Source organism: Camelina sativa, chromosome 17 (assembly GCF_030686135.1).
Source record: "Camelina sativa cultivar CO46 ecotype springtype chromosome 17, ASM3068613v1".
Taxonomy (NCBI): Eukaryota; Viridiplantae; Streptophyta; class Magnoliopsida; order Brassicales; family Brassicaceae; genus Camelina; species Camelina sativa.
Window position 1 is genome coordinate 20,472,390 of NC_141896.1, and position 117,882 is coordinate 20,590,271.

The 117,882-nt window shown below is 36.6% G+C and overlaps 12 protein-coding genes, 1 long non-coding RNA gene, 1 other non-coding gene and 4 pseudogenes across 31 annotated transcripts; 13 read left to right on the forward strand and 5 right to left on the reverse strand.

Moving 5' to 3' along the window:
- Nucleotides 1-5,086: 5,086 nt before the first annotated feature.
- On the reverse strand, nucleotides 5,087-64,928 carry LOC104759529 (F-box protein At1g30790 pseudogene; annotated as a pseudogene).
- Nucleotides 16,543-17,105, forward strand: LOC147924093 (uncharacterized). The gene is made up of 3 exons (XR_015586621.1): nucleotides 16,543-16,683; nucleotides 16,817-16,924; nucleotides 17,012-17,105. It is a non-coding gene; the product is annotated as an uncharacterized LOC147924093 (long non-coding RNA).
- On the forward strand, nucleotides 18,007-21,956 carry LOC104759531 (ABC transporter C family member 1-like; annotated as a pseudogene). Its single transcript, XR_015586665.1, has 10 exons — nucleotides 18,007-18,215; nucleotides 18,389-18,487; nucleotides 18,681-18,828; nucleotides 18,981-19,364; nucleotides 19,547-19,747; nucleotides 19,821-19,837; nucleotides 19,902-20,670; nucleotides 20,778-21,192; nucleotides 21,301-21,704; nucleotides 21,787-21,956. The product of XR_015586665.1 is annotated as an ABC transporter C family member 1-like (transcript).
- On the forward strand, nucleotides 22,141-23,779 carry LOC104757385 (ABC transporter C family member 12-like). The gene is made up of 5 exons (XM_087494952.1): nucleotides 22,141-22,414; nucleotides 22,619-22,871; nucleotides 23,027-23,060; nucleotides 23,145-23,390; nucleotides 23,504-23,779. Exons 1-5 carry the CDS (start codon nucleotides 22,141-22,143, stop codon nucleotides 23,678-23,680), a joined length of 984 nt encoding a protein of 327 aa, XP_087351078.1. The 3' UTR covers nucleotides 23,681-23,779.
- On the forward strand, nucleotides 24,184-32,371 carry LOC104757384 (ABC transporter C family member 11). 10 transcript variants are annotated; one of them, XM_087494845.1, is made up of 27 exons: nucleotides 24,184-24,282; nucleotides 24,553-24,953; nucleotides 25,050-25,228; nucleotides 25,339-25,378; nucleotides 25,461-25,617; nucleotides 25,754-25,868; nucleotides 25,973-26,053; nucleotides 26,162-26,186; nucleotides 26,413-26,469; nucleotides 26,781-26,846; nucleotides 26,949-27,023; nucleotides 27,117-27,224; nucleotides 27,337-27,471; nucleotides 27,577-27,683; nucleotides 27,794-27,887; nucleotides 28,097-28,264; nucleotides 28,370-28,510; nucleotides 28,602-28,802; nucleotides 28,919-29,017; nucleotides 29,110-29,262; nucleotides 29,371-29,744; nucleotides 29,895-30,075; nucleotides 30,155-30,478; nucleotides 30,593-31,349; nucleotides 31,422-31,543; nucleotides 31,628-31,873; nucleotides 31,982-32,371. In XM_087494845.1, the coding sequence occupies exons 3-27, from the start codon at nucleotides 25,062-25,064 to the stop codon at nucleotides 32,129-32,131; spliced, it is 4,143 nt and encodes a 1,380-aa protein (XP_087350971.1). In that variant the 5' UTR covers nucleotides 24,184-24,282; nucleotides 24,553-24,953; nucleotides 25,050-25,061; the 3' UTR covers nucleotides 32,132-32,371. The 10 variants fall into 10 exon arrangements, with proteins under 10 accessions (XP_087350971.1, XP_087350974.1, XP_010478426.2 ...); XM_087494848.1 differs by having other exon boundaries at nucleotides 24,553-24,939; nucleotides 25,749-25,868; XM_010480124.3 differs by having other exon boundaries at nucleotides 24,553-24,939.
- Nucleotides 32,566-32,638, forward strand: TRNAE-CUC (transfer RNA glutamic acid (anticodon CUC)). The gene has a single exon. It is a non-coding gene; the product is annotated as a tRNA-Glu (tRNA).
- On the forward strand, nucleotides 35,847-39,718 carry LOC104757383 (BTB/POZ domain-containing protein At1g30440). The gene is made up of 4 exons (XM_087494854.1): nucleotides 35,847-36,865; nucleotides 37,050-37,119; nucleotides 37,595-38,836; nucleotides 38,931-39,718. Exons 1-4 carry the CDS (start codon nucleotides 36,807-36,809, stop codon nucleotides 39,555-39,557), a joined length of 1,998 nt encoding a protein of 665 aa, XP_087350980.1. The 5' UTR covers nucleotides 35,847-36,806; the 3' UTR covers nucleotides 39,558-39,718.
- On the forward strand, nucleotides 40,074-47,023 carry LOC104757393 (cation-chloride cotransporter 1). 2 transcript variants are annotated; one of them, XR_015586619.1, is made up of 14 exons: nucleotides 40,074-40,509; nucleotides 41,035-41,181; nucleotides 41,719-41,797; nucleotides 42,403-42,488; nucleotides 42,566-42,680; nucleotides 42,867-42,967; nucleotides 43,127-43,188; nucleotides 43,534-43,761; nucleotides 43,858-43,972; nucleotides 44,099-44,293; nucleotides 44,599-44,999; nucleotides 45,132-45,293; nucleotides 45,447-46,579; nucleotides 46,726-47,023. XR_015586619.1 is itself a non-coding variant. In XM_087494853.1 (13 exons), exons 1-13 carry the CDS (start codon nucleotides 40,349-40,351, stop codon nucleotides 46,523-46,525), a joined length of 2,931 nt encoding a protein of 976 aa, XP_087350979.1. In that variant the 5' UTR covers nucleotides 40,095-40,348; the 3' UTR covers nucleotides 46,526-46,703. The 2 variants fall into 2 exon arrangements, 1 of the variants encoding a protein (XP_087350979.1); XM_087494853.1 differs by lacking the exon at nucleotides 46,726-47,023 and having other exon boundaries at nucleotides 40,095-40,509; nucleotides 45,447-46,703.
- LOC147924094 (uncharacterized) lies at nucleotides 59,058-61,952 on the reverse strand. Its single transcript, XM_087494953.1, has 7 exons — nucleotides 60,968-61,952; nucleotides 60,539-60,893; nucleotides 60,286-60,462; nucleotides 60,103-60,202; nucleotides 59,622-60,012; nucleotides 59,279-59,551; nucleotides 59,058-59,101 (listed from the first exon to the last, which is right to left on the reverse strand). The coding sequence occupies exons 1-7, from the start codon at nucleotides 61,950-61,952 to the stop codon at nucleotides 59,058-59,060; spliced, it is 2,325 nt and encodes a 774-aa protein (XP_087351079.1).
- A 4,735-nt stretch (nucleotides 64,929-69,663) lies between the features above and the next one.
- LOC147924095 (uncharacterized) lies at nucleotides 69,664-70,129 on the reverse strand. Its single transcript, XM_087496614.1, has 2 exons — nucleotides 70,092-70,129; nucleotides 69,664-69,994 (listed from the first exon to the last, which is right to left on the reverse strand). Exons 1-2 carry the CDS (start codon nucleotides 70,127-70,129, stop codon nucleotides 69,664-69,666), a joined length of 369 nt encoding a protein of 122 aa, XP_087352740.1.
- Nucleotides 70,130-73,422: 3,293 nt separating this feature from the next.
- LOC104759539 (uncharacterized) lies at nucleotides 73,423-75,605 on the reverse strand. Its single transcript, XM_087494855.1, has one exon. The coding sequence runs from the start codon at nucleotides 75,449-75,451 to the stop codon at nucleotides 74,183-74,185; it is 1,269 nt and encodes a 422-aa protein (XP_087350981.1). The 5' UTR covers nucleotides 75,452-75,605; the 3' UTR covers nucleotides 73,423-74,182.
- A 4,066-nt stretch (nucleotides 75,606-79,671) lies between these two features.
- Nucleotides 79,672-81,883, forward strand: LOC104757406 (pre-mRNA-splicing factor SPF27 homolog). 3 transcript variants are annotated; one of them, XM_087494856.1, is made up of 6 exons: nucleotides 79,672-79,897; nucleotides 80,069-80,150; nucleotides 80,301-80,356; nucleotides 80,827-81,033; nucleotides 81,137-81,220; nucleotides 81,517-81,883. In XM_087494856.1, exons 1-6 carry the CDS (start codon nucleotides 79,863-79,865, stop codon nucleotides 81,578-81,580), a joined length of 528 nt encoding a protein of 175 aa, XP_087350982.1. In that variant the 5' UTR covers nucleotides 79,672-79,862; the 3' UTR covers nucleotides 81,581-81,883. The 3 variants fall into 3 exon arrangements, with proteins under 3 accessions (XP_087350982.1, XP_087350983.1, XP_010478445.1); XM_087494857.1 differs by having other exon boundaries at nucleotides 81,634-81,883; XM_010480143.2 differs by lacking the exons at nucleotides 79,672-79,897; nucleotides 80,069-80,150; nucleotides 80,301-80,356 and having other exon boundaries at nucleotides 80,613-81,033.
- A 6,288-nt stretch (nucleotides 81,884-88,171) lies between these two features.
- LOC104759540 (putative F-box protein At5g42430 pseudogene) lies at nucleotides 88,172-88,693 on the forward strand (annotated as a pseudogene).
- Nucleotides 88,694-88,716: 23 nt separating this feature from the next.
- LOC147924096 (F-box protein At1g31080-like) lies at nucleotides 88,717-89,609 on the forward strand. The gene is made up of 3 exons (XM_087496615.1): nucleotides 88,717-88,886; nucleotides 88,976-89,414; nucleotides 89,574-89,609. Exons 1-3 carry the CDS (start codon nucleotides 88,717-88,719, stop codon nucleotides 89,607-89,609), a joined length of 645 nt encoding a protein of 214 aa, XP_087352741.1.
- A 4,638-nt stretch (nucleotides 89,610-94,247) lies between these two features.
- LOC147924097 (uncharacterized) lies at nucleotides 94,248-94,871 on the reverse strand. The gene has a single exon (XM_087496616.1). The coding sequence runs from the start codon at nucleotides 94,869-94,871 to the stop codon at nucleotides 94,248-94,250; it is 624 nt and encodes a 207-aa protein (XP_087352742.1).
- Nucleotides 94,872-103,944: 9,073 nt separating this feature from the next.
- LOC104757409 (F-box protein At1g30790 pseudogene) lies at nucleotides 103,945-105,632 on the forward strand (annotated as a pseudogene). Its single transcript, XR_015586622.1, has one exon. The product of XR_015586622.1 is annotated as an F-box protein At1g30790 pseudogene (transcript).
- On the forward strand, nucleotides 104,994-114,178 carry LOC104759542 (cation-chloride cotransporter 1-like). Of its 4 annotated transcripts, XM_087494861.1 has the most exons (20): nucleotides 104,994-105,566; nucleotides 105,846-106,076; nucleotides 106,603-106,730; nucleotides 107,240-107,318; nucleotides 107,926-108,115; nucleotides 108,436-108,651; nucleotides 108,747-108,833; nucleotides 108,961-109,162; nucleotides 109,467-109,868; nucleotides 110,001-110,162; nucleotides 110,753-110,893; nucleotides 111,435-111,513; nucleotides 112,119-112,204; nucleotides 112,282-112,396; nucleotides 112,588-112,688; nucleotides 112,851-112,912; nucleotides 113,226-113,453; nucleotides 113,556-113,642; nucleotides 113,760-113,954; nucleotides 114,026-114,178. In XM_087494861.1, exons 12-18 carry the CDS (start codon nucleotides 111,436-111,438, stop codon nucleotides 113,588-113,590), a joined length of 705 nt encoding a protein of 234 aa, XP_087350987.1. In that variant the 5' UTR covers nucleotides 104,994-105,566; nucleotides 105,846-106,076; nucleotides 106,603-106,730; nucleotides 107,240-107,318; nucleotides 107,926-108,115; nucleotides 108,436-108,651; nucleotides 108,747-108,833; nucleotides 108,961-109,162; nucleotides 109,467-109,868; nucleotides 110,001-110,162; nucleotides 110,753-110,893; nucleotide 111,435; the 3' UTR covers nucleotides 113,591-113,642; nucleotides 113,760-113,954; nucleotides 114,026-114,178. The 4 variants fall into 4 exon arrangements, with proteins under 4 accessions (XP_087350987.1, XP_087350986.1, XP_087350984.1 ...); XM_087494860.1 differs by lacking the exon at nucleotides 104,994-105,566 and having other exon boundaries at nucleotides 105,998-106,076; nucleotides 108,054-108,115; nucleotides 112,582-112,688; XM_087494858.1 differs by lacking the exons at nucleotides 104,994-105,566; nucleotides 105,846-106,076; nucleotides 113,760-113,954; nucleotides 114,026-114,178 and having other exon boundaries at nucleotides 106,592-106,730; nucleotides 108,054-108,115; nucleotides 113,226-113,636.
- Nucleotides 107,281-110,954, forward strand: LOC104757412 (cation-chloride cotransporter 1-like). The gene is made up of 9 exons (XM_087496617.1): nucleotides 107,281-107,318; nucleotides 108,054-108,115; nucleotides 108,436-108,651; nucleotides 108,755-108,833; nucleotides 108,961-109,133; nucleotides 109,467-109,868; nucleotides 110,001-110,162; nucleotides 110,323-110,369; nucleotides 110,742-110,954. Exons 1-9 carry the CDS (start codon nucleotides 107,281-107,283, stop codon nucleotides 110,952-110,954), a joined length of 1,392 nt encoding a protein of 463 aa, XP_087352743.1.
- Nucleotides 114,179-117,882: the final 3,704 nt, after the last annotated feature.

Genomic DNA, 117,882 nt, shown 5'->3' on the forward strand with positions numbered 1-117,882 from the left:
CTCCACCACACTCGTGCATCACCTGACAAGTAGTACACTGCCAAATCCACCCTGAACTGGTGAGGACACCAAAGCGATTGGAAAAGATCCTCCATCCGCTCTCTCCACTCATCCACTACACTCGGATCCGCACCTTCCGAGAAAGACCCCGCTCCCACTCGGTTCAGCTGCACCATCATCTGCACATACTGAGCGTCCACTACCTCGGCCCCCGGCTGCACATTTGCCTGCAAACCCGCCACAGACTGCACCGCTGGAACCTGCCCATCAACCACTGGCGGCACTACTGGAACCTGCCCACCAACCACTGGCGGCACTACTGGAACCTGCCCACCAACCACTGGCAGCACTACTGCTGGAAGCCGCTCCAAAACCTGAGCTAGCAAGCCCATCAAGACATCCTCCTTGCCTGGAGCACCCTCCGCTGCAACCCTCACACCCGGAGCATCACCATGACCGACACCGGGCCCATCCGCCCTGCCGTCACCCAAACCAGCCTGGTCTCCAGACACACTAGGATGAACCTGTGACTCCACTACCTCCTCACTGGCCATGCTCTGGGTCACACTCTCACTGGCCTTAGGAACCTGACCTCGTCCCCGACCACGTCCACGACCACGACCACGTCCACGACCCCGACCACGACCGCAACCAACAGCATCCCCACCTCTAACCATCTGTATCACCAAGAACAGAAGGCTAAGCAACAAATAATTCTAAACACACAAGAACACAACTCACCGTGGAATCACAAAGGTAGGCTCGAAGAGGATGTTCTAGGACCTCATGCCACACACAATTGACTATCACACACAATTAACTCTAGCATGAAATCCTAACATTAACAGCAAAAACACAGTGAACCCTAGTCCTAGAACCGTAAGGGCTCTGATACCAAAATGAAACAACCCTTCCCATTATTTTTTTTTAATATAATTCATTAGTGATCCTATACCCACTAACATCCTAGCAAAAATCAGCAACAGCGGAAAACAAAACAATTCCATTAAACCAACAAGAATCCAACAATAACATTCCAATAACCAACAATGCAATAATCCAAACCAACAATGAAATAACAAAGTTCCAACATCCTACAATGTTCTATCAACTCAACACTTGCAACCTAACAATAGCTAGACCACAATCAATCAAGCCTCTAGATCATCCTCCTCCTCATCGTCTTTGATTCCACGATCACACTTTGTCTTTACCTGCACACCACAAACAACAATTGAGATGCGTAAGTATTATCATAAATACTTAGTGAGACAGTCCTCCCATCTACTAGGTTATACACACAAGCATTTGAGACTTTCATGTTTAAGCAAACAAACAAACACACAACAATACATCAAACCAGGAAAACAAGTCTCGGATAAGACTAGTGTCGACCGATGCTACATCGGTGTCGATCGATGCTTGCACGACATGGTGTCGACCGATGCTACACAGTTTCGATCGATGCTTGCACGACATGGTGTCGACCGATGCTACACAGTGTCGATTGATGCCTCTTCTGCAGACGCGGACTGCACGAACACGAACGTCGATCCTCCGTTTCAAATCATCTCGAAACCGTCTCAAACTCACCCAAACACCTCGGGAACCTATGGTAAACACGAAAACAACGAACCCAAGCAAGCAAACACCACAAGCAACAAAGAACAACCCAAACAAAAGAGATCTCATGCTTAATTAGATCAACCATGGTCAAGCACTCACCTCTTTTACAGGAAGATTGGGTTGAGAAACGGTGGAAACAACACCTTAGGAACCTTCTCCTTCGCTCCCAGCAACAGCTCTCCCTTCTCCAGCCACAGATCCTTCCAAAAACGCCAAGAACAGACCCAGAAACTCACAGAAACACTATCCAATGCTTTCTCTCCTTTTTTTCTCTTTTCTCACTTAACGGCGACAAACAAAACTCTCAAAACCCTTAATTTATCGTTTCTTCACTTATAAATGCGATTTAGGGATTTCTAATTGAACCAAACCAAACCAAACAGCAATCAAAACAAACCCGACCAAACCGTAACACATGGTGTCGATCGACACTCAGACCAAAAACACAATATTTGGTTCGCGGATATTACAGCTGTATATGATATGTGAATGTTAAATCGATTACACTATTTATAGGCTGGAAACAGTCAAGCTAAACGTTTTTTACTTTTACGTTTAGAACAACAAAAATCTATATAAAATATTTTAAAATCTTATTTATTTTTCAGTTAATGCATATACAGTATGTTTGAATCTATATGGATGATTCGATTTGGATAATGAATTAATTGTCTAGATTTTGCAATTCCTATTAAACCGATAAGAGTAAATCTATAAGCTTGGTTTTAGAAATAATCCCTAAATTTTAGATTTTTGGTAAACTAATTGCTGATTTATTTCAAGATTTCTTAAAATAAATAATCTGTTTAAATTAAAGTTAATTTATTTTCATATATACTATTCAAATTTAATTAGATATAGTTGTCATAGAAATCTTAAATGATAAGTTTTATTAATTGCGAAAATCTCTTATTATTTTATAAAAATTTAATTACTATATAAAATTCAAGGAATTGTTAATATAAATAATTTCGTTTTTATTATAATATTTAAAATTTTCGTTTTGTAATCTTATTGGCTGTATTTTTTATATATAGATGTCAAATATTTGAATTTATTATTTGTAATTAATATAGTTTCATAAAATATAGAAATGTATTATTTATAGTTAATATAGTTTCATAAAATAAAGAGTTAATCATTTAGTCTTTAATAATTGTTACCATTGTTTTAGGAAATTTTAATTTGTTTTTGAAAATTATGTAGGCAAGTAGATCTGTTTGGCAACATGGATATATGCTATAGTTTTTGTTTTTTTTTTTTATCCCTATGTGTACTCTCCAATTAATAGTATAGATTTATCGATTCGAAATTGTATATTTTAGTCCAACAGTTTAAAAATTAGTAGTAAGAGATTTGGTATAACATTTATAACGCGTACTTATATCAGTTGGGCATTTGATACAAATTATTTCATATCTATTACAAATTGTTATAAGATTTTAATACTATAAATTAGATAATATATACCTGCAAATTTATATATTATAAATAATTACTTATTTTGTAGCTTCGACATCTTGATTTTTATTGTTTTCGCATACTCTTCTTTTCTCAGATTAGTGATCTAGAATACCAAGTCTACTAAGTGATTTCGAATTCAAACCTTTTTAGTTATAAAGTGAAAGTTAGCATTAGCCAATCCACATAATGTTTCTTGCATATCGGAATATGGGTTCTAGGCATAATATAAAAGTATAGCAACATTTCATATGGTTCAGGCGGTATATACATGATGCTAGAGTTTGAGTATGAAAAAATGTTTCACAAATAGTTTGGGTTATTTTGGTCATTTTACCGTCTATGTCTCTCTCTATCCATTCTCAATATCAGTTTAACCTTGGAAAAAAGCAGTGAAGGTTCAAGTATAGAGGAGTTAGCTTCAGGTTTTGTTAAGCATGAAGTGCAAAATGGTAGACAAGCTTCCTTTTGGTTTGACGATTGGTCACCACTTGCGCGTCTGTTTGAGATGACTGGGCATAGAGGCTACATTGATATGGGTATAAATCTTCTAGCAAGAAAATGCTGTGGAGACACATCGACGACACCCACCATACAAATAATCTCAATCAAATTGAGACAGTACTTGCAGGCTTGAGATCCAAAGGCTTACAAAAGGCCGAGGTTATTGTGTTATGGAAAGGTCATGGAGATCGATTCAACACGAAACCTGGAACGCCATACGCGAAACAAATGCCAAGGTGGGATGGTATAAAGGCATTTTTGTTCAAGCATGCTACACCTAAATGCTCTGTTCTGGTTTGGCTTACAATTAAAAAACGTATATCAACCAGGGATATAATGCTCAAATGGAATATTGGTATCGATTCTTCTTGTGTCTTCTGTCATGAGCCGGTGGAAAACCGGAGTCACCTGTTTTTCACTTGTCAGTACTCGAAGGAGATCTAGTCTGTGAACGAATGTGTAACGTTTGGTTCTCAAAACTCGCCTGATAACTTAGTCAATACTAGTGAGATATCTTCTGCAATATTTTCGGGAGATCAAATTTGATTTGTAAGTCTTTATATACTCTGTAATCGTTTGGAGGAATAATCAAGCAAATACAAATTTGATTTGTAAGTCTTTATATAAGTTGCTCTATCAAAAATTCTCAGCAAGATGGGATAACGCAACTGAGGTAATCATGGATCAGCCGCTGGGGAAGGACTGTCTTTTCTTTGCGAGATACGTCTTTCAATTAACTGTTCACAGTATTTGGAAAGAAAGAAATAGTAGATGACAAGGCGAGGCTCCATCCTCTGCTAGCCAACTGATCCGCTCTCTTGGTAAACAAGTATGCAATAGGATCACCTCTATTTGGGAGCAAGGCAATCGACGATACGATGGATGTATGCGAATGTGGCTGGCTACAAGATACGATACCGGCTAAATTGTCTCGTTTCTTTTTAGGTTCACTTAGCGTTTTGTACTGAAATTCTTTAGAACAAACGCGTATGTAAAAAAAAAAAAAAAAAAGAAACAATATTAGATTTTACGTTTTGTACTGAACCGTAATCGATTTGGTTGGATTAGATTAGCATAATTTGATACGCAATATCATATCCACCTAATCGTTCTCGCCTTTGCTTCTCTCTAATGTCTACTTATACATTAGAGATATCGTTTGTTAAGACAATGGTAGTTGAGAATTGGTTTTCCAAGGGCACAAACAAAGAATCAATAGCATTGCTTGGCAAAATCTTACACAATCGCTTGAAACATAGCAAACGACATCCACAAGGGATTTACAATACACTAATACACAACATGTATAGATTTGTGTTTAAAACAACAATCACCAAAAGAAAAAAAAAGAAAAATTGACCAGAAAACGAAAACCAAAAGACAACAAACGAGTTTGCTTGGTGTTTAAAAGCCAACGTTTAAGATAATAAAGAAAACAACCCAAAGTTTGTCAAGCTAGTACATTAAGATCCTTGAAGAAATACATAAAACATAATTATATAGAGGCAATAGTTTCGACGTGTTCGGGTGAGATGGAGACGTAAGATTGCCCTGCGATCCGGTAACGGCGCCTAAACTCTTCATCGTCTGCAATTCCTAGTAGCCTAACTCTTCTCATGTCTTTTCTATCAACATTGTAGTAGAAAATGTAGTATGGTTGAACATCATTTGAAAGGCGTTTTGGTGCAAAAATGATTTCACCAGCTTTGTTAGAGCCCGGGGAAGTGATATTCCTACCCATCCCCAAAGAGAAAGGAAGCTCAAATGTTTGCTGGGACCAATCATGTGTCGTCGCATCTTCTAGTATCCATAAATCAAAACTATGGAAATCAGCATGAGGGTGTCTTGCAATGGATGCTAGCTTGCCTTTGTATTTTATGAGAATAGATTCACCCTCCCAGCAAACAACAGCCATAGGCGCTTTGATAAAGCTCAGCCTCTCATACCTAACATCAAAACACACAATCACCGGATTTGTAGTTCGGGTTGGGGTCCAAGCAGCATAATACACAAAACCATTGATACATATTGAGTTGGTAACAGTGAAATGAGGCGGGCTGGTGAACGTATTGCGTGTCCATGAAGATTCTCCTCCTCCAAGTGTTAAAACCTCGTACACTAGAATATCAATATCTTCGATCTTTTTCGTCTTTGCTTTGTTCTCGTCGCCGAAGACCATCTCCACCGTTCGTTGTCACCGGAGTCTCCAATTCTTCAATCTCCATGGATCCAAGATACCAATGGCTGCTTTCGCTATTAATCTTTTGAATCTCTGTGGCGTTGTATTTATTAATCTCCATGGATCCAAGAGTGAGAGTTTTGTTTTACAGCTCTTCTTGTCACTTTGATTCAGTTTTGACATATTGAATGAGAATTTGAGAATATTGTTTAATAAATTATGTTTGGTTTTGTTCTAACAATGTATATTCTTTGATGAATCACATGTCTAAAGTGGATGGGTGTTATGCGAAGTCAGCAGATATCAACATCAAAATTGTTGCATACCAAGTATTTGTTATAATGTCATTGGGAACAAAGTAGTTGGTAAAAAGTAAGAAATTTCGTTGTTGTCGTTGATTTTGATATCTTCAACTTCTTTGGTTTGTAGTTCGTCGGTTACAAATTTTAAGGTATAGGGAAGCACAACACACTGATTTATACTTGGAACGCGCCAAGTCAACGCTTTTCTCTTCAATCTTATTAACAAATTTATATCTTACAATGATACAATTTTGTCTCAGCCCTCACTCAACCTATTCTACCCAATAAGATTGATCCCGACTAAGAATGAATCTAAGCCTCTCTCTTTTCTATCTAAACACACACCTGTGTAGATCTAAGAGAATAAAACTAACCCTCTCTCTTTTCCATCTAAACTCTCACCAGTGTAGATCTAAGAAAAAGTAACACAATTCTCTGCGCACTTAATCACCTCCCTGATTAACGTCACAGAGAACTGGGAACACACCTTCTAAGTCTTTTCTTTGTGGCTTCGAAGTTTACAAACTTATCAATATTCTAGAGTGCTCAAATTGGCTCTTGGCCTACTCCTAGAATATATATACAAAACTTGAGAAACCCTAGAAGGAGAATCTCCAAGTATCACGGGATACCGAAACCGATTGCTACTCAACCTTATCTTTTCCTTATTTGCTGTAGAGAATATTTTTCATATCTCCAAAAAAAAGAAACTACTTACTTCCCAAGCTTATCCTTTCCTTATTTAGTGCAGAGAATATACTTCATATCTCCAAGTAAAATATGGTTTCTATCTTCAATGTCAAGCCATCAGCCTTCCTCGACACATCATCACATCCACTCATGTCTTGCCACGTCAGCTCACGCATCCATGTCAGCAACTCAGGCGTCTGTGATCTGATTCAGCTTCCTGATTGGCACAACGCTCTGTTTGGCACAACGACTTGTTCCTCACAACGAGTTGTTCCAGAACCTGCATTTACAATCTGTCCCTTTTTGACTGAGTTTGATACCCAAGCATCTCTCTGGTTCAACCTGAAAAGACACTTCAACAATCACAAGCCAAAAATAGAACAAGCAACAACTAGAAAACACAACAATCATTATCTAGCAAAATCAATCAACAGCTTGTTCAAACTGAACTATGATTAAGAACCTAAAACCCAGCAGCACAGCGAAAACCATGTTCTTAATAGTTCTCTAATCAGACTTAATTAATTGGCATGTTCTCAATCATTAACAACATAAAATCAATAACCACCACCAACCTAAGATCAACCAATTAATCCATTAAGTTTCCCCCATAAACAATGATTTTCCCCTAAACCAAGTAGCTACAAGGATTCTCCCCATAAGTATAGAACTCCTTATCATTAGGCGTTGATTAGAATCATATCAAAAACCAGAACCAGAATCATTCATCCCCAGCTTGAGTGATCAACTAATTCAAAAACAGACATATGTATCACAACAATATATTGAGTTATGGGAATCACTTACCTGCTAACAGTGCTTCCATCCTTAAGCATTGTGATGATCACCCTCATCGCCTATTGAAACAGCTTCATGTTTGTAGGCATTTTGACTCTCCTTGCAACCACAACTGGATGTTGGGCAATAGGACGCTGATAGTCGAGAATTTGAACAGCAAGTAGCTCTTTGATCAAATCACAGTGTGAATGTGACCATACACAAGCTTTGCAGGAAAAAACAACACCTTGTGTATTATGTTCTACACTTTCAAACCTCTGCTTCACTAATCAGATGAGCTAAGCAAATACCACTTCTCTAATTTGTCATTTGTAGGGAACTTGAACCTATGATCATCTATTAACTCAACTGTCTTCAGTCTCACATGTCTGGCACCAGCCTAGCCATTTACTTCACCAAAATCAAGCAGAGAGTTGATCGTACATGTGAGACTCCAAATGCATCGTTCCTCACAAGAACATCCACTGTTTTGATCAAACCCCGACAGTTGACAAATTAGCCCATAAATCTCATATACCTTTGGTTATCTCAAACACAGTTTTCAGCACCCTAGCAGCTTCAAACATCCTCATACTCTATCATTGGAACCAAACACAAAAGTTCGTTCTTCAATGGATGTATCACGATCCTAAAACAAAGTATCACACACCTCTATTTTCATTGCAGATAACATGTCTCATCATAATCATATGCACCTGTAGATCTCCTGTCACTCTTTTGTTGACTCCACGACACGGAAGTATCGACACACTTCTACAGATTCTCTCTTAACTCAAGAAGATATCTTTTTGGTGATACAGATGATACTGCACACGTCAAACAGTTGTTGGGACATAGACACCTGCTCCGTAGCACAATCCATCTTCTGGTAAGAGTCCCTTGCATCAAAAACTCTGATCAAAGATGAAACTCAAATGAACAACCACCGTTGTACAAACATGAAATAACAACTTGCAAGCACAATCTTCTGTCTAGGAACACTCATCAGCCTCTGGTACAGGTAGCTTCATTCCTTTGCATCATGAAACCGACATTATACTCATTTATAGATTCAGATCCAATATCAGTCGTTTGATTCGCCTTCAGACACGTGAAAACTCAACAACAATCCCCTAAAGCACTTTCACAACCCACAGAGTTAGATGAACACACAGCTCTATGATCCTACTTCCATGATCAATGATGTCAGACCCTTGATCCATTGCTGCTTTCTGGAGTTGACCTCTTAGAGATTCATGATCATTCCTATGAGCTGAAACAAATGAGCTTAAACTTGAAATATGTAACACACACAGCAGTGCACACTTGTTAAAAACATACAAACATTTTTTATCAACAATATTTACAATCAGCCTCATGTTTCAGCAATCAATCATATAAATTTAACTACAAAACATTGATTATACAACACATTTTTTTCTTTTCAGCCTTTTATACACACCTTCAGACATCCAAACATAGTTAATCACAGGAAGTGAGGGAACCAGAAAAGCAATACACCATCAAGAGCACTTGTATATTAATTTTTACTTCTTAGAGTAAGAGACTTTCATACCTTGAGATATGTTTTGTGATGTGTGCCAACCACTTGTTCAAAACTTCACCAAAAACTACCAAAACCTTTTGTGAATCTTCAAAGAACAGCTCTATGGTCATGCCTTTGATTCTGGCATGCCTTTGATTCTCATGGTTCACCATCAACGTGAAGTAGGCAGCTGGAATTTCCTTTCGAGAATGCATTGACAGGAGTGTATCAAGTAGGCTTGGGCAAAATACTCGGATCCGAAGATCTGATCCGAACCCGATCTAGAAAACCCGATCTGAACCCGTATCCGAAATTGTAAAATATCCAAACGGGTTCTAAATCTCTAAATCCAAAAACCCGAACCCGAAACCGATCCGAGCCGAAATCCGAACGGGTATCCAAATATACCCACATTATTAATATGTAGTAGTAATATATTAGTAATATTTATAATTTTAATAATATAAGTGTCAAAATATTCAGATTTTTAGATATTTTCGATAATTTGAAGTATTTAAACTTTTTATTAGTAAATTTGAGTAAAAAATACTCTAAATTTTTAGATAATTTGCGTATTATTGAATAATTTAGAACTTAAATTTTGAATTTTGTGAACTTTGGGTAATCCGAATCCGAACCCTATATACCCGAACGAAACCCGATCCAAATCGGAAGTGTAGAAATATCCGAACGGGTCCTATACCTCTAAACCCAAAAATCCAAAATACCCAAACCAAACCCGAACAGGTACCCGAACGGGAACTATCAAGTCATCTTTTTTTTTTTTTTTTTTTTTTTTTTTTTTACTTCGCATGATACACTACCTTAGAGCTTAGATCCAACAGACATGAATGATTTTCATAGTTTGATGATATGAACGATCTTCTGCTGACTTCTCAACGGCGGATATTTGTGCATTTTCTTGTTATTATTCTCCAGGGCTCTGTTGCAGACGTACCAGCCACATAACTCTGTTTTTTTTTTTTTTTAATAACAAACAACTGATACTTCTTTGAGAATGAAATGCATAATAATGCCACTCCTCAGCTCTTTGACCTCCTCCTTCACGAAAACGTTTTACGAGATCCCCACTATGAATTGGCATGACATGCACTTGTTTTCCACTGAATTTTTGTTTAAACAGAGTGTTGATCTTTTACACATTCTAAGAATTCCATGGCCTGTTCTGATGCATGTCCCTGTATCTGATCAACACAACTCACATAACATATTAGATCTCATAAACACCAATGGTTTTTCTCAGAATCAAGTGTTGATCCAAGTCCAATGGTTTTGTAAACAAACCAACAATTTGCAAATCCGTACTCTGATGTTCTATTACTATCAGTTTCTCCACAACTAATCTATGAATAAACTAATATTCAGGATCCTGTAATTGTAATTTTAGTATGTGATACATGATCTACAACAATATTAACAAACAATCGATTATCCCACAAAACTGAAGTAAGGTCTAAGAATGTATTGTACGCTGTTCTCAATTGTTTGATCCTCATCAGGTGATTGAAACAGGTTTCCAAGGCATTAACCTCATATTCAACAATTAAACGAGGTACCTTAACAAGCTTTTGAGCGTAGCAGAAGATCAAATTTGTTCTTAGAAGGCAACTGCAGCCAGTTGATCCTTCACGGTGATAGAGCAATATTTTGTCAAGGTTCTATCGGCTCCTTTTGTAAAATTCAGCCCTATGTTACATGTGCCTTTGACATACTTGACTATCCTTTCAGCCGCTCGCATGTGTGATACGATTCATACAATCTCTTGATAGATCATTTCCAACTCTCAAGGGTGTGGCTTCATCTCCACTTCTCTTTAACTCTCATGCACTGATCAAACCTTTGGCATACTTGCATTGGTATATGAATACTTCATCATATGTCTGACGAATGTTTAATCGCAGATTAAGAACCTTACAGTTGCTCCAAGTAAACAGTCTTCTGAAAGAAACCATTCCTAGCAATGCCGCTAACATCCATCTAATGCAGCATGAGGTTATGTACACAAGTAATCTCTATCAGGTTTCTGATTACCTCGTGCTGAAGTGAAGGTGATGTGTCTAGTGAACTCTCCTTACAGATTTGTACGACCAATCATGCCTTGTTCTCCACAACTTGTCCAACTTATGTTTTCCACAATCGTGACTCACAGACAACAGAGTTCCTTCAGCACAATGAATTCATCAGCCAAGCACTGACCTACAATAACATCTATAGATCTAGTAGCCACCTCTGAATCCTTCCAGCAGCTTCTTGATGGAAGTGATTCTCACAATTTTCTGAGTGCTACAGCTTACACTTGACAACAGCTAGTAAATACACTTCTTCTCAGATCATGTCTCTAGACATCATAAAACACTGCTGATTGAACTCTTTTGCTTGTGGATTGGATGACTTCGATATATAACAGCTATTATCAGAGCGCTGACCTTGGATTCAAATATTGTCGCGCTCATCAACCACCTGACATCTTTCCTTGGTGAAGGTAACATCTAAACCCTCGTCACACAACTGACTGATGCTAATCTGATTGGCTTTTAGACCATTGACAAGGTAGACAGATTCCATAGTGGGCTGGTCTTCATCCCCAAAAGTGACCTTGTCAGTTGAGCCTTCTTCAAAGTTGTATAGCCTTCCTTGATTCACAGTCATGTACCTTGAACAACCATAGTGCTTCAATACAACAGTATGTTGACCATCAACAGTGTGAACAACATAACAGTTCATGTCACGCTTCTTTATGTTTACTCGCCTGTATCATCGAACATTTTGTGACACTCCTTCAGATACGTGAGTGGTATAATACAATCCAGACACTTGAAACAGGCAGCTTTGTGGAGGCTCTGAATTGCATAATAACAGCGACATGTTCTTTTGTTAATATCTCTGACACTCCACATTCTTGCCTCAACTTCTGATCTTGTCTTTTCTTTCATCGATTTGAGGTGTAGACCATTGTTAATTGTGGTACTTGAAGATCCACTATAACAATACATATCATTTTTCTTAATGAAGACTTGATTGCCTCTTCTTCCAACATTGTGGAACTTCTTCTGGCTTAATAGTTGACTTACACGATTCTTAAATCTGTAGCAATCAAACTTAATATGACCAATCACACCACAATACCAACAACGACGCAGTTTCCCTCTCAGGTTGTTCACAACAATCATCTGTTTAGTCTTCTGCAGGTTGAACTCAGACGCTCGTTTGATAGCACCACCTCTATTTTGCAGCACTATTGACCCATTCACTACACTTGTGTCACCACTTGAGTTTCCTCCATGGTTCTTCATACCACAATTTGCAATCATAGTACCCTTGTGAGTGACCAGCCGCTTGTCCAGATCTTTTGCTCATTTACTCAACCTCTTGTTAATCTTTAGCCGATCTTCAAGACGTTGTCTCAACAAAGACGTAATAACTTTCTCCTCATACAACAATTTCTCAAGTGTGAAGACTCTATAGAGCAGCTCTTTCTTCTCATACACCAGATCATAATTCTCCTTCTTCTGTAGTTACAGATCCTTAGACATAGCAATGACTTGTTTCTCAATAGATAAGCCAGCCACATCATCCTTAGGCTTCAAAACAGACTTCTGATTCTCATCATCTTCTTTGGCTGAATCAATATCACTTCATGTCAAACAAGATTTCGTATGAACTCAGCCTTGACGGTTGTAATACTTCAACACGCTTCTTCTTTCAAGTCTAGAACATTCTGATTGGAAGTGTCCATAACCTTGATATTCAGAACTCTGAGATTCTTTCTCTGCATCAGATCTGGATGATGAAGATTGATGCTGACGTTGTACACCCTTCAGACTTCTGAACTGCTTCTTAATCAGTACTCCCTCATTACCTGAAACAGACGTCTAAGTTTCTACAGTCTTCAGAGTGAATGATTCCTCAGCCTTCTGATCGTTCTTTCTCATTTGCAGTTCATATGTCTGAATTAATTTCACACACTGATCAACCTTCTGTTCATCAGAACTTAAAGCACCTTTACCATCAGATTTGTGAGAAAGATATCCATGTGATAAGCTTCTGAGATTTTTTTTGACAAACCTCTTATCCTTATATACCTTCTTCAGCACTACAACTTCCTGACAAGGGGAACTTAGTTGATTGTTGAAATGACAGGATGGTGATACATCATATTTTTCCTTCTTCACCCTTCTGGTTTCCTCAAAGAAGGCTTCCAAAATATCCCAAGCTTCTTATGCCGACGTACACTCTTGTACCATCGCGAACAGATCCATCGGCAAGCAGCTGAAAATAGTAGATAACGCTTCAGCGTTCTCTTTTTCCTTTAACTTCTCCTCAGCCGTCCATAGATTACAGGGTTTTATTACAGTTTCTCCTCTCATGTTAGTAAGTGTTGGAAGTGACCATCCATCTTCAACAGCGAACCAGGCTTCCATATCATGACTTTGAATCATCTGTCTGATTTGTGCTTTCCAATCATCATACTACTCAGCGTCAAGCATCAACAGATTGTTTTCATCAACGAACTATTGTGGATTCTCCATACCTCGTCTCAAGATCTCACCTGTTGAAAGAATAAACAATTCTTTTATCAGGTGTCTGCTCTGCTACCAATTGTTAAGGTATAGAGAAGCACAACACACTGATTTATACTTGGAACGCGCCAAGTCAACACTTTTCTCTTCAATCTATTAACAAAATTTATCTCCTACAATGATACAATTTTGTCTCGGCCCTTACTCAACCTATTCTACCCAATAGGATTGATCCCGACTAAGAATGAATCTAAGCCTCTCTCTTTTCTATCTAAACACACACATGTGTAGATCTAAGAGAATAAAACTAACCCTCTCTACTTTTCCATCTAAACTCTCACCAGTGTAGATCTAAGAAAAAGTAAAACAATCCTCTGCGCACTTAATCACCTCCCTGATTAACGTCACAGAGAACTAAGAACACACCTTCTAAGCCTTTTCTTTTTGGCTTCGAAGTTTACAAACGTATCAATATTCTAGAGTGTTCAAATTGACTCGTGACCTACTCCTAAAATATATATACACGACTTGAGAAACCCTAGAAGGCGAATCTCCAAGTATCACGGGATAAGGAAACCGATTGCTGCTCAACCTTATCCTTTCCTTATTTGTTGTAGAGAATATTCTTCAAATCTCCAAGTAAAAGGAAACTGCTTACTTCTCAAGCTTATCCTTTCCTTATTTTGGTGCAGAGAATATTCTTCATATCTCCAATTAAAATCTCGTTTCTATTTTCAATGCCAAGTCATCAACCTTCCTCGACACATCATCACATCCACTCATGTCTTGCCACGTCAGCTCACACATCCATGTCAGCTACTCAGACGTTTGTGATCTGATGCATCTTCCTGATTGGCACAACGCTCTGTTTGGCACACGACTTGTTCTTCACAACGAGTTGTTCCAGAATCTGCATTTACAACAAAGTGGCTTAGTATTGTTGATGAGGCAAAGTATGGTGGTGGTGGTGGAGGATCTTCTGGTTCTAGTTATCCCTGTTTTGAGATTTTTTTGTATATTTAGGAATAGCTTCCTAAACTTCAAGAACACATTCCTAAACATTATGTAATGCTTCCTAAATATTATGAAATTCTTCCTAAATTCGGAGAAATGAATTTTTGAATCTTCTATTCATTTGGTGCCTTAATGTATCACAAATTACTCCAATATAATGAATTTTATGCACTTAATTGTTTTCAATCATTATGAGATTTATGCATCATCACTTTAAAATGTAATTCATATAATATTTCAACCATTATCATTATGAAAATCATCCTGAATTTCAAAGTCTCCTTGAATATTAATGTAACTTTCCAAAATTTGAATAATTGTGGTTCTAAATATATATTTTCGTGTGTTTTGCTTCAATGTGTCAAATATTATAGATTGCTCCATTAGTGAGGGAGGGGTAATGATTTCATTTTTGTGCATATTCTGATGTTTGGAAATCTAAACATTTTTTTATGAAAGTCATCATGAAGTTCAAGAAAATACTTTCTGAATTTCATAGAATTCTTCCCAATTTTCATACAATCCTTACTGAATTTCATCGAATTCTTCCCGAATTTCATACAATATTTTCTGAATTTCAATGATCAACCATATCAGAATTGGTGGCCTTATTACACATCAATTTGGTAATTCAAAAAGAGATAATCTATCAATATTCTAATACGTAGAAAAGCGGTAGAAACCGCAAAATGGATTTACTTTGTTAGCTAACCATAAAACAAATAGGTAATACATTTTTTTTCATTTACCACGATAGGAAAATATATTCAATTTGATCTTGCAATCGATATTTTCTAACATATAAACCTGGTTGATAAAAACAAATAAAAATATATATATATATATATTAATTATTAATTATATAGTAGGTTTCATAACAGTATTAAGAATTCTTATAAATATATATAAAAAAAATATATACTAGTAAAATCAGAAAAGGAATAAAATTTGTATAACTTTGTCATTTACATAAGATAGTTACGGTCTGGATGTAATCTGTTGCAAATAATTGATATGATACGGATTAGTGGAACAGGGAACACACACATCACACATAACCACACTCGGACGCCAAAAGAGATTAGTGGGAAGGATTCTTCAAAACTAAACACAACTACATTTAAGAATTTAACTAGTACTAATTGAAAGCATAAGTAGTGTTTTGCTAATTTCAAGAATCCCAACACAATGAGTATGTTTGAAGATATTACACAAAGGACCCCACATGCGTGCATGTGTTCTTCTTCTTCATCTTATTAATCTCGAGATTTTCAAATCTCTTTCCTGTTTTTTCCCCTTTTCACTTTCGATATGTAAAAAAATTTAAAGCAACCAATATAAAAGTTATTAACTCACTTTCTTTTTTCTCTTCTTAAGAAAAAAAAAAGAAATAAATTTGATATGAATAACTAATAATAATACTTCCTCCGTTTCAAAATATAGGATATTTTAGAGAAGTTTGTTGTTTCATAATATAGGATGTTTTCAAATTTCAATGCAACTTTTAAATTAATTTAGTAGTTTATATTATGCAGTATTGTTTCTGATTGGTTGAACTTATTAAAAGTAAAGTCTTTCTTAATCTGCGTGCTTTGCTTAAAACATCCTATATTTTGAAACGGAGGGAGTAATAAAGATATATAATATGGTTCCCTTCTCTTCTTACAATGTATATTCTCTCTCGTACAAAGCTACAAGAGCTGGTAACTTCTGCTTAGCTGTTCTTGTCTAGCTGGGTTTTTTTTGGGGTTGTGCTCTTTTCTTTTCATTTTTTTTTTTTTTGTCTTTTTCATTACTTTGTTGTTTGAATTTGGTGTTGCAGATAAGATATTTTTTGAGGCGGATTCTGGGGTTTTAGTGGTTTCGGTGAAGGGATCTATAGCACATCTGTGGGATTTTAGGTTACTTTCTGGGAAAAAGAAAAAGAAACGTATTGTGAGCTTACTAAATGTAGAGTAAGGAGGAGGCAGCTCAAGTGTTTGTTAAAATGTCTGAGTGAAAATCAACGGTGCATTGTTTCTTGTTCTTATGTTCCCTATACAGGTTTTTATATCTTTATAATTCCTCATGGTCTTTGTTATTTTGACTTTGAGTGCTTATTTCTCTTTTGTTTTCCAATCTCAATTATTTTTCAGATCAATGACTGTGATTCATTTTCTTGTTTTTTTATAACCAGACTGTTATTATAAGCAAACACACAGAAGTTAACAGAAGAAGGGTTGCAGCGTGCTGACAAGAGAATTGGCCTAATGAATGAGGTTCTAGCCGCAATGGATACAGTGAAGTATGATACTTTGGAACCTGATTTTTCTTTTTTGCATAGTTGGATGTTTGAGGCAATGTTTTAACTCACTAAACCAATATACTGTAGGTGTTATGCTTGGGAAAACAGTTTTCAGTCCAAGGTTCAAACTGTACGTGATGATGAATTATCTTGGTTCCGAAAAGCACAACTCCTGTCAGCGGTATGCCTTGAGTGCAGTGACTGTTATATTAATTGCTTCTATAGACTGTATGCTTAGTGTGCATAGTTGCCTTGGTCATGTACTGGTCGCTCTCCTGACAGTATGGTTGTATATAAAGACAAATCCAAGCTGCTCGTCTAATTAAATGCCTTTGACCATTTTGAGAATGGTATCCATCAAGAATCAAGATGTGTTGAGGGCATTTTCTCTACTTTTCTAGTTCAGTGAATATTGTTTCAGTTGTTGCGGCCATGTGTAGCAGCATTCTTTAACATATCTTGCATTAATGTGTTTCGATTTCCTCTTTGATGTTCATTTCTGACTCATTTTTTGGTCTTCTGTTTGTTCTGCAGTTCAATATGTTCATACTAAACAGCATTCCTGTCTTCTTGACTGTTGTTTCGTTTGGTGTGTTCTCATTGCTTGGAGGAGAGATCTGACACCTGCAAGAGCGTTTACGTCCCTTTCTCTATTCTCTCTGCTTCGTTTTCCTTTATTTATGCTTCCGAACATTATAACTCAGGTGACTTTCCTAAAATGTTTCTTGAACCTTGTATTCATGTCCAGGAATGAATACTGTGACATCAGTAGTAATGATTGCTTCTAATTGTTCTTTTTATATTTAACCTCTACCCCTTTTTCTCGACCAGTCATTGTCATAATTTTGTTTTGCAGATGCTGACCAAGTTTTACTTTTGTAGATGGTCAATGCTAATGTATCCTTGAACCGCTTGGAGGAGGTACTATCGACGGAAGAGAGAGTTCTCTTACCGAATCCTCCCATTGTACCTGGACAGCCAGCTATCTCAATAAGGTCTTCTTTGTCTATTTTATCCCATGTTCTTACGTCTTCTAGTTTTCGTTATTACATATTGTCCTTGAAGTACAAAAAGTGAGCTAGAAGTGTACATATGCAGGCGGATAGGCCAACCTTGTCAAACATCAACTTGGACATACCTCTTGGCAGCCTAGTTGCGGTAGTTGGCAGTACAGGAGAAGGAAAAACCTCCCTAATATCTGCTATGCTTGGGGAACTTCCTCCAAGATCTGATGCTACAGTTACTCTTAGAGGATCAGACGCCACAAGTTTCTTGGATCTTTAACGCAACAGTAAGTTCATATATGCTGCTGTGTTTATAGTATGGTTCTCACTGCGAAAATGTCAAATTCTCCTGATACTAATAATATGTGCTTTTAGATATGGACATGCAGATTCTGGTTGGTTTTACTAGTGTTTTTATCTCAAGTGATTTTGAGCTGATGCTTGTAATTTACATCCGTAGGTACGTGACAATATATTGTTTGGTGCTCTTTTTGACCAAGAAAAATATGAAAGGGTGATTGATGTGACAGCACTGACGCATGACCTTGAGTTACTTCCCGTAAGTTTTGTGCACAATTCCTTTGCCATGTGCATAAAAATTTTCCTTAGGTGAAACGATACTTAACATTTGTTGGTGCGATGTAAATCGAAAAAAAATTGAGATTTGCATCAGAGCCATTGATAGCATGGACTTCACTTTTCTAGTTCTCAGGTATTTAACTTTATTTCCTATTCTTTCTCTTGATTGATAGGGTGGTGATCTCACGGAGATTGGAGAAAGAGGTGTTAACATCAGTGGGGGACAAAATCAGAGGGTTCTACGGCTAGGGCCGTTTACTCAAATTCCGATGTGTGCATCTTAGACGACCCATTGAGTGCCCTTGATGCGCATGTTGGTCAGCAGGTAAACTAGCCAAAGACTCTTTCAGATAGAACAATACTTTGTTATCTTTCAATCTTGCAAATCTTGAATTCTATAACGTTTGTTTCCAATCTGCATGAATATTCTTATTGTTTGCCACCTGATATTTAGAACTGGCTGTTATGTATAGGGTTTTTGAAAAATGCTTCAAAAGAGAACTAGGACAGAAGACGAGTGTACTTGTTACAAACCAGCTCCACTTTCTATCACAAGTGGATAAAATTCTACTTGTCCATGAGGGCACTATAAAAGAGGAAGGAACATATGAAGAATCATGCAATAGTGGCCCATTGTTCCAGAGGTTAATGGAAAATGCAGGGAAGGTTGAAGATTATTCAGAAGAAAGTGGAGAAGCTGAAGCAGATCAATCGTCTGTAAGACCAGTTGAGAATGGAAACACTAATAATGTGCAGAAGGATGGAAGCGAGACAAAGAAATCCAAAGAAGGAAGCTCTGTGCTTGTCAAGCGAGAAGAACGTGAAACTGGAGTTGTGAGTTGGAAAGTCCTGGAGAGGTTAGTATGCCTTTGGACTTTTGCTCTTTCTTTTCCTATTTATTTTCTATCCATAGTGGAAATATCAGTGAATATGACGCATTCGTTTTTTTTCTAAAAATTGTTTGTCACTTCCTAGTCATGTTTCCTTGCTAAGCTTCGTATTTAAAGGCCATATTAATGAGAGTAGTGAGGTGCTCCAGGTACCAGAATGCACTTGGAGGTGCATGGGTAGTGATGATGCTCCTTATATGCTACGTCTTGACTCAAGTATTTCGGGTTTCAAGCAGCACTTGGTTGAGTGAGTGGACTGATGCAGGAACTCCAAAGACTCATGGACCCCTATTCTATAATATTGTCAATGAAACATGTTTATGGGTTCAATCGCACAGCTTCTTTCAACTGTTATCTTGATTGGCATTGTCAGCACTCTGTCCCTGTGGGCCATCATGCCACTGTTGATCGTGTTCTATGGAGCTTATCTATATTACCAGGTAACATACCTTTTAGACGCAATGATTTCTCTATTCATAAATCTTTCAAAGAATACAGGTTGAGACATCGAAAACGAGACCAAAAGAACACTGATAGTGTTAAGTCTTCTATTACACGCTGCGTTTTCTACATTAGACTTAAGAGTTTTCATGATTATAAAAGTTTGCCTGTCTTTGGTACATCAGTCGTTTAATCTGAACTGTCAGAAAGTCCAATCATATCTGTTGTGTGGTAACCCTGTCTTTTCCTTATTGTACAACACATCTCGTGAAATTAAACGTATGGATTCCACTACAAGATCGCCGGTTTATGCTCAATTTGGTGAGGCATTGAATGGACTATCTAGTATCCGTGCTTATAAAGCGTATGATAGGATGGCTGAGATCAATGGACAATAACATCAGATTCGCACTTGTAAACATGGCTGCAAATCGGTGGCTGGGAATCCGTTTGGAAGTTTTGGGAGGTCTCCTGGTTTGGTTGACTGCGTCATTAGCCGTCATGCAAAATGGAAGGGCAGAGAACCAACAAGCATTTGCATCTACGATGGGTTTTCTTCTCAGTTATGCTTTAAGTATCACCAGCTCCTTAACAGCTGTACTGAGTTACCTCCTGTTCTTCATGGGGTTTCATTCTTGATTCTCCAATGGATAAGGTGGGAAATTGTTGGAAGGACAGGCGCTGGGAAATCAAGCCTCTTGAATGCCTTATTCCGGATTGTGGAGCTGGAAAAAGGAAGGATCTTGATCGATGAATGACATTGGCAGGTTTGGACTGATGGACCTACGTAAAGTGCTCGGAAATATACCAAAAGCGCCAGTTCTTTTCTCAGGTACGTCTCCCATTGCTTCTGGTATTTCTTTTTTAAAAAAACTTCTGCTTCTGATGTTTATCTTTCTAAAAACTCAAAAGAATACCAATAATTTCATTTGTATGTAGGTACTGTGAGATTCAATCTTGACCCATTTAGTGAACACAATGATGCCCATCTTTGGGAATCGCTTGAGAGGGTATACGCAGAAATCCTCTTGGTCTTGACGCATTTAGTAAAACATTTTCTCTTTAGCATGTCTATTGTGTTCAGTAATAACTCCGTATGTTTGATCAGGTATCTGAGGCAGGAGAGGAATTCAGTGTTGGACGGAGACAGTTGTTGAGTCTTGCACGTGCATTGTTGCGAAGATCTAAGATACTTGTTCTTGATGAAGCAACTGCTGCTGTTGACGTTAGAACTGAAGTTCTCATCCAAAAGACCATCCGAGAAGAATACAAGTCATGCACGATGCTAATCATCGCTCATCGTCTCAATACTATCATCGACTGTGACAAAGTTCTCGTCCTTGATTCTGGGAAAGTACGCACGCTTCATTGACGACCTACACTATTTGCATCTATCAAACCCTACCTTTGAGATCTGCTTTATGTCTTCAACTAGTATAAATTGAAATTCGTAACACCTCAGGTTCAGGAATTCAGTACACCAGAGAATCTTCTTTCAAACGGAGAAAGTTGTTTCTCGAAGATGGTTCAAAGTACAGGAGCTGCAAATGCTGAGTACTTGCGTAGTATAGTACTTGAGAACAAACGGACAAGAGATGAATCATCACAACCTTTAGAAGGTCAGAGGAAATGGCAAGCTTTCTTCTCGTTGGGCTGCAGCTGCTCAGTTTGCTTTGGCGGTGAGCCTGACTTCATCTCACAACGACCTTGAGAGCCTTAGCAGTGTTTTGAAGAGAACAAAGGACGCCGTCGTCACTCTACGCAGTGTTCTTGAAGGGAAGCATGATAAAGAGATTGAAGAATCTCTTAACCAAAGTGAAATCTCTAGAGAGCGGTGGTGGCCATATCTTTACAAAATGGTCGAAGGTAAACGTTACTCTAAAAGATTCTGCCGATACAAAATGTTGAAAGTATCTTGATCTAATTATGTTGTGTAATATTATATCAGGGCTTGCGGTGATGAGCAGATTGGCGAAGAACCGAATGCAACACCCAGCTTACAATTTCGAAGGGAAATCGTTTGACTGAGACAATGTCGAGATGTAAACAAACAACGAAAGGCTTACAATTTACTTGGACCTTAAAAAGTCCCATTTTAATGAAATTTTCTTTGTGTTACTTTGGATACACGGAACAAAAAATGCCGGGTGGGTGCAGAGAAGAAAATAATAGTTTGGGCCGAGTAATCCTATATAAATAAAAATCCATGGAACTCTCAACCAAACCCTAAGGATTTTTTTATTTCTCGGTCGCCCATGGATAAGAAGACGGGGAGAAGGATTTTTTTATTTCTCGGTCGCCCATGGATAAGAAGACGGGGAGCAGAAGAAAGGTGGTAGTCATGAATAAGGAGGAACTGCTTTTGTTCGTTGAAAAGAAGCGGAAGGAGGAATCCCGTAGGGACTCTCTTCTCCCCGAATCCGAATCCGATCTCGGGCTCTCCATTGACGAGACAGATAGCAACAAAGTAGTAACCATGATGAGTAAGGAGGATTGCTATCTCGCCGCCAAGGAACTTATTTTGACGATTGTTGCTTCTTACGATAATATGTTGGCCGAGCAGGATTCGGCCGTGAGTATTTAACCCTTGGGCTCCCTTACTGATCTCGACGCTAATTGTTTTTATTTTTATTTTATACTGAGAGATTATAATTAATAATAATGCAACGTTTTACAATTCTCACGAATCTCAACAGTTTTGCTTCTTGACGTGTTTGTTCTGTAAATTTATTCAAGAACTTGTCATTGATCTTACATTGATCTTCCTTCTGAGGCTTCAGAGATAATCGAGAACAGTCGTCCAGTATCTGGCTGGCCTTCAAGAGGATCCATTGAGTTTGAAGACGTTCACCTGCGTTACAGACCCGGGCTTCCTTCAGTATTGCATGGACTGTCATTTTTTGTTTCTCCAGGTGAGAAAGTAGGAGTGGTAGGAAGAACTGGTGCAGGAAAATCTTCCATGCTGAATGCATTATTTCGGATCGTGGAAATAGAAAAGGGAAGAATTATGATTGATGACAGTGATGTGGCTAAGTTCGGACTGACAGATTTACGCAGGGTCCTAAGTATCATACCACAATCACCAGTTCTTTTCTCAGGTTCGTGTTTAATTTAAGACAACATTGTAACTTGTAAGTATATATTCATGCATTCTGTTATTCATTATGAGAATCATTTCTTTATTTTAGGGACGGTGAGATTCCTTTTGGTCTAGATGCAGAGGTGAAGTTTACCTTAAGTGGCATACATTAGGTAGAAGAGTGTTTTGACTTGTTATAAGATTGTTGATGAAACTGTTCTGTAAAGGTCTCTGAGGGAGGTGAGAATTTCAGCGTGGGGCAAAGGCAACTGCTAAGTCTAGCACGTGCATTGCTAAGAAGATCTAAGATCCTTGTTCTCGATGAAGCAACTGCATCTGTTGATGTCAGAACAGATTCTCTGATACAGAGGACCATCCGTGAGGAGTTCAAGTCTTGCACAATGCTTGTTATCGCTCACAGATTGAATACCATCGTCGACTGTGACAAAATCCTTGTGCTTAGTTCTGGTCAGGTAATGCCAGAATTACTATTCGTGGAACTCACTTAATTATTATATCTATCTTCTCATCAGATATGGATTCGTTACATAATAAAAACTATGGGAAATGTCAATTTTTTTTTTAGGTTTTGGAGTATGATAGTCCACAAGAATTGCTATCAAGAGATACAAGTGCCTTCATTAGGATGGTTCAAAGCACCGGACCAGCAAATGCTCAGTACCTTTGCAACTTGGTCTTTGAAAAGAGAGGGACTGGAATGAGTCTAGGTGGAATAGAATTGGTCACCAGCCTTCCAAAATGAGTATATAAGTTCGGTTTGCAACAAACGACAATGGAAGTTGCAGTAGTGACTTTTCATGATGATGGAATACGCATCATTATCATATACGAGAGTGTCAAAATTAGAAGGAGATAGTCTTAATGTTGAATAATTTAGAGATAAACCTAAACGATGTGCTGACATGGACAATACGCCTTTTAATACTCTTGTGTACATATGATCTTCTTGACAGTTGAAAATTTGGCCAACAACTTTTGGGCAGATGCTGACTTTTTCAAATGTTCCTTAGGGGTTTTGGTATGAGGGCTGGAGATTGGGGACATTTAGAAGCATATGGACCCTATGTTCCTAGCATAGCATGATGATACATGAGAGCTTCTAATGAAGTATCGTTACATGTGTTCATATGTACAAAAACTACATAAAACTATTAGACTAATATACAAGGGACACAAAAGCTAAATATATTAGACTAATATAAACTTCAAAAATAATGATAAATGAAATAATAACAAATATAAATTAAATTAGAAGAAGATGTTTGTAAAACGTCTCATTATGTTATTGCAGAGAAGAGATCATCGGCAAAGCTCCGATCGGAACAAATCACTAAGCAGAAAAGGGTAAAGCTTTCTACTTCCCCCTCGAATCATCTCTCTTTCTCTCCCTTCCTTTTCTCTGTGTAGTAAGTGTTTTTGTTTGGTCAACTATTTGGGTCTGCTAAATGGACTTTCATAAAGTTTTTAGCTTTTTGGAAAAATGAGTTCGATGCTTTTTAAAAAAAACTCTCAGACTACGTTGACTCAGTTGTCAAGCATATATGCTTCTTTGTTAGCTAAGATTGGTTGCCTTGGTGAAAGTATTAAGCAATATGCCCGTTTGTTTTTTCCCAGTTTGAGTATTCATTCAAGTTTTGATTGCAAAAAATAGAAAAGAAGAAGATGGGTTTTGATGAGGCCTTGAACTGGTACTGCAAGCCAATCGCAAAAGGATTTTGGGAGAAAGCACCGGATGGTGCGTTTGGTGCCTACACGCCGTGTGCTATTGACTCGTTAGTGATGATTGCTTCTCACCTAGTGCTACTGAGTCTTTGTTTCTACCGGATATGGATCACCTTGGACAATGCCAAAGCAGCTCAGGTTTATGTTTTGAGGAACATGTACTACCATTGTGTGCTGGGAATTTTGGCTTGTTACTGTTTCATTGAGCCTGTTCTGAGATTGGTCATGGGGATTTCTCTTTATGACGTGGGTGGAGAGACTGATCTTCCTCCCTTTGAGGTGACTTCAAAAAAGTAACTCTGATTCTTAATCATATGAGAGACTAAGTTTATATGCTTCTTTTCTAAATTCTGAAATCAAAGTATGAATCTGGTGTTATTCAATGGCAGTTTGCATCCTTAATGGTTGAGGCATTCGCTTGGTTCTCCATGCTTGTTTTGATTGGACTCGAAACCAAACAATACGTCAAAGAGTTTCGATGGTATGTTAGATTTGGTGTTGTTTATGTTTTGGTTGCTGATACTGTCCTGCTGGACCTTGTGTTGCCTCTCAAGAACTCAATTGATAGGTTAGTTACTGCATATTTCATATTAAGGAACTCAATTCGGTGATTTGAACTTATAAAGTTTTGGGTATTGATAGCTGTCGCATTAAACGTTCCTCTATTTGCCCTTACAGAACTGCTCTATATCTCTTTATCAGTTCAACATGTTGCCAGGTAACATGATCCTTATGTAGAAGCTTGCAGTTCATTGTTTTCAGAACAAAGCTTCAGACTTTCATTTGTTGTCTGTTTGCAGGCTCTCTTTGGAGCTCTTCTCCTTGTTTACATTCCTGAACTGGATCCTTATCCAAGTTACCATATTCTAAACAATGAACCGTTAGAGAATGTTGAATATGATGCACTTCCTGGGGGAGAGCACATATGTCCAGAGCGATATGCCAGCATATTATCCGGTAGGTAGCCCTTGAATTGATAATCGAATGCCCACTCTATTAGCAAGCGATTCATGTTAGGCAAATGTATATAATAGCCATGGTTTTCTTTTGTTCTACTAATTTGGATTTCTTGTTTACTTTTGACAAAGCAAAGGAATATACTTTAGCTGGATGACGCCGCTTCTGCAGTTAGGCTACAGAAAGCCTATAACCGAGAAGGATGTTTGGCAATTAGACAAATGGGACCAAACGGAAACTCTGATAAAAAGGTATAGAAGTAGTGCTGCTTTGCTTCTGCCTTCTATAGTATTACTTCTTATATATTTATGTTAAATGTTTCGTTTGGAATCAAGTAGCATTCTTATTTTGACAGATTCCAAAGGTGCTGGACTGAAGAATCACGGAGACCTAAGCCACGGCTACTCCGAGCACTAAATAGTAGCCTTGGTCGAAGGTAAAAGCTGATGATTTCATTAAAAACCGTCTATTCCACTGGATACTTTTGCTTAAAAGTGACACATCATAGATACTGGCACTAATTTTTTCTTTCCCATTTTTGTAGATTCTGGTTGGGTGGTATTTTCAAGGTAAAGATCATCTTGTTTACATTCTGTGCTCTTCAAATCATGGTTTCTTAAACTTGTGTTCTTGTCTCTCGGTTGGTTACTTAAAATAGATCCTAAAAAATGCTCTTGACTTGATTCGTTATTATCTCGTGCATCATGTCTGACCTGCATCCGCAGTAATATTCAGTCATGTAATTGAAAACTCTCAAGCAATTAATAACAATACATGTGCTTTAGCGTGTTGTAGGTTGGGCATGATCTTTCTCAATTTGTTGGACCGGTTATACTGAGCCATCTACTGCAGGTAAGCTTTCTTTCTGACCCATGATTTATGTTTCTTACGTACTCAATGGTCACTACACATCTTTTCCGAGGTTTTACATCTACATTATAGCTTTTTTCAAATTGAGAAAGCAACGTAGCAGCCACATATTTCTCATACATGAGTGATGAGCTATATTTAAATCACTCTGCAGATTTCCCTGATTCTTATCTCACATTTTAAAATTTATGAAACATTTTGTTGCCTCTATATCAGGGATCTCTCTGAGCTTTACTCCCAGACAATATTTATTGATCTAACTTATACAACAAATCTTTGATCGATTTATGTAGTCAATGCTAGAAGGTGATCCAGCTTGGGTTGGCTATGTCTATGCTTTCTCAATTTTCGTTGGTGTGGTATGTATCACAAAATTCGTCTCTGATCTCTAAAATACTATTGGAGTGTTGTTTTTCTTGTTGGAACTTCTGTAAAGCTATTCTTTTTCGATTTTGTTTCAGACACTTGGAGTGCTCTGTCAATCTCAGTACTTTCAACATGTTGGGCGAGTAGGATTTCGGTTAAGGTCAACTTTGGTAAAACTTGTGAAACATCCATTTCTCTCCGACTTCTATGATCACTTTCGTCATGTTGTGTCTCCAACTAATTATGCTCATTTTCCCTTGTAGGTTGCAGCTATATTCCACAAATCAATAAGACTAACTCATGAAGCTCGCAAGAATTTTGCATCTGGGAAGATCACAAACATGATCACGACTGATGCTAATGCACTGCAGGTATAATTAGGTTTAGTTAAAATTTCCATCTTCTTTCTCAGTTTGTTCCATACTCTCTACCTTTGCACAACTATGGATTTGTAGTTGCTAACATAGTCTCTTGAGTTTTAAGCTATTAGCAGAACAGCTCCATGGTTTATGGTCAGCTCCCTTTCGCATCATCGTGTCTATGATTCTTCTCTATCAACAACTAGGAGTTGCTTCAATTTTGGGCTCATTGATTCTGTTTCTTCTTATTCCTCTCCAGGTATTCAGCTTCGTTATGTGCTTTTAACTATTTTTCAATTCTACAAGTTGTGGTAATTGCATATGTTTACATACAAGTCTGCCTATTCTGTTTCTTGATAAATAGACTCTGATTGTAAGAAGAATGCGGAAACTGACTAAAGAAGGACTCCAGTGGACTGACAAAAGAGTCAGTATCATAAATGAGATTTTGGCATCCATGGATATTGTAAAGTATGATTGATATTCTTAATTACTTATCTTTCAGCTTTTATGAATGGTACATTCTTAAACCATTTATTCTACATATAATATATTGTCTTGGCATTCTCCAACTTTGTTAGATGTTATGCATGGGAGAAGAGCTTCGAGCCTCGAATTCAAGGAATTAGAAATGAAGAGCTCTCATGGTTTCGTAAAGCACAGTTACTATCAGCAGTATGACTCCTTATCTTTGATTTTTTAATGCCTGACATTTTGAGGGAAACCTTTAATCTCATGGTTTAATCCTGTTTGCCCTTAGTTCCATATATTAACTTAGACCTTAAATAAGGATAAACTAATTTTGCTTAAATGCAAAACCTGAGGAAAAGTTTTAACAATTCACGCTTAACATTTCTTCCCTATAAACGTTTTTCCTCTGCCAGTTCAATAGTTTTATACTAAACAGCATACCAGTAGTTGTGACCGTGGTTTCATTTGGGGTTTTCGTTCTGCTTGGAGGAGATTTGACACCAGCAAGGGCATTTACATCTCTTTCTCTATTCGCAGTTCTAAGATCTCCTCTCAACATGCTACCAAATCTTATAAGTCAGGTTATTTTAACAGTAATCTGTTATCCCCTCCTCAGTTATATTTGGTCTCTCATTTGCCAATAGATTCATATTTAGTTATCTTCTGTTTGCTATTTCTCGACTTAGGCTGTTAACGCAAATGTTTCACTGCAACGCATTGAGGAACTACTTTTAAGTGAAGAGAGAATTCTAGCACAAAACCCACCTCTTCAACCAGGAGCTCCAGTCATTACAATTAGAAATGGATATTTTTCATGGGATTCAAAGGTTAATCCTAAAAAGAAGCAATATTAGCTTCTATGATGCACTATTTATAACTTTCTGCAATATTCACTGTGTTTTGCTCGAAATTTCCCAGACAACCAAGCCCACATTATCCAATATCAATTTGGAAATACCAGTGGGCAGCTTGATTGCCATTGTAGGTGGAACTGGAGAAGGTAAGACATCACTTATTTCGGCAATGCTGGGGGAGTTATCTCATGCTGAAACCTCAAGTGTTGTTATTAGAGGCTCCGTAGCTTATGTTCCTCAAGTTTCCTGGATCTTCAATGCCACTGTGAGTCCTTTTTACTTCTCGCTTGCTCTGGAAACCTAAAATTTTGGTAGCTTTATTTTCATTTGGTTAATTAGTTATGCAAGAAGTTCCCCAATACAAGTGTCTATGTATTGCAGGTGCGTGAAAACATTTTATTTGGGTCAGATTTTGAGTCTGAGAGATATAGGAGGGCTATTGATGTGACTGCCTTACAACACGATCTTGATTTGCTTCCAGTTAAGTGGAATGACAGGCTTACACAAGTTAATAACATATAATTTGATATGACACTACTTAGTAACTCACTTCCTGAATCTTGCTTATTTAGGGCGGTGATCTTACTGAGATTGGAGAACGTGGGGTGAATATTAGTGGAGGACAAAAGCAGAGAGTTTCAATGGCTAGGGCAGTCTACTCAAATTCAGATGTTTACATATTCGATGATCCCTTGAGTGCTTTAGATGCTCATGTTGCTCACCAGGTTTTGTATAAATAATGAGTGTTCAGGCATTTGCATGATTAAATATTTCATTTCTCAGTAATCCTTTTTGGTACATCTAACGACAGGCTTCCCTGAATCATGTAACAGGTCTTTGATCGCTGCATGAAGGATGAGCTGAAGGGGAAGACGAGGGTTCTTGTCACAAATGAACTACATTTTCTTCCTTTGATGGATAGAATAATTTTAGTCTCCGAAGGAATGATTAAGGAGGAGGGAACCTTTGCAGAGCTGTTAAATAATGGGAGTTTGTTCCGGACACTAATGGAAAATGCTGGGAAAATGGATGCAACGCAAACGGGGACGAAAAAAGACGACAAAGGCTTGAAGCCGGATCCTACTATCACAATTGATGTGAATGAAGGAAATGTAGACCGGACCAAGCTAGGAAAACAGGGAAGATCCATTCTTGTAAAGCGAGAAGAGCGGGAAACTGGCATCATTAGTTGGGATGTTCTGATGAGGTACTTAGCTCAACATCTTTCTACGGCTAGAAATTTACCAGATATAGTCATTCCAAATGAAAAATACGGGCATTTGCTTTATATCTTTAGATGTACATTGCTTTATGTTTAATACAAACAAAATGGCTAAGGTACTTTCAAAATTTTCAGGTATAAAAAGGCAGTAGGCGGCGTATGGGTAGTTATGATTCTTTTTGCATGCTATTTAACAACTGAAGTTCTCCGAGTTTTAAGTAGCACGTGGTTAAGTATTTGGACTGATCAAATCACGTCAAAGAGTCATAGTCCCGGTTTCTACATTGTCGTATATGCTCTTCTCGGATTTGGTCAGGTTTGTGTTCGTAAAAGACTGAGATCTGTAACTCTGACATATTACACGAAGTTGACGATTATAATGGTCATTTTTTCAGGTGGCTGTCACTTTTACCAATTCTTTTTGGCTGATGACATCAAGTTTACATGCCGCCAAAAGACTCCATGACGCGATGCTGAATTCTATCCTAAGAGCTCCTATGCTCTTCTTCGAAACAAACCCAACTGGACGTGTAATAAACAGATTTTCTAAGGATATTGGTGATATAGATAGAAACGTGGCCAACCTGATGAATATGTTCATGAACCAGCTGTGGCAACTCCTCTCGACATTTGCACTCATAGGTACCGTCAGTACAATTTCATTGTGGGCAATAATGCCACTCCTAATACTGTTTTATGCAACATATATCTACTATCAGGTAATTTTCTATTTCATGTCAGTGTGTGCTTCTCTTTGATTGTTCTATGCATCAAACTTATGCAGAATTCATATTAAACTGTATTGGAATCAATATTACTTTTGTAAATTGTAGAGCACATCCCGCGAAGTTAGACGTTTGGATTCTGTTACTAGATCACCTATTTATGCACAATTTGGAGAAGCTTTGAATGGTTTGCCAAGCATCCGAGCCTACAAAGCCTATGAGCGGATGGCCAAGATTAATGGAAAATCCATGGACAACAACATAAGGTTCACTCTTGCAAATACTAGCTCAAACCGTTGGCTCACTATAAGATCAGAGACTCTTGGGGGTGTCATGATTTGGTTAACTGCAACTTTTGCGGTTTTGCGATATGGGAATGTAGAGAACCAAGCTGTTTTTGCATCTACGATGGGGCTCCTTCTTAGTTACACTCTGAATATCACTACTCTGTTAAGTGGTGTTCTAAGGCAAGCTAGCAAGGCAGAGAACAGCTTAAATTCTGTTGAGCGTGTTGGCAACTACATTGATCTTCCTTCTGAGGCTTCAGATATAATCGAGAATAATCGTCCAATATCTGGATGGCCTTCAAGAGGATCAATTAAATTTGAAGACGTTCACCTTCGTTATAGACCCGGGCTTCCTCCAGTATTGCATGGACTGACCTTTTCTGTTTCTCCCACTGAGAAAGTAGGAGTGGTGGGAAGAACTGGGGCAGGGAAGTCTTCCATGCTGAATGCATTATATCGGATTGTGGAATTGGAAAAGGGAAGAATCATAATTGATGATTATGATGTGGCAAAGTTTGGACTGACAGATTTGCGCAGGGCCCTAAGTATCATACCCCAGTCACCAGTTCTTTTCTCAGGTTCGTGTGTGTAATTTTAAGATGATATTGTAAGTATGATCCTGCTTTCTGAGAAACAATTCTTCTTGTTAGGGACGGTGAGATTCAATATCGATCCATTTAGTGAGCATAATGATGCTGAACTCTGGGAGGCTCTACAAAGGGCCCATATAAAAGATGTCATCAACAGGAATCCTTTTGGTCTAGATGCAGAGGTGAAGTTTACCTTAAGTGGCATACATTAGGTAGAAGAGTGTTTTGACTTGTTATAAGATTGTTGATGAAACTGTTCTGTAAAGGTCTCTGAGGGAGGTGAGAACTTCAGCGTGGGGCAAAGGCAACTGCTAAGTCTAGCGCGTGCATTGTTAAGAAGATCTAAGATCCTTGTTCTCGATGAAGCAACTGCATCTGTTGATGTCAGAACAGATTCTCTGATACAGAGGACCATCCGTGAAGAATTTAAGTCTTGCACAATGCTTGTTATCGCTCACAGATTGAATACCATCATCGACTGCGACAAGATCCTTGTGCTTAGTTCTGGTCAGGTAAGTCCAGGATTATTGTTCCTAGAACTCACTCACTCAAGAGGATTTCTATTGCCGAGTAGCAACATCCTTATGTGACTTACATTGAGCTATGCCAAATTTTGTTAGGTTTTGGAGTATGATAGTCCCCAAGAATTGCTATCAAGAGATACAAGTGCCTTCTTTAAGATGGTTCATAGCACTGGACCAGAAAATGCTCAGTACCTTGCCAACATGGTCTTTGAAAGGAGAGGGAATGGAATGAGTCATGGTAGATAAAAATGGTCACCCGCCCTTCCAAGAATGAGTTTATAAGTTTGCATTATGATTGGAGTTTCATCACTACCATTTACCAGAGTCCCAACGTTACAAGGGGATATAGCCTTATGCTGAACAATTGAAGGTGAACCGAGAAATCGGCAGTCACTCATGAACAATAAGCGTTATAGCACTCTTGTGTACATATGATCAGAATCTCCTTGGCAGTTGAAATGGCTAAAATTTTATTGATATTTCAAATGTTATTTTGTTCTTATGTGATTTTTTTTTTCTGGTTTGTAGAACAGCGTAATAACCTGCTGACAATCACACAAGAGCTTCTAATAAAGTATCTTCACTTCATCTGTTCATATGTTACAAAGAGAAGACTTCATTATACTAGATTACTATCTACAAATGTGTCATATAGTGATATAAGGCATCATTAACAACAATCCGTTGTAGTCTAGCTGGTCAGGATACTCGGCTCTCACCCGAGAGACCCGGGTTCGAGTCCCGGCAACGGAGATTTTTTTTTTCTCTTCCTCTTGAATATTCCACGTCGCAGGATTTGAGTTTTCTTTTTTTGTTTTTCTACCTTTTTGGTTGAAATCGCTAGCTAAAAATAAAATTAAAAGCTTGACGTAAAAAGCGTGACGCTTGCGAAAGCCGAGGCGTGTGGTGAGTTTTGTTACCCATGTGGCCTAAGGTTTCTCTCACGCCTTTGTCTAAAAGGCAAGCAAAATTATGCGACATCTATATTAATGATTTTGTTCGGACTTGTAAATTATTTCTCTCCTTTTTTTCACCTTTTTGTTTACAAAAAAGTGGAACGTGAGGTTAACTTATCATGTAGTTTACTTTTTTACATACACAATAGACTGAACTTGTAATAAACACCTTTGTCTTTTAACATTTACGCCAAAAAGAATTAGACACCCTCAAAATGAAATCACGATTTCACTTCTCCGTCTAGATAAGTTAAACTCGGTTTTTTCCATGGTAGACTAGGCTTTTCTAAAACAATTACAGTAACCTTGTTTTATAAGGACATATAAAGATAAGTAGTAGTATATGTACGTTACTCTGTTCTTAAACAAATAATTTGAAACAAAAATTGGAGTTGACTTGTGGCTATGGGCGTGAGTGTTGAGCATAAAAGCCAAGGGAGAACATAAACGCATTTAAAAGCAAAGGAGCTTTTATGTGTGGACAAGGAGCATAGAAAATGTAAACAAAAATTATTTTAAAAAGGCATTTAAAATTCAAGAATTCAAGAATCCTAAGATAAGAAATTGTAAGAATAAGGTTATACACTTCGCTGTTTAGGCCCGAATCATTGTTCACTATTGCATGCGTATTTATGGTTTTTTTTTGTTTACTTTAATTCTTTTTGTAGATTACTAGATAGACATGTTACATATACACTTATATAATAAGCATACGCAAATAAATTTACATGGAGTTTCATTTAATCTAGTATAAAATAATATATATACTTATATATATGTATATAGTGGTGAAAAAGATTAATTCTTTCAATTATTTGTAGGTGTTGTGCAATTTTTTTATTAAACGTGAATTTGATATGTTAAAAGAAACTAAAATAAAACTAGATTACTAACGTGTATGTATATTTGAAAGATATTAGAATACATTTTTAGATACACGTTTAATAATTATTTTTAAACCACTAGTTTCTAATTTTTAGACTTCTTACGTCTCTTTAAATCAGAAAATGTTATATATTTTCAATACACTTAGCATGCATAACAAATTTTTATGTAAATAATACTACACTCGAATTAATTTGATATGAGTGAAACATTTACCACGACTAATAATAACATATACCTTTTATGAAAAACAGTTTGTTTATTAGAAAATCATGCGTTGAATTTTTCGGAATTAAAACAAGTTTGGTTATTATAATCGTTCTATGATTTGGTTATTATGCTACAATTATAGTACATACTTATCAATTAAGGGGATATTCATGAGTCAGTGCCCAACGCACATGTGTACAAAACCACATAACTTCCAAAATTCAAACAGTTTAGTTTTTACTTAACTTGCTATAGTACAAATTAAAGGTTGGGATAATCCTTAACAATAGTTTATTGAAGTCGTTGGTTCAGTTTATATTTTTATTATTTTTGTGGGAAGTTGAGAAGTACAAAAGTTAACCAAAGAGAAGTCAAAGTTCACGTGGCTAAGCTGGTTATAGCTGCGTCAGCGTTGAAGTAAAAATACCTTCGTCGGACAACGAAGCTTCAACCACATGCTTAGATAGTATAGGTACGGACAAAATCCCATTCCATCACTAACAATAATAGAGGAATATTTTGCTATAAAATGTCTTTCGTGACTTCGCCAAGTTCGCATTATTGGGTTGGGTTTGGAACATACTACTATATTATATCATTCTCTCCCTATATAAAGTTTTTAACTATATATATGTACTGTATGTAGAGCGTCATGTTTAATTACAGTGGTAAAAAAGTGGTAGAATGAAATCCATAATAGTATTGATCAGCAAAGAGGACTCCTCATAGTTAGTAATACCGTTATCGCTTGCCTTGGGCATCAATGCGCAAGACTATTTAAAGCCACTTATGAATTTACACCAACTATATGCACTTCTTCGTGACTATGACAAGTCAGCGAATTGATTCATAATGGGGGTTGTATCTTCTAAAAATTGCAAAAGGAACATATATGGTTTTGATGTAAATTGATAACTATGAATTACTAATTCTAGGTTGTTGGGCAGCATAACATAAATAAATTTGAACTCCATTACTTCAAATTTGGATTTAAGTTTGTGTTTTTAACTTTGTATTGAATACTAGGAAACGTTAATATTTCGAACTGTAAATACAAATACAACATGCGAAAAATAATAATGGGTTGGATACACAAATCGTAATTTAGAAAGATTGACTCTGAAAATAAGATATCTATTCCTTGTGATATTTTTAGGAATAAAGTAGTCCATATATGTCATGATGGTATGTTTTAAAATATCTTTTTAATTTTCTTTTATTATTAATGAGTCTTTTATTGTAAAGTGATGTTGCATTAAATATGTCAACTTAATACTGTATTATTTATTAGTATAATGTACATGTGTGAAAATTTATAAAAATGACACTTACAAGAAAATGAAAAGTGTAACAAATATGAAAAACAAAATTTTAGGAGTAACTCTATTAATTAATTTAAATTAAATATAAATATTTTATAATCTTATAAAATTAACTTTTTAAAAGATAATATAAATATGATTCATATGGTTTATTTTGGAGGGATTAATTTTTGACAACAAAACAAAATATTATATATATGGTTAGGGTGATTTTTCATTGATCAACCATATCACAATTGGTGGCCGCCAACACATCAATTTGATAATTCAAAAAATCCATATTCTAATACGTAGAGAAGCGGTAGAAACCACAAAATTAATTTACTTTGTTAGCTAACCATAACAAATAGGTAACACATTTTTCTCATTTACCACACAATACACACAATTTTTGAGATTTTCTAACATATAAATCCGGTTGATAAAAACAAATAAAAAACTAGTAGATTTCATAACATTATTAACAATTCTTATAAATATATAAAAAGTACTAGCAAACTCAGAAAAGGAATAAAATTTGTATAACTTTATCATAACTTTATATAGTTATGGTGTGTAAGTAAGTAAATCTCTTTCAAAATAATTGATATGATACGGATTAGTGGAACAGGAACACACATCACATATATATAACCGCACTCGCACGCCAAAAGAAATTAGTGGGAAGGATTGGATTCTTTTCTTTGAGTAAAGATTAGGACAAAACTAAACACAACCACATTTAACTAGTACTAATTGAAAGCATAAGTAGTGTTTTGCTAATTTCAAGAATCCCAACACAATGAGTATGTTTGAAGATATTACACAAAGGACCCCACATGCGTGCATGTGTTCTTCTTCTTCATCTTATTAATCTCGAGATTTTCAAATCTCCATCCATCTCTTTCCTTTTTTTTTTTTTTTTCCTTTTCACTATTGATATCTAAAAAATTCTAAAGCAACCAATATAGAAATTATCAATTAACTCACTTTCTTTTTTCTCTTCTTACAAAAAAAAAAAGAAATTAATTTGATATAAATAATAATAAACAGGTTTGGGATATAATATGGTCCCCTTCTCTTCTTACAATGTATATTCTCTCTTGTATAAAGCTTACAAGAGCTTGGTAACTTCTGCTTAGCTGTTCTTGTCTAGCTGGGTTTTTTTTGGGGTTGTGCTCTTTTCTTTTCATTTTTTTGTCTTTTTCATTACTTTGTAGTTTGAATTTGGTGTTGCAGATAAGATTATTTGAGGGGGATTCTGGGTTTTTAGTGGTTTTGGCCAAGGGATCTGTTGTACATCTGTGGGATTTTAGGTTACTTTCTGGAAAAAAGAAAGAGAAACGTATTGTGAGCTTACTAAATGTAGAGTAAGGAGGAGGCAGCTCAAGTGTTTGTTAAAATGTCTAACTGAAATTTGATCTGTTTCTCGTTTCTGGGTATCAAAGGAAGTTTCTCTGTGCATTAGGGTTTTGATTTTGTTGGAGGGATTTCTTTTTTTTTTAGGGGTTTGAAGGCTTAACTCACTAGTTACTTTGGTGGGCTTGTTGAATTCTGGTGAGAGAAACAATGGCTTGCATGAAGCTGGGATCCAAATCTGATGCTTTCCAGAGACAAGGCCAGGCTTGGTATATTCACTTGATCTCTCTCTCTCTCTCTCTAATTTTATTTTGTATTTTGCTTCTTGTTTTCTCCTTTCAATTGAGCAGACTTGGTCTGAATTTGAGACCATGGTCTTTCTTTAAGGCAATCTCAGCGTTACCGAGTCAAAAAAGCTTATTCCTTTGTCTTCTTGGGTTTTGCTAATTGCAGGTTTTGCACAACTGGGCTTCCAAGTGATATTATCGTTGAAGTTGGAGAGATGTCTTTTCATCTCCACAAGGTACAATTTGCTTAACTTGAACACAACACTCTCGTCTTGAAACAGTTGCCTTAACCTGGAATAGTTATTGTCTTCTAGAATGTTATGCCTTTCTCCAGCATTGTAGAACTGTTATGTATTAAAGATCTGTTTGGTGGGTATGTATATTTTTCCTTTACAACATTGTGTCATATTAGTCTTTTGTTGATCAAAAAGATCAAAACTTTGGTTTTTAGCTCTTAATCTTCTTATATGACTAGTCCACCAATGCAATTTTGCTAGCTGTTCCACATCCTTGCTTATTTGCTGAACTTTCTTTTGGTTCCTTCACAACTCATTCAGTCTCTGTAGTTTTTTGGCAATGCCTCGTTTCCAACAATGAGAATTCTGACACTTATTGTAGAAACACGTATCTACTAAGCCCATCTTTGTGAAAGAATGATGTTACTTGCAATTTCTGACACCTTTTGTTTTAATCATTTTTTGCTATGTACAGTTTCCATTGCTCTCTAGAAGTGGAGTCATGGAAAGAAGGATTGCAGAGGCGTCAAAAGAAGGGGATGATAAATGTCTCATTGAAATTTCTGATCTTCCTGGCGGAGACAAAACGTTTGAACTAGTTGCCAAGTTCTGCTACGGTGTGAAGCTCGAACTCACTGCCTCTAACGTTGTATATCTCAGATGTGCTGCTGAGCATCTCGAGATGACGGAAGAGTATGGGGAAGGAAATCTTATTTCTCAAACTGAAACTTTTTTCAATCAAGTAGTTCTCAAAAGCTGGAAAGATTCAATAAAGGCGCTTCATAGCTGCGATGAAGTCCTCGAGTATGCTGATGAATTGAATATTACCAAGAAATGTATCGAGTCACTAGCAATGAGAGCATCGACAGACCCAAACTTGTTTGGATGGCCTGTTGTGGAGCATGGTGGGCCAATGCAGAGTCCAGGTGGCAGTGTTTTATGGAATGGGATAAGCACCGGGGCCAGACCTAAACATACTAGTTCAGATTGGTGGTACGAGGATGCATCGATGCTTAGCTTTCCTCTTTTCAAGAGACTTATCACAGTCATGGATTCCCGAGGCATAAGAGAAGATATCATTGCCGGTTCCTTAACCTATTACACAAGAAAATATTTGCCTGGCTTAAAAAGGCGACGCGGTGGAGCTGAATCTAGTGGTCGATTCAGTACTCCTTTGGCCTCAGGAACTGTACTCTCCGAGGAAGAGCAGAAGAACTTGCTTGAAGAGATCCAGGAGCTTCTCCGTATGCAAAAAGGTTTAGTTCCAACCAAATTTTTCGTGGACATGCTTCGAATTGCTAAGATTTTGAAAGCTAGTCCGGATTGCATAGCAAATTTGGAGAAAAGGATAGGTATGCAGCTTGACCAAGCTGCGTTGGAAGATCTTGTAATGCCTAGCTTTTCTCATACTATGGAGACTCTATACGATGTTGACTCTGTGCAAAGGATCTTAGACCATTTTCTTGGGACGGATCAGATTATGCCTGGTGGGGTTGGCTCTCCGTGTTCTTCAGTAGATGATGGAAACTTAATCGGATCTCCACAGTCAATAACACCAATGACAGCGGTTGCAAAGCTGATCGACGGGTATCTTGCTGAAGTTGCTCCCGATGTCAATCTTAAGCTTCCAAAGTTCCAAGCTTTAGCTGCTTCTGTTCCTGAATACGCCAGGCTCTTAGATGACGGACTCTATCGTGCAATAGACATTTATCTAAAGGTAACACTTCAAAAAGAACCCTATCAATCTTCTATATATTGGATTTCTATTTACACAGACGAATTAAGTTTTCTCTTCTTTTGATGATTCACAGCATCATCCATGGTTAGCAGAAACCGAAAGAGAGAATCTGTGCAGGTTGTTGGATTGCCAGAAACTCTCTTTAGAAGCTTGCACACACGCAGCACAGAACGAGAGATTACCGCTGAGAATAATTGTTCAAGTGCTCTTCTTTGAGCAGCTTCAGCTCAGAACCTCTGTAGCTGGATGCTTCCTGGTTTCAGACAACCTCGATGGCGGATCAAGACAGTTAAGAAGCGGAGGATTTGTAGGAGGATCAACGGAAGGAGGAGGAGGAGGAGGATGGGCAACCGCAGTAAGAGAGAATCAAGTCCTGAAAGTTGGAATGGACAGTATGAGAATGCGGGTATGCGAGTTAGAGAAAGAATGTTCAAACATGAGACAAGAGATTGAGAAACTCGGCAAGACGACGAAAGGAGGTGGTTCCGCAAACGGTGGAGGCGGTGGCGGCAAAACATGGGAAAACGTTTCTAAGAAACTCGGGTTTGGTTTTAAGCTGAAGTCACATCAAATGTGCAGTGCTCAAGAAGGATCTGTGTCTAAGTCTAACAACGAGAATGTGAAGATAGAGAAGCTAAAGGATGTTAAAGAACGTCGTGGGAAGCATAAAAAAGCTTCGAGCATTAGTTCTGAGAGGTGAAAATGATAAAAATTCCACGGCATAAATGTGTCCCAGTTACTGTGTCCTGAACATTTGGTTAGCTAAAGAAAAAGAAGAGAGCTTCCATTTTTAAATGTGTGCATTGTAGGCTTTGTAATCATGTTTACTTTTCAATTTTTATGTGACGTTTGACGACCAAACTACTTTCTCATTTTTATATTTTCATTTGAACTTCTAAGAAAATTCAAAAGAATCAATTGCACAAGAAAAAAATATAATACTCTAGAATTCAGTTCTTTTAACAATCTAAAAATGTGTATCTCATTTCTTGCATCTTTTTAAGGAGTCTCAATTTTATTATATTAATGGTAAGTTATCAAAAGCCTTTATAAATATAGTACGATGCAAAAAATTTCAGTAATTTTCCATTAATAAATAAACAAGTATCGTTTCGAATCAAGAAAATATGTAAGTAGTTGCTTAAAATTGGTTTATTTAAAGAGTTAACAAAAGTGGTTTAATTAAAAATAAAAATATTGAAGACTTGAAGTTACTAACCAAAGACCCTCTCATGCTAAGCAATTGACCCAATAATTTATAAAGCCCAGTTTTAACATTTTGTTTTTTTCTTTGAAATCTGAAAAATCATCATCTCTTTATTTTATTTTTTTTTCTTCTGATTTTTTTTTTTGAGTTTTTGTTTTTCCGTTAATTCGTGAGAGTCTCGATCTCCGTTCTCATCAGATTTCAAAACTCTCCGATCTCTGATTCCGCCGGGATATCAGATTCGTTTGTTTGAAAGAGGGATCTGTCCAGATACGGCGGGATAAATGGATAGCGGCGACATTGAAGAAGCCAGTGGTAATGGCGAAGAGGAATTCAGGTCAGGACCTCGTCTCGGAGGAAGCAAATACAGGCCCGTGGTGGCTCACGATAGAGCCGTTGTTGAGATGTCCTCCATCGATCCTGGATCTTCTTCTTCCACCCTCAAGTAATTTCTTCTTTTTATTATAAAAAAAAAAAAAAAATTCGCCTGGGAACTTCGTTTTCGTCTGTTGTTGTGATCATTGCTTCTTCAAGTGGATATTTTTCGTTGATGATGATGATGATGATTTTGTGTACTGATCAGTAGAATGGGATCCAATTAGGTTCGATTTCTAATGATTCTAAGGCTGCTGTAAGATTCTCCGACAATTTGATGTTGAAAGTGACGTTAGCTTGATAAGATTCACATCACAGTTTTTTATTTTCTTCATCTATGTTTGCTTCAATCACTAGTTGTGGTTGAAACCTGGTCACATTGGTAGATGGGTTGCATAAGTCTACTAGATAATTTATATTTTTTGGCTGCTTCCTTATTGCTTGTAAAGAGAATCCTCCAAGGTGAAGTTCTAGTTTAAAGAATCATGGGCGCAGGAATAGTCCAAACTCTACCATGGAAAATTATTGTTCGAATGTTTCAGTCTTCTGTACCTTATTTCATCATGAGTGTCTCACATTTGTAGGTTTTTGACAGGAACATAAAAGTAGTTGCACCAGGAGATGTGGGCGCTAATGCAAGGGATAGGAAAAGTCCAGAAGATGGAGTTAATGGCCATCAGAAGGAATCCAAGCTGGAGTTATTTGGTTTCGATTCTCTTGTGAATATTCTTGGTTTGAAGAGGTACTTGCGATCTTATTTATTATTAACATTTAGAAATGTTCATTAGAAAGATGATGTGACATGCATTAAGAAGTAGTGATTAATCACTGAAAATGATCTCTTGCTTCCATTTCTTGCCTTTGTAAACACCTTGTTCTTTTTTCCCGTCTTAACTGAATCAATGGATAACAATATACTCGATAGAAGTTTCCTGCTTGTTGGAACCTTGTGTACTGTTTTCCCCTGACTATGTATCAAGTTCAGGTTTCTATTGTAAATTGATGCACATTCCATTAGTTTGTGTTGTTCTTTACTAGTGTTAGTGTCTCTCATTATTAATAAAACAGTAAGGATTTCTCTTTTCTCCTGCTACGTGGAAATGACATCTTTTACCCTAAACTACGCTTTACACTTGATCCATTCCGCAGTTCAATTTTTCGATAATGTTTAGTTTTGCCCATGTTTGGTTTTTTCTTGCACAATATATATGTCATTTGCTTTGGGAAACACATTTTCTCTTAACTGTACATGTGAGAATGTTATAAATTTCTCTTTCAGTATGACTGGAGAGCAGATTCCGACACCTTCTAGCCCTAGAGATGGGGAGGATATCTCCATCACGCAAGGGCACCCGAAGGTATCTTCCTATTACCATTAGCTTCTAAATGCTTTTTAAATTATACAATTGATGACTTCTGCCAGGCTGTAACGATCAAGTGCTTCTCTGTTTTTTAAAGAAAAAGACTTCAATTAGTATCAGGCTTAGTCAAGAGAGGTAGATGTGAGATGTTAGGGAACATTGGAAAATAACTTAAAAGGTATATCTTTCTACCCTGGCGATGCAGGGGCACGCCAGGTGTTCAAGTGTCATGCACTAGAATCACCCTTACCTCCTCTAGTTTGCACTAGATATATTGTTTGGAACGTTTATAAACAATCCTAGACTTAGGATATAAAGATTATGTACGGAAGTATGTCTTTTAACACTGCAAAGATTGCAATCCTATATCTGATTGTTTTGCTACTTTCTGTTTAGTTACCATTGTTTCAGGATTATTAGATGGTTTTACTTTCCAATGATAATTTCCTTCATTGTTCTGTTGATTATGGTGCATGCAAAAGTATTCTTAGGTATTCTAGTCTGGCAGATTTTTGTCATAATTTTTTGTAAGGATCTTTTTGACATAGACATCGTCTATTGCTTAATTTATAATTTCCATGATATTATGCATTTCGTTGCAGCCTCTCAAGATGGGCACAATGATGGGAGTTTTCGTTCCCTGCTTGCAAAACATATTAGGAATTATATACTATATCCGTTTCACATGGTAAGACTGCAACTCCTTGATGTTTCACAGCATATTATTAAGTCATTATAGCCTGCCTCAATCTGTTCAATATTCAGGATTGTTGGTATGGCTGGTATCGGACAAGGTCTGGTATTGGTATTGCTCTGTGGCTTATGTACATTCTTGACGACGATATCTCTGAGTGCTATTGCAACAAATGGCGCAATGAAGGTAATTCTTTTTTTCTATTATATCACCTGAATTTTCTTTGAATAAAATCTGTGAAACCATAGTTAAAAATATATCTCTTACTGTTGGGTCTCGGGTCCAGCGTTGTCACCCCTCGTTAATTTCTATCTCCTTTGTGATTAAATAATAGACAGGAATATCATTAATAAATTTTTGTGTTACTTCCAGGGTGGAGGACCATATTACCTCATTGGTCGCGCTCTTGGTCCAGAAGTTGGGATTAGCATAGGTTTGTGCTTCTTCCTTGGCAATGCAGTTGCTGGAGCTCTGTAAGTGTAAATCCTAGATCCTTTCAAGGAATCTACCTTTGGAAAAAGTCTTTAGCTTGACACTCATTCCATTAAGTTGTTGGTGCTCTGTTTAGTTTCACATGGTCGCCAAGTGGTAATAATAACTACTTTTTTTTGCTTTCTTCCTAATCATTGTAGGTATGTTTTAGGTGCCGTGGAGACTTTTCTAAAAGCATTCCCTGCTGCTGGGATTTTTAGAGGTATTAATTACTGTGAAACTTTTAAGAACTAGACCTGTGAACTAGCAGAGGGCTTCGAGGATTTATAACAAATCTTAGTAATTTGTTAGTTTTTATATCCGCCATTATTCTTATCTAAACCACAACTTTGTTATGCTAGTCTTGACACCTGAGATTTGTTTCATCAGTTTTGTTAAGACTGAGAAAGCGTTTATGCAAATTCAGGATTTTGGAAGAAACAAAAGACTGTGTTATTGAAAATCTTGAGTTTTATTTAACCAAAAATTTACTTGTTTCCCTGAGGACATAATCTATAGTCTAGAAGTGACATTTAATCATATGTCTGTGCTTCATTTCTAATTGCAGAAACTATCACAAAGGTTAATGGAACAGCAGTTGCCGAATCAATACAAAGCCCGAACTCACATGACTTGCAGATTTATGGAATTGTAGTGACGATCCTTCTTTGCTTCATTGTGTTTGGCGGCGTGAAGATGATCAATCGGGTTGCACCTGCTTTCCTCGTACCCGTTTTGCTCTCTATCTTCTGCATATTCATTGGGATATTTTTGGCAAAGACTGATGACCCTGACAGTAAGTCGTTTGTTGATATTGTTCGAAACAGGTGTGGTGTTTAGTTTTCTCTGAATGGTTAACCTTCCTTTTGTTCCCTTTTATAATTTGGCACAGCTGGAATTACGGGCTTGCGTTTAAAAAGTTTTAAAGATAACTGGGGTTCTGCTTATCAAATGACAAATGATGCGGGAATTCCTGATCCAACTGGAGGCACGTACTGGAGCTTCAAGTGAGTAACTTCCAGAGATTGTGTTGCCTATGATCGAAAAACTTTAGTAATGGTTTTATGTTAGAATTAATTTCTGTTCAGTTGTTACTCTGAAATTTATTTCCCCTTCTTGTTGGTTCTTTTCAGTGAGCTGGTGGGTCTATTTTTCCCTGCTGTAACAGGAATTATGGCTGGTTCAAATCGATCAGCTTCCCTGAAAGACACACAAAGATCAATACCTGTTGGAACGTTGGCTGCCACTCTGACCACAACCTCGCTATATTTGATCTCTGTGTTGTTTTTTGGAGCTGTTGCGACCCGTAATAAACTTTTGACTGATAGGTAACGACTTTATTCATCGTGTGGATTATTTTTTTTTTTTTGTTACACAGCTGATCTGTTGTGTTTTCTTAGCGAGAAGTGTCCTGGAGGAAATGCAAAAACCCACTTGTTACTTGCATATTCGTGTCTTTAGTATGGTTAAACCTGAAAGAAACTAAAATAACCTCATGTTCTTTATATACTACACACATTTATATGTCAGAAAAGATTTATCTTGTCTGGTCACAGAGACGGTGTTCTTTTAAGTACTTCAACATCAAGCTTACATTATGAACTTTTTCTAATTCGATTTCCCTCTATTGCAGGCTACTTACTGCTACAATTGCTTGGCCTTTCCCTGCCATTGTTCACGTTGGAATCATCCTTTCAACCTTAGGGGCTGCTCTCCAGAGTTTGACAGGGGCCCCACGGTTACTTGCAGCTATAGCGAATGATGATATTCTCCCCATCCTCAATTATTTTAAAGTTGCAGATACTAGTGAACCTCACATAGCGACGCTTTTCACAGCATTTATCTGCATTGGATGCGTTGTTATTGGAAATCTGGATCTTATCACACCAACTGTGACTATGTTTTATCTTTTATGCTATTCGGGAGTAAACCTGTCTTGTTTCCTGCTCGATCTTCTTGATGCTCCAAGTTGGCGTCCACGGTGGAAATACCATCATTGGAGCCTTTCCTTTGTTGGAGCCTCACTCTGCATAGGTATCAATTTCCATATACTCACTGAATAAAATGTCTTTGGTACTGTCTTCCTATATAGTATATTCACACCTGAAGCTCGAAATGTCTTATTGTAAAGACTTGTTGATGTTTCAATTTTCTCTACTGTAACAGTGATCATGTTCTTGATTTCCTGGTCGTTCACTGTGGTTGCCATTGCACTTGCAAGTCTTATATACAAATATGTTGGCCTAAAAGGAAAGGCTGGGGACTGGGGGGATGGTTTCAAGAGTGCATATTTCCAGTTGGCCCTTCGTAGTCTCAGGTCACTCGGAGGTGAGCTGCATAAATTTATTTTGCTTGTAACCAACGGGTTATTTATATTCTCTAAGTTCCATAATGCTGAACCTGCCATATCTATTTGATTCAGTAATAGATAGTCCATGTATTTATGCTAATCACATGTACTGTCTTTTCTCCTAACTGTAGCAAATCAAGTGCACCCCAAGAACTGGTATCCAATTCCCCTTGTTTTCTGCAGACCGTGGGGACAGCTCCCAGAAAATGTTCCGTGCCACCCTAAGTTGGCTGATTTTGCGAACTGTATGAAGAAAAAAGGTCGTGGAATGTCGATCTTTGTCTCGATATTAGATGGTGACTACTATGAATGTGCTGAAGAAGCAAAGGAAGCCTGCAAACAACTAGCCACCTACATTGAGTACAAGCGTTGCGAAGGTGTAGCTGAAATCGTTGTAGCACCAAACATGACCGAAGGGTTCCGTGGTATCATCCAGACAATGGGACTAGGAAATCTCAAACCCAACATCGTGGTAATGCGGTACCCTGAGATCTGGCGCAGAGAAAATCTAACAGAGATTCCATCCACATTTGTTGGGATAATCAACGACTGCATAACAGCAAATAAAGCTGTTGTCATCATCAAAGGGTTAGACGAATGGCCAAACGAGTACCAAAGGCAGTATGGAACAATCGACTTGTACTGGATTGTCAGAGATGGTGGTCTCATGCTGCTTCTCTCACAGCTTCTTCTCACGAAAGAAAGCTTTGAAAGCTGCAAAATCCAACTCTTCTGCATAGCTGAAGAGGATTCAGACGCGGAAGCACTCAAAGCAGATGTGAAGAAATTCCTCTACGATCTCAGAATGCAAGCTGAAGTAATTGTCGTCACGATGAAATCATGGGACATAAGATCCGAAGGAAACAGCCAAGAAGATTCATTGGGAGCTTTTGATGCAGCACAGAGACGAATCTCAGATTACCTGGGAGAGATCAAGAGACAGGGATCGAATCCGTTATTGGCAAATGGGAAACCGATGGTGGTGAATGAGCAACAAGTAGAGAAGTTTCTATACACAATGCTGAAATTGAACTCGACCATACTCAGTTACTCGAGGATGGCCGCCGTGGTTCTAGTTAGTCTCCCGCCACCTCCGTTGAACCACCCGGCGTATTTCTACATGGAATATATGGATTTGCTGGTGGAGAATGTGCCAAGGATGTTGATCGTAAGAGGGTACCACAGAGACCTTGTGACTTTGTTTACATAGTTCAATCTCATTTTATACCCCACCAAGACTATCAAAAAAGCCTGTCCATTCAAGGTCAGTTTATTTTTATTTTATTTTACAGTTTCTAATCTCTTTATTGTAGTACAGTGAATTTTATTTTGTTGAAAAGAATTGAATTGAATATTCCTGCGAGCTATATAGTTTTTTTTTGTTTTCATTTTTTGTTTTTGTCTTTGCAGATAGAACATTTCTAAGGTTGTATTCTGAGACAATTCAATACATTTCCATCTCATGGATATGGATGTCTCCTGATTTTTGGAAGATTTTTGAGATTATTAGCTTATAAACCTATAAATATGGTTACAGCCATAAATTTTTTCATATATATGGTCACCACCGCTTACTAACTCTTTCATGTTTTTATAAACAATACATCAAAATCTCATGGACTATTCTTTAGAGGTGAAAAACGACTGAAGGATTTGTTAACAGCATTAAAGATTTAAAGGAAGGCAACTATAATTGCAGTTTAGACAATATTTGGTCGTTTTCTTTTCAAAGTCGATTTAAGTTTTAAACCGTAAATCATATACTAAATACGATATACAAACGATTTTAAAAGACCAAGCAAGCAAACTTTGAAGAAGAAAAAAACATAGCTTGTTGTAGGTTCAATGAAATCTTTGCATACACTTACACACAGCAAGTATGGTATGGAATTCATTTACTTTCTACAAATTTAGACAAGAAGACAAAAACACTGAAAATAAGAGTAACACTAAAACTACACATGTCGGCAAATGCAAATCATCAGTCCTAACATAACAAACTAGTTTTGCTTGGTGTCAAAAAGCCAACGCTTAGATATTAATTAAAAGAAAAGGGAAAAACTAGAGTTTGTCAAGCTCTTACATTTTGGATCCTTCAAGAAATACATAAAACACATTATAAAGAGGCAATGCTTTCAACGTGTTCTGGCGAGATGTGGACGCAAACTTCATCTAGTTTCTTCACATCCTCTAGTATCCATATAAATCAAAACTGCTAAACGGATGGTGGGGTTGTCTTGCAATGGAAGCTATTAACTTCCCTTTGTATTCTATCAATATTGATTCACCCTCCCAATACACAACATCCACATGCGCTTTGATAAAAGTAAAGGGCTGCCTGTATGAGGCCCCCTGTAAAATACCGTTTCAACTAGTTTACCCCTGTACTTTTACGTTCTATCTATTTCCCCCTGGACAACATCTATTCTTCCCAATTTCACATATATTAATTGATTTCTATCTAATTAACCAAAATAAATTAAGCTTTTAAAAATTTAAGTTTTGCGTTTTAAAATCGATAATTCGTGATTACTGTATCGTGATTGGCTTAATCCGACTCAAAATATCAGATCTGAAATCATTTTGTTTACCCATTTCCCCAAATCGATTTCGGAAAAAATAGAAATTAGTTCTTCTTCTTCTTCCTCGAAACCGAGAAAATCAAGTTCTTCTTTCTCAATTCAATTTCTTATTCTTTTTCTCCGTTTGTCTATTTCTCTTTAACTAGAAGTATAAGCCAATTTTCTTCTTCTAATTAGTCTCATATGACTTCGAGAACCACTCACAGAGGAGTTCAAAGTAGGTGCTGGTGTGGTAGCGAAGTACCCTCATTGTACCTAATTTTTATTTTTTTCTAAATCAATTTGGGGGAATGGGTAAACAAAATGATTTCGGGTACGATATTTTGAGTCGGGTTAACCCAATCACGGTACATTAATCGCGAATTATCGATTTTAAAACGCAAAACTTAGATTTTTAAAAGCTTAATTTATTTTGGTTAATTAGATAGAAATCAATTAATATAGGTGGAATTGGGAAGAACAGACGTTATCTAGAGGGAAATAGGTAGAGCGTAAAAATACAGGATAAACTAGTTGAAATGCTATTTTACAAAGGACCTCCTACAGACAGCCCTAAAAGTAAATGAGAGAAAAAACATTGGTTAATAATTTCGGTCGTTGATTATAGTTGGGTCGGGTATGGGTCATATAGGCTTTTTACGTGGTTTATGGTCTGTTATCTCTATATAATGTTAAAGTTTAATCTTGCATATTACAAAAAAAATGTCACTATATTTTAATTAATTTAATAATTAAAAAATAAAAATATATATTAGTTTATAAAATAATAAATAATATTTTCGAAATTATTTAATAAAATTATTTTACAGATTTTTTTTAATGTTTCATAAATCTTAGCAAACAATAACAAACTATTTAGAACAATTATAAAACTTAATTTTATTTATAAAACTAAGATTTAATATTTGCAAATCTAAATTGTTTAACAATAACACATATATTTTAAAACTAAGATACAACATTGCTTATATTTTAAAAATATCTCTATACACTTATTTAAGCAATGTTGTTAGAATTTTAACCAACTTTGATGTAGCATATTACAAAAAATTTTATTCATTTTAATTAACAAAAGAAAAACTTATATTTGTTTACAAAATAAGAAAACAATATTTTTTGAAATTATTTAATAGATTCTATTTATTGTTTCAGAAATTTTGGAAACAATAACAAACTATTTAATTGGCTAAACTTATTTTTTATACACAATATTCACTATATAAACAATACTAAGTATATAATATTGACAATATACATATAAATAATTTAATTGTAATTTTCACATATAAAGTTTATATATACTAACATGTTATACCAATAATTGCAATGATGTTAATATCACTATTGTAAATTTGGTATATTAAGATCTCTAAACATGATCACATCAATTTGTAATACCATATCACGGGTTAAATACATGTTTTGTTGTTTTTTTTAGACTTTACCGAATTTATAATTAACGAATTTGATTATTGCACCCAAACCAAAATAGTAGTACCGACTACGGGTTAAAATCGAAGTATGAAATTAAGTAAATTAAGTATATAATTTTATAAAATATATAGAATAAATAATTTTCTACTATTATTTTGTAACAAACAATCCAGATTAATGTAAATATTTTTTCACGCTGTACATGTGGGTCACTATCTAGTTATTTATATTTTCGTTAATAAAATATCAATCAGTCGGAAAGATTTCACCGTCGTCGGACATCTTCTTCGTTGCCGCCGTTCGTCTTCATCATCGTCGTAGAATCAGATAGAGAAAGGTATGAATTTGATTTTTTTTTTTTTATCTAGAGATTAGAACACAAACGGAATTGTTGAAATTTTTTAGGTAATTGAAGATGAATGCTCGAGTTAGATTTGATCGTTGTCAAATTCCCCATGGACAACATTTAGAAAATCAATTACCTAAAAAATGAAGTTATTAGAGGCACAACTATCTTAAGCTACCGAGAGACAATTGATTGTGTGACTAATGTAAGCATGACCACCAGATTGATTATGTTGCCTGGTTTGGTTTTTTGAGTAAATGAAAATAAAATGATCATAGTAGACATCATCATGAATAAATGAACTGAATATGTACCTAAATGAATGTAACCAATAAAGAAAGCATGACATCGTAAAAGTGATTCAAAGTCTCTTACCTATATACTTCATAATAATCACATAATGATATCAAATAAATTTAAGTTGCATAATGAACACATGCAAAATAAATTTTACTTAAACCATTGTGCCACTGGATATATTTTATAAACTGACGGAATCCAATTTTCAACATATACAAATACTTACGATATTTATAGTTTCGTGAAAAAGGCATGATTACTTTGTTCATCGTATATAAAAGGCAAGATTGGAGTAGTTGAGTGTAGGTGCCGTGGATATTTATAGTTTCGTGGAAAAGGCTTAAAGGCATGATTAATTTGTATGTATTTATAGTTTTTTGTGTTTATGATATATTTTTTTTAAAAACTTAAATGTGACATATTTGAAGAATTTCTCTATATAAAAATACCTTAAATATTTATTCTAATCTATTAAAAACATCAAAATAAAAAAAATTCTACAAATTCCCTTTATTAGATTTCAAATTTGCAGTATTTATCTCAATTTTTTATTAAAAAAAAGTTCTAACTTTCGAATTTGTAACACAATACTTTAAATATTTATCTCAATCTAAAAAAATGTGAAACTAAAAATGATTATACAAATTTCCCTTTTTCAGATTTTATATTTGTACTAGATAAGGCTAGCGTTATTACGCGGGTAAAAATTAAAAAAAATTATTGAGAATAATTAAGTAGTAATATACTTGTTTTTTATTTTATCATGTAACATTTTAATATTGAATATAAATTTCTCATATTTCATTTTAATACTCTCTCAGTTTCATTATATAAGAGTTTTCAGGCTTGTTTTGCTCTATTTTATAATATTTTCTCAAATTTCTATGTACAATTTTTATTAATATAACAATTTATGACTATTTGAACTATGCAGTATATTTTTCTATTGGTTGAAGTTTTATAAATGACATAATATTTATTGTTTATTAATCTTTGTATTTTTACCAACACTCTTATAGGACAAGAAGTACCATTTAAATATCTATATCATCATAATAAACCATATTTTAAGTTTAATTATATATTTCATCTTAATGCATATAACTAAATATTTTATATCAAACACAATTAATACATCATATCAAATCTATATCTTAGTAAGAATTAAAAATACAAATAAAAATTAACAAAATATAATTTGCAAAAAACTAAATCAATATTATTTAAGATATATTTTTATGTTGTTATCTCATTAGTACTAATTTTACCTCATGTCATAATCAATTTTAAATGAGTGAAATTTATAAAATAAAAACATATATAAAGATATAAAGACATTCTCATCAAATAACTGAAGATTCATTCCTATAAAATATAATCTATTTCTAATGATCTTATGTTTTAACATATGCATTACAAAAATACATGTGTTTAAATTATAAAATCAAACATAAAAAATATTACTAATATTCTTAAATGATTTTTTTTAAAAATGATACATATTAATATTTGAAAACTTTTTAATCTAAAATAAATTTCATTGTTACACATTCAGTTTATTAATTACATTTAACTATCTATTTCATCGTAAAATCATAATTCACTTCTTCATAGATTAGAGTTAAAATTTTAATAAAATAAATAATATAAGCATCATATGAGATAATATGTATATTGGTTAGTATTATAAATTTTACAATAAAGATAATCAGTTAACATCCACAAAAAATTTGGAAATCCAAAAATATCCTAAATATTATTCTTTTATATGTCATAATTTCATAAGTAATACTTTTGTCAATTTTCATCAATTAACCAAAAATTCATTTCTACAAACTCATTTTTCTGTTTTTTTTTTCTCAAGTTTCTCATATTACTACATGCATTAAAATCTTTAAAATAAAACATGTAAAATTATACTAATACACATCATGTATTGATTTTTTTTTTCTTTTTAAGTTCATTATTCTTTCAAGATTTTGTGTGCTTATTTACAATAAAAAATTATATTACAACGATACATACAATTTATATCCGACTAAAATTATGTTAAATAACTTATTTTATTCTTTTTAACTTTGTTATTCATTATTTATTGATTAATATACATGCTTAATTAGTTTCATTTTTGCTTACACATATCTTTTATTGAGAACTCACGTATAATATAATTAGCATACAATGAAAAATATATTGATTTTGTTAATTTTCTTTATTGAATTAGAAAAATAAAAATTTTAAAATATAAATATGTAAAGTTCTGTAAAATGTCCTACTACGTTTATATAAAAAAGACATATTTTTGACACTGTTAACATCTAATCAATATATTTGACACGTGTCACGATCTTGTTAACAAGTAATTTTGATATCAAAACTTTATATAATAAGATTTTTATTTCAATCTTCAAAAATGTCAAAGATTTGATGCCATTGAATTTCTTTGGACACCAAGGACAGCAAACAATGCTGCTGATCAATTAGCCACGAGTCAATGATATGAATCCTCTGCTTTTCTTGTTCACTCATTCATTCCTAGTTGTTTTATCGAATTTAATTCACTTCGATAACATTGGTAATTCACTCCAAACAATGGAGAAACATAGATCTTTGAGAAATTCCTCTTCCTCAAGATCAAGAGTTTATAGCCGAGAGGACGACAAGCTGGCATAAAAGTAACAGGTAATGCAATGAACCTCTTAGCCAGAGAATATATATATAGCTTCTCAGTATCAAAATAACCTTGGAAAGAAGCTTTGAAGGGGAATCTGCAAGCTTAAAATGTAATATAATTGTTGGAATTAATAGAGTATCATAATGAAATGCAAGACCACCTTCACCTGATTGTTCTCTTTCGTGTTTCTCGCCATTGCCTTTTATAGACCAACTGTTTGTTAAGACAATGGCAGTTGAGATTTGGTTTTCCAGAAGCACAAAGAATCTATACGATTGTTTGCCAAAAATTTCCGCAATCTCTTAATCTACATAGCAAACAACATCGAGAAGCTTCTCTATTATCTGCAACATAATCTTGTGCATATACTACCATACAACACTAATACACAGCAAGTAGGTAGGCAGTTGTGTTAAATAATTACTGAACTATAATCACTTTGGGGAGCCAGAAGAATATTATGATATTCCTATACTTAAAGAAAAAGTAGAAAACAAAACAAAACACTCGAAATAAGAGCAATACCCTAAAAAAAGAACACATGTCAGCAAATGCAAATCATGTCCTAACATTAAAAAAAAAAAAAAACTTGTTTGCTTGTTAAAAAAGCCAACGCTTAGATATATATTAAAAGAAAAGGGAAAAAAGAGAGTTTGTCAAGCTCTCTTATACATAACGGTTCTTCAAGAAATACACAAAACATTTTATAAAGATCTGGAAAAAACCATAGCCTGTTGTAAAATGGCTTCATCTTTGTCTTCAATTTGATTTAGCTCATCACCATCGTCCAAAACTCCAAGCGATACACTTCTCCGTCCTCGACTGGGGACATGGTTCTAACTTGGGTATTCAAGATAAAGGATATGGTTTCCGTAACCCATTGACTAAATTAGAGAGACAGTAGTAAGACAGGTTCTCCAGTAAGACAGGTTCTCCATTTCAGCTTTGACCTCAGATATTGAAAGCTAAAGAAACACAAGTTAGGCAACATGAAAAGACATAGACAAGAAAACAAAACCAAACATGTCAGCAAAGCCAACGCTTAGATATTAATTAAAATAAGGGAAAAACTAGAGTTTGTCAAGCTCTTACATATATCCATCAAGAAGATATAAATAAAACTCATTGTTATAATTATAAAGAGGCAATACTTTCGACGTGTTCGGGTGAGATGTGGACACAACATTGCTCTCCAACTCCATATCTGCCCATAAACTCTTCATCGTTTGCAAGTCCTTTGAGCATAACTTTTCTGATGTCATTTCTATCTACATTGTAGTAGAAAATGTAGTATGGTTGAACATTGCACCGCAGACTTACTGGGGCGAAAATGAACTCACCAGCTTTGTTGATTCCCGGGGAAATCATCCTCCTACTCAACTCCAAAGAGAAGGGAAGCTTAAATGTTTGCTTGGACCAACCATGTTTATCCACATCCTCTAGCACTACAAGAAAACCTGCGTTTTGTGACACCGGTAATCGTCACAAATAGGTCGCAAAACACATGTTTACGACGTTTGAGCGACGTCCTCAAGTGGTCACAAATTTCTCGTCGCAAAATGACAAACGTCACGAAAGTGTCGCAATTTTGCAACGATTTTATGACTACTAAATTTGGTCGGTAATAAGCGACTCCTTTAAGACTGTAAATTTTAGTCGTTAATTAAAGACCAAAACGTGACTGCATTTGGAAACGCGTATATACGACTACGTTAGGATGAGTTGTGCGTCGGGGAATCATGACGAAAATGTGGTCGCAAATAAGTGACAAAGTTTGTCTCAATGTAGTCGCAAGCTAGTAGTAAATTTGACGACGAATTTGTGACCTTTTTGTGATTCATGTGTATTTGAGACGAATTAGAGACTCCTGGTTTGGAGAGAAATGAGCGTGTCATTAGTCGCGAAACGGTGAGAAAAGAGTGTGAAAATTTTGCGACTAATGTGTTAGAGACATTGGGTGGTCAGAAATTTGTAACGTATTGGCAACGATTTTGTTAGCTTGCGTAAATGTTTTGGTCTGAAATTAGTCACAATTTTGAGGCTTATTTGTTACCAGGTAGTCACTACTATTATTGTTTTACTAATTTAGAAAGCTGAAATCAAATGCTAAAAATCCTGACAATTCAAATATGAAACCTAAAACACCATATTGACCAAAAAACGCAATCCATAACCAAAACATTAACAACATTCATGTTCCAAACAACATTCTTGTCCCAGAAGAGATAATTCAAGTTCCAACAAAAGAGATAAATCCAAAAGAGAACACAAACATAAACAACAAGTTCAGAATTGTAGAAGAAGATTAATTCTGAGAGCTAGAGGGAATGACTGAACCGTTTTCATTGATGGTTTGTTCATTGGCAGGTATGGAGGCTGGTGTAGTGCCTTCTCCGGTGGCTGGTGTAGTGCCTTCCCTGGTGGCTGGTGCAGTGCCTGCGGCAGTTGCATCCATATAGTCAGCTAGTTCTGGATCTTTTTTCTTCATGAATGAGAAAAGGTTCTCCAAGGTTGAGAGTCGAGAAAGGGCTTGTTGGTGTTCTTCATCTTGTTTCACGAGCTTACGACGAGCATCTTCAAGTTTCTGATTCAACTCCAACATAGATGAGGGAGAAGAGCTTTCAGAAGTCTCTTTTCTTTTCCCTTTGGCCACGGTTTCAGCAAGTCGTCCAAGCTCAAAAGGATTTCCCTTGTCATCTGTTTGAGTACACTGAAAACATGAACAGAAAATGATTAAAAAGCCAAAAAAATCTGAAAGTAGCATCATGCTCTAGGTATAAAATAAAGACAATGTTAAGAAGAGTTAGACATAAATTACCTTTAGAAAGATCTCATTCTGTTGATCAATAGAGAGATTCCGAATAGCTGAGGTTTCAGATGCGTTCTCAGAATTTGCTGGCCCATCCCCATCCATTTGAGTCATGATTTCTTCCAAGTTTTTCTCGTATGCTTCAGCTACTTGTTTCGCTTTTTGATCGACAAATGTTCCATCATGTCTTGTATGTGTTCTCAAAAACACTTCTCCAAGAGAAACTGGCCGACCCAATTCCTCCTCCTACAAAAATAGCAAAGGTTAAAAAAAGAAATCGTATAAAGTAAATGTTAGGTTGGTGATTAGAATCAGCAAAACTAATAGGAAAGTACTTTACCAATTCTTGTTGAACTTGCAAGTAAGACTTCTGGCCCGATAAGTGTTTGTGAACACCAAGACCGTTACGATCAGAGTTACGAGAGAGCGATGCATTTTCACTCTTCTCCACTGCATCAGGGGTGACCCAATACTTCCACATGTGTTTCCAAAGCTTTTTGGTAATCCAAATAGGTTTGACGCCTCCCGTTTTAGCTTGACTGACAATTCCTTTCATGCGTTTCTTGGCGATCTTTAAGAATCCTTGCTTGACAAGATCAGTAATAGCTCCATCCCAAGTATACTTTTTCTACAAACAAAAAAATGAAAATTGTTAATACACTAGTAATCTGATTGGACAGCAAACAATGGTAAGAGATACAATACTTACCGCAAATGTCCTGAAATATCTCTCTTGAATATGGAGAGGAGTAACACTCCAGCTATAGTAAGGACCATCAAACTTCCTTCTGAATATTGTGGAAATCACTCTAGACAATTTACCCTTGTCCCTGGTAAACCTGTAAGAAAGGAAATATAAAGTAGATAAACAAAAGTACAGAAACAGAATCAGAATCACAAATCGACATTAGAGAGAATCAAAAGCTAACTCTAACCAGTCCAAAAATCATAAGATAACTCTATCATAAACTCAAACACAAATTCAAAATCCAAAACAGAAATTACTCAAACGAGAAGCCAAGATTCCTTACCATATGGTCTCAACGCCTTCAATATGGTCCTTACTCAAGACTGGTAGATGATTTCGCCCAGGAAGCTGCAACAAACCGTCAATCAAAGCATCATAATCTAGCGGCACCGGTGGTTCTCGAGCTTCCGGTGGACATTCCCATTCGCCATCACTAGAATCGTTATCACTCTCAGCCTGTTCCTCTTCCATATACTCATCCTCATCGAACTGTGGCTGACGAGGTGGAGGTGCTTGGTCGTGTTGCGGAAGATTTGGTTCATTCCATGGTCGTTGTCTCGGTGGAAGTTGTGGAGGATTAGTATCTGACAGTTGTCTCTCTGTCTGTTGTGGAGGAGAAAGAGATGGCAGGTTTGTCGGAAAAGCTTGTGGAGCAGAAGTAGACGCTTGAAGAAGCACCGGAGGAAAAATGGTCTGACGCCGTGGATGAGATGACGGAGACGGAGAACCGGAAGGTGTGGCGTTTGAAGAGGGGGTAGACGACTCAGAAGATGACTTTCCACCTACGGATACTTTTCCACCGCCGCGTGTGAGAGGACGTTTCAAACCGCTTGAACCGCCGCGTGTGGGAGCACTTGAACCGCCGACTTGAACCCCCGACGTGCCTGAAGTTTGGGCCGACTTGCCTGAAATTTGGGTCGATTTGCCTGAAATTCTTGGCGCCTTGTTACCTCGGGGAGCAACAGACTTCCCTCCTCGTCCTTTGGTCGATTTACCAGCCATCAATGAGAATACAGAGAGATTGGGTTTAGAGAGATTGAGAAATTGATCGAATTAGAGACTGAAGATAGATTTTCGGGTTGAGAGAAAGAGAGCAAGAGAGCAAAACCCTAGATCTAAAAGGTTATGTCGATATGTACTAAGTGTCGAATGGGTTTTGTTTTAGCTTTAGGAATCTTTCGTAGTCACAAAAGGGTCACAAAATGTTAATTATAATCAAATATTAGGAGGGAGGTTTTGCCGCTAAAAGAAAACCCAAAATTTTAATCTGAAAATCATCCGTCGCAATTATGTCGCAATACAGACGCAAAGAAGTTCGAAATGGTCGCTAATAAGTCGCAAAGTGTAACAAGGAGAGACGAATTTGTGACTAACATCTAAGAGTCACATAATGTTTGTAACGAATTTCTTAACTTATGATCGAAATAACACCTATCTATTGTGATGTAAGGATGATATTACAATAATTAAAAGTCAAGCAAGTTATATAAGTAAAAACACATGCAATGTTTGTAAGTTATGAAATTGCAAACTCATTACATATCATGTTACATGTTATTGTTTGATTAATTATTAAAAAGATACAAAACCATAGAATTGCTTATTTTCCCAAGTCTAATGTTGTTGGAGTCATTATAAGACTTATAGTATTGTCCAATTGTCAAAATATGACTAGATAAATGTCCAAGGAAAATACGAGCGTCGCAAAGTCGTTACACATTCGTCCCGAACTCAGGTGTTAGTCGCAAAGTGGTCCCAAAATCAGGCGGTGGTCGCAAATTCATCGTCTTTTTGTAGCTGATTTACGACCACTTTGTAACTGTTTCAAGAAACAGACGCAAAAACGCTACCTTATTGTGACCAATCTAAAGAGTCACAAAACTTTCTAATGAATTTTAAAGCTTTTGATCGATCTACCAGCCGATCTAATCTATCAGAATCAATGAAATTACAACAATTGAGCAAGATTAATCCTTTACATGACAATAATCATGAAATCCATTTAAGTTATGATCATTACAAAGAATTACTAAACATTACCTAATATATTAAGCAATGTTTTAGATTTTTAAGAAATTCTTACAAATATTTAGAATTCTATAATATTTGTATGCCACTGATTATATTTCTCAAGTCTAATGTTGTAAGTCATTATAAGACTTATAGTATTGTCCAATTGTCAAAATATGACTAGATAAATGTCCAAGGAAAATACGAGCGTCGCAAAGTCGTTACACATTCGTCCCGAACTCAGGTGTTAGTCGCAAAGTGGTCCCAAAATCAGGCGGTGGTCGCAAATTCATCGTCTTTTTGTAGCTGATTTACGACCACTTTGTAACTGCTTCAAGAAACAGAAGCAAAAACGCTACCTTATTGTGACCAATCTAAAGAGTCACAAAACTTTCTAATGAATTTTAAAGCTTTTGATCGATCTACCAGCCGATCTAATCTGTCAGAATCAATGAAATTACAACAATTGAGCAAGATTAATCCTTTACATGACAATAATCATGAAATGCATTTAAGTTATGATCATTACAAAGAATTACTAAACATTACCTAATATATTAAGCAATGTTTTAGATTTTTAAGAAATTCTTACAAATATTTAGAATTCTATAATATTTGTATGCCACTGATTATATTTCTCAAGTCTAATGTTGTAAGTCATTATAAGACTTATAATGTAGACAATTGTCAAAATATGACTAGATAAATGTCCAAGTAAAATACGAGCGTCGCAAAGTCATTACAAATTCGTCTCGAACTCAGGTGTTAGTCGCAAATAAGTCGCAAATAGTTGACCCTTTAACGACTAATTTGCGACATATATATAGTTTATATTGTTTTTAAAAATTGCAGACATTAATTAGTTCTGTTACACCATTTGAACCTGATATTACAATCTAACAAATATCATACAATAGTTTTGTCTCACAAACACACATTAAATGTTAAGGAAAGTCTTAATTCTCATCATCCTCATTGACATTATCATCATCATCATCATCATCATCATCATCATCATCCTCATCATTATCATCTTCTTCTTCAGATGTTGAAGCATTACATTGGAATTCGTCTTCTGCTTCTGTGTCTTCGATTTCAAAATCGATGAATTCATCGGGAAGATGGTCGACAACCAAACTGTCAACTACGATTTCTTCAATCAAACCCGTCAATCCATCACCAGTTGTTTGCTGCAATATAACTGACTCATTCGCGTTGATGAATTTTCCTTGAACAACATTCCTAGGATTGACTTTGAGAACTGAGAGCCACACTTTTCGGGGTCGTTTAATGCACTGGTATGGAAGATAACAAACTTGATCAGCTTGAGACCCTGCAAAGTTAAATGAATTGATAAGTGTTTGCTGCATATAAACACCAACGTTTGGTTAACAGAACTTTACCTAGAATAAATGGTTCATAGTTATGATATTTCCCTGATTCGAGCACGTCAACAATGCCTCCATCTCTTACTCGAGTGCCTTTACCAATAGTAGGATCATACCATTTACAGTAGAAGAGGGTGATCTTTAATCCTAAAAAACCTGGATATTGAAGTTCAATGATATTTTCCAAGATTCCATAAAAATCATCCTCTTCTGAATCTTCTGAATAGTTTTGTCCTTTGACACATACACCATAATTCATTGTCTTTTTCGTATGTCCATGATCTTGAGTGTGAAACAGGTAACCTCTTGTAAAATAAACGGGCCACGAGATGACACAATTTTCAGGACCTTCGACTATATCATAAACCCATGGAGGAAAAGACTCCTGATCTCTCATTGTATTAACCTATATTACATAATCCACCATATTAACATCATATTGAAGACAAATAAAAGCAAATATTAAGTTGGGCAATATAGATAGTAAATGACTTACATATTGTCCAATCCAGGAAGCAAAATCTTCATCTCTTTTTGATGTGACTTGTTCATCAGACAATTCTGGATATTCATATCGGATTTGGGCTTCTAACAATCTAAGTAATACAAATCAGAGAGAAACAAATATCAAAACAATATCGTTGCACAAACTATTTATAAACATTGACTTAATAATTACCTTTCATGCGGCCGGAAGTAATCACAATTCCGTAGAACATATGCATGTGCGCATTTGTAATCTTTTTCACTTAACCAAATTTCACTACTTACTCCACTAGGACGTCCAGCTTGTGTGAATATATCCGGTACCGGTATAGGATATATGGGCACTTCACCTGGATCATATCGTTTTGCCCTGAAAGAAGAACAATTTTAGCATTTACAATATAAATAATAAGATAATGTAATAAATGTACATAAATTGATTTTACCTTCGAATCCTAGCTGTAGAAATGTTTGAAGCAAAGTAGTGTTCTGAGAAGAAAGATATCTCATCATTTAGGTATGATTGAACTATTGAACCTGCTGGATATCTTTTGTTCTTCGCCTTGCCTTTTAAACGCTTAAACATTTTTTCCAAAGGATACATCCACCTATATTGGACTGGACCACCAAGCTCTGCTTCGTAAGGTAGATGTATAGGTAGATGGTCCATGACATCAAAGAAAGAAGGTGGGAAGATTTTTTCTAAATTACACAAAATCATGACTATGTTAGTCTTGAGCATTTGGACGCGGGATATATCTAATGATCTGCTACTTAAGTCCCGGAAAAATGCTCCAAGCCCTGTAATATAATGTATCATCAAAATTACAATCTCCAATAGACATATGACAAATTTATTAAGTTTATATAAATACCTGATAATGCAAGATGAACGTTACGTGGTAGCAGTTCTGCAAATACAAACGGGAGAAGCCATTCCATAAATACATGGCAGTCGTGACTTTTCATACCCGAGAACTTTCCACCATTGATGTCTGCACAATTAGCTAAATCTGCTACATATCCGTCAGGGAATCTAACATCGTTTTTCACCCATTCTAGTAAACATTGTTTCGCTTTGGCCGTCAATCTCCAAATAGGAAATGGAGCTTTTCCTCGATCATCCACATGCAATTTGGGCCGATCACAAAATCGTGCAATATCTACTCTTGACCTCACATTGTCTTTTGATCTGTCTTTAACATTCATAACAGTATACATGATGTTATCATGGACATTCTTCTCGATATGCATCATGTCAAGATTGTGTCGTAGCGTCAAATCCGGCCAATATGATAACTCCCAAAGTATACTTTCCTTATGCCAATTATGCCATGTACCATAGCCGTCAACCTTGACTTCATGACCATTTCCACCAACTTCAGAAGTTTTAGGAGGTCGCACATGCCGTATACGCTCATACAGAACTTGCTCACCAGTCAAAGATTGAGGTGGATTGTCGTTTAAAGCATGCTTACCTTTCAGGAAATCTTTTTTATTTTTTCGTAGTGGATGCCCTGCAGGAAGAAATCTTCTATGGCAGTCAAACCAACATGTCTTTCTACCAGCCGGCAACTGAAATGCCTTTGTATCATCCATGCAAATCGGACACGATATTCTTCCATGTGTAGTCCATCCCGACAACATACCATATGCAGGAAAATCACTGATTGTCCATAAAAGAGCAGCTCTAAGGTTAAAATTCTGATCTAATGAAATGTCATACGCTTCCACTCCATTACTCCACAATTCCTTTAACTCCTCGATTAGTGGTTGGAGAAAAACATCAATACCTGCTCGCGGATGATTTGGTCCAGAATTTAGTATCGTAAGAAACAGATACTCACTTCTCATGCACATGTCTGGAGGCAAGTTGTATGGTGTGATGATGACGGGCCACAGCGATTGATTTTTGGAAATTCTTCCACTCTGCTGCATCAGATGGATGGCACATTACTCCATCTTGTGACTCATGCTCAGCATGCCATCTCATCGCTGCTGCAGTTTTCTGTGATTGATACAGCCTCTTCAATTTGTCACCAATAGGTAAATACAATATACGGCTGAATGGTATTCTAGTTCGTCCATCACTAGTCTTGTATCTTGGTTTTGCACAGAACTTACAATGCTCCAAATTCTCGTCTGCTTTCCAATACAGCATACAATTGTCTATACATACATCATATGTATAGTACGGCAAACCTAACTTTCGCATCAAAGATTCTGTCTCGTAATATGAACCAGTTGCTTGATTATCCTCTGGTAAATACTCCCTGAACAACTCAGCCCATCCATCCACGCAACTTTCAGACATGTTATGGTCTACTTTCAAATTCATGAATCGAGAAGCCAATGATAATTTCAATTGACCTTCACGACAGCCTTCATAAATAGGAGTATTCGCAGCATCTAACATATCATAAAACTTTTTTGCCTCATGAGTCGGTTCTTCCTGAACATAATATCCACTTCTATCAGTTGCATTAAATGTCGTCGAACCCTGAAATGCATCATTCACCATCCCAGCATATACATTCCCTATATCATGCTCTACTGATTGACTACCGCTAGCATAATCTGCAGTATCATAATGACTACTTGTTCCTGCCCCAGTAACATCATAATCTTCACCATGTTCAGACCAAACAAAATAATGTGGCATAAATCCTCTACCATGCAGATGCGTCGAAACAATTTCTGCTTTCAAAGACTTCTCGTTCTGACAAATTATGCAAGGGCACGGGATTTTACCTTTACCTCTTTTGGCCATTGGCAGCTGAGAACAAGCAAATTCGATAAACTCATCAACACCCGCCGAATATTCTCTCGAGATATTGTTTATCCTTGGATCAATCCGGTTGTACATCCACTCTCTTGATCTAGAATTCCACATTTTTTTTTTCTTTTTCTCTCTGTTTTTTTTTCCTTACCCAAACCAAAGTGACGAAGAGTGAGGGGAGCTTGATATATATAGGCAAATATTTGTGACGCTTTTGTGACTACATTTAGGAGGTCGCACCACAAAGTTGTTGAGTTAGGCTAACACAAGGGTGTAAAAATTGGTCAGGGGGTTGTAAAAATTCGCCATGGCGGCTGAATAAGCGCCGTGGAGACACTAGAAAGTGGTTGGCGGCGATGATTTTGGTCTACCCGGTAATGCACATAACTCCAATAATAGAACTCTCTAAAACTTCATTTTTTTGCTACAAATCGCTATATTCACCGTAGATTTGTTCCATTTTGATGAAAACACATAAGAAAATGCGCAACAAAACAGAAAAAACACCAAAATTTCCGATTGAAACTCGCAGCGGCGCTTAGGGTTTTTAGAGAAGAAGATGAATTGTTTGTAAATTACGTTTTTGCCCATCTGTCGAATATTTGTGACGAATTTGCGACTACATTCTGGGCGTCTCAAAAAATTAGGTGATTAGATACTAATGTTTCCAGCGTTTTCTAAATTTATTTTGCGATTGATTTGTGACGGAACAACAAAACTTTACGAGAGTTACAAATAAGTCTTATTTTGTGACGATTTAGCGATGGCTTTTTGCAACCCCATCAGTTACGTCCCAAATTAGTCGCAAACTACGACCTTTTTTTGACAAGTCTTAAAAACGTAGCAAAAGGGTCCATAATTTGCGACTACTCGCCGACTTCCCCACATCGTCGTTAATTTGCGACTGATTTGTCTTGGTATTAGTGTTGGTCGTTAATTAGTCACAAATACGTTATAAAGTAGTCGCTAATATTTGCGACCACAATTTTCGTCACAACCAATGGTCACATATCGCAGGTTTTCTTGTAGTGTAGGATCCATAAATCAAAACTGCTAAAAGGATGGTAGGGCAGGTGTCTTGCAATGGAAGCTAACTTACCTTTTTGTATTCTATGAGAGTAGATTCACCCTCCCAACACACAACATCCACAGGCGCTTTGATAAAACTAATCCTCTCAAATCTAACGTCAAAACACACAATCACCGGATTCTTATCTCGGGTGGGGGTCCAAGCACCAAAATACACGAAACCATTGATGCATATTGCTTTAGTTGCAGTGTGATAAGGCGGGGAGGTAACCTGATTGGGTGTCCATGAAGAAGAGTCACCTCGTCCAAGTGTTAAAACCTCGTGCTCTTGAAAATCGTGTTGCTGGTAAGGTTTAGACATCAAGGTCAATGCTTTGTACTGATCATCAACAGGATCGTATCCCAAGTATGTGCGATGACCTTGTAATGATAAGTAAGTGACTTTCCCCATGCTAGGGTTACAGTCTTACAGACAATGAACGGACCGCCGGAAGTACAACCGATAAAGCCATGGACGGAAGCACACTTGGAGCTGAGCCAGCAGCCATACGAGGTCCGGGAAGGTAATATTGTCATATGGAGATTGGTTGCCAAAGATGAAGATTCCCTTCCTTGTGTGAAGACGAGAAGATAAACAAAGCACCACCACCGTCACTGAAAGCGATTATAAACTGCGATTTCGCCGCAGACACATCATAGTAGGAATTGACGAAACTCTGGCTTCGGATGATGGAAGACCACATCTTCGACACGCATTGCAACTTCATAAGAGACTTGGCCGGCAGTCTAGTGAGTATCTCAATCTCTAGGTCAAGAGGGATGTGATCTACCTTACTTGGTGATCTTCTTCTGACCTCCTCGTTACCATAACGAATAATAAGAAGTCTCTCCTTGCATTTCATCAGATACTTGGCAGCAGGCAATATAATCATCTTTAGAACAAAAGGGATCAACTTCAGATCAAACTTATTACTTCCGCTTCCGCTGCTGCAGAACCTGTCCTTCTCATCTTTGTCCCTTCGTTTCATGGCGGCTTCCGACGAAACCCTGAATTCGATACTATATAGATTTGGGCTTAGACTATAATCTACACTACAGAGAAGAGAGAGCAAAACTCATGTACACGAGAATATGAAAACCAAATTGGGCTTAGACTATAACATCATGATAATGTCCCATTTAGGCCATTAATCCAAGTTGAATGGTAACAAAATCGGAACACAGATCAATAATAATACTTGCCAAATTCTTGTGCATAATAATATTAGGAAAATTAGGGTGAACCCTTCTTAATCAACCAATCAAAATACAAAAATATGTCATGTCATATCATATTTTTAAAATAAATCAAATTAAAATAAAAAAGACAAAACAAATTAAGGAACAAATTTTGTATATTTTGTATTAAGAAAATTATGTCGGTTCGAATTTATAAAGAGGATTATGGTTTAGATTTTACAATTAAACGAAATTTTATGACGGTTTGAATTTATAAAAGAGTGGTTAAGGTTTAGGGATTAGATTTTACAATTAAATAAAATTATTTATCGATTTGGGTTTATAAAAAAGTGGTTAGGTTTAGTGTTTAGATTTTACAATTAAACAAAATTGTATTTCAGTTTGGATTTATAAAAGAATGGTTAGAGTTTAAATTACACAATTAAATAAAATTATATGTTAGTTTGAATTTATAAAAAAATAGTTAGGGATTAGATGTTATAATTAAAAACTATAATATAATATTAGAATTAATAATTTAAAAATTAATTGATCTACAAAATTTGTTTCCTTAAATAAGAAAGAGTGAATAAGAGAGGTTTCTAGGAGTGAACCCAAGAATTGTCCAGAATACACAAATTAGATAGTTCGTAGTCAATACTACAAATACTCTACAAATACAATCACCAAAAAAAAAAACAGACTAACGAGGTCAAAAAAAAAAAAAAAAACAGACTAACAAAAACACTTAAAAAACAGAGTCTTCTTGGTGCCAAAACGCTTCAATAATGAAAAAAAAAAAAAAACAGAGTTTGTCAACAAAGCTCTAACATAAAGATCCTTCAAGAAATTGATAAAACAGATCATCGAGATTCGAGAAGCAATAGTTTTCGACGTGTTGGGGTGAGATGGAGACGTAACATTTCCCTGTGATTCCGTAACGGCGCCTAAACTCTTCATCGTCAGCAGTTTAGTAGCCTAACTCTTCTCATGTCTTTTCTATCAACGTTGTAGTAGAAAATGTAGTATGGTTGAACATCATCTGAGAGGTATTATGGGGCAAAAATGATTTCACCACTCACCAGCCTTGTTGGTCCCAGGGAAGTCATAATTCTTATCCGAGGAGAAGGGATGCTCAAATGTTTGCTTGAATCTTGCAATGGAAGCTAGCTTGCCTTTGTATTCTTCCGCATGTCATGTAATTGTGTGTTTTATGTATTTGCATGTTTTATTAAGAAATCAAAGAGGTTCTTATGTAATTGTATTAAGATTCTGCCTGTTAAAATTTTCATTTAAATTTCATTAACACTTGAGGATTTGTAAGAACACTAAGAAGTAACGGCCATTATAACTGTCTATCATTCACGTGCTTTAAATACGTATAGACGTTATGAGGCTTGTACGAATCAAATCTAGCTTTGGTAATGTAATGAATAGCTTACAAAACTTTTGCAGGGAATCGATCGTAATTCCATCTCGCTTCAGTTCTATATGTTTAAAAACCTGATGGTTCCCTAGGTCAGCTTAAAAAAGGCTCTCTATTTGATGCAAGCTGTATTTGTATTGTCTCTCTGTAAACATTAAAAAATCAAAGAAGTTCTTATGTAATTGTGTGTTCTATTACGATTCTGCCTGTTATTATTTTCACTAGGTATTGAGCCTCCGCGATATCGCAGGGAACTCATTTTAATAAAATATTTATTAAAAAATTTCTTTAATATATATTTATAGATTATGTAATAATAAATTCCAAAAATACAACTCTTAAAAGTATTTTAAGAAATATTCTTAAAAATAAATTTATTTTTTACATGTGATTAACGGAAATTTCATGTTGACGTATAGTTCTCAATGAACTTTTAAGTCCATTTAATTAGTGGGTTACCCTCTGACTAGAATATTTACAGATTTTGCCATTGATGTAACTTACACATATTTAACTCAATTATTTTTAGAAAAATTACAATTAAAACATGCAAATGAGGGATACAAATCTTTACGATTAAATAAATAATGATAAGTGCTATAAACATATGATAGGTAGTTGCATTTATAAAATAATTTTTAATGTAATTAAATCCCCATATTTTATTTAACTCTGTTTTCTATTTTAACATTATATAATTATTTGTTGCCTACAATTATACATTTGAAGATAAGTAGATTCTTATATTTATTCCCACATAGTTATATAGTTAAACACAAGTATATCTATAAATGCTTATATGTTGACATATGACATCACCATATAGAGTGTTAAATTGAAAGAAATGTAAAATTATTTATTTGGTAATTTTGAACTCTTATGTTTTTTTTAATAGATTTATTAGATTTCTCAGTTTATAAATCTAAATGACTTCATTAAAAATTTAAAACTTTATTTTTACATTAAAAACTGAATCCAATATTAAATGTACTTACTGCTTATTTTTCTCCATACAAGATGTTGGTTATTTATCTATTTTTCTAAAGGTAAAAAAAATTATGAGTGAAAAAATACAAACAGATTTATAATCTAAATGACTTCATTAAAAATTTAAAACTTTATTTTTAAGAAAAATCCATAAACCTTTACTTAAATCAATAATCCTTACAAAAAATTCATTCTTATAATAATATATATTTAGTAATTTTTACAAATACTTGTAAGTGGTTGATTATTAAAAATTTGGAACAATTGAAATATTATTATAAATAAATGAAAACAATGTTTTCTAAGTAACTTACACATATATAGGATTGTACTTACATGATTAGTAAATGAAAGCAGAGTTTATCCGAGTGATGTGATCTTAAATTTTAAATTTACCAAATGTTTCAGTGCTTCAATTAAACGGTTAGGATAATTTCTTTTAATATGTTTTAATAAATATAAATAATTTATGAAGAATTATACTCAGTTAAAGATGTGAACATTTGAATCGACATAACTGTTTGGAAAAGTTACAACTTTTCGTAATAGACACAACTTTACAGTCAACATACATGTACAATTTTTCAAAAAGATGCAACAATATCATTTTTTGTCAAAAAAAAAATTAAATTTTTTTATGAAAGTCATAATGAAAAGACGCAATTGTTCTTTGCATTTATTCAGATTACTATTATCATATGTTAAAAAGAAAGTTTAAAATTTTCCCAAAAGAAGAACAAATATATATAATCCTAAAGACATGTACATTTGAACAAAAAGGAAAGTTTGAAATTGTTACAAAAGAAGAACAAATTATATAGATTACTAAAAATATGAATATTTGAATAGACAGAATTGCTAAAGATATGAACATTTGAATAGATACAACTGTTTGTAAAAACACAACTGTTTGTAAAAGACACAATTCTACATTCAACATACGCAACTTTCTAAAGAGACTCAACCGTATAAATTTTTTGTCAAAACAAAAAATTTAATAATTTTTTAATAAAAAGTCACAATGAAAAGATGCAACTGTTCTTCGTATTTATTCATATTCCTAATATTATATACACAAGTCACAGCTGTTTGTAAGAGACACAACTCTACATTCAACAGATGCACCTTTCTAGAGAGACGAAACATATAATTTTTTGTCAAAAGAATAATGAAATAATATTTTTTTAATGTATTGTCACGATGAAAAGATGCAACTGAATTTTTTTAATGAAAAGTCACAATTTTTTTAAATAAAAAAGCACGATGAAAAGACACAATTGTTTTGCATTTATTCATATTGCTAATATTATATACAAAAATTACAACTGTTTGTAAGAGACACAACTCTACAGTCAACATATGCAACTTTTTAAAGAGATGCAACCATATTGCTAATATTATAAACAAAAGTCTTTGCATTTATTCATATTGTTAATATTATATACAAAAGTCACAACTGTTTGTAAGTGACACAACTCTACAGTTAACAAATGCAACTTTTTAAAGAGATGCAACCATATATATTTTTTTTTCAAAATGAATAATTAAATAATATTTTTTTTAATGAAAAGCCACGATGAAAAGATGCAACTGAAATTTTTTAATGAAAAGATGCGACTGTTCTTCGCATTTATTCAGATTGCTATTATTATATAGATTAACACTTGAGGATTTCAAAGAAGTAACGGCCTTTATAACTGTCTATCATTCAAGTAAATAAAGAGAAGAATTTCTTAACAAGAGAGATCTATGAGCTTTTTTGGTCTCTGACACATTATTTGTTCTCTGCTATGAGAACAGATAAGAGGCCAAGCAAATATGGCATCATCGAGTTCAGTTTCAGTCGGGTTTATGCTTTAGATATGCTTTATTTATGACTCAAAAGTAGAAGCTTATATTGAGAGAAACAAATAAGGGAAACAAATTGAGACCAAAAGATTAAAGATAAATGAAAAAAATAGAAAACAGAGCAAACAAAAACGGAAATGCCGTTATTTTTTTTTCTTTTTGAATAAAATGTTAAATTATACTCAAAAAAAAATAGCGTTTTTACATCTAGTGCAACTTGTGTTTTAAGAAAGCTAGAATAAGACAGTTACAAAAAGCTAAAACAGAGCATATTCAAATCAACTTCAACTTGGAGCCCTTGAAGCGAACCAAAGCTGAAGACCCTTATCGTACCGGTGATCACCTGTGGCAGAGATAGACAAGAGTTTATTCCTCATTGGTTTATCTATCCAGGAGATGAGACGGACAGTCGAGTTTGGAGCATCACCATGCCTACGAGCGTTACGCTCCCGCCAGATCGTGTGAACCGTGGCCTGGAAGACATAACGAGCGAGAAAACCAACCACTGTATCAGACCAGCGATCGGACACGCAGGTGAGAAGAGTAGACCAGTCAGTGGTGTACTGATGCCTGAATATATTCTTGGCTAAAGCACCCCACACTTCCGATGCATAGCTGCAAGAAAAAAACAGATGAGTTCGAGTCTCAATCGTGGAACTGCAGAGGGCACAGGTTGATACTGCATTTTGATTCCAGTGGAGCATACGGTCACCTGTGGGGAGTCTGTTCCATGCTGCGAGCCAGACGCATAACACAGAGATTTAACGAGTTCCCCTCGTGCAGAGGGTACATCTCGTGTGGGAACCTTCTCCCACAAACATCCACTATCAATCAACCAAGTTTACACACGATGTTTCATATACAAGCTTAGAGAACTAATACAAAGAAACCTGAAGAAGAAAACATAGAGTATCTAGCTTTTCTTCTTCCCCTCTCTCTGTCTCTGGTTCAGCTCTCCTCTCCATGTATAACCCATAAACACCTCCATAACCCCAAAGAAGCAGCTCCACCTTCGTCTCTCATCAGAGTGTCCTGAAGACACCTTAAACCTAGACAAGGTTATGTCCGACTCTCAGCCCTTCGACCCCAGCCGAGCTTCTGCTCCTTTATCATGGTTCTGCGCACAGCTTCAAGCTCCATGTACGACGCCCTGCGCATGCTCTCTGCACTGCGTCCTGCGTCTCTGCGTCTGCCATGCACAGCGGCCTGCGCTGTGCCCTACAGCAGTCACCAATGTACCTCCAGCTTCTTTAGTGCGTGCTCTGCGGCTTTCTTCAGCATACATGTTTCTTCAATCCTAGTTTCCCTTTTATAGTGTAACCCTAGAGCTTATGTCGGTTTAGTCCTGTAGGCCACACAACACGGATCCTGTATGGGCTTCAGACCAATAGAGGCCCAGTTCTTGGTTCAGACCAAATAAGCCCATATGAAGCAAACATTTACAACAAACTCCACCTTTTGCTTCATTTGGTCCAACTCACAAAATCCCCTTTGTGTTGATTCTTTCCTGAAAAGAAAAAACAAAGCTTGTCTTCTCCTGTAGAACCTGGAACTCCCAATGATCCTTATCTTTTGTCCACCTTAGGAATTTTTAACTTCATCTTCAAAAACTTAAAGAGATGCGTGACTCTCCCTCAAGCTTCCTTATTCTGATGACTGTAATCCCACTTGCAGACGAACTCCGACCACTGAACCCGACAACTGAAGAAACCCTTACAACCTTGTTTCTTGATAATCAATACAGAACATAACCAACCGTTTAATGTTCCTTTGTGTTCTTCAATGCCATCCTCTATTGCTCTGAAATTCCTAGCACCTATCAAATCTTTAGACTGTCATGATTGTCCCTATGTTCGAACTTTCTGAAATTTCAGTTTGCAAAGCAATACAGCTTCACCTTGTTCTTGACAGCTTCTCTGAATAGCTTATGATGCTCTTCAGCTGTCCCAACAAGTTTGTGTCACTCCTTACACGAATCATCTTCTTCAACCTTGTTTCTCCTGGTCTTAGAAACACTTATGAAGACCTTTACTCGATTCTCCTGTTCCTCACAACAGCTCCACCTAGAACCAGAACTTCTAATTCACCCGCAAGTAACACCTTGCTTGCTTATGGAACCTTGATCTTGAAACTTTTAGAACTAGTAAAACCTGAGACATCAACCTCTCAGAACACGATTACAACAATCACACAACCTTTTCCATGGTTTCTGATAAATACCACAGACCTGTTATCATGATTGTATATCATCTGTATCCGTCTGCAACCTGATTCACTTGGTCGACCTTTGATTCCCCTCATGTGCACTGAGCTTGAACCAAACTTCCTTGAATCTCATGCAGAACACATGAATCATACATGCTTCAATCCTGAAACAATCTCTGATTCATCATGTAAACAATCTCAACCCAATGCATTACTCTTGAGATTGAGTTTACATCCCATCTGTTTAACCAATTGATTCTTGAATCCAGCTTGTACGATCTGACAGTACAACCTCCTGTTCAACCTCATGTTAAAACAGATGTCCGACCAGCAGCTTAAAAACCTCTGCTAGTCTCCTTGTAACAGTCTTTAGTGCTTCACTCTAGAATCCCTGAAGCCACACCTACTGTTAACATAACCCTGCAATAGTTCTTCACGTTTGCAGACCTTACCAAGAAGAACCTTGGTACCAGCATCATACCTTTTCTCACCATTCATCAATACAACTTGACATGTCTTTACCATTGATGAATCCTCACTTAACCTTCCTGTAAGTGACTCTCCTGAGAAAACTTAATGATGTTGCTAGACCCACTAGTCTTCTAATAGTCTTGTCTATCATAACCTGCATCTTTAACCACCAGAGATCTACTTGAATCCTCCCCTTATACTCACATGCTTCCTTATTAAGTGTCAAAAAACACTTAAACTTCCTACAAGTGATACCTTCAGAAGATTCATCCACCAGATCATCTCTGTAGATGCAAACAGGCGAACCAAAACTTTTCTGTTTCTGATTCTCTTCTCAATGCAAAACCTAACCCCAGTCACCTTCCGCCAGCCTTGTAGATTCTTGCACTTACTTGCAAACTCTTGCACAGTCCTGCAAAGTCTACAAAAGTCTTCCAGAGATTTTAAGTCACCTTGAAGAACCAATTCCACCTTGACAAATAAAATCGCATTGGCTGCAACTTCGACTCTTGGTACTCTTATGCATTATCATTCTCTGTAGACCTACCTTGATTGTAGTCCTTTCAAATCTCTAACAACCTGATCCATTCCTGAGACTTCACCATTCACCCAACACCTCTCAAATCTGACCACTTCAACACAAATTGCCTGGTCCATCTTCATACTCATATGAGTCTTCGACACAACTAGCTGACCTAACAACCCTCTTACACAGATTTACCTTTGAAGGCGTCCCTTAGTAAATCTGTGACTCCAATAGTTGTACCTTCAACCAATTTCTGAACACCACTACACAGACTTTCAACAACCGAAAACTGACTTTTCAATAGTTGAAGACGTCTACATCCTTGCGTTCTCCTAGTGTCTAGATTCCATAAACTGAAACAGCTTTGAGTATTCAGAAGCTTCAAAATAGAACATCACAAGTACCTTGTGACCGCAGCGGAAAACTGAACTCCTGTTTCGATAAGTTTTGAGCCTTATGGATGATGCTTCAATTCCTTCTTCACAGCCATGTGCAAATCACCTTCACACATCCATCCATGAACCTGAATCAAATACTGCAGATAACTCCACCTTAAACCAACCCCATAATTGATTCAACCTTCGAGTCTTCTACAACAGTCTCTGGATCCTCCTTGTATGCTTTTAGCGTCATGCCTGAGTCTGTGAATTCCTGAGCCTGTGCTCTGATACCACTTGTTGAGAATCGCAGACCCCGATTCACCTCTGTAGTGAACCGCAGACCGCGACTCTGCCCCTACTCCTCTTCTACTTCACAAATCAGTTTGCATAACATAAACATAACACAGAGATTTAAAGAGTTCCCCTCATGCAGAGGGTACATCTCGTGTGGGAACCTTCTCCCACAAACATCCACTATCAATCAACCAAGGTTTACACACGATGTTTCATATACAAGCTTAGAGAACAAATACAAAGAAACCTGAAGAAGAAAACATAGAGTATCTAGCTTTTCTTCTTCCCCTCTCTCTGTCTCTGGTTCAGCTCTCCTCTCCATGTATAACCCATAAACACCTCCATAACCCCAAAGAAGCAGCTCCACCTTCGTCTCTCATCAGAGTGTCCTGAAGACACCTTAAACCTAGACAAGGTTATGACCGACTCTCAGCCCTTCGACCCCAGCCGAGCTTCTGCTCCTTTATCATGGTTCTGCGCACAGCTTCAAGCTCCATGTACGACGCCCTGCGCATGCTCTCTGCACTGCGCCCTGCGTCTCTACGTCTGCCATGCACAGCGCCCTGCACTGTGCCCTACAGCCGTCACCAATGTACCTCCAGCTTCTTTAGTGCGTTCTCTGCGGCTTTCTTCAGCATACATGTTTCTTCAATCCTAGTTTCCCTTTTATAGTGAAACCCTAAAGCTTATGTCGGTTTAGTCCTATAGGCCACACAACACGGATCCTGTATGGGCTTCAGACCAATAGAGGCCCAGTTCTTGGTTCAGACCAAATAAGCCCATATGAAGCAAACATTTACAACAACACCCTTTGGCAGAAACCCTTTCACAAAGAATGATTGAACAGCCAGAACAAATTCTTCACCAAGTATGTCCCAAGTGGACTTGTAAAATTCTGTTTTGAAACCATCAGGCCCTGGAGCCTTATCATTTTGGCATGGCAAATAGTACTTTCTTAATCTCTTCTGCAGTAACAGGCCGAGTAAGTAGTGAACAGTCCCTCGCCGAACAACGATATGACAGTAGATCTTGGAGCGCTTGTGTAGAGGTATCTTCAAGATCCTCCAGAACCCTTTGAAGGAATTCACGGAAGAACCGTTCAGCCTCAACCTTAATTTCTTCCCCCTTAGTCGTCACAGTACAATCAGAACAGTGTATCTCCCGGACTGTGTTATGCGCCTTGCGGGCCGTGACAGCCCTATGAAAGGTCTTATTATTACGATCACCTATCTGGAGCCAATGGAGTTTAGACCGCTGTTTTAAAATTTTTTCCTCTATCGCAGCCACTCGATCCCAATGAGTATAAGCGTCAAGTTCCTCACGTAAAGCTTGAGGGGAGGGGTTAGCGAGATTCAACTCCTGTTTCTGGCACAACAAATCATAAGCTTCTTTTGTCCGCTTCACCAAATTGCCCATTTTTTCCTTGGCCAGGTTACGCACCAAGGGTTTGAGAGCCTTCAACTTTTTTGTAAACCGGAACATAGTTGAAGTTGACATAAAAGTAGGCTCAGTGGAATGCCAATAGTCAGCAACCAGCGGTGCAAACTCAGCCATACCAGTCACCGCATTTACAAACTTGAAAGGCTTTCGGGTAGGAACAGGACTACCACATGCAGTATTTAAACTTATCCGACTTTGCAAATGATCTGAACAACCTCCTGCATCAAACACAATATACAAAGTAGGGTAGGCTTGAAGCCAAACATCATTCACCAACACCCGATCCAATTTTTTTAGAATGAGGCCTGTCTCCCTCTTATTACACCATGTATAAAGAGGCCCGTGGGAGTGGATGTCTGTAACTGCACAGTAAGTAACCACATTCTGAAACTCACGCATCCCTGATGTAACCATTGGATGATCATCAACATTTGAGTGCTCTGCAATATCTAAAGTTTCATTAAAATCACCGACCAGCATCCATGGTTTATTCCTGATGATTGGAGAATCATAATGATCACGCAGTTCACTCCATAACACCTTCCTCTCCTCTGCAGAACTCGAACCGTATACAAAAGAACAAAAGAACTCACTCTCCTGATCCGGTAACTTCACTGAACAAGTGATCAATTGGCTACTCTTATAAAAAGGACTAACCCGTACATCCTTTCTCCAAACCACCCAAATTCTTCCTCGCCAATTATATTCATAGTTCGTTAAAACCGACCAATCTTTGAATATTTTACTACTCAACATTTGCACTTTACTCTCCTTCACCCTCGTCTCTAAAACACAACCAAACTGAAAGATTCTTTTCCCTCACCCACTTCTCTATTACAGAATGTTTAACTGATTTATTTAGGCCCCTAACATTCCAAGAGAACCCAGACATGATTAACGGTTGGGGGGGGGGGGGGGGGGTTCTTCTTACTCTGATCTCTAGGGGGCCCCTAAATTGAGTAGAAGGTACTGTAACTGTTTTATGAGCTGTTTTAGAGCCTCTAGGCAAATATGTACGAACAGGCGGAGCCTCTTTATATTTTTGGAACTGATCCGGCACATCCCCACCATGATCCTTCTGTCCGTCCCCCAGCTCCGTTGACGTGTTGACACTATTTTCCTCCGACACTACTCCCGTACTACCAGAGGCCGCCTCTCCCCCCTCTTCCATCCCACACAACACTGAATATGAGTTAGATAGCAGAGAACCTGCATCACCAGTAGGACTGATGTGTCGACTCCCTGAATTTTGCTTCTTTTTCTGGGGCGTGATCCACTCTTGACCAGGTTCACGTTCTACCTGCTTCTCCACCTCTTCTCCACCTGCAGACCCGCTAGTAACCTGGTTCTTTTCCAAAACCACATCAACCACCGCCTGCGATGTATCCGTCACATGCAGAGTTTCCTCTGCCACCAAAACAGAGGGTCCCGAAACTGCAGAGAGATCGCTACCAGTAGTGGCAGAGCTCACAGCTTGGGCACCAGTGAGACAAGAATCCCTGATGTGTCCCCACTTCTGACACGCACTGCACCGAGGTGGAAGCCATGGATAAGAGTACTTAACCACTGCATCCAGCTCACCATCTTCTTCACCCCGTATAACATACTCAGTAGGTAATGTCTTCGTTAAATCCACTTCCACTAAGATCTGTGCTTCGTCGAAGCTGACACATTCCTCTGTATTAGGATGTAAACGAATAGGTGTACCAACTGCACTAGCCAGAAACTCCAACCCCTTATCTATAAACAGAGAGTGCGGAACCTCCTTCAGTTTAACCCATAGCTGAATGGACTTCCTGGCTGGCTGGGTTTCCTCTGGATATGGGGACCATTTAGAAACAATCATTGGCAAAGCCATAATGTTCCACATGGCTCTGTTAAGAATCCTTCGTCGCATAACTTCACTTCGCACCCGTAACTTCAAAGTTGTGTCGTTCACTTCAATGATATCAATCATCGATGTTTTATCCCCCAAACGCCATATCTTATTCACAATCATGTGTACTTTCCCAACATGTGGAGCTTTAGAACCGCTGAATTTGCCGATTAAAAAGTCCTCCCACAATGGCTTCGCACTCTCAAAAACCTCACGTGGCACAACCACTTGCCCTTGTCCATCAACTTCCTCAACCACAAACTTCTGTTTAGTAACCACATGATTCTTAGCAACTTTGACCCAAGATCTCTTAGCCACCGAAGCCCCGACAGACTCCTTCGCGGTAGTTAAGTTTGTTCCCTGCACCAAAACCTTTGCAGGCGCCTGCTCACTCGGCAAACTATCATCAACCAAAACCTGCTTCTCACCAGCCTCCGAGGCTTGGTCACGATGAACGTCGGAGCCTGAATCGGTCCCCAAAGAACCGGAAACAGCCGCCGCCGGCAGCATACGTGAGGGCAAAGTCAAAGAACCCTAGCAAACTTAGATCGCCTTTTTTTTTCACCTGCCACGTCTGCAGAGAAAAAGAATTTTTAAAAATGCCGTTACTTTTAAGAGTGAGATAAAAATATTTGAAGTATTGTGTTACAAATCTGAAAGTTAGAAATCTTTTTTTAATAAAAATTTGAGATAATTACTACAAATGTAAAATCTAAAAAAGGGGAATTTGTAGAATTATTTTTATTTTGATTTTTTTTTTTATAGATTGGGATAAATATTTAAGGTACTTTTATATAGAGAAATTTCTCAAATATACCACATTTGAAGTTTAAAATATATATGTATATATATATATATCACAAACACAAAAACTATAAATACTTACAAAGTAATCATGCCTTTTCCACGAAACAATAAATATCCTAAGTAAGTGTGTATGTTGAAAAATAGATTCCGTCAGTTTATAAAATATATCCATCGCACAATGGTTTAAGTAAAATTTATTTTGCAAGTGTTCATTATGCAGCTTAAATTTATTTGATATCGTTATGCGATTATTATGAAGTAGGAAAGAGACTTTGAATCACTTTTACGATGTCATGCCTTCTTTGTTGGTTACATTCATTTAGGTACATATTCAGTTCATTTATTCACGATGGTTACATGTTTTCTTCTAGAGTTCATGTTTGTAATGTGCTCGGATCTTTAATGCAAAAGAATTGGTACATAATAAAGTTAACATCAAGAACAACTTAAAAGATATTTTTTTGGGTTATAATCTAACCTTGGAGACTATCTCAACAATGTATTTGTTGTCTGGTTCTGACCAATCGAATCAATGAGATCACCAAACAACAAAGTTCAGTTTCCAGTGAGTCGTATTGTTATTGTAATGGTACAGAAAACAAGGACTTACAGGACATAATTTTTTTTTTGTAATGGTACAGAAATACCATATCTATATGCTTATGTTCTATAAGAAAGATATATGCAACTATCAAATTAATCTCAATCTCTATAGAAGACAAATGATGTATGAAACATATAAGATAAAAATTATACCTGTCTTGATGACTTCAGAGTTCTATATAAAGTGCTGCTAGAAGAAAATCAGACCGTATTGAGAGAGAAGCTAGTTACCTTTCTTGCAGCCATCAATACTAATTATTTTTCCATGAAAAATGTCTTTTTGACCATTATATGTTCTTACCCATAAACAAAACAACACAAACCCATAAGAATATAATTCAAACACCAAGTTTTAAACCAAAAAAAGAACTTAAAAAGTCAGAAACAATGATACCCCACAAAAAAGACACATAATAAACCAATAATAAAATCATATTTGGATGGGACGACTAACATTTAAAATACGGTCTTTAAAATTTAAAATTTTATGATGTTGACTAAAAAATCGAATTATAAACAAAACAAAACAAAAAGTCAACATTATAAATAAATCAATATTGATTAAAATAAGTCTAAAACATTGATATATATACATATATATATTAGAAATTGTATAATTTTGAATTATCTATTTTTAAATAAATTTTAATCTAAATAATATCAACAAAAATATTTAAATTCTTTTTCTTTATTCAAAATTTTAAGGTCAAAAATTGATTTATGTAATCATTATTTAAAATGCAATAAATACATTTTGGTTATAATTTATATTTATTAATAATTTATTCTGAATTTAATAATTTTAAAAGTAATTTATTTTTAAATTTGAATTATTTTGAAATTAAAATTTAGTTTTTATTGTTTTTATTCTTTTTATTTAATTGTTAAAATAATATTTAATAAAAAGAGTATATCTGTCCATTTTCATTTCAAAATGTGTAGTTTTCAAATAACTATAATATTGAGTGTAATTTTGAAATTTCTTTAAAAATATAGGGGATGGTATTGGATTCTAATTTATCAAGATTTTTGAAGAGTTCAACAAAATCATTAAAAGTCAATAAGTGAAAGATTGTAAAAGATTGCTAGAGTGTTTTGTTGATTAGTTTTATAAAATCTTGTAAAATTATTCAAACAATCCTTGTATTTTTGTGATACTTTCCATGAATTTATTTTGTAAAGAAAGTGTTTAAAATCATGAACCAATAACATAATAATTGAACTCATTAACAATCCTAGATTCTTTTGTTTTAATTGAATGACACAAAACTTTTAATTACTTTATAAAAGTCTGAATCCAATAACCCAAATTTGTTAAGATTTTAAATGATTTTTTACAAATCACAAACAAAATAACAATAAACTTTAACAGATTTTAGCAAAATCTTGATCTAATAACAACAGATTCTACATAACATTTAAAATCTTTAAAATTCTGTTCAAATTTTAAACCAATAACTCTCACTTAGTATATTCTTAAAAATGTCCCTAAAAAATTGAGATAAATACTACAAATGTGAAATCTAAGGGAATTTGTAGAATTATTTTTATTTTGATTTTTTTTAATAGATTGGGATAAATATTTAAGGTATTTTTATATAGAGAAATTTCTCAAATATACCACATTTGAAGTTTAAAATATATCACAAACACAAAAACTATAAATACTTACAAAGTAATCATGCATTTTCCACGAAACAATAAATATCCTAAGTATGTGTGTATGTTGAAAATTAGAGTCCGTCAGTTTATAAAATATATCCATCGCACAATGGTTTAAGTAAAATTTATTTTGCAAGTGTTCATTATACAACTTAAATTTATTTGATATCGTTATGCGATTATTATGAAGTAGGAAAGAGACTTTGAATCACTTTTACGATGTCATGCCTTCTTTATTGGTTATATTCATTTAGGTACATATTCAGTTCATTTATTCATGATGATGTATACTATGATCATTTTATTTTCAACAATGGATCAAAGAATTCCCCAAGGATTTCTCAATCATACTGATTTATCAGCTTTGGCAGAGTAAAATTTAATTAGTGTCTAACTCTCATATTCTTTCCTAAAATTTGATTCAGTTACTTTCAAATTTTGAGTCTTACATATATTCGATTCTATTTTGTCGGCGGACTCTTCCAAGCCGTTTGTTTGAGTTTTCAGGTGAACTTTGAACGTTTTCATTCAATTTATTTTATTGAAAAAAAGAGATAGGGATCACCACCACATCTTTCTCTTCTAATTAAAGTTTGGTCCCATTCTTATTCTTTTTCTGGTTAATGGGATCTCTTTGTCTGCATTTGCCATTTCAAGGAAAAAGTATGGCGCTTTGAACATGATATGCGTAGAATCTGTAATTGTCTTAGGAGGTATTGAACTCGTATTTACAAGATTTTAGAGTATTTTTAAAATTTTTGTTATTCAACTTAGATTTATGTAAAATCTTTTAAAATCCCTTGTTATTCAACTTAGATTTATGTAAAATCATTTAAAATAACTTACAATCTTTTGTTATTCAATCAATCATTTATAAAACTGACTTAAAATTTACTGTTATTCAAAATATCACAACTTCTTTTAAAAATGTTATTTTGAATGATTCTACAAAACTTTTGTTTGTTTTTTAGTTGAAAAATATAAGTACCAAAATCATATGTTATGAGGTAGAATTTCAGAGGATTTCTTCAAAAGAAAAAAAAAAAAAAAAAGCAGTCAACACAACCCAACTGACAACTCTAATCTGAACCTGATCCTCGTTTCTTTCTCTCTCTCAAAACCGTAACTTCTCCTCCTGCAATCGATCGAATCCAACAGAGATTTGAAATTGAGAATTTTGCAGAGAGCAATTGTCAAAAAGAAGACGGTGTCGATCTCACGGCCAAGATTTAGGTCATGTGACGAGGAGGTCTGGTTCCGCCGCGATGAGGACTAATACCACCGCCACGCAGCGACGGACACGAAAGGTTGTGACTCCTAAGCCTGAGAAATTGGGATGGGAGCAATATCTTCAGAAGAATCATCGGTCATTGCAACAGAAGATGATCGAGTAAGCCAAAATTTCTGAATGTTTTCTATATTACATGTTTTCTCTTCTGACGAATGGTACTTTCTGCTTTGCTTTCTTAAACTGTTGATTTGTTAATTCACAGGCTTGAGAATTTGGAGATGATGTCAAAACATGGCCCTGAACTTTGGAGACAGAACAACCATCGGTTAGAAGTATTCTTGTCCAGGTTTGTTGTTCACATCCAAATGGACAGCAGCATTGATTGAATTGTATATCGTTACACTGTAAATTGGAATTAAAAGGGTTCAGGGTCTTTAGTTAATTGTCTAGATGAACACCGTGCTTCTTTGGCTTTTAGTACACGAGTCTTGCTTTGCGTTTTTCTTCAAATGCTTTTTGCATTAAAGCTTCTTTGTTCCCATGACACATAAGAAGCTCTTCGTGTAGTTGAGGAATGTCACTCTTTGTCAACTCTTATCTATCTTTCTGGTCTCAACACTCTATTTGGTCTCTATTTTGTAGAATGCAAAGACTAGCTCAAGAGCAGAATACTGGTTTGAGTACTGGTATTGTTGAATTGAGTTAAGAAATAGACAACTGGTTTGAATACTGGTATTGTTTCCATGGATGTTTCTGCAGTATAGTGAAGATCATAGGGGAAGGCGTAACAGTTTGAGAAAGGAGATCATTTTGTTTTTGTACTGCAATTTGCCGGTGGGGGCTATTGTTTATGGGCTGTTCTTTTTTCTTTTCTCTGTTTTGGTTCTTGTCTAGAAACGTAAAAGTCTTTTTTTTTTTCTCTGTTTTGAAAATTCTCATTGAGTGACTTGCAACCTAGTGGTTCAGTGTCTTTTTTTGTTCAATGAAACGTAAAATTACGAGACTGCAACTTTCTTTGGGCTTTACAAAGTTTGCAAGATTTACACTTGGAGAATATTGAGTTATGGTCTGATTGTGCTGCGGCAATTGAGGCAGTAACAGATCCTCTAAATTGGCCTCGTTATCAGTCTTACCTTGCGAGGAAAAGCATGGTTGATGTGCTCTCTGGAAATGTTATAGCTATATTGTTGAGTTGTGGTGTTGCTCTCTGGTTTTTAAGCTTTATGCTCGGTTTTTTTAAGTTTCATGCTCTGTTTTTTGTTTCAGACCTTTTTTATGCCAAGCCAAAAGTTTTTGACGACTAAAAAAAACAATCTAGATGCAAGGAGAGAGAACAAACATGAGAACAAACCGTTTGGTATAGAGTTTTCTTTTTTTGGTGTTATAAAATATTTTAAAATCATTCAAAGTTTACTACAAAATCTCATAGAATCTCATAGAATAACATTTTATTTTCCTTTTTTTTAAATAGAATAACTCTAAAACACAAACAAATCTTCTACAAATTTTCAGAATTTTTTTTTTTTTTTTTTTTTTTTTGAACAACCTCAGAATTCTAAAATTTTAAAATCCTACCAAATCCTAAGAATATCAAGTTTAATACCCCAGCTTAACTTCTCATGGAATTTACCAGATTGCTTCTATTTTTATTTTTTTTTGGTTCCCATCGAATCTTCGACTCTTCTTATCAATTAAATGCAGAAGAACGGGAAAACAAAAATGTGAGGAAATTCTGGATAGGATGAATCATATTATATACATCAGCTTAAATGTTGTAGGTGAACAGGTATATTTATATATAAAGCAATCTTGAAATGAAGCAGCTATGGTGAGACATCATCAGATTCTATATATATATATACATCAGCTTCATATATACAAGTTCGTTTGTGCTTGCATTTCCATCTTGAGTTTAAACTTGTTTCATCATCATCTGAGAGGAGTTTTGGGGCAAAAATGATTTCACCAGCCTTGTTGGTCCCCGGGGAAGTCATAATTCTTATCTGAGGAGAAAGGAAGCTCAAATGTTTGCTTGGACCAATCATGTGTCGTCACATCTTCTAGTATCCATAAATCAAAACTGCGGAAATCAATGTTGATTAAGCTTGAAGATAGCTTGAGGTGCAAGCTAACTTAATTCTACCAAGTTATAGAATAGGATTATTTCTATTTAGGAGTCATCTAAATAATGTTAGTTTGCCTATTTTGAAAAGGAAATTATTCTAGAGATCTCTCTATATAATGAGTTGCCAAGGTGTGGTATACCATTAAGTCAGTTTTGAGAGAACAAGAGAGCTTTAGATTTTTGAGAGATTTTTTCTAAAAATTTAATAAGAAGAGAGTAATTCTTCTAGTCTTGTTATTAAATTCTAAGTAAGTTCATATATAGATTCTATATTTGGTATCAGAGCTTTCTTTGAAGCGATACCATGGGAGAGATCACGGAGTCATCAAGCACGGCACTAGCAAAAGTAAAGGAGGGTGGTTCCTCCTCGTCCTCGATCAAGTGCCCGATGCTCACCACGACCAATTACACAGTTTGGTCCATGAAGATGAGAATTCTCCTCAGGGTGCATAAGGTCTGGGATATCATCGAAGAACCTTCTGATGATAGTGAAAAAAACGACATGGCGGTGGCACTATTGTTCCAATCAATCCCTGAGACGCTTATTCTACAAGTTGGTGAGTTGGATACGGCGAAAAAGGTATGGGAGGCCATAAAAACAAGACATGTAGGCGCAGAAAGAGTTAAGGAAGCGAGGTTGCAGAATTTAATGGCTGAGTTTGATCGGTTAAGGATGAAGGACACAAACATAATTGATGATTTCTCTGGCAAGTTATCTGAAATCTCCTCCAAATCAGCGGCTTTAGGAGAAGAAATTAAAGAATCTAAGCTTGTCAAGAAGTTTCTCAAGAGTCTTCCACGAAAAAAATACATTCATATCGTTGCTTCAGTAGAACAAGTACTCGATCTCAAACACACAAGCTTTGAGGATATTATTGGTCGTTTGAAGACTTATGAAGAACGTATTGCTGAAGAAGAAGAAGATCACGATGAACAGAGTAAGCTTATGTTTGCAAACATGGAGTCTCAAACACAATACGACTCATCTGGAGACTTTAGAGGTCGAGGGCGTGGAGGACGGTTCAGTAACAAGGAAGGGGTCGTGGAGGACGATTTAACAGTGGACGTGTCAATGGTGGACGTGACATATCAAGGGTGATCTGCTACCGATGTGACAAAACAGGGAACTTTGCATCGAACTGTCCCGATCGCCTCCTTAAACTGCAGGAAGTGCAAGAAAGTGACAATAAAAGTACTGCAGAAGCGGATGAGCTTATGATACATGAGATTGTTAATCTAAACGAAGATAAGGTTGTGGCGAGCCAATATGAGACTAACTCAGGGGAGGATGCTTGGTATCTTGACAATGGAGCCAGCAATCATATGACAGGAGACCGCAGGTACTTTGCAAAGCTTGATGACACTATAACTGGTAAAGTAAGGTTTGGAGATGATTCTCGAATCGATATCAAAGGGAAAGGAACGATTGAATTCATAGATATGAATGGAGAATCGAGAACGATGACTGATGTGTACTTTATACCTGGTCTTAAAAGTAACATCATTAGCTTGGGACAAGCTACTGAATCAGGTTGTGATGTCCGAATGAAGGGAGATAATCTGATAATGCGAGACTGTGATGGGAAGCTACTAGTCAAGGCAACCAGGTCGAAGAACCGCTTATACAAAGTAAGCATGGGAATTAAAGATACACTGTGTTTGTTTTCTACAACAACAAGTGACACAAGTAGGTGGCACGCTCGTTTAGGACATCTGAACTTCGGCTCCATGAAGGCTATGATACAAGGAGAACTGGTTATAGGGGTTCCAAAGATCAACTTGGAGAAAGAGATTTGCGGCTCTTGTTTGTTTGGCAAGCAAACACGTCAAGCATTCCCACAAGCTACTGCATATCAAGCCACAAAACCTCTAGAATTGATACACGGTGATCTTTGTGGTCCCATAACTCCGAATACGATGGCGGGAAACAAGTATGTATTTGTGTTAATTGATGATTATTCACGATACATGTGGACTACCTTGTTGAAAGAAAAGAGTGAGGCATTTAACAAGTTTAAACGGTTCAAGACCTTGGTGGAGCAAGAAACAAAGGAGCTTATTAAAACGTTCAGGACAGATTGTGGAGGTGAATTCGTGTCAAGAGAATTCAATGAGTTTTGTGCCGATGAAGGAATAACTAGGCATCTTACAGCCCCATACACTCCCCAACAGAATGGGGTTGTTGAGAGGCGTAACAGGACTATGATGGAGATGACACGGAGTATTCTCAAACATATGAAGGTTCCTAATTTCATGTGGGGAGAGGCAATCAGGCACTCGACATACCTGCTCAATCGTGTTGCTACAAGGGCACTCAGAGACAAGACCCCATATGAGATGCTTCGTGATAAAAGACCCAACCTTAGTCACTTGCGGGTGTTCGGGTGCATAGGATATGCAAAACAGAGGCTCCACACCTAAGAAAACTAGATGACAGGTCACGAGTGTTAGTCCACCTTGGTACGGAACCAGGGTCAAAGGCTTACCGCTTATATGACCCAAATTCTCGAAAAATAATAGTAAGCCGAGATGTTATTTTTGATGAAACAAAGGGTTGGAACTGGAGTCAGAGCATTGTAGAGGAAGACAAGGCAGGAGAGTTCAAAATTCTTTGTAAAGAATTTGGAAACCATAGTATACAAGCTAGAGAACATAACCACGAAGAACAGAGGAAACTTGAGCCTGCATTAAGCGATACGACCACTACAGAAGAAACAAATGTTTCTGATACTGATAGCGACAATGGCGAAGAGGGAGAGGTTGATGGTGATCAGGATCACACACATTTGGTGCTCAGGAGATCACAAAGAGCATCCGTAAAACCTAAGTATCTCAATGACTATGTACTACTTGCTGAAGTTTGTGGAGAAGAACTGTTGATGCTACTAGATGAAGAGCCTAGAGATTTTTATGAAGCACAGGAGTCAAAACAATGGATGTTGGCTTGGGAGGACGAGATTAGGTCCATTATGAAGAACCGTACTTGAAATTTAGTTAATCTTCTGTTGGGAGCAAAGCCAATAGGCTTGAAGTGGATTTTTAAGCTCAAGAAGAACTCCGATGGCAGCATAAATAAATACAAGGCCAGACTCGTTGCTAAGGGGTATGTGCAGAGACTTGGAATCGACTTTGAGGATGTGTTTGCTCCAGTAGCACGGATTGAAGCAATTCGTCTTCTCATCAGTCTTGCAGCATCGAATGGATGAGAGATTCACCATTTTGACGTCAAGACGGCGTTTCTTCACGGAGAGTTGAAAGAAACCGTTTATGTGGCACAGCCTGAAGGTTTTGTTATTGAAGGAAGTGAGGAGAAGGTCTACAAACTCAACAAAGCTCTGTACGGTCTTCGACAAGATCCAAGAGCTTGGAATGAGAAATTAAATAAGATTCTCAATGAATTACGCTTCAAGAAGTGCTCCAAAGAACCCTCCGTCTCTCGAAAGAAGGTGAATCAGGAAGTTCTTGTAGTTGCAGTGTATGTAGATGACTTGTTCATCTCTGGTTCAAGTGTTGAGGTCATAAAAGGGTTCAAAAAGGAGATGGCGACTATGTTCGAAATGAGTGACCTTGGTAAGTTGACTTATTATCTAGGGATCGAAGTATGTCAGCATCAAGATGGGATAACTCTGAGCCAAAGGCGTTATGCACTGAAGATACTAGAAGAGGCTGGTATGTCGAATTGTAATCCTGTTCAAACGCCAATGGAAGTAGGACTGAAGTTATCGAAGGCACCAATGGAGAAGGACATTGACGCTACAAAGTATAGGAAACTTGTGGGCTGTTTAAGATATCTACTTCACACGAGACCTGATTTGTCATTCTGTGTAGGAGTACTAAGTCGTTATATGCAAAGTCCAAAAGAGTCACACGGAGCGGCCATGAAGCGATGTTTAAGATATCTTCGAGGAACCACTACATTAGGACTAACATTTAACAGAAAGACTGCAGGAGATTCGAGGCTAATTGGGTATAGCGACAGCAGTCACAATGTGGATCCGGATGATGGTAAGAGCACAACCAGTCACGTTTTTTATCTTGGGGGGAGCTTAATTACTTGGTGTTCTCAGAAGCAGGAGACAGTAGCACTCTCATCATGTGAGGCGGAATTTATGGCTGCTACAGAGGCAGCAAGACAAGCGATATGGCTACAGGACTTTCTCAGTGAGATTACGGAGACACAATGTGAGAAAACTCTTATCAGAATTGACAATCAATCGGCGATTGCTCTCACCAGAAACCCTGTCTTCCACGGTCGCAGTAAACACATACACACGAGATACCATTTCATATGTGAGTGTGTGGAGAATGGACAAGTAGAAGTTGAACATGTTCCTGGAGAAGCACAGAAGACGGATATCTTGACAAAAGCTCTAGGAAGAACTAAGTTCAGTGAAATGAGAGAGCTCATTGGTGTGAAGGATATTGGAGATAAAGATTTCAAGCTTAAGGGGGAGAATGTTGATTAAGCTTGAAGATAGCTTGAGGTACAAGCTAACTTAATTCTACCAAGTTATGGAATATGATTATTTCTATTTAGGAGTCATCTAAATAATGTTAGTTTGCCTATTTTGAAAAGGAAATTATTCTAGAGATCTCTCTATATAATGAGTTGCCAAGGTGTGGTATACCAATAAGTCAGTTTTGAGAGAACAAGAGAGCTTTAGGTTTTTGAGAGATTTTTCCTAAAGATTTAATAAGAAGAGAGTAATTCTTCTAGTCTTGTTCTTAAATTCTAAGTAAGTTCATATATAGATTCTATAATTAACAGCATAAGGGTACCTTGCAATGGAAGCTAGCTTGCCTTGTATTCTATGAGAATATATTCACCCTCCCAGCAAACAACATGCATAGGCGCTTTGATAAAACTTATCTTCTCAAATCTGACATCAAAATACACAATCACCGGATATGTCGATCGGGTCGGGGACCAATCACCATAATACAGGAAACATTGATGCATACTGATTTGGTAACAATGAAATATATTGCTTGAGGTGAAAGAAACAACAGTGTCCACTCCAACGTAAATATATTACTTAGATGGTTAAAGCCCATGTTTCTAGGGCTTTAGGTTAGCTTCTTAGCGCCGACTACATGTTTCCACATATATATAAATCCAGAGTCTCTGCGATTTGCGATTTCTCCGTCCGAATTAGATCAAGCAAAAGGATCATGGATAGAGAAGAAAACTCAGATTCCATCCCTAATGATTTAATTCTTGAGATACTCTCCAGATTGTCTATAACCTCAATCGGGAGGTTTCGCTGCGTGTCGAAGCAATGGGGATCCATGCTTCACAAGCCATATTTCACCAAGTTATTCTTTACCAAATCCTCGGCTCGTCCACGTCTCTTAATTGGGGTCCGACAACACCATGAGTGGAGCTTCTTCTCGGCGCCTCAGCCTCAGAACCATTATGGGAAGTCTTCGTCTCTTGTAGTAGCAGCCGATTTTCATATCGAGTGCTCCTTCTTAGACCATAGCCTCGCTAGGTGTAATGCCTCTGGTTTGCTCTATTTCCCAAGTACGAAGGATTCACGTATGGATGAGTATGGGGAAGGTGTCATATGTAACCCTATCACAGGACAGTTTGCGATCTTGCCTCGATTGAGATTAGGACCTGAGGATGTGAAAGACTGGGGTGGCCTTTTAGGGTTTGATCCAATTGGGGGAAATTCAAGGTACTGTCCATGAAGTACAATAGGGTTGACCATAAAATGGCCCACTATGTTCTAACATTAGGAAGTGAAAAAGAGAGATGGGGGGAGATCGAATGCCCCTTCACGACGGTTGATAGGAATGGAGGGGTATGCATCAATGGAATGTTGTATTACGTAGCTTACGACTATGAGAATCGATTGCATCTTTTAGGTTGCTTCGATGTTAGGTCTGAGAAGTTTAAGTTTCAAACTCTAAGAGGCGGCGTCAAATATGACGATTTGTGTACTAGATTGATAAATTATAAGGGTAAATTAGGTTTGATTCGATGGAGCTATCCCAACCAGGGATTTTTCCTCAGATTAAGTATGTGGGTTCAAGAGGATCTAGAGAAACAGGAATGGTCGAGTCCGATAAACTTGTTAAGGTTTCTGTTGCTGGGGTGACTGCTTCAGGTGACATTGTTTTGGCGAATGATGAAGCATATAGACCTTTTTATATTTTCTACCTTAATCTCGAAAGGAACCATCTTCTTAGTGTGGAAATCCAATGTCTTGGAGAAAATAATATTTGGCATCAGTCTCCTGCAGTATGCGTCTTTGTTGACCATGTGGAGGATCTTCAGTTTAATACTTGGAGCACAACACCTTTAAACCCACCAGAACAGAAGCTTAAACACTGGATCACACCTGCGTCATCTAGAAATTATCATCATGTGAGAAGAAGCCGTGAAGAGATGAGAGAGATCATCGGTGTGGTAAAGAGTATAAGAGGAGAGGAAGAGAAAAAGACAATGAGAGATGATGATGAAGGGCCAATTTGTGCTATGTATTCACCTGCTTTAAATACTTATAGACGTTGTACGAATCAAATCTAGCTTATGTAATGTACTGAATAGCTTACAAAACTTTTGCAGGGAATCGATCGTAAGTCCATCTCGCTTCAGTTCTAAATCATTAATATCAACTTATATATGTTTAAAAAACTGATGGTTCCCTAAAAAAGCTCTCTATTTGATGCAAGTTGTATTTGTATTCTCTCTGTATTAAAAAATCAAACAAGTTCTTATGTAACTGTGTGTTTTATTATGATTCTGCCTGTTATAATTTTCATTTAAATTTCATTAACACTTAAGAATTTATAAGAAGTAAATAAAGAGAAGAAGTTCTTAGTACAAGAGAGATCTGTGAGCTTTTTTGGTCTATGACACATTATTTGTTCTCTGCTATGAGATCAGATCATAAGAGGCCAAGCAATTATAGCATCGTCGAGTTCAGTTTCAGTCGCGTTTTAACTGAGCCAACACTGAAGCTTATGTCTTATGAAAGCTTAGTAGTCATATGAGTTTGTGAACAAATAAGGGAAACAAACTGAGACAAAAAAAAAACGGAAAATGCCACTATCTTGAGAGAATGCAGATTCATAGACTCTTACTTAATTGAGAGAGATCGCATGACTCTTTCTGTAACAGCTTATTCTTAATTACTCTGCTTCTTAGCTTTCATTCATCCATACTTATTCTTGTTGTATGGATAATGGAAAGCTAAAATTTATCCTTTGTTTCTACTTTTGAGAATTTTTCTTAAACGGCTATCTCTATTAGCGTCATGTAACAATTATTATCATTGACTGCTCTAAAGTTGAATAAATGTAAGTGACAACTGACAAGTTAGACAATTTTTATGGTCTATGTCGTCAATTAGACAGCAAAGTAGTAATTTCCACCATCAATGATCCCAATAATGTAATTATTGCTGCTATACCCCATATAGAACTAAGAACTTTGAATCAAAATAAGAATAACTCTCTTTTATTACTTTAGTAAAAATAACTCAAAAACCTAAAGCTCTCAAATCACAAATCTCTCTCACAAGGTTTTACAACTCTCTTGCATCACCTTAAATATAAAAACTCTCAACACCAATTTCCTAATCTAGAATAGGAAAGATAACTTATTTAGATTATCCTAGAACAAATATGTATATTTAGATTATCCTCCTAAATATACTTTTCTTGGGCCTTAAGCTTATTTCAAGCTTAATCCAACATTCTCCTCCTTAAGCTTGAAATCACTCTTCTTCAAGTCTTGAACTCCAATGAACTCTCTCATCCCCTTGAATTTTATTTTCCCAAGTGCCTTAGTTAATATATCCGCCTTCTGCTCTGTTCCAGGAACATGCTCCACTTCTATTAGACCATTCTCGACACATTCTCTTATGAAATGATGTCTCCTATGTATATGCTTGGTTTTGCCATGATACACCGGATTTCTTGTAAGCTCTATCGCCGATTTATTGTCCAGTAGAATTGTGATTTTCTCAATAACAGAACCAGTCACTTCGCTAAGCAAGTCTTGAAGCCAAATTGCTTGCTTCGCCGCTTCAGTACAAGCCATATACTCAGCCTCACATGATGACATAGCAACCGTAGATTGCTTCTGTGTACACCAAGTAATTGGACTAGCACCTAAATAAAAAATGTGACCTGCTGTACTTCTACCATCATCTTCATCCGAGTTGTGGCTGCTATCACCATATCCGACCAAGCTGTTTTTCCTTTCACGATTATACATAAGACCAAGAGAAGTGGTGCCTCTTAAGTATCTAATAACCTGTTTCAAGGCTGCTCCATGGGATTCTTTTGGCTCTTGCATATATCTACTTAACACCCCAACACAATAAGAAAGATCAGGTCGAGTGTGGAGTAAGTATCGAAGACAACCAATGCTTCGTCTATACTCCTTCGCGTCAATATTTCGCTCATGTTGTGCTTTAGATAACTTCAAGCCAGCATCCATGGGTATATGAACAGAGTTACACTGTTCCATTCCAGCTTCAATTAAAATCTTATTCGCATATCTCTCTTGGCTCAAGGTAATGCCATTTGCGTGTTGCAGAACTTCGATTCCAAGGTAGTAAGTGAGCTTTCCTAAGTCGCTCATCTCAAATCTTGATGCCATATCTCTTTTGAAATCAAGTATCATGTTTAGGTTAGAGCCACTTACAAGTAGATCGTCCACATAAACTGCCACGACAAGAAGATCCTCATTCTCTTGCTTTCGATATAGTGAGGGTTCCTTGAAACACTTAGTGAAGTTCAACTCTTTAAGGATTTGATTCAGCTTATTATTCCATGCTCTTGGTGCTTGACGTAACCCGTATAGTGCCTTGTTAAGCCTATACACCTTATCTTCGGAACCCCGGACCTCAAAACCTTCAGGTTGGTTCACATAGACTACCTATTTTAATTCTCCATGAAGGAAAGCCGTTTTCACATCGAGATGATGCACTTCCCAGTCATTTGAAGCCGCTAATGCAAGAATGAAACGGATTGTTTCGATGCGTGCAACTGGGGCAAATACTTCATCGTAGTCTATGCCATGTTTTTGCACATATCCCTTTGCCACAAGTCTTGCCTTATACTTGTTTATGCTACCATCGGAGTTCCGTTTAATTTTAAACACCCACTTTAGTCCAATAGGTTTAACTCCAACTGGACGCTCACTCAAAAACCAAGTATTGTTCTTTGTTATGGATCCTATCTCTTCTTCACAAGCTTCGATCCAATGTTTTTCTCCTTTTGCCTCACTAAAATCCCAAGGTTCTTCGTCCATTGCAAGTAGAAGTCGTTCACCTTCAATCTCGGCTAACAAAACGTAATCACTCAAATAATTTGGCTTCTTCGTTTGTCTTCCTGACTTCCTTACCGTGACTTGAGCAGTCGAATATTCTCTAGGATTCTCTGTTTCCTTAATGACCTCATCGTCAACACAATCTTCTTCACTACTCTCCTCTGTTTCGTCTATCTCCTCTATTTCTACCCCCTTCTCTGTTTCGTTTGTCTCTGGTTCTTGAGCTGTTTCTATCTCCTGAATGCCGTTATTACCAAATTCCTCAAAGGTTATGCTGAAGTTTCCCGAATCAATGACTGTATCTTGTTGTAGATTCACCCAGTTCCAGCTTTTACTCTCATCGAAGACCACATCTCTGCTTACTATGATCCTTCGACTTGATGGATCCAATAAACGGTACGCTTTTGAACCAGGTTCCGTTCCTAAGTGTACAAGAGCTCTTGATCTGTCATCCAGCTTTTTAAGATGTGGAGTTTCTGTTTTCGCATATGCGATACAGCCAAAAACCCGTAAATGCTCGATGTTTGGTTTCTTCGCATTGAAAGCTTCATAAGGAGTCTGATCAACCAAAGTTCTTGTTGCAACCCTATTGATAAGGTAAGTGGCATGCCTCACTGCTTCTCCCCACAGGTAATTTGGCAACGTCATGTGTTTTAAGATACTCCGTGTCATCTCCAATAACGTCCTGTTTCGTCGCTTAACAACACCATTTTGTTGAGGAGAGTACGGTGCTGTCAGATGCCTTTTGATACCATTGTTATCACAGAAAGTTTGAAATTCCTGTGAAACAAACTCACCACCCCGATCAGTTCGAAACATTTTAATGGAAGTCCCTGTTTCTTGCTCAACCATCGATTTAAAAATCTTGAACTTGTCAAGTGCTTCGCTTTTATCTTTTAAGAGGATCGACCACATGTAGCGGGAACAGTCGTCAATGAGTACAAAGATGTATCTTTTCCGTGCCGGTGTAGCAGGAGTGATTGGTCCACAAAGGTCTCCGTGTATGAGCTCAAGCATGTGTGTGGCTCGATATGATGTTGCTTGAGGGAAAACTTTCCTGACTTGTTTCCCAAGAAAACATGAAGCACACAACTCCTTATCAATCTCGAAACTCGGCATCCCTGTAACTAATTCTTTCTTCACCATTGTCTTCATGCTCTCTAACCCGATATGTCCTAACCTTGCGTGCCATTTTGCTGAATCACTCACTGTCTGAAGTTGTAAGCACCACTTTGTATGCTCTGTTTCCATAGTTACCTTGTACAAACGATTTCGAGACCTATTCGCCTTTACTAAGAGTTTACCATCACGGTCATGTAGAGTTAGGAAGTCTCCTTTCATTCTGACATCGCAACCACCCTTTGTGGCTTGTCCAAGACTAATTATGTTGCTCCTCAAGTCTGGTATAAAGTAGACATCGGCTAGCACCTTCCTTTCTCCATTCTTCGTGACAAATAAAATAGATCCCTTTTCTTTTATGTCAATGCGTGAGTCATCTCCAAATCGGACCTTTCCCATGACCGTCTCATCAATCCTTGAGAAGTATGACCGATTTCCACTCATATGGTTGCTAGCACCATTATCCAAATACCACACATTATCACCATCTGTTTGTGTTTCAAACTCATTAGGTTTCACATTCCTTTCATTGAGGTACACCACCTCATGCATCATCAATGCATCAGCTTCTTGTGTCTTATTCTGTTCACTCTCGAGTGTCTCTTGAAGTTTGAGAAGTCTATCTGGGCAATCCGACGCATAATGTCCTGTCTTATCACATCTGTAGCAGACCACTTTAGATGTATCTCGCTCTTGTCGGTAGCCGTTGTTTGGAGGATAACCGTAGCGTCCACGTCCTCTTCCCCGTCCATAGAATCTTCCACCTCGTCCTCGTCCAGCATTATAAGGAGCTTGATATGATTGTGATTCTGTAGTAGCATACATGAGCTTTCCTTGATCTTATTGATTGTCTTCTTCTTCGGAGATTCTTTCTTCGTAAGTTTTCAACCTACCCACAATATCTTCAAAGGTTGTTGTTTTCAAATCAAGAACTTGTTCAAGAGAAGTCACGATGTGTATGTACCTTTTCCTTGGTAAACTTTTAAGAAATTTCTTCACAATCTTCGGCTCTTCTATGGTTTCTCCCAAGGCTGCTGATTTTGTAGACAATTCCGAGAGTCTACCAGCAAAATCATCAATCTTTTCAGACTCTTTCATCTTCAACCTGTCGAATTCAGCCATCAAAGTCTGCAGTCTAGCTTCTTTGACCCTCTCTGCTCCCATATGTCTTGTTTTTATGGCTTCCCAAACAGCTTTTGAGGTTTCAAGGTTTCCAACTTGTAGGATCAAAGCTTCAGGTATAGATTGAAACAGCAAGGCTTTCGCCATATTGTTTTTCTCTTCGTCGCTTGTTCCAGGTTCAATCGACTCCCATACTTTGTGGACTTTAAGCGTCAAAGTCATACGCATAGACCAGACCGTGTAGTTGGTCAAGGTAAGCATCGGACACTTGATGGACGAGGAGCCAGCTTCCTGCGGTGTGTTTGCTGCGGTCGAGGTTGTAGTTGAAATTAATTCACTCATGTTTCAACTTCATAGATTAACGACTCTCTCCTTCTACTAAACGCCTTTAGATTCTAGCTCTGATACCAAATATAGAACTAAGAACTTTGAATCAAAATAAGAATAACTCTCTTTTATTACTTTAGGAAAAATAACTCAAAAACCTAAAGCTCTCAAATCTCAAATCTCTCTCACAAGGTTTTACAACTCTCTTGCATCACCTTAAATATAAAAACTCTCAACACCAATTTCCTAATCTAGAATAGGAAAGATAACTTATTTAGATTATCCTAGAACAAATATGTATATTTAGATTATCCTCCTAAATATACTTTTCTTGGGCCTTAAGCTTATTTCAAGCTTAATCCAACACCCCAAGCAGATACTCCTCATTGAGGAATTGATGATATTGCTTGGCATGGAAGAAACAACAATAAACCATTCTGTAATCAATCAAATAAGTATGTAGAAGATCAGCACAAAGCTACGTGGAAGGCTATCAAGTATCAAGCTAGGTTTGGTTTAAACATAAAAAACAAAGCCAATCCTATTTCCATTTTTTGCTCTAAATGCGATTTTCTTCTGCAGCTAAACCCGAAATTAAGGAAGATAAATAATAATGTTTTTGCAATAAAGTCCAACCATTTGACAAACCCAGGTATGTTCTCTAAATTTTTACAGATGTGAGCTTTTGGTTATCTGAATTTTGTTTTCCAATTGCATGGAGCTCTCTTCACTTTTAGTTGTTTCTGATTCAAATTTAAAACATTCCCGAATAAGGATTCATAATGATTGGACTGTGAATTGAGACAAATACTCAGCCAAATAGCTCATAGAGAGGCAATAGTTTCAACGTGTTCTGGTGAGATGGAGACGTAACATTGCCCTGCGATCTTGTAACGGCGCCTAAACTCTTCATCGTCAGCAATTCCTAGTAGCCTAACTTTTCTCATGTCTTTTCTATCAACATTGTAGTAAAAAATGTAGTATGGTTGAACATCATATGAGAGGTGTTTTGGGGCAAAAATGATTTCACCAGCTTTGTTAGTGCCCGGGGAAGTGATATTCCTACCCATCCCCAAAGAGAAAGGAAGCTCAAATGTTTGCTGGGACCAATCATGTCTCGTCGCATCTTCTAGTATCCATAAATCAAAACTATGGAAATCAGCATGAGGGTGTCTTGCAATGGAAGCTAGCTTCCCTTTGTATTCTATGAGAATAGATTCACCCTCCCAGCAAACAACAGGCATAGGCGCTTTGATAAAGCTCAGCCTCTCATATCTAACATCAAAACACACAATCACCGGATTTGTAGTTCGGGTTGGGGTCCAAGCAGCATAATACACGAAACCATTGATACATATTGAGTTGGTAACAGTGAAATGAGGCAGGCTGGTGAACGTATTGCATATCCATGAAGATTCTCCTCCTCCAAGTGTTAAAACCTCGTACACTAGAAAATCCTGAGGCTGAGGAGGAGGAGGATAAGACACCATGGTCAATGCTTTGAATTGATCTCCAACAGGATCGTATCCCAAGAATGTGCGTGGCCCGGCACATGGTAGGATAGTGTATTTGTTGGTGCTGGGGTTACAGACAATGAACGGACCACCAATAGTACAACCGATTAAGCCATGGACAGAAAGACAGCCGGAGGCGCTAGACACTGAAGGTATTGTCATATGGAGAGTGGTTGCCAAAGAAGAAGATTTCTCATCTTCGTAGGAAGACGAGAAGACGAACAAACGCCAGTCATCAAATTTGGCTTGTGAACCGCAGCAGAAAGCGATTGTAAACCGCGACCCGATCGTGGAGGACATCGCGTAGTAAGAATTGACAAACCTTTGGTTTCGGATGATGGAAGACCACGTCTTTGACACGCATAGAAAATTCATAAGAGACTTGGCAGGCAATCTAGTGAGTATAGCCTCCTGTAGGTCAAGAGGGATGGGATCTGCCTCAATACGTTGTCTCTTCTCGCGTTTCATGGCGCCTACCAAAAACAAACTGTAGATTCGACTAGGCAAAGGAAGTTCTAAGCAGAGGAGATATACTCAAGATCGGGGGAGCAAACTTTTCATTGTTGTTTTCTTGTTGTATGATACTAGGGTTTAATATAACTTTAAGAGGGAGAAAAAAACAAAACTAGGGTTTATATCCCAGCCGTTTCTTTATTTTGAGGGTTCAATTCCTTTTTCTTTTTCTTTTTTCCTGTTCATGATAAATCTTCAAAGATTACGTGGATTATTTTCACCCGATGTGAATATTATTATTAGATAGTCAAAACATAATTTGTGTGTCTAACTCCTTGGCGATTTGATTTTCATTTGGGCTTCGTTTACGGTCACACAAGCAAGCATGGCTAACTCCTTTTGAAGGAAGAAGACCCCAAGGGGGAAAAAAAAAGTCAAAAAAAAAGAATAGAAAGGAATTATTCCTTTGTGGTCTTCCCCGAGTGGAATTTCAGAGTTTCGTCCGGAGCCGCCATGAAACGCAGGAACGATGAGAAGGACAGGTTGCGCAGCATCGCAAGTAAAACAAATCCGATCCCTTTTGTTCTAAAGATTGTTTCAGTAACTGCCAAGTTTCTGAAGACCCACCAAAAGAAACAACTTTGCCGAGTCGAATCTTCAAGCCTAAGTTTGGAACGCGATGAGAGAGATAGAAACAAGTACGATGAGAAAGACACAAGCTTAAGTAAGGTAGCTTCGATTCCTGTTCAATCCAATGAGCGAGATTGTAACACTGAGAAAGGCACAAGCTCAAGTAAGGTAGCTTCGATTCCTCTTCAATCGAATAAGATTTCGTTTTTTTTTAAAAGCCCCAAAATTAATGTATTTTTGCTATTTACGTCCCAAAGTAGTGTGGTCTATATTCAACATCAACATGCTGGTTAGTTGTGACTTGTGAGAGAAAAATATTTATTATACACCCAAATCTGCATTGTAAACAGACCACATTACTTTTTTTTTTTTGTCAAAGAACAGACCACATAGTAACAATATAGTTAAGAAACCACATTGTTTTTTTCTTTCCTAACAGTGTTTTTTGTGGATTAAATTGTTGGTACAATGTTTGATATATAGGAGACTAAACCAAGAGACTTTAAGTGAATTAGAAAACGGTTTTGAGCTTATTTGACAAATGGTTTGTTCTTAGACTGTTTACAATGGGGATGTTGAAAATAAAATTCAACTGTTTAACTCATGCAATGGGGGTGTTGAGAAATGGAAAAAAATGAGGTGGATTCACAAGTGTTGAATTATTTCAACGGGTTGAAAAAAAAATAAGGTGCAATTTTTACATGTGTCATGTGTTTAATGGTCCAAAAAAATCTACCCAACAACATATGGATAGATACATCTCAAAATAATAGAGTGTATATATTGTGTTTTTTTTACATCTACATTATTGAAGATAATTATTGTTATGATATTAATTTTAAAAAAAATAAAAATTATACCAAAATTTATCATTTTTCATATTCTATAAATAGATACTTGTTTCATTAGATTTGAACACAGAAAAAAAACCATTTTCTTCACAATAATTTTCTATTTACCTCTAGTTAAACACATATGGGCAAAGTTTGGAATATCTCGTGATTAAAATGATTTTTAAGTTTTTGAGTTGAGTCTATTGTACTAGTTATGTGTGTTTTATTGGTTGTATTGTGTGCTTCTTATTTGTATTGTGTTCTTCTTATTGTATTGTATTGCATTTTAAGTTTTTCGTAATTTTATTTGTTTTAATAATGACGCTCTCTATTTTCGTTTTTACTATTTACATTTTCTTAATTAAGAACATAAAATTTAAATAAAACTAAAAATAAAAAACTATTTAACTCTTAATTACGTTAATTAAAATTTAAACGATAGTCGTTATTTATACGTAATCGGAAAAACTAAAACATAAAAGAAATTAAAAATAATGAAATAAAAATGGGTGGGGTAGGATGTTGAATTTTATTAAACAAACCATTGTAGAATATAAAATTTTCGAAAATGTTGAATAATTAGATGGAAGAGAGAGAAGAAGATGTGGAAAAGAGAAATATGATGTGGAGGGTGTTGAATCTTAAAACCATTGTTGATAGTCTTATAACACTCATGTCATCATGTTATGTATAATGTGATTTTTGGTCGTCGAGATCATCTTAGAAATTTTTATATATATGTTGTAGAAATTTTGAATGAGACGTTGGATTGAATAATCGATTGATTTAAATTCGTAAATCATTCTTGTTTTTTTTTTTTTTTTGACAACAGAATACAAGATTGGCTCAAACAAGCCAATACGTAGGAACATTGTTTACATAGATAGCTGAATGCGGTAATGTGCGAATACGTCGCGCAAGGTTGTCCGCTTTGCTATTTTGCGTGCGAGGAATGTAGACCAAATAAAAGGAGACAAACTCCTCCTTATCCGTCTGAATGTCCTCCAGATACGCCGTAAAAGCTGGCCACTCAGAAGGCGAAGACACCATCTTCACTAAATCGGAGCAGTCGGTGAGAAAAATAACATATTGATTATCTGCCTCAATCATACAACGCATAGCCCAAACAAGGGCTTCAACCTCAGCATGAAGAGGAGATAAGCTACGGCAATGGTTGGCAGCGCCCATTGTAGGAGCCTCACCCCAGGGCAAAGTACAATACCATCCTTTACCTGCAAAACGATCTGTCACTTTCCAAGAACCATCAACACAACAAATGTAGCTCGATAGAGATCTAGGGATCCCTACACCCCCAGTTCCATTACGTCCCACCTCTGCAGGTACATTTGTAGGTAAGACCAATGCATCCTCCTGGGCCAAAGCCCATGATTTTGCCTCATCCTCCTGGGCCAAAGCCCATGATTTTGCCTCATCCTCCGCTAGCCGCAATATGGCTAGGGGATTGGAGTCAAGATCACCAAAAAGCTTATCATTTCGCGCTTTCCATATATACCACAATATCCAAGGGAAAAAGGCATAATCTGGAGCGTCTTGAAAACGCCAAAATAGGAAATCCATATTTGTAAAAACCGAATCCGAGGGAAAAAGACCAGGGACCGTCGGAAAATTCGATAGAGCCCAAACCTGTCTAGCTGGCGGGCACTGGAAAAGAGTATGATTAATTGTCTCCTCCAGACATCCACACAAACCACACCCTGCATCACAGCTCATACCCCGTTTACGGAGGTTCGCCGTGACCGCTACACAGCCTGAAAGCACTTGCCACATGAAATGCCGTAGCTTCGGTGGACACCTGATTTTCCATACAAAAGCCTGAAGAGGCACAATGCTTGGTCCAAATACTTCCGCAGCAGTATGAGCTGTTATATTTGAACGGAGAACATGGTACCCTGACTTGACCGAATATTTACCGGACTTGGTAAAATGCCAGCCAGATAGATCCGGGTTGTCCGGTTGTCATATCGGCAAGGCGGAAATAATAGCCACATCTTCCGGAACAAAAGTCGCTGTAAGCTGAGCCATATCCCAGGAGTTGGAGGTCCTGTCGATGAAATTTATAACTCGAAGCGAGGGGTCAAAAACCGACCATGTGCTTAGTGCTGGTCTCGGGGATTGAGCAGGGATCCATGGGTCGGTCCATACAGAGATGGAAGCCCCAGATCCTATCCGTTTAATAAGTCCTTTATTCACCAGAGAGCGAGCAGAAATCATACTCCGCTACCCATATGAGGGAGAGTAAGATTTAATTGGATCCAAAGGATCAGAGTGCCGGTAATAGCGTCTCTTAAAAACCCTTGCGAAGAGGGAGTCCGGAACTGTGATCAGACGCCAGAGCTGCTTTGCCAGCAACGCGGTGTTATAATCATCCAAACTCCGGAACCCCAATCCGCCAGTATCTTTGCCAGAACAGAGTTTATCCCACACCACCCAATGCAAACCTCGGGATTGTCCCGACGAGCTCCACCAGAAATTAGAAATCGCACTAGTTAATTTCCTCTTAACCGTCTTAGGTAACTTTAAACACAACATAACGAAAGTAGGAACAGCCGTTGCAACGGACTTGATCATTACCTCCTTGCCACCTTTGGACAAAAGCCTAGCCGGCCACCCACTAGCCTGAGCTTGCAACTTGTCCTGTACGAAAGAGAATATTTTCGTCTTGGCACCCCCTAAGCTTTCCGAGATGCCTAAGTACGAGCCCATGCCACCCAGGTTCGTGATACCGAGAACCCCTTTCAATTCTTCCCTAAGATCATTATCCACTGTATGTCCAAACTGAACCGAGGATTTCTGAAAATTTATCTGTTGGCCCGAAGCCCTTCCATATTTCCTTAGAATCCCTAAGATCGCCTCACATTGCTCCTTTGTGGCCCAACAGAAGAAAAGACTATCATCCGCAAACAAAAGATGGGAAATAGCAGGACTAGCTGTCGATACCCTGATCCGTGTAATAACTTTCAGCCTCTCCGCTTTCCGAAAGTGGGCAATAAGCACCTCCGTACAAAGAATGAAAAGATAGGGTGACAGAGGATCCCCCTGACGAAGTCCCCGACAAGGTGTGATGGACCCATAGGCCTGTCCATTAATCAGGACCTTATACTGAACCGATGTCACACAACACATTATCCATGATATCCATTTGTCGCAAAAACCGAATTGCCGGAGCAAGTGTTCAATAAAAGACCATTCCACCCGGTCATAAGCCTTACTCATATCAGTCTTAATAGCCATAAACTTTCCCTTGCACGAAGGATTGGTTCGCAGCCCATGAAACATTTCCTGAGCAATCAGAATGTTGTCCGAGATCAATCGTCCCTCAACAAATGCTGATTGCGTTTCCGAGACCAGGGAGGGTAAAATAGCGCGGAGGCGCTGGCACAAAACCTTAGAAATAATTTTATAGCCAACATTACAGAGGCTAATGGGCCGTAGTTCCGCCATTCTTGTCGGCTTATCCACCTTGGGGATAAGGCATATATTTGTCACATTTAGTCTTTTATCAAAAACCCCCTCCCGCATGAAAGAATTAACCACCAGTACAAGATCAGATTTGACTGTAGTCCATGCTTTCTGATAAAAAAGGGCAGTCATGCCATCCGTCCCTGGAGCCTTATCAGGATGCATCATAAACAACGCTTGTTTGACCTCCTGCTCGGTAACCTCGCGAGTCAGAAAATCATTGGTCTCCGCAGTGATAGATGAAGGGACCTCATCTAGCATTTCCTGAAAATCTGTTGGATTTGACGAGGTAAATAACTCCTGAAACTAGGATTCCGCAATATTTTGGATAGCAGCCTCTTCCGTTGTCCAAGCTCCATGCTGATCATGGAGACCTACAATCCGGTTTCGTGCCCTACGCTGCCTTGTTTGAGCATGAAAGTAACCGGTATTATGATCCCCAAGTTTCATCCATCGACTCCTGCTTTTTTGATACCAATACACTTCCTCATCCCGATACGCTTCCCGTAACCGCCAAGTGAGTTCCGCGAGCTCATCTACCGGGGTATTATCATACTTGTTTAATAATTATGAAATTAGAAATGTGTTTTTATATATTATATTTGCTGCTGCTCTTGACGAAAAATTGCTGGTGAACAATTTGATACACAGAAGAACTGATTCGATTGAGATTGAATTTTCTTAAATTACCGGTTCAATCTAATGTAACCGATGAACCTCTAATAAGTAATCACAGACAGTTTTACTATATGTTTTACCATTAAAAATATGTTATTACACCCAAAATTATTTTATTGTTAAAGTATGCTCTTTATCACTGACTATAAAATGTCTTCTAAACAAATTAAACAAATTTTATGTTGCTTTATTTTCATTTTGGCATAATTATAGTTCTTATAATTACTAAAATTGTTTTGTGACACAATTTCCTTAACCATGAAGTTTTTTTAACTCCAAAGATATTGGATGAACAACTGATGAAAATTATTTACTCGATTACAATGATTTTATGACTAACCCAATAAAAGTTGAGAAACTGAAAGAAATTTAATATAATATAATAAAAATAAAAATTTGAAATTTATAATCATGATGGTATATATAAGTCTTAGATAATTTAGATATACAAAATAGAAACTTTATATATAATTAAAAAACATGACATATGTCATAATCACGTTAAGGATCAACAACCTATTTACTCTTCAGAAGTATCCGATTGTACCAAAACAACTTAAAGTTATGATTTCGAATCATAAATTCTCAACTTATTTTTACCTGAATCAAAAGTTCTCATATATTTCTCCATATACCTGGTTTAAACGGTTAACGAACCTAATCCGATAGAAAACCACATAAATCCGGTTAGAAACCAATTTTAAAATGGTATACCGTTCCAACTTCTCAAATTTGAAACCGCTTCTCAAATACTCGATCAAGCAGCTCTTGTTTCAATACCGGAATCATCAACATTATTCAGAAAAGAAAACTCTAAATTTTGACCAAAAACATCATCCACCGACTTATCTTCCAAACTTATAATGCTACTAACTATAGAATCACTTTTAGAACCTCCATCAGTGTCTCCATCCTCGATTACATTAGCGAGAATTATATACTTCGATTTCATTTTATTGCATCTGATAGCTTCCATTGAAAAATCCGCACGAATCAAAGACCCACGCAATAGATCTACAAAACTGATTTTTGATCGTTAAAACTGACAGGTGTCACGATCTGGTTTGATATTTAATCATTAAAATTGACACGTGTCATGATCTGATTTGATATTTAATTGGTAAAACTAACACGTGTCACGATCTGGTTTGATATTTAATCGTTAAAATTGACACATGTCATGATCTGGTGAAATTTTAACTTTGATCTCTGATCATTAAAACTGACACATGTCACGATCTGGTGAGTTACTAACTTTGAGAACTAAGGTTTATATAATAAGATATTTGTGCTGCTCTTGACGAAAAATTGCTGGTGATACAAAACCTTTGTCAAAACAATTTGTTGAACAATTTGATACACAGAAGAACTGATTCGATTGAGATTAAATTTTCTTAAATTACCGGTTCAATAAACCGTCCAAGTTACCGGTTCAATCTAATGTAACCGATGAACCGAGCCTGATTCGTTAAACCTTTATACTCCTCCGATTGATCTCTCTCTCTGTTCGTTTCTTCAATTCAAACCCCTAGAAAAAAAAAAAAAAAAATTGAAACCTTAACGATGGAGGTTGCTGATAGACTCCGCCTCGACTTCGATTCTGGACCTGTTCAGCCCACCGCTTCTTCATGCCCGGTTTCTCTGCCTGAAACCTCTTCCTCCGCCGCTATTAATGTACCTCCGAGCTACGATGATTCCGCCTCGACGGCGGTTGGAGCTGGGAGAGGACGAAGTTTCCGACAGACTGTGTATAGACATTGGCTTCGATGTATATGTGTGAAATACAGAGAAGATGAGAAGGATAGGTTCTGCAGCAGCTCAAGTAACTTGGATTCGATCCCTCTTCAATCCAAGGAGCGAGATCGTAACATTGAGAAAGCCACAAGCTCAAGTAAGGTAGCTTGGATTCCTGTTCAGTCCAATGAGCGAGATTGTAACACTGAGAAAGACACAAGCCCAATTAAGTTAGATACGATCCCTCTTCAATCCAAGGAGCGAGATTGTAACACTGAGAAAGGCACAAGCTCAAGTAAGGTAGCTTCGATTCCTCTTGACCTAGAGATTGAGATACTGAGTAGACTGCCCGCAAAGTCTCTTATGAAGTTCCAATGCGTGTCAAAGATGTGGTCTTCCATCATCCGAAGCCAGAGTTTCGTCGATTCCTTCTTCTCCATGTCCTCTATGACGCAATCGCGGTTTTTAATCTCTTTCAGTAACGGTGCACTCCCCAAGAATGGTAACAATCTCATGTTCATCTCTTCGGCTTCCTACGACAGAGAGGAAGCTTCTTGTTTGATAACCAATGTCGATCTGATACTACCTTTTGATAGTTACTTGGATAGATGCTGCAACTGTGCTTCCGTCCATGGCTTAATCGGGTGTGCTAAGAGTGGTCCGTTCATTGTCTGTAACCCTAGCACAGGCAAAGTCACTGTCTTACCCTATAGCGGATCACGCACATCCTTGGGATACGATCCTGTTGGTGATCAATTCAAAGCATTGATCTTGTTGTCTCATCCTCACCTTCACCATGATTTTCTAGTGTACGAGGTTTTAACACTAGGAGGAGAATCTTCTATTTTGGTGCGTGGACCCCCACCCGAGATAAGAATCCGGTGATTGTGTGTTTTGATGTTAGACATGAGAGGATTAGTTTTATCAAAGCGCCTGTGGATGTTGTGTATTGGGAGGGTGAATCATTATTGATAGACTACAAAGGGAAGTTAGCTGCCATTACAAGACACCCCTACCATCATTTTAGCAGTTTTAATTTCTGGATACTAGAGGATATGCAGAAACATGATTGGTCCAAGCAAACGTTTACGCTTCCCTTCTCTTTGGGGTTGGGTACGAACATGATTTCCCCGGGAATCAACAAAGCTGGTGAAATCATTTTTGCTTCAAGACGTCTGTCGCGTGATGTTCAACCCTTCTATATTTTCTACTTCAATGTTGAAAGACAGGACATCAGAAAAGTTATCCTCAAAGGAATAGCAGACGATGAACAGTTTAGGCGTCGGTATGGATTTGGAGATGAAGTTTGCGTCCACATCTCGCCACAACACGTTGAAAGTATTGCCTCTTTATAATGTGTTTTATGTATTTCTTGAAGGATCCAAAATGTAAGAGCTTGACAAACTCTCCCTTTTCTTTTAATTAATATCTAAGCGTTGGCTTTTTGACACCAAGCAAAACTAGTTTGATGTTAGGACTGATGATTTGCATTTGCTGACATGTGTAGTTTTAGTGTTACTCATCATATTTTCAGTGTTTTTGTAAAGGAATTCCATACCATGTTTTTGGTTCCCCAAAGTGATTGTAGTTCAAAGAATATTGACCACAACTGCCTACTTACTGTGTGTTAGTTGTATGCAAAGATTTCGTTGAATTGTATGCTGCAGGTAATCGAGAATCTTGTGGATGCTTATTTTAAGCATGCCGATTCCCCTTCACAGCTTCTTTCCAAGGTTATTCTGATATTCTCTGGCTGAAGCTCATCCTTGAACTTCTAAGAATCTCTCTTTATCACTTCCTTTCCAATGTTACGGGACAGTCTGTACAATGCATTACCTGTTACTGTTATGACGACAGCTCGTTGTCCTCGGCTACAAACTCTTGATCTTGAGTGTGAGGTTTTTCCGAAAGATATCTCTGTTTCTCCAATGTTTGGTTCTGTTTTCTTGTCGTTGTCTTTTCATGATTACAATTTTATGTACTGATCAGTAGAATGCGATCCAATTTGGTTCGATTTCTATGATTCTAAGGCTGCCAAGGTTGTTTAGATTCTTCATTTCAAAGTTCCCCCAGAGAATCTGCTGTCAGATTCTCCGACAATTTGATGTTGAAAGTGACGTTAGCTTGATAAGATTCACATTACAGTTTTTTTTTCCTTCATCTACGTTTGCTTCAATCACTAGTTGTGGTTAGTGATTGAAGCTGGTCACATTGGTAGATGGGTTGCATAAGTCTACTAGGTAATTTATATTTTCGCTGCTTCCTTACTGCTGGTAAAGAGAATCCTCCAAGGTGAAGTTCTAGTTTAACGAATCATGGGCGCAGGAATATTCCAAACTCTTCCTTGGAAAATTATTGTTGAATGTTTCAGTCTTGTGCACCTTATTTCATCATGAGTGTCTCACATTTGTAGGTTTTTGACAGGAACATAAAAGTAGTTGCCCCAGGAGATGTGGGCGCTAATGCAAGGGATAGGACAAGTCCAGAAGATGGAGTTAATGGCCATCAGAAGATGGTTTCGATTCTCTTGTGAATATTCTTGGTTTGAAGAGGTACTTGCGATCTTATTTGTTATTAACATTTAGAAATTTTCGTTAGAAAGATGACGTGACTTGCATTAGGAAGTAGTGAATAATCACTGAAAATGATCTCTTGCTTCCATTTCTTGACTTTGTAAAAACCTTGTTCTTTTTCCCCGGCTTGACTGAATCAATGGATAACAATATACTCGATAGAAGTTTCCTGCTTGTTGGAACCTTGTGTACTGTTTTCCCCTGGCTATCTATCAAGTTCAGGTTTCTATTGTAACATTGATGCACATTCCATTAGTTTGTGTTGTTCTTTATTAGTGTTACTGTCTGTCATTATTAATAAAACAGTTAGGATTTCTCTTTTATCCTGCTACGTGGAAATGACATCTTCTACCCTAAACCACGCTTTACACTTGATCAATTCAGCAGTTCAATTTTTTTCGATAATGTTGATTTTTTCCAATGTTTGGTTTTTTTTCTTGCACAATATATATGTCATTTGCGTTGGGAATTATAAATGTCTCTTTCAGTATGATAGGAGAACAAATTCCGACACCATCTAGCCCTAGAGATGGGGAAGATATCTCCATCACGCAAGGGCACCCGAAGGTATCTTCCTATTCCCATTAGCTTCTAAATGCTTTTTAAATTATACAATTGATGACTTCTGCCAGGCTGTAACGATCAAGTGCTTCTCTGGTTTTTTAATGAAAAAGACTTCAATTAGTATCAGGCTTAGTCAAGAGAGGTAGATGTGAGATGTTAGGGAACATTGGAAAATAACTTAAAAGGTATATCTTTCTACCCTGGCGATGCAGGGGCACGCCAGGTGTTCAAGTGTCATGCACTAGAATCACCCTTATCTCCTCTAGTTTGCACTAGAAATATTGTTTGGAACGTTTGTAAACAATCCTAGACTTTGGATATAAAGATTATGTACGGAAGTATGTCTTTTAACACTGCAAAGATTGCAATCCTATATCTGATTGTTTTGCTACTCTCTGTTTAGTTATCATTGTTTCAGGATGATTAGATGGTTTTACTTTCCAATGATAATTTCCTTCATTGTTCTGTTGATTATGGTGCATGCAAAAGTATTCTTAGGTATTCTAGTCTGGCAGATTTTTGTCATAATTTTTTGTAAGTATCTTTTTTGACATAGACATCGTCTATTGCTTAATTTATGGTTTCCATGATATTATGCATTTCGTTGCAGCCTCCTGCTCTCAAGATGGGTACAATGATGGGAGTTTTCGTTCCCTGCTGGTGCTCTGTTTAGCTTCACATGGTCGCCAAGTGGTTCTAATAACTACTTTTTTTTTGTTTTCTTCCTAATCATTGTAGGTATGTTTTAGGTGCTGTGGAGACTTTTCTAAAAGCATTCCCTGCTGCTGGGATTTTTAGAGGTATTAATTACTCTGAAACTTTTAACAACTAGACATGTGAACTAGCAGAGGGCTTAGAGGACTTATAATTTGTTAGTTTTTTATATCTGCCATTATTCTTATCTAAACCACAACTTTCTTGACACCTGAGATTTGTTTCATCAGTTTGTTGGAACTGAGAAAGCGTTTATGCAATCCAGGATTTTGCAAGAAACAAAAGACACTGTTATTGAAAATTCTGAGTTTTATTTAACAAAAATCTTGCTTGTTTCCCTGAGGACATGATCTGTAGCCTAAAAGTCACATTTAGTCATATGGCTGTATTTCATTTCTAATTGCAGAAACTATCACAAAGGTTAATGTAACAGCAGTCTCCGAATCAATACAAAGCCCGAACTCACATGACTTGCAGATTTATGGAATTGTTGTGACGATCCTTCTTTGCTTCATTGTGTTTTGCGGCAATCGGGTTGCACCTGCTTTCCTCGTACCCGTTTTGCTCTCTATCTTCTGCATATTCATCGGGATATTTTTGGCAAAGACAGATGACCCTGACAGTAAGTCGTTTCTTGATATTGTTAGAAACATGTGTGGTCTTTAGTTTTCCCTGAAAGGTTAACCTTCCTTTGTTCCCCTTTTATAATTTAAAAAGTTTTAAAGATAACTGGGGCTCTGCTTATCAAATGACAAATGATGCGGGAATTCCTGATTTAACTGGAGGCACGTACTGGAGTTTCAAGTGAGTAACTTCCAGAGATTGTGTTGTCTATGATAGTAAAACTTTAGTAATGGTTTTATGTTAGAATTAATTTTCTGTTCAGTTGTTACTCTGAAATTTATTTACCGTTCTTGTTTGTTTTTTTCAGTGAGCTGGTGGGTCTATTTTTCCCTGCTGTAACAGGAGTTATGGCTGGTTCAAATCGATCAGCTTCCCTGAAAGACACACAAAGATCGATACCTGCTGGAACGTTGGCTGCCACTCTGACCACAACCTCGCTATATTTGATCTCTGTGTTGTTTTTTGGAGCTGTTGCGACCCGTAATAAACTTTTGAGTTTTGACTAATAGGTTACGACGTTATTCCTTGTGTGGATTATCTTTATTTTGTTTCACAGCTGATCTGTTGTGTTTTCTTAGCCAGAAGCGTTCTGGAGAAATGCAAAAACCCACTTGTCACTTGCATATTCGTGTCTTTAGTATGGCCAAACCTGAAAAAAAAAACTAAAATGACCACATGTTCTGTATATACTACACACATTTATATGCCAGAAAAGATTTATCTTGTCTGGTCACAGAGACGGTGTTCTTTTAAGTACTTCAACACCAAGCTTACATTATGAACTTTTTCTAATTCAATTTCCCTCTATTGCAGGCTACTTACTGCTACAAATTGCTTGGCCTCTCCCTGCCATTGTTCACGTTGGAATCATCCTTTCAACCTTAGGGGCTGCTCTCCAGAGTTTGACAGGGGCCCCACGGTTACTTGCAGCTATAGCAAATGATGATATTCTCCCCATCCTCAATTATTTTAAAGTTGCAGATACTAGTGAACCTCACATAGCGACGCTTTTCACAGCATTTATCTGCATAGGATGTGTTGTTATTGGAAATTTGGATCTTATCACACCAACTGTGACTATGTTTTATCTTTTATGCTATTCGGGAGTAAACCTGTCTTGTTTCCTGCTCGATCTTCTTGATGCTCCAAGTTGGCGTCCACGGTGGAAATACCATCATTGGAGCCTTTCCTTTGTTGGAGCCTCACTCTGCATAGGTATCAATTTCCATATACTCACTGAATAAAATGTCTTTGGTACTGTCTTCCTATATAGTATATTCACACCTGAAGCTCGAAATGTCTTATTGTAAAGACTTGTTGATGTTTCAATTTTCTCTACTGTAACAGTGATCATGTTCTTGATTTCCTGGTCGTTCACTGTGGTTGCCATTGCACTTGCAAGTCTTATATACAAATATGTTGGCCTTAAAGGAAAGGCCGGGGACTGGGGGGATGGTTTCAAGAGTGCATATTTCCAGTTGGCCCTTCGTAGTCTCAGGTCACCCGGAGGTGAGCTGCATAAATTTATTTTGCTTGTAACCAACGGGTTATTTAATATATATTCTCCATGTTCCATAATGCTGAACCTGCCATATCTATTCTCCAATGTTTGGTTCTGTTTTCTTGTCGATGTCTTTTCATGATTACAATTTTGTGTACTGATCAGTAGAATGCGATCCAATTTTATTCGATTTCTATGATTCTAAGGCTGCCAAGGTTGTTTAGATTCTTCATTTCATAGTTCCCCCAGAGAATCTGCTGTCAGATTCTCCGACAATTTAATGTTGAAAATGACGTTATCATGATAGGATTCACATTACAATTTTGTTTTTTTCTTTCTTCATCTACGTTTGCTTCAATCACTAGTTGTGGTTAAAGCTGGTCACATTGGTAGATGGGTTGCATAAGTCTACTAGGTAATTTATATTACGCTGCTTCCTTACTGCTGGTAAAGAGAATCCTCCAAGGTGAACTTATAGTTTAAAGAATCATGGGTGCAGGAATATTCCAAACTCAACCTTGGAAAATTATTGTTGAATGTTTCAGTCTTGTGCACCTTATTTCATCATGAGTGTCTCACATTTGTAGTTTTTTGACAGCAACATAAAAGTATTTGCACCAGGAGATGTGGGCGCTAATGCAAGGGATAGGACAAGTCCAGAAGATGGAGTCCATCAGAAGGAATCCAAGCTGGAGTTATTTGGTTTCGATTCTCTTGTGAATATTCTTGGTTTGAAGAGGTACTTGCGATCTTATTTGTTATTGACATTTAGAAATTTTCGTTACGAATTGATGACTTAACTTGCATTAGGAAGTAGTGAATAATCACTGAAAATGATCTCTTGCTTCCATTTCTTGACTTTGTAAACACCTTGTTCTTTTTTCCCGTCTTAACTGAATCAATGGATAACAATATACTCGATAGAAGTTTCCTGCTTGTTGGAACCTTGTGTACTGTTTTCCCCTGGCTATTGTATCAAGTTCAGGTTTCTATTGTAACATTGATGCACATTCCATCAGTATGTGTTGTTCTTTACTAGTGTTAGTGTCTCTCATTGTTAATAAAACAGTAAGGATTTTTCTTTTATCCTGCTACGTGGAAATGACATCTTTTACCCTAAACCACGGTTTACACTTGATCCATTCCGCAGTTCAATTTTTCGATAATGTTTAGTTTTGCCCATGTTTGGTTTTTTCTTGCACAATATATATGTCATTTGCTTTGGGAAACACATTTTCTCTTAACTGTACATGTGAGAATGTTATAAATTTCTCTTTCAGTATGACAGGAGAGCAGATTCCGACACCTTCTAGCCCTAGAGATGGGGAGGATATCTCCATCACGCAAGGGCACCCGAAGGTATCTTCCTGTTACCATTAGCTTCTAAATGCTTTTTAAATTATACAATTGATGACTTCTGCCAGGCTGTAACGATCAAGTGCTTCTCTGTTTTTTAAAGAAAAAGACTTCAATTAGTATCAGGCTTAGTCAAGAAAGGTAGATGTCAGATGTTAGGGAACATTGGAAAATAACTTAAAAGGTATATCTTTCTACCCTGGCGATGCAGGGGCACGCCAGGTGTTCAAGTGTCATGCACTAGAATCACCCTTATCTCCTCTAGTTTGCACTAGATATATTGTTTGGAACGTTTATAAACAATCCTAGACTTAGGATATAAAGATTATGTACGGAAGTATGTCTTTTAACACTGCAAAGATTGCAATCCTATATCTGATTGTTTTGCTACTTTCTGTTTAGTTATCATTGTTTCAGGATTATTAGATGGTTTTACTTTCCAATGATAATTTCCTTCATTGTTCTGTTGATTATGGTGCATGCAAAAGTATTCTTAGGTATTCTAGTCTGGCAGATTTTTGTCATAATTTTTTGTAAGGATCTTTTTGACATAGACATCGTCTATTGCTTAATTTATAATTTCCATAATATTATGCATTTCGTTGCAGCCTCTCAAGATGGGCACAATGATGGGAGTTTTCGTTCCCTGCTTGCAAAACATATTAGGAATTATATACTATATCCGTTTCACATGGTAAGACTGCAACTCCTTGATGTTTCACAGCATATTATAAAGTTATTATAGCCTGCCTCAATCTGTTCAATATTCAGGATTGTTGGTATGGCTGGTATCGGACAAGGTCTGATATTGGTATTGCTCTGTGGCTTATGTACATTCTTGACGACGATATCTCTGAGTGCTATTGCAACAAATGGCGCAATGAAGGTAATTCTTTTTTCTATTATATCACCTGAATTTTCTTTGAATATAATCTGTGAAACCATAGTTAAAAATATATCTCCTACTGTTGGGTCTCGGGTCCAGCGTTGGCACCCCTCGTTTATTTCTATTTCCTTTGTGATTAAACAATAGACAGTAATATCATTATTATTAATAAATTTTTGTGTTAGTTCCAGGGTGGAGGACCATATTACCTCATTGGTCGCGCTCTTGGTCCAGAAGTTGGGATTAGCATAGGTTTGTGCTTCTTCCTTGGCAATGCAGTTGCTGGAGCTCTGTAAGTGTAAATCCTACATCCTTTCAAGGAATCTACCTTTGGAAAAAGTCTTTAGCTTGACACTCATTCCATTAAGTTGCTGGTGCTCTGTTTAGTTTCACATGGTCGCCAAGTGGTTCTAATAACTACTTTTTTTTTTTGCTTTCTTCCTAATCATTGTAGGTATGTATTAGGTGCCGTGGAGACTTTTCTAAAAGCATTCCCTGCTGCTGGGATTTTTAGAGGTATTAATTACTGTGAAACTTTTAAGAACTAGACCTGTGAACTAGCAGAGGGCTTCGAGGATTTATAACAAATCTTAGTAATTTGTTAGTTTTCATATCCGCCATTATTCTTATCTAAACCACAACTTTGTAATGCTAGTCTTGACACCTGAGATTTGTTTCATCAGTTCAGGATTTTGGAAGAAACAAAAGACTGTGTTATTGAAAATCTTGAGTTTTATTTAACAAAAAAATTACTTGTTTCCCTGAGGACATAATCTATAGTCTAGAAGTCACATTTAATCATATGTCTGTGCTTCATTTCTAATTGCAGAAACTATCACAAAGGTTAATGGGACAGCAGTTGCCGAATCAATACAAAGCCCGAACTCACATGACTTGCAGATTTATGGAATTGTAGTGACGATCCTTCTTTGCTTCATTGTGTTTGGCGGCGTGAAGATGATCAATCGGGTGGCACCTGCTTTCCTCGTTCCCGTTTTGCTCTCTATCTTCTGCATATTCATTGGGATATTTTTGGCAAAGACTGATGACCCTGACAGTAAGTCGTTTGTTGATATTGTTCGAAACAGGTGTGGTCTTTAGTTTTCCCCGAATGGTTAACCTTCCTTTTGTTCCCTTTTACGGGCTTGCGTTTAAAAAGTTTTAAAGATAACTGGGGCTCTGCCTATCAAATGACAAATGATGCGGGAATTCCTGATCCAACTGGAGGCACGTACTGGAGCTTCAAGTGAGTAACTTCCAGAGATTGTGTTGCCTATGATCGAAAGACTTTAGTATTAGAATTAATTATTCTGTTCAGTTGTTACTCTGAAATTTATTTCCCCTTCTTGTTGGTTCTTTTCAGTGAGCTGGTGGGTCTATTTTTCCCTGCTGTAACAGGAATTATGGCTGGTTCAAATCGATCAGCTTCCCTGAAAGACACACAAAGATCAATAACTGTTGGAACGTTGGCTGCCACTCTGACCACAACCTCGCTATATTTGATCTCTGTGTTATTTTTTGGAGCTGTTGCGACCCGTAATAAACTTTTGACTGATAGGTAACGACTTTATTCATCGTGTGGATTATCTTTTTTTTTTGTTACACAGCTGATCTGTTGTGTTTTCTTAGCGAGAAGTGTCCTGGAGGAAATGCAAAAACCCACTTGTTACTTGCATATTCGTGTCTTTAGTATGGTTAAACCTGAAAGAAACTAAAATAACCTCATGTTCTTTATATACTACACACATTTATATGTCAGAACAGATTTATCTTGTCTGGTCACAGAGACGGTGTTCTTATAAGCAAGTGGAGAGAATCACTATATGTATGTGTTTGTTGTGTTTGTAACAAAGTATCCGTGTGAATCGTGTGATCTGAAATATTAACGTAGAAGATTAAAGACATCCCTTCTCTTTTACTAGTAGTTTAGGGTTTGTGCAAGGCAGAGCATAAGAGAGCAAGAGAGAATGATGTGCTACTGTTTTATTAGAGAATACAAACAGAGCTGAAAGGAGAAACTAGAGGAGATGTGGTGAGTGAAACAGAGGAGATGAAGGTTTTTGTAGGTTTAGCCACTCTTAGCTTAAACTCTCATACTTCCTTTAAAGTTGTTCTTACATATTATTTATACTAATGTCAAAATAATAACCTAATTCACTTAAGTTTACTACTGAACTTTGCCTAAAACAAGACCAGGACCCTAATATTCATTTGGGCCTTACACAACTTCTGGCCCAACTGGCCTTTCTTCTTTCTTTGGTAAGACAACACCACGACTCTTCTCTTCCCTTTTGACTTCTCTTGTACTCGGTGACTACTATTCTTTCTCATTCTTTGATCTCCTCTACGACTTGTTCTTCTCACACTCTTCTTCTCATACTTAATTATTTGTGAAGTATGTTAATCAAAGATGAGATTCCAACAGGAGAAACCTGGAAATGCAACAGAGAATCGCAAAGGAGTCTTTTTCTTTATTTTTACTAGGACTCAGACCCCAGCGATGTCGCGGGGGAAATATTTTAGAAAAAAAAAAAAAAAAATTTAAAATTATACATTATGAAATCATTTGAATGTAATAGAATAGTTTGAATAAACAAACATTAAATATAAACTGTTACTAAAATCACAACCATCAAAATGAAAACTTATGACAAAAAATATTATGTAGAATAGATGCAACTTTGCAAAAAACATTGTTTAAAGTATTATAAATATAAGGTATTTTATGAAAAATTATGGTAAAGCTACAATTAAAAAATCATTATAACAAAGTGATCCTAACTGAGAATATTGAACTAATGGTTGTAATGAGTAAATGTAATTTTCTATTAAATAATTGTATTTAAAAACAAAATAATATAACTTTTAAATATTAAAATAGTTTTTAACGAAAAGTTACGATAAATAGATGCAACTATAAATTCTATATTAAGTTTTATTAAATTTCTATATTGCTATAAATATTTAGAAAATTTTAGTTAGATTATAGAATAACGTTGAATATTAGATATTAATATTCAAATTATTTAGATTCAACATTAAACGGAAAATTTATTTCAACGAACAATGATTTGATAGTTATTGATGAAGAGACAAATATATAGAAAGTTCAAAAGACAAGACAATTTAAATAGACACACCTATTAGAACAAAAAGTTGTGATGGAAAAATTTGAATAAATTATAGTGAAAAGACATAACTCCACAATGAATTGATACAATTGTTTGAGTTTAAAAAGCCAAATAAAAACAAGTTTCTTACAAAAAAAATACTAAGCAAAGTCGCAACTGTTGTTTGTATTTATTTAGATTGTTATTATAATTTTTAAACATTAAACTATTTTTTTAATTAAAAGTTACAATAAATAGACATAACCGTAAATTCTATATTAAGTTATATTAAATTTCTCTATTGTTATAATCATTTCTAAAATTTTAGTTAGATTATAGAATTACAGTGAATATTAGATAGTAATATTCAATCAGCTAGATTCAACATAAAATGGAAAATTTGTTTCAACGAACTTGTTAGTTACTGTTGAAGAGACAAATATAAATAGAGTTCAAAAGACATGACTATTTAAATAGACACACCTATTAGAACAAAAAGTTGTGATGAAAATATATAAATGAAATATAGTGAAAAGACACAACTCTACAATGAACAGATACAACCGTTTGAATTAAAAAAAAATTACGAAAATGTACTACGAAAAATCACAACTGTTGTATCTATACTTGATTTCACCTAATAACCCATATAAACTGTTTTTAAATAGATGACATCTTTATTACCATATTGAAAAGTCAAATTCAAAAACTCACTATATAATCCATCTAACTCTTGAAAAAAAAAATTCTAGGTATCTTCATTAAGTTTTTATATTTAAAATTAACTAAAAGTTGTAAATTAGATTCATCATTCCAAAAAAAATTTATTAAATCAAGAATTGGAAAATTTTCTTTACTTATAAAAATATAAATGCTAGAGAATAATTTAGAAAACTGTAAAAACTGTTGAGATTGAAATCTTTTATTATTTTGTGTCATGACAAAAAAATGAAAACAGTTCAAACAGACAAATATATATAGATTTCAAAAGATACGAATGTTCCAATCAACACAACTTTACAGTGAACAGTTGTAATTTTTCATAAATAACTGTTTTAATGATCCATCACGACTTTTTAGAAAATATCCAAAAAGTACGATTGAAAAAAAACATAATTGTTGTACGTATTTATTTGGATTATTATTATTATATAGATTTTGGGGTCTTCTTTCCAAACACAGGATCACTACTACTAGGTCATTGCTTGCCAGCAAGTAAAAGAGTTACTAAAATCACCAGAAATAAGACTAGAAAAGAACGCCTTTCAAAAATATAAGCAACGCTAAACATTCACATGTCTAATGCAAATCATGACTCCTACAAATTAAGACGACGAACTAGCTTGCCTTGGTGTTGAAAAGCCATGCTTAAAATAGACAATATTAGGAAGGAAGGCACTTTCTCGTAGAATAATTTGACAAGTAGTAGGCACTTATAGAAAGATATTTGAGAAATAGGCACTTTTCTCTCTCCTTCTCCTTCTCTAATACAGACCTTTAGTAATATACTTTTATACCCTTTTTTGTTTTTATACCATTTTTTGTGTGAAATTATATATACAAATAAAAAGAAAACAAATTTGTTACTGGGCCTGATATTTTTTTTTGTTTATGGACTTTATTTATCCAATAACAAATATATATTTATAATTGTTTATGAGTTCTTTATTTTATATTTAGACTATAGATTTAAGAGAGAAATAGGGTTTAGATTTTATAGTTTAGAGTTTAATTTTGAAAGTTTAATTTTAATCATAATGATATTTTGAAACTTTAGAGATACTATATATATATATTTAAAATTTGAGTTTTCTATTTTACATTTAGAGTATCATTTTGAGAGAGAGGTATGATCTCTATTTTACATTTAAAGTGTAGGGTTTAGAACTTATGACTTAATGTTTAATTTTAAATCATGATGTTATATTTGAAACTTTAAAGATGATATGTTCCATTTTAATACCAATTTATTTTAGATAGATTATGAGATTGTAGAGTTACTAGCTTGTACACCAATCAAAATCACAATACAACACCCCAAATAGTACACCAGACCCAGATGGTACACCAGACAAAAATGGTATACCAAACCCAGATGGTGCATCAAACTTAGATGATCAGATGGTACACTAAACCCAGATGGTACACCAAACCCAAATAGTATACTAGACCCAGATGGTACACCAAACTCAGATGGTACACCAGACACAGATGGTACACCACCCAAACCGTACACCAAACCCAGATGGTATACCAAACACAGATGGTACACTAGACCCAGATGGTACACCAAACACAAATGGTACACTAGACCCAGATGGTAAACAAAACTCAGATGGTACACCATAAGCAGATGGTACACCATCCAAACGGTAC

Coding starts and splice junctions, on each gene's coding strand:
- LOC104757385 (XM_087494952.1), top strand. CDS start 22,141: ATGGATAAGAAGACGGGGAGCAGAAGAAAGGTGGTAGTCATGAATAAG. Junction 22,872..23,026: donor GATGACAGTGATGTGGCTAA/GTTCGGACTGAC, acceptor TCTTTATTTTAG/GGACGGTGAGATTCCTTTTG. Junction 23,391..23,503: donor TTGTGCTTAGTTCTGGTCAG/GTAATGCCAGAA, acceptor TTTTTTTTTTAG/GTTTTGGAGTATGATAGTCC.
- LOC104757384 (XM_010480124.3), top strand. CDS start 24,601: ATGGGTTTTGATGAGGCCTTGAACTGGTACTGCAAGCCAATCGCAAAA. Junction 24,940..25,049: donor CTGATCTTCCTCCCTTTGAG/GTGACTTCAAAA, acceptor ATTCAATGGCAG/TTTGCATCCTTAATGGTTGA. Junction 27,888..28,096: donor AAGCACAGTTACTATCAGCA/GTATGACTCCTT, acceptor TTCCTCTGCCAG/TTCAATAGTTTTATACTAAA.
- LOC104757383 (XM_087494854.1), top strand. CDS start 36,807: ATGGCTTGCATGAAGCTGGGATCCAAATCTGATGCTTTCCAGAGACAA. Junction 36,866..37,049: donor CAGAGACAAGGCCAGGCTTG/GTATATTCACTT, acceptor TGCTAATTGCAG/GTTTTGCACAACTGGGCTTC. Junction 37,120..37,594: donor TGTCTTTTCATCTCCACAAG/GTACAATTTGCT, acceptor TGCTATGTACAG/TTTCCATTGCTCTCTAGAAG.
- LOC104757393 (XM_087494853.1), top strand. CDS start 40,349: ATGGATAGCGGCGACATTGAAGAAGCCAGTGGTAATGGCGAAGAGGAA. Junction 43,762..43,857: donor AAAGACTGATGACCCTGACA/GTAAGTCGTTTG, acceptor AATTTGGCACAG/CTGGAATTACGGGCTTGCGT. Junction 45,000..45,131: donor TGGAGCCTCACTCTGCATAG/GTATCAATTTCC, acceptor CTACTGTAACAG/TGATCATGTTCTTGATTTCC.
- LOC147924094 (XM_087494953.1), bottom strand. CDS start 61,952: ATGTGCATGAGAAGTGAGTATCTGTTTCTTACGATACTAAATTCTGGA. Junction 60,463..60,538: donor TCTACAGCTAGGATTCGAAG/GTAAAATCAATT, acceptor TTCTTCTTTCAG/GGCAAAACGATATGATCCAG. Junction 60,013..60,102: donor CTTCCTGGATTGGACAATAT/GTAAGTCATTTA, acceptor TATGTAATATAG/GTTAATACAATGAGAGATCA.
- LOC147924095 (XM_087496614.1), bottom strand. CDS start 70,129: ATGCGTCTGGCTCGCAGCATGGAACAGACTCCCCACAG. Junction 69,995..70,091: donor ATGGAACAGACTCCCCACAG/GTGACCGTATGC, acceptor TTTTTCTTGCAG/CTATGCATCGGAAGTGTGGG.
- LOC104759539 (XM_087494855.1), bottom strand. CDS start 75,451: ATGTTGAGTAGTAAAATATTCAAAGATTGGTCGGTTTTAACGAACTAT.
- LOC104757406 (XM_087494856.1), top strand. CDS start 79,863: ATGTCATGCCTTCTTTATTGGTTATATTCATTTAG. Junction 80,151..80,300: donor CCGTTTGTTTGAGTTTTCAG/GTGAACTTTGAA, acceptor TGCCATTTCAAG/GAAAAAGTATGGCGCTTTGA. Junction 81,221..81,516: donor TTAGAAGTATTCTTGTCCAG/GTTTGTTGTTCA, acceptor TCTATTTTGTAG/AATGCAAAGACTAGCTCAAG.
- LOC147924096 (XM_087496615.1), top strand. CDS start 88,717: ATGGCCCACTATGTTCTAACATTAGGAAGTGAAAAAGAGAGATGGGGG. Junction 88,887..88,975: donor TTAGGTTGCTTCGATGTTAG/GTCTGAGAAGTT, acceptor AGGGTAAATTAG/GTTTGATTCGATGGAGCTAT. Junction 89,415..89,573: donor TGAGAGAGATCATCGGTGTG/GTAAAGAGTATA, acceptor AAACTTTTGCAG/GGAATCGATCGTAAGTCCAT.
- LOC147924097 (XM_087496616.1), bottom strand. CDS start 94,871: ATGAGTGAATTAATTTCAACTACAACCTCGACCGCAGCAAACACACCG.
- LOC104757412 (XM_087496617.1), top strand. CDS start 107,281: ATGGGGAAGATATCTCCATCACGCAAGGGCACCCGAAG. Junction 108,834..108,960: donor GGCACGTACTGGAGTTTCAA/GTGAGTAACTTC, acceptor TGTTTTTTTCAG/TGAGCTGGTGGGTCTATTTT. Junction 110,163..110,322: donor TAGTCTCAGGTCACCCGGAG/GTGAGCTGCATA, acceptor ACTGATCAGTAG/AATGCGATCCAATTTTATTC.
- LOC104759542 (XM_087494858.1), top strand. CDS start 111,436: ATGACAGGAGAGCAGATTCCGACACCTTCTAGCCCTAGAGATGGGGAG. Junction 112,397..112,587: donor CAACAAATGGCGCAATGAAG/GTAATTCTTTTT, acceptor TGTTAGTTCCAG/GGTGGAGGACCATATTACCT. Junction 112,913..113,225: donor TGCTGCTGGGATTTTTAGAG/GTATTAATTACT, acceptor TTCTAATTGCAG/AAACTATCACAAAGGTTAAT.